At 43.9% G+C, this 129,518-nt stretch overlaps 2 protein-coding genes and 2 long non-coding RNA genes across 7 annotated transcripts; 2 read left to right on the top strand and 2 right to left on the bottom strand.

Annotated features, from left to right (window-relative positions):
• Window positions 1–31,052: 31,052 nt before the first annotated feature.
• On the bottom strand, window positions 31,053–56,997 carry LOC119826365. 4 transcript variants are annotated; one of them, XR_005287408.1, is made up of 5 exons: window positions 56,872–56,997; window positions 56,171–56,255; window positions 44,421–44,758; window positions 42,545–42,671; window positions 40,709–42,010 (listed from the first exon to the last, which is right to left on the bottom strand). It is a non-coding gene; the product is annotated as an uncharacterized LOC119826365 (long non-coding RNA). The 4 variants fall into 4 exon arrangements; XR_005287407.1 differs by lacking the exons at window positions 40,709–42,010; window positions 56,171–56,255 and adding an exon at window positions 31,053–34,733 and having other exon boundaries at window positions 56,872–56,975; XR_005287406.1 differs by lacking the exon at window positions 56,171–56,255 and having other exon boundaries at window positions 56,872–56,975.
• A 5,513-nt stretch (window positions 56,998–62,510) lies between these two features.
• LOC119811117 lies at window positions 62,511–64,360 on the bottom strand. The gene is made up of 3 exons (XR_005284936.1): window positions 63,901–64,360; window positions 63,323–63,404; window positions 62,511–62,620 (listed from the first exon to the last, which is right to left on the bottom strand). It is a non-coding gene; the product is annotated as an uncharacterized LOC119811117 (long non-coding RNA).
• Klf9 (Kruppel like factor 9) lies at window positions 63,993–91,622 on the top strand. Its single transcript, XM_038324682.1, has 2 exons — window positions 63,993–65,416; window positions 88,180–91,622. Exons 1-2 carry the CDS (start codon window positions 64,912–64,914, stop codon window positions 88,407–88,409), a joined length of 735 nt encoding a protein of 244 aa, XP_038180610.1. The 5' UTR covers window positions 63,993–64,911; the 3' UTR covers window positions 88,410–91,622.
• A 27,808-nt stretch (window positions 91,623–119,430) lies between these two features.
• On the top strand, window positions 119,431–121,344 carry LOC119821253 (ras GTPase-activating protein-binding protein 1-like). The gene is given in 2 exon segments (XM_038340187.1): window positions 119,431–119,739; window positions 119,741–121,344. Coding segments are annotated over 2 exon segments (1,353 nt in total). The 5' UTR covers window positions 119,431–119,475; the 3' UTR covers window positions 120,830–121,344.
• The last annotated feature ends 8,174 nt before the right edge of the window (window positions 121,345–129,518 follow it).

Raw genomic sequence — 129,518 nt, forward strand, 5'->3', positions numbered from 1 at the left:
CTTTTATTAAGTGCCAGATCTCTCTGCATTCACAGATATACAATATATGTGTGTGTATACATACATATATATATATATGTATATGTATGTGTGTATATGCATATATATATACACACACAGGCTAACACACCAAACACTATGAGTACACAGAGGTCAGAGATCAGGGCTTGACCACATAGGAAGGCTTTAGTTTGCAACAGGCAGTGAAATAGATGGCAATAACTAGCACCATTATTACCAAGATTTTGGGGAGAGTGTTACACAGGGTCCCAGTACCCTTGTGCCTCATCTTTTCACAACTGTGGCCAATTATGACATTAGTCAGTGAAACTGGTAAAGTCCTAAAGCAGATGGCACAGTGCTGTGTGAGCTGCTTCTGCTCCTTCAGCCAATAGCCTTTAAGATACCAGCCCACTTGGGCATGGTCTCTTATACTATAAATGCAACTGTATACCCTGTGCTTGCTCTCTTGCTTCTGGCTCTCGCTTCTGGCTGCTAGAGCTAGACTCTGTTCCTGTTCCCAATTTGTGCAGATGACTGTGATCTAAGACAGTGATCTGTGAGTCTCCCCTAAATAAATAACCCTTTATTATATGTAATTCTGAACTAGTATGGGATTATTTTGTAACTTCCACCATCATCTGGCACCTAATGTGGGGACCAGTCCACACTTTTTGGGATCATTTTGCCAGCCGCATGGTACATTGGGAACTGATTCTCCCACCCGTGGCTCTAGTTGGCCCTCAGATGCAGCAGGCTGCTGCTCAGCATTCCCCAGCTAGCCATCCACACACTGCCTCTCTGTGTGTTACACACCAGCCCACACACAGCTGCCTGTGATCCCTGTGATGTATATAGTCCACAACTCACACCAATAAAAACCTTTGGGTTTTCTTTTTGTCTCCTGGGCCCCAACTCTTGGACTCATTTGATCCACTGCTCTTTTTTTAAAATAATTATTTATTTGTTATGTATACAATAATCTGTCTGTGTGTATGCCTGCAGGCCAGAAGAGGCACCAGACCTCATTACAGATGGTTGTGAGTCACCATGTGGTTGCTGGGAATTGAACTCAGGACCTCTGGAAGAGCAGTCAATGCTTTAACCACTGAGCCATCTCTCCAGCCCAATAACTGCTCTTAATCTGTTAAACAAAGCATATTTTTCAGCACCTAAGTAAGCAACACATGCTGTTCCCTGCTGCTAGCGACTCTCAGTCACGTGGCTGCAACTGCGACACCTGCTGGCTGATAGTGATTATTACACTTATTCTAATTCATTGTAATTATGACAGGTAAGATCTGGAAAACTACAAAAAATTATTGATAACATCCAGGAGTTCAATAATTATTTTGCATGTACTATGAAAGGTATTGTGCAAGACTTACACTATTTTCCTTCCCTTTATTTGATTCTAGGAATTAGCTTTGTTTACAATATCATCTCATTAAAAAATGGTTCAGTACTACAGAGAGGGAAAGCATCAATTTGACAAAATTATTTGAATGGATTTGTGCTGTTGAATCTAACTATTAAAATCTGTTGAAAAGTTATAATATATCCAAGGATAAGACATTATCTTTACTGAACAAGTTGGAATCCTCAGTGAGGACATTAGAACAGAATATTGGACAGGAGATACAGACTTTTAAAAAGGCAGAATTAAAAAGATTTGAAAAGATTGAGGAATTTATTGAAATTGATGAGCAGAGACAGAAGGTACAAGGACAGGACTTAGCCTCATCAGTACGTGCCAGACCCTGGGATGACTTACACAGAGTTTCAACTGCATATCTGGTAATTTCCTCAGAAAGACCATCTGGCACAAAGTACCCTAAGGGAGTCAAAGAATATTCATGGGAACCAACATGTATGAGCAATCTAAAAGAAAAAAAGCAAGCAATAGCTTCTTATGAGCTACATTCACCTTTTGTCAGAGAAATGGTAAAAATGTGGGCTATAAGCACTAAGGCTACTCCACACAATTAACTTCAATTAATCTCAACAGTCCTAGAAAATGGGCCTCAGCTGCTTTGGAAGTGTTATTGGAAAGAAGAGGCAAAAATTTTAGAGCAAAAATAGGGGAAAGCAAAAGGATTTGAGACTCCCCAAGATCAAATTCTTGGCAAGGGTTATTACTCTAATTCTCAGGAACAGGCTCACTACAGTGAACGCACCTTGTCCCTATGCACACAGCAGCTTTAAATGCTTGGGACAGGATTCAGGAACAAGAAAGAGGACTGAGACATATATTAGGATTAAACAGGACCAGAGAGAACCCTTTACAGACTTCTTATAAAGATTAACTAAGGCTGTACAACTAGGAGTGACAGGCCCTGAAGCTAGACATGTACTAATTCAATCCTTGGCTTTTGAAAATGCCAACTTAGAATGTAAAAAGATCCTTGGGCCTTTAAAGGTTATATCAGTGCCCATAGATAAATGGATCCTGCATACAATGAATGTTGAAACATTTGACTATAGTACTGAAGCTTGGGTAGGAAAAGCCATTTCTAATGGTATGAGGAGACACCAAAATGACAAATATTTTAATTGTGGAAGAATAGGACATCTAAGAAGGGACTGTAGACAAGGAATTCCTAGGAATAATATCTCCCCTAGGAATGGCAAGAATAGGAGGACTCAGCCTTCTCATATATGTAGGAGGTGAGACAAAGGCTGACATTGGACTAATGAATGTAGGTCGACAAGAGACAGACAAAACAACCTGATACCAATGGGAAACTCCTTGGGGGGGGGGGGCTCTCACAGGCCCTGATGTCAAACAAGGCCCAGTCATTCCCAGCCACTGTGGAGAACATGTCTCACCAGGAAAATTAAACAATCCAGTGCCTACTGTAAAAAAAAAAAAAACCATACTCTTCTGGATGATTGAATAGACCTGGAAGATGAGTCAAAAAGTCCAGTAGGAAATAAGAAACATATATTTTTGGCAGACTTAAATGATCAAAGACCAAAGTTAAGAGTGCATATAAATGACATTGTAACTGAGGGATTACTAGACACAGATGCAGATGTGGCTATCATTACTCCAGAATCTTGGCATCCAGATTGGCCTCTTCAAGAGGCAAATATTCAATTCCTAGGAATAGGAACCCTATCTCAAGTAAAAACAAAGCACAAGGTGGGTTGAATGCATAGGGACAGAAGGACAAAAAGGAAGGCTGAGGCCATATGTAGCTAATATTGCAGTGAATTTATGGGGCCATGACCTATTGCAGCAATGGAATACCCTGGTTAACATTTCTGCAGTCCCAAAAACTCATGTTCCTGGGAAGGATATTATAAAATATTATAAACAAATTTCACCAGCCATTCAGGCTGTACAAGAACACAAAGCAACTAGCAAACCTTCAGAGGTACTAACAGCCTTGTCTTTAAAATGGTTAACTGAGAAACCCATATGGGTTAAACAATGGCCTTTAATGGCAGGCTTTAGGACTTAAACTGCAGGCTTTAGAACAGCTGGTACAGGAGCAATTAGATGCTCACCATATTGAAGCATCAACCAGCCCTTGGAATTCTTCTGTATTTGTTGTTAAAAAGAAATATGGAAAATGGAGAATGGTGACAGATCTAAGAGCTATCAATAAGGTTATCTAACCTATGGGCCCTCTACAGTCTGGAATTCCTCTTCCTTCTTTATTACCAAAAAGCTATACAGAGAAACCCTATCTCAAAAAAACCAAACCAAACCATAATAATAATAACATAGCAATAATTATTATTCTTAATGTTAGCAAATATTCTGTATGCTTATCTCCCCAGTTATTCCATGTTTTGCTTTCTTATTTTACAGTTGACTTGCATGGGATTGATACATATCATTTTAAATTCTATTTTTACTTTTTATTTTATGTGTGTGGCTATTTTGTCTGCATGTCTGTCCATGCACCATATATGTGCCTGTTGCCTATAGAGGCCAGAAGAGGATATCTGAACCTCCAGGACTGGGTTATAAATGGTTATGAACTACCGTGTGGGTGCTAGGAATCAAACTTGAGTCCTCTAGGAGAACAGCCAGTGCTGTTAACCACTAAGTCAGCTCTTCAGCTCCTAGAAGATCAGGAAGAGAAGGCAGAAAGAGCAGGTAGTGAGTATGAGTATGAGCAAAGTACAATGAGATATATGTATAAAAACATTTTTAATAAGGGCTGGAGGGATGAGTTAATGGTAAAGAGAGCTTCCTGCTCTTCTAGAGGACACCACTTAAGTCCCCAACATCCATACTGAGTGGCTCACAACAGCCTGCAATTTCAATGCCAACTCTAGAAAATCCAACACCTTCTATAAGGCACCCACACATACGGTATATATACATTTACAGAGAGAGACACATCCATAAATAAAATTTTTTAAATGAGTTTTTAAAAAGTCTTAATAAATCTGTTGTTTTGTACACTAACTGCAAAAAATTTAAAAGCATTTTAAAAGTTAAAAACAAATATAAAAATTTAGAGGATAATATGATGCTATTTTCACTAGCAAAGGGATAGTATTAGTTTCAACTTTGGACTTATGAGCACTCCAAATCTGGGTTCCTGGATAGACTTACAGTACTTAACATGCTTTTCCACCTGTGAAGTAAGTCTTAAATCCAATTAGAAACTGGTTGACTACACCCATAACATTAGTGACATTATTGCTAAATCTGCAAATGGGTGTAGCCCTCACGTTCTACCAGAGAAGCTATTTGTGCAGTGGACAGTGGTTAAACCTAGACACTCACAACTGATCAAGTGTGCAGAATAAGCGTCTGTGGAGTGCTCCGCCACAAATAGGGATATCTGCTTCACAGCTCACCCCCTCAAGACTCAGGGAAGATAGTGGGAAAGGAGGCAGAAAGATCGTAAGAGCCTGAGGCTGGAAAGACTGGAGCAAAACTGTTTTCTGTACATCTGGGGACTGCTTCACTCATGAAGTTGTGATTGCCTGCCCCAGACCAAGTCAATGAACACTCTAGCGTAGAAGGAGGCAAGGCACAGGAGCTGCCACCTCTAGCTTAGGAGCTATTGACAGCTGAGAGCTGCTAAAGGAGGAAGAGTCAGTTTCTTTAATGGACCAGCTCTGGTAAATTGCCCATGCTCCAGTGCATGGCCCCACGTACCCAAGTATATGGGTAGCACAAAACGGACTCAGTGGGTTATTAAAAAATTAAAAAATAATATTAAATTGGGAGGATCTAGAGAGGGAGAGATGGGTCTGAGAGGAGATGGGGAGAATGTGGGAGGTAAAGATAATCAAAATACACATAGAGGAAATTCTCAAATAACTAAGTAAAATACTATATATATGTATATATACATATGTATATGTATATATAGTGGTTTTTCAAGACAGGGTTTCTCTGTATAGCAGCCCTAGAGCCCTAGCTGTCCTTGAACCAGCTCCAGCTCTTGTAAACCAGGCTGGGCTCAGACTCACAAAGGTCTGCCTGCCTCTGCCTCCCAGGTGCTGGGATTAAAGGCATGTACCACCACCACCTGACTATATATTTTAAAAATTAAAAATAAACAGGCAATGGGGAGTTGGCTCAGTTAGTACTATGCTTGCCGTGTATGCATAATGATCTAAGTTCAGTCCCTCAGAACCCGTGTAAAAAGTCAAGCAAGGCGGTGTACATCTGAAATCCAAGAGCTGGGGAAGTAAAGGCAAGAGCATCCCTGGGGCTTGCTGACTAGCCAGACTAGCCTGGGGGTGTGAGCTCCAGGTAGATTTAAGAAAAAAAAAATCCTATCTCAAGAACTGAGGTGGAGAGCAATTAAGGAGACACTTGGCATCGTCCTCTGGATTCTGCCATGTCCAGCCACGTGCACAGGCACACGTGAAACAAAAACAGAACTGTAATTGTGTCTCCTCCCCATCACCTTCTATCACTTCCACAACCACACCCTACACTGGGGTTATGTTTTCAGTCTTTCCAAACCTTGTGAACATGATGCTTTCTGAGTCCAGTAATGACTCAACTTCCTTATTAAACAAAAAAGACATCAGAACCCTGATCTTATTTACCTTAATTCTTTTCAGACTGTGATGAAGAGTCATAGTCTGGGAGATGGGGGGTGAGACCTAGGCCCCTGTTCCTTGTGTGTTTTTGTTTGGTTTGGTTTGGTTTAGTTTGGTTTCTTTGGTTGTTTGGTTGGTTTTGTTTTTGTTTTGTTTTTGTTTTTTTATTTGTTTGTTTGTTTTTGGAGATAGTGTTTCTCTGTGTAGCCCTGGTCTACAGAGGTGTAGACCAGGCTGATCTCAAACTCAGAGATCTGCCTCCCTCTACCTCCCAAGTGCTAGGGTTAAAGGCATTAACCACTACTGCTTGGCTAGACTCCTGCTTTTAAATAACCTTTATGTTTGGATTTAGATCCATTTGGGCACACACACAGAGAGAGAGAGAGGTGGGGAGGAGGAAGAAGAAGAGAATGTGATAATATCTTGTACAAAAAGAGATGAGAACTAATTTCACACAACAGTTGATACAAACTGTTTAGAAATTCTGTTGGGGAATGTTCAATGACAGGCAGTGAGAGCTTTGTTCTGCTGATGCGGCCCTCACTATGGCCTTTTATTACTAAACACAAAAGAAAATGTCTTTTACAACAGCGATACGCATCCGCTATACCCAGTTGATAGCAGCCTGCTAGACTTCAAGTTACTTTCCTATTTGCTCTGCAAAGTGGGTGAAACTAATAACTTCCTAGAAGAGATCTCACTGAGAGTTCAGGGCAAGCCTCTCTCGGGCTAGGGCATCTTTGGAGATGGTGTGAAGTGAAAACTGAGGAGTCACCTGTACCCGTGAATGTCTTGGGGTGGCCGAGAAGGTGAAACTACTGAGCAGCCTGCTCCCACACGGGACCCAGAAAGAATGACATTCTCGGGGTCTGCTTCCTCCTCAGGCCCAGTTCCTCTGGGCTCACACCTTACCCCGGCACCTAACACTTGGGCAGGCTAGTTCTGCACTGGACAATGGAGGTGTGAACCCTCATTACTGCTTTTCTTATGGGGCCTGCCTGGGATTTATCTGGCTCTCAATGAGAAAGAGACCAAGGCAGGCTTGCTGTCTCCTTTTCATGATTGGAGTCAATTAACGAGAGATTCCAAGCTGTCCTGAAGGACCTGGCTGCCAGAAAATCCCCTGAGCAACAGCTGGAATAAAACTAATAAAAACAACTGCGGAGCAATCTGTGGAAATGTCAAGTGCAGCACAAACACGCTGGCCCTCATAAACCTCCCCATGAACTTGCGGAGGGTGGGCCCAGCCTGCCTGGAGCAACAGCAGAAGCCAGTGGCCACTGCTTTCCTGCCAATGCTTCGGTATTTCCAAAGGCCTCTTCACACCTTGCTGTGCTGCCCGGCCAGCCTCCCCATGTGACCCTCTGGACTTGCTCATCAATATCACATATTCATTCATCTACATGAACATTTGCAACTCGCTTCTTCCGTAAGTATTGGAGCCAGCACATCTAACCACAGAAGAAAACTCAGTAGCTTTCAAGGAAGGATCACCAAACAAATTTTTAAGCCCAGTTCAAGATGCCCAGATCCCACATAAGTCAATTTGAAGTTACCAGACTCAACAATCCACGCCTTTCTTCTCCCTGCCTGCCCTTTAAATGGTTCCAGGGGCATTTGTTCCTGTTTATAGAAAAACAGGCTTCTCTTAAGACAGAAAGTAAGCCACGGAAAGTCATGGAGGTGATTAATTAATGAGCGGCCACAGCTTAATTTACACAGCTCCATCCCAATTTTACAACGGTGTACATTGAGGGGCTGGAGAGATGGCTTGGCAACTTTGGGTGTGCCCTGATCTTTTAGGAACTGAGTTCAATTTCCACATTGAATTCGCCCATGTTGGGAGGCTCATAACTGTAATGCTGGCTCCAGGAAATCTAACATCCTTTTCTGGCTTCTAAGGATACTTGAACTTGGCATACACTTACACATACACACAAGTATAAGTAGATAGCGATACCTACTGTAAATGTTGAGCCAGGTGGCATAACTGGCCCAGAAAGGTAGGGAGGGTCTATCTGAAATTAGAAGGGGAAAATTTAAAAAAAAAAAAAAAAACTTAGATTTTTTTATCTACTTATTTAGTTAGGTGTGCATGTCTGTGCATAGGGACACGTGTATGAGTGGAGGTTAAAGGACAACCTGTGGGAGTTGGTTCTCTCTTTCTCCCAGAGGAGATCGAATTCCTATTCCTTGACAGAAAGTGGTTTTGCCCATTGAACCATCTCTTTGGTCCCGAAAAAAATTTAAAGTACTTTCTTTGGATAGTTGCTTTTGCAGGGGTAGGGAGGATTGAACAGGATTGAAATGCCAGTCAGGGGATATGGGGACATCCAGAGCGATATGGATGCTTGCTTTATGATCAGTCCCTGAGCTGTGTGTTCTATTTTGCACATTTTTCAACATGTGGGCAGCGCTGAACAATTTTATACACATGCATATTTCCTCCAAGCTTGACAGTCAGTCTCTAAATAATTTACAATTCCTAAAGAGTGTTAAAGGATATTATTTCTAAGTATTCATAAGGACATCTAACTCCCCTTTGTTCCAGAAGCTCTCAAAACAGTGCCACCAGGTGGCGACCAGGTATCCACAACACATGACCTTATGAAAGACATTTCACCTTGAAACCGTCACGCGACTTAGAAAAGTTGTTAGGTGGGTCCTAAATCAGCCAACTGAGCAAGAGAAAATGAGGAAAGGTGAGGGGTGTTGAGGTACAGACCCGGACCAGAAAAATAAGAATGCTCCTTGCCTCCTCTTGTAGTGCCTGTCTCCAGGTGAAGGCCCGTGGACTACATGGCCCGCTCTGTCACGGATTTTCTTCTCGGATCTCCTAATGTTGGTCAGGATTCTGTTCTTGCTCTCTGCCCATAAGCCCTCCACTGTGCTTCCTGGGGAAAGGCTGAATGTGACAATGTAACAAGAGCCTCCTTTCCCACCCTGCTTCACCCACATGCTCTTCAACAAGGCCTAGAACTTTCCCTGGCCGCAAGAGCATCTCTCTGTGCTTGGGACAGCTTCGCCTGCTTTCAGTCACTCAGACACACAGCATACTTACACCCTTTGAGTTCTGCACATTTCTTTGTCTTCGCTGATTTCATCTCCTCTGCCTGGAATGCTTGTCCACTCCCTTTTCCTTTTGGCGAAGTCCTGCTCCAATTCCCTACTAAGCCCACTCCAAAGGATCTCTCATTTGCCTCCCTTTCTGGCTACAGACTCTCTTCTTCATTGCATTGTCCTCGGGAGAATGAACATACTGAGTCTGGATTTTGTTTTGTTTTTAAGATTTTATTATTTATTTGTGTTTGTGAATGCACTCAAAGGCACTGGTGGAGGTCAAAAGAGGGTGTCAGATCTGGAGCTGGAGTTACAGATGGTTTGAACTGTCTGACATCAGCAATGGGGATCAAACTCCAGTCCTCTGCAAGAACAGCAAGCACTCTTAATTGCTGTGCAATCTCCAGTGTCCCAAGACTGCTCTCATTCATTCATTCATTAATTCATTCATTTATTCATTCATTTATTCACTCATTTGCTTTTGTTTTTTCAGAACAGGAATTTTCTGTGTGGCTCTAGCTGTCCTGGAACTCACTCTGTAGACCATGCTGGCCTCAAACTCACCAAGATTCAATTGCCACTGCCTCCCAAATGTTGAGCTCAAAGGCTTGTACCACCAAGTCTGACTCCCAAGTCTGTTCATAGGGAAAACTGCCCACACCAGAGAAAACAAACCGAAACCATGTGTTTTTCTGAGTTCCATCCGTGTAGTTTCTCTTTGAGATGTGCTAGATAACATGCCCTCTTTTGACTCTGGCTCTAGAAAAACTGAAAGGTACAATAAAGGAAAATCCATTGCAAGGCTCCTGACCCTGGGTTCTCCTACCTAGACAGTTGTCTGCTGGGTCCCTACCAGTGATCTGAGCACTTGGTACTCCCTGACCACGGAGTTGCTGTGGCAGGCCCTTCTTTTCTTCCCACTGGCCAGGTTTGAGCCTGACCAGTCAGTGCTGATGCCAGTAACATTAACCACCTCACACTCCTCCTGCCATGACCCAGGAGCAAGGTGAGCACAGTAACTGCAAAACATTTAGTCCCTGCCAGTCGCTGGAGCCTTTTTCTGTCACCTTCGGAAATGGCAAGCCACAGATAGAATTACCCTCACCCAGAGCAGATGCGTCTGGTGGGACACTTAACTCTCTCCAGACCAGACCAGAACTACCTTTTCTTCCGAAACTTTTTCATTCCAGACTTCTACCCTCTCTTCCCTGGAGCTTGTCTTTTTGGAGGTCCTTTTCCCTCCTGGACCTCTTTTCCAGACTGAGATAGAACAGAATCGTCTTAGGATGATTTGAGTTTCCTGAGCAACTACACTGACCTGGAGAATAGGCATAGCATCCTTGTTGCTCAGGATGGCCTAAGGCTGAAAACAGACTCAGCTCAGCAGGGAAAGTACCGAGGCCAACAAAGCATGACTTTAAAAGGAAGGAAGGGAGGAAGGGAGGGAGGGAGGGAGGGGGGAAGGAAGGAAGGAAGGAAGGAAGGAAGGAAGGAAGGAAGGAAGGAAGGAAGGAAGGAAAAAATAAAGTAAAACAAACAACAAAACAGTATTTCTGAGTATATCATATTTGCATCAAAATGACATAGAAGGGCTGGAGAGATGATTCAACCATTAAAAGCTAGGCTCACAACCAAACTTCTGTAGAAGCAACTCAGAGACAAAGTCTACCTTGTAGTGGGTGTGGTGGCACACATTTAATCCCAGCAGAGGCAGGAGAATCTTGAGTTTGAGGCCAGACTAGTCTACAGAGTGAGTTCCAGGCAAGCCAGGGCTATATACTGAGGCCCTGTATGAAAAAGAAAGTCTGTCTTGTCATCATATAGATGAGGAAACTAAGGTCCAGATGTGAGGAAAAGGCTGCTCAGGGTCACACAACTGGTTGGCTCTGAGCTTCACTCTGCTCGGGGCTCTTTTTAGCTTCCATTCTTAGGCTTTAAGATTCCATGACCATAACAAGGTACAGGGGTTCCCAGCAGCAACACCCACCCATTTTTCTATCTGCTCATTGTTTTGAAGGGAGTTACATCTTTGAGCTCATGACCTATTGACACTGTACCTCTGACCCCCTCATCAGCTGCAGTAAACATTTCCTCTTGCACACTTGCAAGAGTTCCATATAAGCCTTGGCTTCTAAATCTACATGGGGCACATGAAGGGACTCTTAAAACAGACTTCTGTCTTCATTCTGGTGTTTGCCATTTCTTTTTTATTTTATTTTTTTACATACTAATTCCAGTTCCCCTCTTACCCCCTTGCTTCCCCCACCTTCACTTCTCCCCATCCCCTATCAGCTCCTCAGAGAGGATAAGGCCTCCCATGGGGAGTCAATAAATTCTATCACATCACCAATGGAGGCAGGATCAAGGCCCTCCCCCTCATGTCTAGCCTGAGCAAGGTTCCTCTTTATAGGAAATGGGCTCTGACCTCTTTGTTCACATTATCACTCCTCCTTCTCTTCAACAGGATTCCGGGAGCTCAGTCCAGTGGTTAGATCCACAACTAACCACTGTGTCTGTATCTCTGCATCTGCTTCCATCAGTGATTGGATGAAGGTTTAGGAGATCACATCTATTTCCCCTTCCTGGGTGGATCCATGTATGTCTCTCTTTAGATCCTCTTTGTTATCTAGCTTCTCTGGGGTTGTGCACTGTAGGCTGATCATCCTTTGCTCTGGTCCAAATATTCGCTTATGAGTGAATACATACCATATTTCTCTTCCTGGGTCTAGGTGACCTCACTCAGGATGTTTTTTTTTCCCACGTTCGTCCATTTGCCTGCAGATTTCAAGATGTTTTTATCGGAGTAGTACTCCATTGTGTAAATGTACCATATTTTCTTTATCTGTCTTTTGGTTGAGAGGCATCTAGATTGTTTCCAGGTTCTGGCTATTACAAATAATGCTGGTATGAACATAGTTGAGCACATGCCCTTGTGCTGTGAGTGTGTTTTTCATTTCTGTAGGCCCAGGGTGGGGCTCTAGAATCCAGACCCTTTTAATTCCTTCACTAATTCCACTTTGAAGCAAGAGTAAGCCAGCTAACTTTTTCAGAAATCTGTTTATTTATTTGACTTAGTTTTTCCTCTTCTGATCTTTTGAGACAGCCTCTCACTCTATAGCCCAGGCTGACCTCTAATTTATATGTAGGTCAGACTAGCTTCAAATCTCAACCTCCTGTCTCAGCCTCCTGAGTACTGGGACATTGCCAGCAAGCACCTCCCCCCGAGCTGTCTAACCCAGAGATTCTCTGCTTCTGCACAACGTGGAATCCCTTTCTTCTGACTCAGTGGTGATTCATCATTGCCAATTTTAAAAAGGAAATGAAAGCACGACATAACCAGAAGCTGTCCACAGTTAAAGCAAGGAAGCAGGCATCCAGAGAGAGTGTGGAGTCATTCAAGGTCACCAGCAGTCTGCCTTCATCAGCAGAGCCGCTCAGGAATTTCTAACTCAAAGGCCACGAGGTGCTGCCGTCCTGTAGGATAAGCAGTAAAAAGGGAGACCTGTGACCCTGGATGACTCAGCTCTACAAGGTGAAAGTCAGTTAATGCCCAGGCACCGCCTCCCCATTCATGATGTGCCCGTGATAGCTTGCCTCCTCTCAGGTGATGGGCTCACATAGGACTCCGAGAGACGAGTGTGGTGCAAGGACAGAGCTGTCTTTCTAAAAGAACTCACCCGGGATTCTCCCTCTTAAGTGTAAAATTCCCATTTACGTCCCGTGTGGTCAGAAGCAGCACAAGAGCACTGACAGCTTAAACCCCAGTTCATTGAACTTGGGTTGGATGAGGGACCTCCTTCAGTGTAGCTAACTCAATTTAGAATTCATTGAAATTAGCCTAACACTGACACACAATGTCTTCAGGTCTTTCGATTCCCTTAGTTTCTACCAAATCCAAAATGCAGCACTGATTTGGGGCTAAGGGTGGGGGGGGCTCCCCTAGGGAAAGTTCTAATCCTCTTGCATTGTAAACATACTGGCCTCCAGGGACTGGACGTTGAAGAACTGGCTGAAAACCACTGAAGAATATTCCTAGGACTGGCATAGCCCCCTGGATGCTCTTCTACCATCATATCCCAATAATCTATGAGCCAATAGGCCTAAGTCTGGTGAGAATGCTGTAGATAGGACTAGAAACTTCAGAGTTTCTGACATAAACCAGATGTGGTGATGGAGCCCAGTTGCTATCACTTCCCTCTCTCTGGAAATAGGAACAGGGGATTGCAAACTGGAGGCTACCCTAGGCTACACAGTAAATTTAAGCCCATCCTGGATAGACACTGTACCAAGCAACAAAACAAAACAAGTCTAAAATAATATTCCACTAAAGCTATATGGGATGGCAATAGCTGCCATCGTCTGGGATTTCAGACCCTGCAGTGCTAAGGCTGTTTTGTAACCTATGTTCTTCTGCCTTCATGCATACAATGCTCAGGGTTCTCTGGCTGCCTACAGGGTGGGAGACTTTTGCTGATCCTCATACACATGCATACGGCAAACCGTGGAGTGGACAAGGGGAAAGAAGTACAAGTGAAAGAGACAACAGAAAAGGGAGCATTGCAACAGACCAGAGACAGAGAGAAACAGACACACAGGACAAATAGTAATTCCAGAACAAAAACCAGAGAAGTGAGTGGAAAAAGGAAGAAGCAGTGGGCCAGACAGAGAGTCCAGAGAGTAAACCAGTTCCTGTGTAAGCCTGCCAGCCTGGGTTCCATCCCTGGAGCCCACATAATGTTAGAAGAAGAGAAGTTATCCTTTGGTCGTCATGTGTGTACCATGGAGCATATGCTGCCCCCTCAGTAATTAAATTTTCAAACAGAAAAAAAAAGAGAGAGAGAAAGGGGAGAAGAAAGTGTAGATGGTAAAGGCACAAACACTTCTCAGTTCCAGGCTGTTCTGAGTTGAGGCGGTAGGACAAGGATGGAAATCACGTTCATATTGTAGTTTAAATACAGAATGTCCCCCACAGGCTCATGTGTTGGAACACTTGGTTTTCAGCTGTTGTTTGGTGCTGTTTAGGAAGGTTTGGTACTTTCTGAAGATAGAGCCTAGCTGGAAGAAATAGGTCATTGGGGGCGGGCTTCATTGCCTGACCCCACTTCCTGTTTGCTGTTTCCTGAGTAGATATGCTATGTGACCAACCAGCTTCCTTGCTCCTGCTGCCAAGCCTTCCTGATATATTGGACTATATCCTCCTGGAGCTGTGAGTCGCTTTAGTTGAAGTGTGTTATCATAGCAATGGGAAGGTAGCTAAGACTATTTGTAGGCTGAACAGAAAATTGGGTTGTCCGGATCCGGTAAGGACACGCTGGCCTGACAGACTGAAGTTATATGGCAGTGTGTCATTCTGGTTGTAAACAATGTTAAGCACAGCCTGCTCTAGTTCAGCCTTAGAGAAGTATGGAAGATTCTCTGTGGGCAAAACAAATCACAAGTGCCTCACTGGGTAGACTGGAAACTTGAAAGGAAGGTTGGAGTGCAAAGTAAGCTCCTGAAGTGGTACCACTAGGCTGTGTGCCTTGCTCTATAAAGCACTTCAAAGTCTCTGCACCGACATTGAGATTGGGGGAAGCAATGGGTGCCCACTACACTTTCTTCAGCCTGCACTAGCAAACGGCATAGACTGGGTGGCTTAAACAAAAACTTACTGCACACAGTTCTAGAGCTTGGAAATCCAAGACAAAGGGACCAGGTTAGTCTGTCCCTACTGAAATCCCTCTTCTTGGTTTGCAGGCAGTTGCATCCTCCCATTGCTGAGAAGGAAAGATAATTTCTTCTGTGAATCTTCTCCTAATGGCGCTAATCCAGTTCCTGAGGGCTCCACCCTGGTGATTCAGTAACATCCCAAACTACCCATCTAGACATCCTCACACTGACTGGGCGGTGGCGGCGCACACCTTTAGTCCCAGCACTCGGGAGGCAGAGGCAGAGGCAGACAGATCTCTCTGAGTTCAAGGCCAGCCTGGTCTACAAGAGCTGGAGCTAGTTCCAAGGCAGCTAGGACAAGAGAAACCCTGTCTCAAAAAACCATAAATAAATAAATAAACAAATAAATAAATCTCCTCACACTAAGGATTGGGGTTTTAATAGGTAAATGATGGATATAAATGGCACAAACATTCTCATCCCTCCAACCCATTCCTCCCTCTTTCTCTTTTTTCTTTTGAGACACAGTTCCATTATGCGGACCAGCTGGCCTAGACTCAAAATCTCCTGCCTCTCCAGTAACAGAATTTCAGGCATATGTTATCATACCTAGATTCTCTTTTTTTAATCTTGTTCTGAAAACTGGTCGATTACAGTCATGGTGACTTATGCCTATAATCCCAACTATAGGGAATTTTTTTAGGCCAGTCTAAGCTACATAACATAAAATATAGTAAAAGAAAAGTCAGCTTACAAACGTGAATGTTTTGCTATAATAGGCTTGTTTCTCTTTTAAATTCACTCTATAAGAGTTTCATATACTTTGATCAGATGCATTCCTAGAGCTCCCCTAATGCCTGAAGATCCACTCCCACCTCTACCTGCTGACCAAGTCAACCTATTTATTTATTTATTTATTTATTTATTTATTTATTTATTTTTGTAACCCATCAAGTCCAGTTTGTACTGTCTACATTCCTTGGTGTGGAACCATGCACCAGTCAACCTGTCAGAGCCATATCCTTAAGGAGAACCCTCTCTCCCCAGAAGTCAATAGCTCCTCATCTAGGCAGGAGGGCCACAAGCGCGCACACCCACACCCACCTACCTACACACACACACACACACACACACACACACACACACACACACACGCCACTCCCCATCCCTGCTATGCTGGAATGTTGATTGGCTAGATGGTATGCAGGCAGCTGTGGCTGCCAAGAGTTCAGTGGTCCAGGATCTCCTGAAGACACTGACTGCTCCTGTTCTTTTAAGTCCCTGGCTGTTACCACGTTTCTACCTCTTCTTCTGCAGTGCTCCTGGGGAGCGGGACAAGGACACAGATTTCCTGTTTGTGGCTGAGCGCTCCATTGACACTTTCTTCTGCGTATTGAGGCGAGTTTCTGCACTGGCCACCAGCCACAACACAAAGAAACTTCTCCCATAAGGGTTGAGAGTCATCAATCTAGGCTTGGGTCTTTATCCAGTGTTATATCTACACTTGAGCCTTTTGTGGGCCCTGCTCTGGTTTCCTAAGAAGTAACCATAAAATTTGTGTTTAGTCTTTAAGATTCTTTTTGTATTTTTAGGACATGTACATGTGTCCATTAACAACCATCATTATCTGTAGATAATTTTATGATTTGATTAAAAGATAATGCATATCTTGAAAGCCACTTTTTAAATTTTAAATATTCTGATTTTTTTTTAGTTTACCTTTATTCTACTTGTAGATACAGTTCATTCATTTAATTGTTGTTTATTTTTCTCTCTTAGATGAATAGCCCTCACTTTATTAGTCTCTTCCTTTGACAAACATTTGGGTTTCATTAGTGCCACTTCAAGGCTGCAATGACAATCTTACAAGAGTTTCTCGAGGACACAATGACCTGTGTAATGACACGTATACATTCAGCCCCCATAGAGGGTAACAGGCTGTCCATATAAGGCTCTTCTGGTGTCTGTTTACCAATTGTCTTAGTTAGGGTTTCCATCACTGTGAGGAAAAACCATGACAAAAGCAACCTGGAGAGGAAAGGGTTTGTTTACTTGGTTTACAGTTCCACGTTACTGTTTATCATTGAAGGTCAACAGGACAGGAACTCAAGAAAGGGAGGAACCTCAAGGTGGGAGCTAATGCGTAGCCATGGAGGAGAGCTGCTTACTGGCTTGTTCCTCATGGTTTGCTCAGCCTGCTTTCTAGAACCCAGGACCACCAGTCTAGGGATGAACCACCCACAGTTATTTGTCTGATCCCCATCAATCAGTGATTAAAAAATTGTATTACAGACTTTCCTACAGATATTTTCTCAATTAAGGTTCCCTCAGATGACTTTATTTTGTGTTGAGTTGACATAAAACTAGCTGCACACCAACAATGAATCTTGCCGGGCAGTGGTGGCGCACGCCTTTAATCCCAGCACTCGGGAGGCAGAGGCAGGCGGATCTCTGTGAGTTCGAGACCAGCCTGGTCTACAAGAGCTAGTTCCAGGACAGGCTCCAAAGCCACAGAGAAACCCTGTCTCGAAAAAACCAAAAAACAAAACAAAAAACCAACAATGAATCTTCTCTTTTGTATCCTCCACATCTTACTAAGTTTTACTCCTCATTAATCTAAAAAATATGAATTAACACTTTTAATTTTATTTCTATGATTATTTGTTAGAATAGCATCCATACCTATTTTTCCTCTGTGAATTGCCTTTTTGTTTTTTTTGTTTGTTTGTTTTCTTTCCCTTCTTTTCTTATTTGTTAGCAGATTATTTCTCAGTGTTTGCTGATATTCTTTACATTTTCCAGTGCCAAGCTTTTGTGGATTATATATGACCAAAAGTGTTCTCTCAAAGAGTAATTTGTATTTAAATTCCTGTTTTAGTGCCTTTTGATCATCCAAGAGTTTTATTCTTTCTTATAATCTAGTCAAGTATGCCAGGTTTTCATTTATAGTTTCAATTTTGACGTTTTATATATAAATTTTTCTCTATCCTCAATGATAGTCTCCTATAATTCATTTTAGATAGTGTTTTTTCTTGCTTAGAACTTGGGTTTTAAAGACCCTGTTTTCATGTATTTGATAAGGTGTAGACATATAAATTTTGTTCTAGTAAATATTCAGTTACCCCTCCCCCCACCTCATTTACTGGCTAGTCCATCAATTTTCCTTTTGACTTATAGTGCCCCTTCCTTTATACATCATATCTCCACATTTGTTTGGTTGTCCTTATGGACACCAAAAGAACAAAGTCATTCTTTTCTATTCGTCTTCCTGCTTTCAAATCTACTGGCATCATACCATCTTTGGCCAAATAGCTCATTAAGTCTTGATATCTATCACGACACTCTTCCTCATCCTTTCCTTTTTTACTTCATTTTTTTTCAAAATTCTTTTAATTTATTCTTGGCCTTTTTATCTTCCAAATTGACTTGGGGACCAACCTGTCAATTGCTATGAAATGTCTGTTTTCCGTGATGTTCACTGGATGTTGTTCAGAAACAGTACCATTTTGAATGACAGAAATTAAAGGGTTTCTTTAGAGGGCTTAGAATTTACATAATTGTGATAGCAATGCATTTTATATAAGCTGTGAACTATGCCTGGTGTCGGATATTAAAATCAGCCAAGACTAACAAAGGGAGATTAATGAAGGATAACAGAAATAATCAAGAACCCACAAAGGTAAGCCTATGTCAGTTTGTCATTGTCCCAACTTTGGTGATGACATTTATGATTCTGAGGGCAGGCCAGCACCCTTCCTCATAGAGGGACCACGTAGTTGATATACCGAATTTGTTCCAGCAAAGCCTAACCCCATACTCTATTGAGTTCCATAGCACAAAAAATAGTTCCTGCTTTGCCTCCATGTCCCAATCATTGCTCATAATTTCCTTGTGGCTCACCCAAGCCACAACCAACCAATGTGTGGAAATCTGGGTAACAGAGTCCCTGGCTAGCTAAACTGATGCTTCTCAAAGCTGTCTCACAGATTTTAGTTGGAATAACTTAAATCATAGAGCAATTTCAATTACTTTACATCTTTAAAATATTAGCTCATTACATCTGTTACATTGATTTGTCTTCTACATAGTTGTCTTTTGTTTTTTGTTTTGCTTTGTTTTGTTTTGTTTTGTTTCGTTTCGTTGAGACAGGGTTTCTCTGTGTAGCTCTGGTTGTCCTGGAACTCACTCTGTAGATATCAGGCACTATAAATCACAAAGATCTACCTGCCTCTGCCTACCGAGTGCTTTGTATTAAAGGCATGCACCATCATCGCATGGCTACTTGTGTCTTTTTTATTAGTTCATATTTCTTTTGAGTTTAAAAAAAAAACTCTCCAAAAAGTTTTGTACCAATTTAAAACTTAAATGCAGTAATTTTTTTTTTTTATTTTTTGAGACAAGGTCTTCCTATACATGTCTAGTTGACCTGGTACACAAGATGTAGCCCAGACTGGCTCACAGCAAAGGTTTTATTGCTATAAATCTGCTCAAAGTTTATCTATTAAGATTTTGATCTAGCATTAATTCTAATTGGTTTAATACATTGTCTTTCTTTCTTTCTTTCTTTCTTTCTGTGTATACATGTAGGGGGGGCATGTTTGACATGGTACATGTATAACAGTCAGAAAACAACTTGATGGAGTTGGTTCTTTCCTTCTACCAAGTGTGCCCTGGGGATTGAACTCAGTTTGTCAAGGTTGGCAGCAAGTATCTTTATCCACTGAGTCATCTTACCAGCCCAATTCACACTATTTACATGCTTAAGTTTTTTTTATTTATAATATACTGATTATCTGTAATTATAAAAAAATTTGCCTCTTTGTTCTGAATCCTATGTGTAGCAGTCCTTTTACTTTGGGATCACCAGTCTGCAAATAATGATACTGAGACATATTATTATTAATTATAAAAGTTTGGTCTTAGGTTAGGCTCATTATAACTTATATCCCAGTAGCTCTTATAGCTTAAATGAACCTATATTTTTTATTAATCTATGTTCAATCACATGGCTTTTACCTCTCCCCCATTCTGTTTGTTGAACTTGTTTTGCATATCCCTGAAGTCTTTTGCTCACCTCAATTATCCTCTCCTATTTTTTTAAACTTTTAAAATATTTATTTATTTATTTATTTTGTATACAATATTCTGTTTACACATATGCCTGCAGGACAGAAGAGGGCACCAGACCTCATTATAGATGGTTGTGAGCCACCATGTGGTTGCGAGCCACCATGTGGTTGCGAGCCACCATGTGGTTGCTGGGAATTGAACTCAGGACCTTTGAAAGAGCAGGCAATGCTCTTAACCACTGAGCCATCTCTCCAGCCCCCTATCCTATTTTCTTTCTCTGCCTGTAAGTCCCACCTATACCTCCTGTCTCGTTACTGGCTATTCAGCTCTTTAGTAAACCAATCACAGCAATATATCTTCACAGTATATAAATATCCCATTTCTCCCTTTTTGTCTAAATAAAAAAGGTTTTAACTCTAACATAAGAAGATTATATATAATAAGAACAATTATCAGATACTGTTTAAATAAAAATGAAGGGTTTTTACTCTAACATAGCAAAACTACATACAATAAGAGTAATTATCATGTAAGAATTACATTTGCAATATCCTGTCAATTTATATTTTGCAAATTCAGAGTAAGTACTGTATTATCTGTCCCATCTTAGTGAGTCCGAAGTTTTACACCTAAACCATTCTCTATCATAACTTGTATATTACCATCCTAAAAATATCTTTTTAGACCTTAAAACATCTTCTTAGATTAACAAATTGAGCTTTTATGTTTCTCAACCTTATAAACTTTATATCTCTCATGTAGGTTTCTTTTCTGAATTTGGTAATAAGGAAAACTGTAAAATTATAAGAGACCCAAAAAGGATATAATATTTACTGATTAAACAGGAAATACAGAACAAGCAACTTCCAAAACTAAGTAATGACAAAGACATCTAGCTGCCTGGACAGTCGCTCCAAGGTTCCTTTGTCTAGCGTATCTGACAAACTTTTCTGTATAGCAGAAATTTGAAGGATTGTCCTACCTTGTCTTAGCAAAGTTTAGCAGCTGCTCTCTGTTGTGCCCTGCTTGTCCAGTTTGGACAGCATACTGTCAGCAGTGAAGGCAAGGACAGTTCCTTGCCCAAATAGCTAGCTTTGTCACATTATAATCAAGCTCCATATGAAGGTTCTTTAATGCCCATCATCCTCTTTCGAAGTAAATTCATGCTGCCAGAAGCAGACATGTCTCACTGTCTGAAAATCCAGATGTTATTAAAATACTTTAAATGCATATTCTGTAAGTCTTTGAACTGTGTGAAGACCATCTATTTAAAATATTCCACTGTTTACCTTAGAAACATACCTAAGAAGTCTATAAGTTTGTTATAGATGACTAACTACTAACCTGTATTTACTAATTATCTTAAGTAGCTTGTATCCATAGCTTTCAAGGACTAAAAATTTACATTCCATTGTTAAATGAGCTGCATATGTATAATAACTTAAACAATAGAAACATATATACAGTATAACAAAAGAACCTTAAATCTGCATCAATACATAAAAACCCATGCCAAAGTAAAATATCTAAGACTAATAGTTTTTTAAGTTTAAAAGTAGATTTAATAAGCTACCCTTTTATCCTATCATTTCAATACTATATCCCCCCATTTTTCCTTCAGAAAGAAATCTGTGAATCTAATCTCCTTTAATCTTTTCCTTAACCATGACCAACAACAACTTGCAACCAAGCCCTCTAACTGATAATAAATTTCCATAATCCCTTGAATGACCAAAACCATCCACCCTACCTCTTGGGAATGTGGAATCATGTCCTCTAGACTGCCTCCTGTTATATGGAGGTGATGGAATTTTGGGGGATCCTGAGAAATTTGAAATAATGGTCAAGTTCTGAGAGAGCTAGCTGTAACATTTGTTGTCCATTCTTTGTATAATGGGAAAGTGAATGGTTTATCTGAAGTACTGGCAAGAGTAGTCTATGCGGCTGGACCATCTCATCTAGCAGCTTTGAAGCTGTTCTGGATGCAGAATTTTGGGGAAACCAGAACAGAGGCATCCTGAGAGGCTACATCACCTGGACTACTTGTCTTTATTGGTGTCTGATCCTTTTTTTCTGAAAACCCATAAACTTTTCAAGGTAACATATATCTACATTAACACAAGTAAGGATATACAGTGCGGACAAGTCAGTTAAAGATAACTTTTTTATTTTATTTTTGAGCAGGTTAAAGGCATCTGTTAATTTTATAAGTTTGTTTGGACTGTATAACCAAGCCTCTATCCATGTCATATGAAAGGATGACATGTAAGAATAAGTCATGAGGACTCTGTAGCCAACAAGATTTATCATGTGTCATCCAGTCTCAGAGCTGTTCCCATAGTAGAGGAATCAGCATATACATCACCTGTCCTGTAGTCTTTCTTGCTTTTATTTTTATGTCTTTAGCCATGGATTTTCAGAATGGATAAAGAAAATGTGGTACATTTACACAATGGAGTACTATTCAGCAGTTAAAAAAAATGACATCTTTAAATTTGCAGGCAAATGGACAGAACTAGGAAAAAATATTCTGAGTGAGCTAACCCAGACTCAGAAAAATAGAGTATGTACTCACTCAAAAGTGGATACCAGACATAGAGCAAAGATAACCGGCCTACAGCCCACAACCCCAGAGAAGATAGAACCCTCTTCCAGAAACAGATGGAAGCAGAAGCAGAGATCCAGAACTAACCACTGGGTTGAGTTCCAGGAGTAGAGAGAGATGAACAAAGGGGCCAAGACCATGATGGGGAAACCCACAGAATCAGCTGAACTTGTGGAAGATCACTGACTCCTGACCGACAACTGGGGAACTAGCATAGTACGGAACTAAGTTAAGTCCCCTGAATACAGGTGACAATGGTGTGACTTGGGCAGTATATGGGGCCACTGGCAATGGGACCAGGATCTAACTCTAATGCATGAACTGACTTTGTAGTCTGTGTAGTGATACCTTGCTCAGACTACGGGGGTGGGGAGGACAGATAATGAGGGGACAGACCTTAGTCCTGCCTCAATGAGGGCACAGGAGAGTCCTAGGTGATGCCTTAACCTCTCTGAGGAGCAGATGGGAGATGAGGGGGGAATGGAAGAGAGGAGAGAGGGGGAACTGGTATGTAAAAATTTAATTAATTGTTAGAAATATATAGGTTTACTGTAGCAATTTTGTAATCTAATGTCTCTCCGCAGCTATTATCTTTTGTACATTAGCATTTAAAAAATTCAAAGTCAACAAAACACCATACAGGATCCGGACACCCTGTGTATTTCCCATTTTTATGTGGCTTAATTTTTTATATTTCTTTACTCTCTCTTTTTAAACTTCATTATTTTTAAACTATTTTTTCGTGACTGTCTATACCCATTTTCTTTTCTTTCTTCAGCATCTATGCACATTTTTAAAACATACCATACCTTTTTAGAGATCTCCTGTGTCAGGGTCTGACGTTACTAAGTGCCTGCGGTGTTCTCTGACTATATGAGACAGATCTTGAACTGCCACGTCAGCTGCTGTGTGGCTCACCTCAGTGCACAGTGCTGGAGGATGGTGCTTGTAGCTGGTTCCAGTCCACAGACAGTGGCCATGTTTCTGTGTGCTGCTGAGTACTGGCCCACCTGAGAGACTGCAGGACCAAGAATCCACATCTAACTCCTTGTCCAGAACTTTTCTTAGCTTTCTCAAGCCCTGTGTTTGGATATTCGATCCCCATGTTGGGTATCATATATAACAGTACTTTTTCACGGGGACTACCAGCTCACAAATAATGAAATGGAAACTGGTTATTAATTATGAAAGCGTAGCTTTACCTTATGCTTGTCCCTTTAGCTCTTATAACTTAATCCATATTTTTATTAATATACATTCTACCACGTGACTTTTTACCTCTCTCCCATTCTATGTATCCAACTTGTTCCACCTCTCCATGGCATCTTTCAAACAGTTTGATTATTCTTTCTTACTTCCTCTCTCTGCCTGGAAGTCCTGCTTATAACTCCAGCCTAGCTATTGGCTGTTCAGCTCTTTAATAAAGCAATCACAACAAAATGTCTTCACATAGTGTATAAATATCCCACAACACCTATGTTTCTTTTTTTTTCTTATTGCTTTAGCTAGGCATAGTAGCTTGAATGAGAATGTTTCCCACAACTCATGCATTTGAACACTCATTTCCAGTTGTTGGTTCTCTTTGGGGAGGTTTAGGTGGTGAAGCCTTGCTGAAGGAAATAATTACTGGGTAGAGGGAAAATTTGATATTTTGGAGCCTCACCCCACTTTCTGCTCCTTGTCTGTGCTCTAGGCCTGCATTTGAAGATGTGAACTCCCAGCTTCCTGTTCCTGCATTCATGCCTGCTGTTGGTTGCTGTGTCTCCCTGCTGAGGAAGACTCTTACTTCTCTGGAACCATAAATCCAAATAGACTCTTTCATCCATAAGTGGCTTCCGGTCACTGTGTTTTACCACAACAGAAAAGTAACTATAACACTAGGACCTCTATGATCCTGACCAGAGGTAGTTAAGGAGATTATATGGCTTGTTTCTGGCTGATGGGAAAACTTCTGGAACTTTATCAGTGAGTGCCATGCTTCTTGTAACAGCCCTGTCTGTCCTGGAACTTATTTTGCAGACAGGATGGCTTGGAATTTACAGAGATCTGTCTGCCTCTGCCTCCCAAGTGCTGGGACTAAAGGCGTGCACCACCACCGCCTGGCGTCTTGTAAATTCTTAGAAGTCTTAGAAGTTTTATATTAGTATAAAATTTTTTTCCTGTTGGGCAGTGGTGGCACACTCCTTTAGTCCAGATACTTGGGACTCAAAGGCAGCCAGATCTCTGAGTTTGAGGCCAACCTTGTCTATAAAGTGACCAGGGCTACAAAGAGAAACCCTGTCTCAAAAAACAAAACAACAGAACAAAACAAACAAAAAATATCTTTTCTTCCTAATTTGACTTTTATCACAAATACATTTTAAGTTCTAACTAATGTTTTCAGCTAATCAATTAAACCGGTGTTGGTCGTTGGTAGCCTGCATCTGAAGTGGCCTCCAAAGTCACTGCCTCTGGACAACTACACTTTTCATTTGTGGTGCTGGACCCAAGCCTCCTATCTCATAAAAATGTAGCAGAATAGTATGTCATTCCTGACTGTGTTCAAAGGATTGTTCTTGATTATGAAGTGAATTGCTTCCTTCCTTTTGCTGTTCTGGACATAGTTTGTACAAAAAGAATTCTGTGTTTTAAAATTATTTTATTATTATGTATGGGGATTTTGTATTGTTTGTTGCTTTTGGTTTTGATCCCCGCCCCCCTTCCCCCCCCCCCCCCCCCCCCGCATCTATGTCTGTGCACCACCCTTGTGGAATGCCTGTGGATACCAAAAGGGAGTGCTGGTTCATTCAGAACTCGTTACAAATGTGGGTGCTGAGAATCAAGCCTGGATCCTCTGAAAGAGCAGCCAGTGCTCTTAACCACTGAGTCTTCTCCCCAGCAACCCCATGTTATAACCAGTCTGTGGGGACCCCAAAAGACCACCAGGGAGACTGAATTCACCGAAATGCAAAAGGAAAGTTTATTATCGTGTGTACAAGCTGGCAGCGGTGAGAGGAGGTACCCCATCCTTCTAGAGAACACTATTAAAGGGCAAAAACCAGATAAGTTACTTTAGCAGGGTTTAGAGGGACAGGTTCAATCCCAACTGGCTGGCATTTGTCTAGGGGTGTCCTGGTGAAAAGCGATGGGTGTGTGCTGGCAGGTGATCCTATCTACAATGGTTGGAACGTTAGGAATTTCCTTTGGATGGTTTGTTCCTGGGTGGTGCCTGGGTCATCTGTTTATGGTCTTTCTTGCCACCAGTTATTACCTTAGGGGAAACTACCGAGACCCAGGCCTCTAGTGTGCTTGTCGTGGCTGGGTCCTACATTACATCCACTCTCATTTCCTGACCGAAGTTTAGATACTCCCAGTGTTGTGAGCATCCCAATCAGAAGCAAGTTTGAAACATACCTTCTTCTCTCCATCATGCGTGATCACACTAATGTCACAGCAGCTCTTCACAGACTGTTTGATCCGGTTCCTCTTGTTGGTCTTGACATCCACAGTGAACACACGCGTATTGCTGTCTATTCTCTTCATGTGGTTCTCAGTGGTCAAGGAGACCTTGATGTTGGTACAGTGAGCACGCTTGTTCCTCCTGGGGGTGTTCTTGCAAGAATAGGAAGGGCTGCCTCCTGGTTGACCAAAGGTACATGACCTGATGGTCTTCTTTTTGTGGCTATGGATGGTTTGCAGCACTACCTTCTTGACTTTTAAAGCCTTTGTGTTGGCTTCAGCTGTGAGGGGCTGGTGCTTCTGCCTTCACTTAAGGTGCTATCTCTTGGCAAAGAGGCCATCTCTTTCTTAAGAGTTAGTAAAGCTTGCCTTTTAAAAAAAAAGAATCTGATTCTGGCATTATTGAAGTGATGATGTTTAAATTGTTAAGTCAACAGCTAATAATTATTGTTGGTTATTGCTAGTTTGCTTGCTTCCTTATTTGTTATTCTGACACCAGGTCTCATTATGTAGCCCAGGTCGATTTGAACTTGCAAGTGCTAGCCAGCTCTTTTTTTTTTTTCTGGGAGTGGTGGTGGTGGTTCAAGTCAGGGTTTCTCTGTGTAGCCCTGAATACCCTGGAACTCACTCTGGAGACCAGGCTGGCCTCAAACTCACAGGGATTGGCCTGCCTCTGCCTCCCGAGTGCTGGGATTAAAGGCACCCAGATACAGCTCTCTTTCTTGATTCAATTTTAGGATGGCATATTTTTTAAAATCTTGCCTTTCTACCAGTTTAGAAATGTAATGACATGAGCTTGTTTGTATTCATTATTTGCAATATTTTTAATCCTTAAGTATCTGCAGAATGATCTCAACATTACTTAACAGTTTTTCTCTTTTATTTCTGGACTGAGCTTGCCAGAGACTTGACTATTTTATTAAGTTTTCCAAGAAGTCAGCTTTTATTTGGCACGGTCTTACAGTTTCTTGGTTTCTACTTTACTTCATTTTAGTATTATTATTACTATTTTCCTGATTGTACTCTTCTTAGGTTTATACCGCCCTTTTTAATTACCTTATTATAATAATTAATTTATTTTCAAATTTTCTCAACATCTAGTAAATGAGGTAAATACAGTAATTTCAATGCCTATATGCCTGCTTCTATTTGATAATTTCTTTTATTAAGTCAATATTTCCATTTTCCCTTCTAGTAGTTTTAGGGTTTTTCATTAGCATGTATTAATCCACACAGAGTGGGCTTCATTTTCATACCATTTTATACACATATAATGTATTTGGACAGAATCATCATTCCCCACCACCCTCTCTTGTCCCCTCCCCACTCTGTGGTCGCCTCCTCTTCTCAACTAGTGACCCTCTCTACTTTCAGGGCTGCTCCGTGTTTTTTTGTCTCATAAACTGATGACTTCCCTGGGGTAAATTAGTTACAGGAACAAGGGCAAATTACCAGGAACCGAGCACTAGAAAAAATGCTTCTCTCTTTCCCAACAACCATTAACTTTCTCAAGATCCTCGAAAAGGGGTGGGGCTTTGTGAGACCACTCCTCCTGTCTTGATGGAATGTTGACTGGCCCAGTATGGTTCAGGTCTTGTGCAGGTAGTCACAGCTGCATAATGGCTACACTGTGCCCAGGAGACAGCATTCCGTAATGTTCCGCCTCTTCTTGCAGCTCGGACATTCTTTCTGTCCCATCTTTCATTATGTTCCCTTAGCCTTGGAGGGAGTGGTATAGATGTCCCGTTTAGGGCTAAGCATTCAGCAATCATTTATTCGTAGCATTTTGGCCACTTCTAAGACATTGAATAACCACGACTCACCGTAAACAGCAGGGTCTCTAACCAAAGCTTATGGCAACAATAATATATGGGCATAAATAAAAATATTTAAAAGGAAATGTGACTAATGCATCATGTCCATTTAGCAAAGCAACAACATAAACTTCCCTTCTAAGGCTTTTAATTTTCCCGGTCACAGCTTTTGACCAGGCTGAGTGTATCTGACATGAAATCCCTTCTGTGACTGAGCCTCAGATCCAACGAGAATGCGGCTAGCCGCATTCATAACAACATGCCACTACTGTCCCTGCAGACTTTGTAGCTTCTGTAATGAATTAATCAACTATATTCATTTTTGAAACAGGATCTCATTCTATGTAGCCAAAGCTGACCTCAAACTTACAGTAATCCTCCTGCCTCATCCTCTTGAGTTTTAGGATTATTGGCATGAGCCATTACAGCTTTTTGAGTGTCTTAAACATACTTATTAAGTTGTTTTCAGATTAATTAATTAATCTCCTCATTGCTGATTTTGTTGACTCTTAGCATTGTTGCCCTCAATTTTTTGGTTTCAGGCTCGTCCACTGTGGGAGTTTCTCTTAAACTTTTTTTCTCACTATTCCTAATCTAAAAAGGCTTCACCCATCAATTTTCACCCAAGCCCTGCAGGACTTCAAAACTACAATTAGATTTGTAATTTACCATCTAGAAGAGAGAGGCTAGGATCGTAGCTGTATTGTTGCTATAAATAGCTTGATTTAGATCCTAAGAATCTATTTGCTTTTCTCTGCCTTCTTATTTTCTCTGCCCTATGTGACCTAGGCAAGGGCCACTTTAACTTCTTCCGCACCTCCCCTCCTTCCAAAGATGCAGAGAGAGAGAATGATGCCTCCCCAGACCCTGGCCTGAAACAGTGAACCCAGCTTCCATCCCTTGCTGTGCCTGCATTCCTGCGGGTTCTGTCTCAAGAAAGGCAGGATTTCTCAACTGCTTGTGTCTGATTATCGGACCCAGTGGCCGGCTTGTTTCAATTCTATCCATCACTTGCTTCATCTCTAAACGGCAAATGCTTATCCTATTTTTGAGCATGACTCTATGGACTTTGTTTCCTCACTTTTTATTTTGGCTATCATTGGTACCTTGGAACAAAGATAGTAATTAGGACATAAACTTACAGTGCAACCATTTTTATGTTTCGTTTTGGTTTTGGTTTTCTGAGACAAGGTCTCTCTCTGTGTAGCTTTTGCTGTCCTGGGACTTGCTCTGTAGATCAGGTTGGCCTCAAAGTCAGAGATCTGCCTGCCTCTGCCTCCCAAATGCTAGGAATAAAGGTGTGGGCTATCACCACCTGACTTTACAGTACAATCTTGATGGGGAGTCTTATGCTACTTGTTTTGTTTTGGTTTTAGAGATAGGGTTTCTCTGTCTGTAGCTTTGTCTGTCCTGGGACTCATTTTGTAGACAAGACTACTAGCCTTGAACTCAGAGATCCACTTGCCTCTTCTTCCCAAATGCTGGGATTAAAGGCATGTGCCACCATCATCTGGGGAGAGTCCCTCCCCCTTTGGCCTTGTTTCTAATTATGCACTTGACCAAAGGAAGTGGTAGTGGCAAGCTGCCACACATCATCACAGGGTGCCCCATTGCTTAATGATCCCTTGTTTGGTGGACTCACCCTCCTCAGTGTTTGCAGTTAAAGAAAGACAGAGTTGTTGGCAAGAAAATACATGCTTAAAATGTTAAGACAAAGTTCATCAGTCAGTTTACTCTTGAATTTGTCATGGTGTGCATCTTAGATTATGAGTATGTGGCAGAAATGTGGGTGAGAGTTACCTTGAAAGACACCACGTACAACATATTCAGCAAGTCCTCCTGGAGCGACAATATAATTTGGGGTGATAAAATTATTCTTACATTATATAAATAAACATGTATTAATTTATATGAGAATGTAACACAAACACAGGTCTTCAAAGGAATTACTATATCCTTAGACTCTAAGAAGTTCCACTGTTCTGGTTGTCCAGGTCTTAAGTAAACAATAAGCAGGAGTCATCATGAATGAATGACGTAAAATACAAAGGAAGGAGAGGGAATAAAAATGTTCTCTACCTATCCGTTCACTCTCTTCAATTTCCGATTTCCTACTTTGTAACTAGGGAGGCTGCTGTCAAAGTGAGCCTTTCATGTGGCAATGAGAGTTAGTCTTCCCTCGGACATGTTTTTAGAAAAGCTGTGTAAAGCCGTAAGGACACCTTATTACTGAATATTCTGCTCAAAGTACAGTTACTCCAACTAGTAATCATTCTCTCTATTCCAGCCCACGTCTTCGTAGGCTTTCTGTGACCACCATATTTTCCAAACTAGACACATATGGGACCTGATAACAAAACTGAATCTTGACAATTGACTGTCCTGTATAATGCATGATGTCTAGTCAGTAGAATTATGCTGCTGGAGGGTTCATGATGGAGAGACAGAACAGAGCCTAGCCTTAGACGAGGGGTTTTCCTCCTAGCAAAGCAGGAACCTGGGGTCTCAAAGGAGTCCGTTCGATCAGTAGCCCCAGCAGGGCAGTTGGAATGTTCTCATACTGGTATTCTCAGAACTTGTCTTCTCTTTTGGGTATCCCATCATCTCCTCCATCATGACATGCTCCTTGACTCCTGGTCATCTCGTGGAGCAAGGCTTCCTACTGACAGAGACCTTGTTAATCATTCACCTGCCCAGTCACCCATTCACTTATCCATCTCTCCTCATTCAGCTTTCTTTTGTGTTTTCTTGTGCACACTGGCAACTTTTCAAATTAACAGCCCTTAACTATCTACACCATCTTATCTGCAGCTTCTTTTCCTTTCCTTTCATCATGTGTTTATTTTGGCATAATAATCTTTCCACTCAAATATTCAATCTACGCCACCTTATCTGCAGTTTCTTTTCCTTTTCTTTCTTTCATCATGTGTGTATTTTGGCATAATAATCTTTCCACTCAAATATTCACAGAAGTAGTGAGTAAGACGCAGTATGTCTTCACTGAAGTTTCGAGCACAGATCTCACCAAGTGGGACTAGAAAGATGGCTCTGAAGTTAGGAGCACTGGCTGCTCTTCCAGAGGACCTGGGTTCAGTTCCCAGCACTCACAGAGCAGCTAACAACTTCATGTAACTCCAGTCTTGGGGATCTTACACTCTCTTCTCACTTCCACAGGTATCACACACATACATACAGGCAAACCACTCACACACATAAAGTAGAAATCAATAAAATCTAAAACAAAAAAAAATCATCAATTTCCTCAACAAACAGCTAACCGCAGGGAGCATAGTTTGAAATAATATAAACTGTAAACCATGTTTGGTTAAACTTTATGTCGTGTATTTATGTGTGTGTGCCAGTAGAGAGGGCTGGAGAGGCAAGTTCTTACTTTGTCACACAGGATGGCTTTCAGCCCCTTGGCTCAAGACATCTCTCATCAGCCTGTGAAGTAGCTGGGACTCCAGACACACATCCCTAGGCCTAGCCTGGTGTCCCATTCGTTTTCCAAGCAACATGCGCCGTCTCCAGATATTACTATTTCTTTGTCTCCCTGCCCCTGTCCTCCTCCTTCCTCCCCCTACCTCCGGTCTGGTTTGTTTGTTTGTTTTGATTTTGTTTTATTTTCTAAATGTAAGGCACAATCCCTGAGTAGTGAGATTATGGTTTATTTATCTGCTCCTTTTGTAGTAGTGCAGACTGGACCTGTCTATGCTAAGTAAGTCCTCAGCCACTGAGCCCCAGCCCCAGCCCCCTGCATTTCAAAGCACTCACATGTTTAGCTTTTATGTTGACCCAGAGGTATTTTTCTCTGCTCTGCTTTATTTTTAGTTCAGTGTGAGTGTAAAAGTCACCAAAAGGTTAAAAAAACTGAGAAGGAGAAAAAGAACAAATTTTTAATGTCGCAGTTTACATTTCGAAATAAAAAGAGAGCTGCCTTTAACTTTCGAGTTGTTATTTAAATTTGTTTTCAAAGCCTAGCAGCCTAGCATGCCTAACACTTGAGAAGTAGAGGCAGTCCAAGCTATATATCAAGACCCAGATCAGCCAGGCTACATATTAAGACTCTGTCTAAAAAAATAAAATAAAAATAAAAAAATAAATTACAAATTAAATCTGTTTTCATTGTTATACAAAAACTACTGGCTATCTTTAAAATATATAATTGTTTTAATTTCCTTTAGACTCAGCAGATGAATTTTAAGACACAAATTAGAATCACTCAGCAAAGATGAGTCTATTGTGTTCAGGGAATCTTATGAAGCACTGGGAACCTAAAGATGAATTCAGCTCAGATTCTGCCTTGGGCTCATAACCTAATCTACGCTAATTTTTAAACTGGGGAAGCAGACAATAGGAAAGCCATGAAACCCATGCTAGAGTCCCAAGGGACCTTCCCTGCAGCTGGGAGGAGTCATGGATTTTAAAAGGGTGTAGGAATTTGATGGTTTAGACTTTGCCTGGTTTCTCCTGCAGCAAAACAAAAGAATTTGTGCTTGACTCCTTTAAGATTTGCAAAGAAACTCGCTTGCTAAGCTCCCCTGAAGTAATTTAAGGTTCTCAGTTAGTGACTAATAATTAACATCCATCTACTAGACAACTCCACTTGATCAGCCCACGGAGACCACAAACTGAACTTATTCAAAAGGCGATTCTTTATGCTTGTCTAAAAACCCCTCTCACTACATTTTTTGAGATATGCTCCAGTCTGGCTTGCAATTCCCAGTCTTCTTGTCTCAGCTTCCTGAGTACCAGGATCGCAGCACTAATGATGACTCGTACCTCACGTCTCTTTCCTGAGACTGAAGACCTGAATCATTTGTCATTGCCCTTAGGTAAAGGTCATGGGTATTCAAGCGCTATCTTGAATGAGTTCGGCTTTTCCTTTTCCCTTTATTCCTTGCTGTAATAGAAATCAATCTAGGGTTTGCATGTGGTAAGAAATTGACAGATGCCCCTGCCATCTCAGCCTCCCGAGCTCCACTGCTGCCTCTCCACATTCTATTTCCTTCGGTTCCTACATCCAAAGTGAGCTGTCACCTCTGTGTACTGTGAACTGTGTACTAGTTGTTCCCTTTTCCTTCAATGGCCGCCTTCTTGCTTGGTTTAGTGCTGCTCAGCCGCATTCCCAGGCGCTCCCTGACGCTTTGATGACGTGCTATGTTTTCTTCAAACACCCTTCAACGCTCCTGCCCAGTGCTAATCTTGCCTTAGCGCCACTGGTTGCTTTCTTCTCTCTTCAGGCTGTAGGTCTCAGAAGGTCAGTGTTGTTTCCATTCCTTCCACTGTTCTATCTTTGGGAGCCAAAGCTAGCATATCTGACTATAGCCAGATACACACTGGCAGATAGCAAGGATTTAAAAAAAAAATCAATCTCATCTTTTACAGGGAGTTACAGAAAACTACCTATAGGCTCTGTGATTTAATTCAAAGATGTCCAGAAGCACATTTTAGTTGACCGGCAGGTGTAATGGAAAGCTCCCTATCTCAAAGTGAGCTTTTCTTGGTTCGTCAAGGGCTAAAGCAGCAGTTTGGGGTTCCTTTAGGAATTCATCTACCTCTTCTCCTGGTTACCTCTCCACTCCCCTCTATGAGGTGACTGTGCTTTGGTTCATGTAATAGCTTACCCACTCAACCAAGACTTTTTTTGAAATCCCTTTGCCTCTTCCCTTCCCTTGCTGTTGCTGGGGAATTTGGGACCAATCAAGAACCATCTTCTTCCAGAAGGTATGCTGAAACTAGTATCTGCTGACCCTCACAGACTCCAAGTGCTCGTGAGTGACTGGGCCACTGCCATCTCTACACCAACGTGCCAGCAGAGACACTAACAGATAAATATGTCAGACTTAAATACTACCATAAAGGGAGGCAATGGTGTATAGATTTCTTGAGAACCAGTGGGCTCCCTGTCAGGTCTCTTCCTACAGGAGACTGGAGAATGACACATGAAAGCCTTATAACCTGACCCTCTAGGTTGAAGACCCAAAAGCCAGCTGGTTGACTTCTCCATCGCTGCTTTTGGAACCAGTACACACAGTGTGTGGGAAAAAAAATCTTAGAAACTTGTCTATCAGCACCAAAATCCATTTATGGTTTCCCAGGCAACTCCCTACATTTCTGAGACATTCAAGTTGTTATAAACTTTGAGGATAGCAATTTGGCACACGGCAGCTCTGGCATTTTTCTCTTGGCTGTCTGCTTCATTCATGCCCCTCCATGCTCCGGTCTATGAGACCAGCCACATAATTTGCAGGGTGAGTGCAAAATAAAAATGTGAGACTCTGTTTTTAAATTAAAATCTCAAGGCAGTGACAAGGGAGCATTAAAGCAAGCATAGGGTTCCTTTAAGGGTGGGGCCCTGGGTGACTGGCCCTGGGCGACTGCACAAGTCAAATGCCCACGGAGCCGGCAGTTCTCTCTGCGTCTTGGGAAGCTGGACCCGGCAAACTCCTCTGCTGTTTGCTTCTGGCTATGCTCACTGGGTAGGAGACCCTGACAGAGCTGACTTGAGGGCAGAAAGGAAGAAAACATTTTATTTCTCTACTGCTGCAGCTGTCTCTGAAGCTTCCCACAACAGGGAAGATCATCTTTTCACAGATTCAACAGCTGCAGCAGCCGATGGCTCTGGTTCCAGCATCCTGCAGAGATTCTAAGCAGACTGCTGTAGTTTTACAAGGGAGACATGTTCTCAGGTCTCTTTAGCTGATATTACCTTTGCGTAAACATCATGCAACTTTCTTACACAAACCTAGACAGTATAGCATATTACAAACCTAGACCATGTGGGACACATATATGGTACAGCCTATTGTTCCTAAGGCTGTCATGAACGAAGTCCTAGATTAAATCCAGCAGAAGAGGTGACATAACCAGAAGACAGTAGACTCAAGGTGTATGAAGCTGTTGCTGCATCCAACTGGTTTACAGTAAATAATTTTCCATTTGGTTAAGACGGTTCCCTCATGGATCCCTGCCTTGCAGGACATTATATTGTGAGCCCAATGGTGTGGTCACAGCAGTCATGACTTCCCCCTGCCCCCAAGAGCAAAAGGGCAGGCTGCTCATATTCCCTAAAAGAAGGAGAGATTGGAAAGGGTCATCCACCCTCACTTGATATTTGTCCCATGGCCTTCTGAGCCTCCCTCCCAGCATAAGTAATTCCCCATCTGTACCCGAGTAAGTGGACCATGGAAGGTTAACTGCAGGGGCACCCTCATGGTGCAGCTATAGGGAGCCATCATTCATGTTAGGCTGGGATTTTCACTGCTGCTGGGGTTTACCAAAAAGGACTTGAGTGGAATCATTTCTTTGGTGTGGCACCAGTGCCTGCTCTAGGGTGAGAAGACTTTTGACCCAAGTAGACCGTGTATCCAACTACATTAAACTCTTGATGTTTCTGCCACCTCTAGAATCCCGGGATTAATACAAGCACCTACTACCACAGCCAGCTATAGTAAACATTTTTTTTCAAAATTAATTTATGTATATGAATGTTTGGCCTGCATGTATATCTGTGCACTGAAGAGGGCATCAGATCCCCTAGAACTGGAGTTACAGATGGTTGTAGCTGCCATGTGGTGCTGGGAGGAAAACCCAGGTCCCCTGTAAGAAAGGCAAATGCTCTTAACTGCTGGGCCCTCTCTCCAGCCCAACATCAAACATTCTTTTATAACAAAAGCCCACTCTAAAATAAAGACTAGACTACTGTGTAGTGAATACATAAAACCACCAGCTTCTTTATTTGCTATCACGATCAAGCGGTCCATGGTATGAATAATGGTGCATGCTCTTCTTTTATAGCACTGGACACAGTATGTGTGCTTACATCAGAATCACCACAAGAAGAAATTCCTTGTCTTGTGATGATGTTCTTATGCTTGGAGAGGCACCAAGCATAAAGGCCTTTTCATCTTCATTATAATTTTGGGGACCCTGGCATATGTGCAACCCATTGTTGATAGTAAGGTTCTTATGCAGTGTGCCACCATGGAGTGTGCACTGCCACTGGTTCCAGCAGCAGACACTGCCTTCATCAGGGACAGCAATGAGTGCTTTAAGGGCTCTAGTAAAACCAACTCCTCCCTTTTTCCTATAGTCGTAGGGTTAATAGTAATTTCCTGAAGTCACTGCCCTCAGGCTTACTTTACCTTCTCATTTTGCTTCTTCAGCTCTTCTAACAATAGCAATTATTCCTTAAATTAAGTCCCCTGGTTAAAACAATTAGTACCATTTCTAATTTCCTGATGAGACATTGGCTGATAAAATGGCTAGGTCCTTAAAATTATGTTTCCCCACTGACCCAAATATTCAACTTGGAAGGACGCTTCCTATGGGTATGACCATGGAGTAGGAAAAGGCATAACAAAATTGATACTGCATTTTGTATCCTGTGCCTTGCTGAAATAGCAGAGGCAGTAAACAGTGTAATTCCTAATATCTAACAGTGCAGCTGCTGAGAGATCCCAGGGAAGACAGATGCCAATGAGACAAATTGTAACATAAAATCCAGAAATGAGAATTTAGTATATGAATTATGTGGTCTTTCAAGTCAATATGTGGTAAGGACGGGAGAAGAAAATTATAGATCAATATCTCTTATGAACAAAATATAAAATTAATTAACAAAGAGTTGGTAAATAGACTCAATAAATACATTAAAAGGACAGATGAAGTCCTAAGTGATGTGTGTAGTTGACATGAACACAACCATGTCAAGAAACCTAATGCCTCATATCTCCAAGAACAGCAAAGCCTTCCCCAGGTCAGGCTCAGAGGAATGGAAACGCCTTCCTCTGGTCTCGGTATGGACATTTATGAACCTTTAGCTAAAACAAGTCTATGCAGAAACTGTTAGCCACAGCTTTCTCCTCCTGGATGATGGCAACCTGGGAATGCTGCCCTACAGAGACCTCCTATAGAGATTAACAAGCCTGCATCCTCCTTGTTCATGCTGTACACAATAAACCGGCTGTCTCCATGCTGCTGCTGGTGTATCTCTATCAGAGCCCACAGTCTACTTGATCCCACCTTTTCTATGTTTGCCCATTGTTTCTTCATTCTCTGTTTGGTGTGGGTGATCCTTCTATGTGTTGCTTTTATTGGTTGATGAATAAAGAACTGGCTTGGCCTATAGCATGGGAGGAGGAAGACAGGGTCAGAGAGAGATGCCATGGAACCACTGCCAGAGATAGATGTACTGAAACTTTGTCGGTAAGCCACTGCCATGTGGTGAAATGGGAATTAATAGAAATGAGTTAAATTATATGTAAGAGTTAGCAAATAAGAAGCTAGAGCTAATGGGCCAAACAGTGATTTAATTAATACAGTTTCTGTGTGATTATTTCGGGTCTAAGATAGCCGGGCGGCCAGGACAAACAAGCGGGCCCTCTGCCTACATCTGTTGTCTCAGTTAGATAAATCCTTAAACCTCGAAGGTCTTGGCAATGATAGCTGGGCTTTCTTCTCCAAACAAATTAAATAGTTAAAAACAAACAAACACTGCTGGGTATAGTGGCACATCCCTTTAGTTCTAACACTTAGGAGACAGAGGCAAGTAAATTTTTGAGTTCAAGGCCAGTCTGGTCTACAGAGCAAGTCTTGGACAGACAGGGCTTCACAGAAAAATCCTATCTCAAAAAACTCCCAAAAAGAAAAAACATAAAAGCTCTGAATGCAGTGATACACACCTATGATTCCGGCACTCAGGAGGCCAAAGTAAGAGGCTGTTGACCTGAAGGACAACTTGACCAAATAGTGAGTTCCAGGCCAACCTAAGCCACACAGCAAGACTTTATTTCAAAAAGAAATCAATCAAACAAACAAATATCACATTAAAAGGATAAAGGTCAAGCAAGATGATTTCCACCAGTATGGGAAAAGCATTTGTCAAAATCCATGACAAACCCTCTCAACAAGGTAATAATAGGAGAGAACTTTTTCAATATGATTGATAAAGGGCATCTACAAAAAACGACAGCTAAGTTCATACTTACTATTTATGGTTTCCTAGGCAACACATATTCTGAAGAATGGTTCAGGTTGGCAAAAAGAAAAAAAAAAAGCAAACATTGTGGATAACATTCTTGAAAACATATAGCCTGGATCAGGGAGATCGTTCAGCCAGTAAAGGTGCTTGCTACTAAGCCAGATGACCTGAGGTAGATCCCTGGTACTCACTAGCTAGTGTAAGGAAATAACAGACTCCTGAAAGCTGTCCTTTGACCCTCACATGTACACATGAACAAACATGTATACAAAATAAATAAAAAATAAATAAATAAATAAATAAATAAATAATAGGAAAAACCAGACAGGCAGTCAGTCATTTACCTGGCTACTGAAAGACAGGTGGAAAACAAGCTACAATGCCCACTGCCTCTATACTAGTCAGCATTTTACTAGAGTTGTAGCAAAGTCAACAAGGAAAGAAAAAAACTAAATAAAAGGCAGAGATCAGGAAGGAAGAGATGTTCTTACCCAGGGATGACGTGGGTGTGAATGTATAAAGGAAGTAAAATCAAACACAAGAACAATCAGAGATTAACTGAAGAAAAATAAGTAAGGTACACACCTCATGCATTATACCAGAAAGATGTTTTTAATAAATCCATGAAGCCAGAGGACCGAGGAACGTCGTGCAACAGCTTCCATTGGAACATGAAAGGTATTCTAAGTATGAAATAACATCTAGGCGTATAATAAGACTAGTGAATACAAATATTATAACAAAAAATGTATAAGACCTTTTTGGATTTTTGTTTGTGTATGGGTATTTTGCCTGCATGTATGTATGTCTGTCTGTCTGTGCACCACATGTGTGCCTGTTGCCTAAAGAGGTCAGAATGCGGTGTCAGATCCCATAGAACTGAGTTACAGATGGTTGTAAACTGCATGTGGGTGGTAGGAACCAAACCTGGATCCTCTACAAGAGCAACAAGTGCTCTCAAGCACTGAACCATCTCGCCAGCCCGTGTAACAAAGATCTTAAAACTTCTGGGTAACTAGAATTCAAAAACCAATGTTAAAAGGCAAATAAGTTGGAAAAAAAATATATTTGTGATTACTGTCACAGACAAAGGGTTATTATGCTGATAGAGAAAGACTCCGGGGAGGAAAAGTCTATATAATCTGAGGGAAATGGGAAAGAAAAAGAGATTAGAAGAATAAGAAGAGCTCTCAAACATATTCCTCAACCTCTCCATAGTGAAAAGATGTGGATTAAAACCTCAGTAACATCATCTTTTTATCAACAAGACTAGCAAAAGAACCAAACACAGGTTGGTTGTTTGTTTTCAAGACAGGGTTTCTCTGTGTAGCCCTGACTGTCCCAGAACTCACCCTGTAGACCAGGCGGCTGGCCTCGAACTCACAGAGATCTGCCGCCTGTCACCATCCAGCTCAAATAAAGTTTTTTTTTTTTTTTTGCATGTTTCACTGAAGAGGAAACATACCTAGAAGGAGAGGGGCTAAGCAGGGTAATGGTGGACACTGTGATCAAAGTATGTATATGCATGTCTGAAAACACCGCAGGAAACACATTAGTCTGAACAAGTCAGACACACATAAAAGGAAAAAAGAATCCTAAAAGATAAAATCAACATGAACTGACACAAATCCTAAGGACAGCAATTTAACATTTACTAAAATTACAAATGTGATCTGGGCATGGTATGCCAGCAATCCCAGCAGTCTGGAGGTTGAGGCAGGAGGATTGCTAGGATTTGAAGCCAACTTGGCTTACATAGAGTTTGTCTCAAAACAATACCAATGTGTGTCCCCTTTAACTCAGCATTGGGTTTCTAGAACTCTTGTGTCACAGGTATATTGCCCCAGTGTGAAGGGTTGTTTGTTATAATATAATAGTCTCCGAAATTCCAAGAGATTTGACATAGCTTAAAATGCTAAGCAAAAGAGAATTTGTTAAATAAAATAATGCACATTTCTATTGGGATTCTATGGTAGCCCTTAAACCTGGGCAAACTATATACTGAAGATCAATATGTAATATGTACTTGACCTTCAAGTAGTAACCTTCAAGATTTATTATTGTTAGAAAGGTAAGATGGAGTGTCTTTATAATAGTAATAGTTTGTATACAATTGGGGAGGATATATACATTGGCTTAGATATATAACCAATATCTCGAGCAGGATTAAAGGTGAACACAAGGGGAAACGGTTTTAAGGAAGGAATGAGGAAAGCAGTAGAATACATGGAACAGGAAGGGGAGAAAAGCACTACTGGAAGGGGCACAAACATGGGAGGGCACGAGCACGTGGGAGAGGTACAGGAGGGAGGTGCAGCAAAAACAAAGCTTGCATGATAACATCATTATGACCCCATGATTTTGGGTGTTGATTAAAGAATAGGAAAGCTTTCTTTTGCAAACAGTGTTCTAGTTTGTTTTCTATTGCTGTGGCAAAGACCATGACCAGCTTGGAGTGGAAAGGGTTTACTTAACTTGCATGTCCATTATTGAGGGAAGTCAGGCTGGAACTCAAGCAGGGACAGAAGCAGGAACCATGCAGGAATGGCACTTGCTGGCTTGCTTTCCCTGACTTGCTCATGCTACTTTCTTATACAACCCAGGACTGCCTGCCCAGGAGTGGCATCACCTATAGTGGCATAGACCCGCCCACACCACAATTGTGCCATACACACACACACATATACACACACACTCATACCTCCAAGTGTGCATGACAGAATACACAAAATAAAGCTTTCTTTCTCAGGGAGACAGCTGCAGCAGCTAAACAATCCTCTTACTTGATGACACAGTCCTCTTTATTTATGGGTTCTGACTTTGGATCAAGAAGAAGATATATGGCTGGATGGTAATGGTGCATGCCTTTAATTCCAGTATTTGGGAGGCAGAGGCAGAGGCAGGCAGATCTCCATGGGTTCAAGGCCATTCTGGTCCACAGAGTGACTTCCAGGAGAGAAAGAGCTACATAGAGAGACTCTATATGGAAAAAGCAAAAACTAAATAATAAAAAAAACCAAAGACAAACAAACAAACAACAAAAAAAAATTCAAACCACAAAGCAAACATACAAAAAAGAAGGTATATGTTGGGGGCTGTGTGTGTACTAAATATAAACACACATTTCTGTTATTAATTCTTTAAACAACACAGTTCAATGACTACTTGCACAGATTTATAAGGTATATGGTATTATAAGTAATCTATAGGTAATTTAAAATGATGTGCAAAGGTGGTACACAAATACTATACCACTTCATGTAAGACACTTGCATATCTAGGCTTTGGTTTTAGCAGAGGGTTCTGGAACCAGTCCCCCATGGATCACAGAGAGCCAACTCACTGTTTCAAAGGACAGAATATGCCAGATCCTGAACACATGTCAGTCAGGTGGTGCTGCGAACTCTTGCTCCTGTCATGGTGCCTCTGACAGACAGACACACACACACACACACACACGCACACACACACACACACACACCAACTCCCTCCTCCTGTTTAATAGAGAAAACAAACACCACCAGTAGTGAAGTCCAAGACTTTTCTTTTTTTAATCGTCCCCATCTCCCGACTTCTCCTGTTTCTAGCCAGGCTCAGCTTCCTCTTACGGCTCTAGAAAACAAGGTGACCTTCCTTCTCCTTCTCAAGCCCTTGAATTTCATTCCCTCTGTACTTTCTATCAGTTCTCTCCTTTATGCCTCTATCTTCCATTTCTTCAGTCACCAGTCCTTTGTCTTAGTTGATACCAGCGCCCAAGAGTCAGGAGCCTCAGCTTTGTCTCTCAGCAGTCTAACCTTTCCTGAACCCTCTTAGAGCTGCCTCCTGACCATCTTCCTACCGTGTCCTCATCCCTGCCCCACTGCCCAGGTCCTGGTCAAGCTTTTCTAGCTTTTGCTTTTGTTTGTTTAGTTTGATTTTGCTTTTTCCAGACAGGGTTTCTCTGTGTATTCCTGACTGTCCTGGAACTCACAGAGGTCCACCTGCCTCTGCCTCCTGAGTGTTGTGATTAAAGGCGTGCGCCACCACTGACCAGCATGGCTTTTGTATCTTTAATCAAGATTTTTATAATTACCTTGCAATTTACTTCTGGCTTCCTAGCTCTGTCTGCCTTAGTCAATCCTTCATCTTATTCCACAGCAATTTTCTCCTGTGAGTCTGTGAACTACGCGTCCCCAAAGATCACACATAGTATAAATGTGATGATATTAAGAGATGAGACTTTTGGAAAGTCCCCATCTGAAGGCTGCACCCTCGTGGATTAGGGCACTTACAGAGGGCTTGAGGGAAGGAGGAAGTAGACTCTGTATTGTTTTGCTCTTCCATTCCTTCAGCTGTGTGAGAACACAACATCTGAGGTCCAACCTGGAAGCAAAGATGTGGACCCTTACTCGATACTGGACCTACCCACACACACTTCGGTCATCTACTTCCCAGTCTCAAGAACTAATGTAGCCGGGCGGTGGTACTGGACCTACCCACACACACTTCGGTCATCTACTTCCCAGTCTCAAGAACTAATGTAGCCGGGCGGTGGTGGGGCACACTTTCAGTCTCAGCACTTGGGAGACAGAGGCAGGTGGATCTCTGTGAGTTCGAGGCCAGCCTGGTCTATAAGAGCTAGTCCCAGGACACAAAGCTATAGAGAAACCCTGTCTCGAAAAACAAACAAAAAACGAAGGAAAGAAAGAAAGAAGGAAGGAAGGAAGGAAGGAAGGAAGGAAGGAAGGAAGGAAGGAAGGAAGGAAGAGGACTAGTGTAATTTATGTAAATTCCTTTTAAAAGACCCAAACTATGACACTTTGTATGGACCAATACAAGGCCCTTCTTGGTATTATTCATCGTCCCCACTGTTACGCCCAAAATCCGGATCTCCAAAACATCACCATGGGGCCTTACCCGATGCAAAAGCAGAGTCCTTATTTCAAGTTAATTCGGGTCCCTCCGTCAGTCAGAAGCTGCTCCTCTGTCTGTCTGAATCAGCCGTAGCATCCACTGCAGCAGCAGGAACAACACAGAACAGACCCTGAGCAGAGAAAAGAGGGGGTTTATACAGAGGAAGAGGCTTAGGGAATTCCAAGCCTCTGGGCTTATGATTGGCTGCTCCCGAGTGGGGGAGGGGAATTCCAGACTTCCAGGCTTGGGATTGGCTGTCCCTATGATGTAAGGGGATTTCCAGGCCTGAGGAGAATTCCCAGCTACCAGTAACTGCCTGAGGGGAATGCTAAACCTGTAGGGGCTCCGTGATTGGTCATTTTTCCCTCCTCCGGGATTGGCTGGTTTTGTGTCGGGGCAGCGATGGCTCTGATTCTGGGGCCAAACTCTGTTTCTTTCTTTGGTTCTTTTTACCTTTTTGACTCTAATATTTGGACCAGGGTGAGTATCTTTGATATGCCCTGAATCTAGGGTCTTAGTGCGTTCTTCTGGTCTTGGTTTCAGGGTCCGGGGACTCTTCTCTGCCTCTAGGTTTGGGGACAAAATGTCTCTTCCCCAGGCTCTGGTCCCGTTTTCAGAAAAGGGTGTGTTTCTTTCCCTGGCTCTGAACCTAGGGCCAGGCTGCTGGGGGTTGTGCTAAGATTATGGACTCATTGAATCTATGGAGGCCTGGGCCTCACACCTTCCACTCTCAGAAGGCAAGCCCAGTGACTGTTGTGTACATTAAATGTGAGTGGCGCGGTCTGCTCTTGAAGCCTCACTCCTGTTGTTGGCCTTTTCTCATCTTCATGTCCAGTACTGATAAAAAATTTCCAGGAAAAAACTTTCCAAGGAGAAAGAGGTGTGCTGTGATGATCTGAAAACATCTTCCCTCCCCATACCGTGACATCGTTGGGGAGATAGACTATTACAGTTATTTGTCCCTCAAATATATCTATCTACTCGCATTTTAAATTATACTACTTAGAAAACTTGTAACGATATGAATTTATCTTACCCTGTGCTACCATTGCTACATATAGTGAATTTATATTATTACAAGCCCTATAAGGCTATAATTTTTATTTTGGTTTATTTCATTTATTTATTTTTGGTTTTTCAAGACAGGGATCCTCTGTGTAACAGGCCTAGCTGTCCTGGAACTCACTCTGTAGTAGACCAAGCTGGCCTTAAACTCACAGAGATACACGTGCCTCTGCCTCCCAAGTGCTGGGATTAAAGGTGTTCACCACCACCATATGACTATAATTTTGGATTTAAATACTTACTATGTGTTAACATGTTTGTTTGTTTGTTTTTCGAGACAGAGTTTCCCTGTGTAGCCCTGGCAGTCTTGGAACTTGCTCTGTAGACCAGACTGGCCCTAAACTCAGAGATCCTCCTGCCTCTGCCTCTCCAGTGGGATTAAAGACATGCCACCATGACAGGCCTCCTAGTGTGTATTTTAAATAAAATATTTTTAAAATGGTCTGAATTTACCCGCATATTTATCACTGACAAGGCCCTACACTCTTTCTGAAAGATCCCGATGGCTTGTGCCTGCAATCCCAGCCCTTTTAAGATTATAATGGGAGACTGCCACAAATTCTAGGCCAGCCTGAGCTATACGGTAAGTTCCTGGCCAGCCTGGGCTAGACAGTGAGATCCCACCATGGAAAAAAATAAACAAACAAGGGAGCAGGGTGGGGGGAGAGAAAGAAACAAACTAAAAGCCAAATGAAACAAGAACTCTCCCCCATTATACATCAGACCTCACTTTTTTCACCCTCAGAAATGTCTTCTATGGGTCAGCTGGTAGCAGATTCTCATTTTCCTTTAACGGGAAAGTATTTAATTTTACCTTCACCCCTGATGAGTATTTCCAGTAGACACGGAAATCTGGCTGGCAGGAAGTTTCTCTTTCGGTCCTGTAAGATGCCATTGTTGCCTCTGATGGGAAATCTGTGCTTCTCGGATTCTGTTCCTGTAGTTACCGCATGACTACTCCTCTGACAGCTTTAAAAAGTCTTCCTTTATCTTTGCATTGCCAGAGCTGGGCTGTGATATGCCTACTTATTATTTTCTTTGTATTAATCCTGCTTAAGTTGCACTGAGGTTTTTACATCTGTCAACGTATGTCTTACTATTCTGTTCCTCCCTTATCTTCAAGGGATGTGTTCCAAGATTCCCAGGAGATGCCTGAAACCACAGATAACAGCAAGTCAGACATATAATACAGATACAGTATGTTACATATATATATATATATATATATATATATATATATCAATGATAAAGATTAATTCATAAGTTCAGCAAAATAAGAGATTAACAGCAACAACTAAAGGCTAGGGATGGAGCTGAGAGACAGAGTGCTTACTTAATAGTAGCTAATAATAAAATAGACTATTAATGGGCTGCGGATGTAGCTTAGTGATGGAGAGCTTGCCTAGCTAAGTATGGGTTTGGTTCTCACTCTCTCTTTCCCTCTCCTGCTACTCTCAAAATATCTTTGTGGGGAGTCAGGTGTGGTGCTACATACTTGTCATCCAGGTATGTGGAAGGCCAAGGCAGGAGGACCATGAGTGTGAGGCCACCTTAGGGTACACGGCGAGACTCCGTGTGAAAACTAATACAGAGGTATGGCAAGGGGGTTCAGTGGGTAAGGGCACTGGCTGCCAAATCTGATGACCTGAGTTCTATCAGACCCACATGGCAAAAGGAGAGAAGTGACTCCTGCAAGGTGACTGCCGCAGAAGCGCCACAATATGCATGTCCCCCAACAAATCAATAAAAATAGGTGTGATAGAAAGATATAAATAGAATCCCATTGTACTGTGTTAATATTTCTTACCTGCAGCTGACAGTAGGTAACAAGGCTTAGGTGCATGTCTTCAAATGCACCTCCTGTTTCACTCCCTCTCTTTCTAATACTACATAGCACGTGTTTGAGGTTTTCTAATGTCACCCACCAAGTCCCAAAGGCTTGCTTTCTTTAGTTTTTCTTGCAACAGTTTTTTCTCTTTGTATCTCCAGAGAAGAGATAATTTCAACTGATCTATCATCAAGTTTATTGACTCTCTGTTAATTATCCACGTCTGCTGTTAACTGCTGTAGATTATGCTCATTGTTAATAAGAAAATAGCAGGGCAAGAAGAGATTGGGTGAGACAGCCTGATGCAGAGAATGCTGGCAGGAAGAAGGGTGGAGTCAGGAGAGTAAGGAGAGATGCCAGTCAGTCACCAAACAAGCAGGACAATATAGAAAATGGAATAACAAGTCATGAGTCACATGACAAAGTATAGATAGAAATATGGGTTAATTTAAGTGTAAGAGTTAGCTAGTTGTAAGCCTGAGCTATTGGCTGAGCATTTGTAATTAATATAAGCTTCTGTGTGTTTATTTGTGACTAGGTGGTTAGGACAGAAAGTGTTAATTTACAGTTAACCCTTACAGTGACTGCTTTGCTCCTCTCTCCCTCTTCCCCTTCTCCTTTCCTTTCCTTCTTTCTATCTGTATGGTGCAAGAGACTGAACCCAGAGCCCTGTGCCTGCTCTGAAAGTACTCTCTATCACTGATCTACATCTCTAGGCCCTTCATGTAAGTCTTCATATTCCAGAACTTCCATTTGAGTTTTTGTTTCTCTACTGACGTTTCCTATGCACTCATTCTGAGTGGATTCTTTTTTTTCCCATTTATGCATATAATAGCTGCTTTAGAAGTTCTAGCTCCAGTTTCCACCATATGGTCACCCTCTATCCATGACTGCCTTTTCTGGTAGTAGGCTGTGATTCTCCCTTTCTCTACATGCTGAGTTTAAAATCTATTCTGGGCATTGTAAGTAATGCATTCACTATAGCCTAGTTCTTCCTCTCTAGCTCTCACTCTTTTGGAATTTCTTCCTTAGATTTTTATCAGCTAAGGGTGCCCAGACTTTGTCTTCTGACTCTTAAGACAATAAGGACAGGTGTGGTGCCTTGGATCTATAATCCCAGCACCTGGGAGGCAGATGCAGGAGGATTTCTGTGAGTTCATGGTTTGCCTAAACTATAGAGTAAAACCCTGTCTCAAAAAAGGAAGGAAAAAAGAAAGGAAGGAAGGAAGGAAGGAAGGAAGGAGGGAGGGAGGGGGAGGGAGGAAAGAAAGGAAGGAAGGGAAAGAAAGACAAGATTATGTGCACGCACACGCGCACACACAGACACACATACACACATCCTATTCACATTTTAACCACTTTAAATTTCCTATCCACTCATCCTCAGTAGATTCTTTCTTTCCATTTATACATATAATAGATTGGTACTGTCCTCATTTGCTTTCTGTTGCTCTAATAAATGCTATGACCAAAAGCAACTTGAAGAGGAAGAGGCTTTTTGCTTATTACAACTCCCAGGTCACTGTCTGTCACTGAGGAAAGTCAGAGCAGGAACTCAAGGCAGGAACCTTGAGTGGGGAACTGAAGCCGAGACCATGGAGAAATGTTGCTTCCCAATCTGATCCTCCTTCAGGCTACTTTCTTATACAGCACAGGACCATCTGTCCAGTGGAGTCACTGCCCGTAGGGGGCTGAGCCCTCCTATGTCAGCCATTAAACAAGAAAGTACCCCCCATGGACTTCCTCACGAGACAATCGGATGGAAGCATTCTTTCCAAGTGAGGTTCCTTTTTCCCAGATGACCCCAATTTGCATCAAATAGACAAATAACTAATCATCATAGGAATTTACCATTACTCTCAAAGCTGCTGTAAGTGAGAAGTTCTCTTTTTAATTTAATTTTTTTTAAATGTGACATTAGGGATCAAATCCAAAGACTTACATGCTACACCAAGCTATTCCATGGATCCCTAAATTTTTAAATATTTGATTAACAAATTAAGATCATATATACAACATGACAGCAATGACTACACCAATCAAATGAATTAACACACCTGTTACCACCTTAGCTATCAGAACTTAACTGGATTTACAAGTGAAGGTGTGCGCCTTTAGTCAACGCCCTCTTTTCTCTCTACTGCTGTGATTCCCTTCTTCCAAAGATCAGCCACTTTCTACTGCCTGCTCCTCTGTCCTCTAGAGGCCCAAGTAGCTGTCTTTGTTCTTCTATTTCATCTAGAGTTCTGGTTTTGGTTTTTTTTTTTTTTTTTTTTTTTTTTTTTTTTTTTTTTTTTTTTTTTTTTTTGGTTTTTTGAGACAGGGTTTCTCTGCAGCTTTAGAGCCTGTCCTGGAGCTAGCTCTTGTAGACCAGGCTGGTCTCGAACTCACAGAGATCCGCCTGCCTCTGCCTCCCGAGTGCTGGGATTAAAGGCGTGCGCCACCACGGCCCGGCTAGAGTTCTGTTTTATAGAACCATATAGGTTGTTTTGTTTTGGTTGAGGCTGACTTCAAGCTAGTAATCTTCCTGCCTCACCCTCCTTAGTGCTGAGATTACAGACATGTAGGACATAGCGAGGTATGTTTACATCTTATCCAGAGTGTATAGTTTATTTTGTTCTTATATCTAGATGCATACACCAGGAGCTTACTCAGCTATCCTAGATAGAGGGCCAGCCACTATTTCCAGCTCTCTGCCTTCTGCGCATGTGGGTGAATCATGCTTTCTATCCCCCTTAAGGGTGGGATGGCGACATATGAGATGTGAGAGGAAGTTCTGCTTGCAGTGTTCCAGATGGTGGCTCTGCCATCGACCTGGGACCTGAATGGACAGACACCTCAGCCGGTCTTTGTTTTCAATGTATTCTGAACAATTAACAATTTTTTTTATTGAAGCGACTAATATTAGGGAGTCATACATTATTATGGCTTCTTCATCTGATCTATCCAGGCCCCATTTTGTATTAGTTTCTGGGACTGCTGGGACAATGCAGCTTTAGTGGATTAAAAAAAAAAATCAAAAAATATATCCAAAATCTAAAATCTGTCCGCAGGGCTTTATTCCTTCAGAGGTTCATGAGGAAAACTTAACTTTCAGACTTCTGGGAGCTGCCTGTGTCGCTGTCCTCCATCTTCAGAGCTAGGTGTGGTACCACCACTCCAGTCTCCTTTCTCCCTCTCCTTTCATAAAAGCTTGTGAGCCTGTCATGCCTACTCCGTTAATCCAAGAGAAATGTCCTATCTCAGGGTCCTCAACTGAGCCACATCTGAAAGCTTCCTTTTGCAATGTAAGGTCACGTATTCAAAAGGCTGAGGATTCGATCGTGGATATTTTGGGGAGACTGATATTCACCCTACCAAACAAAATGCCACAGTCTCTAACACAATAATTCAGAGAGAGGAGGGGCTCGATAAATGAGCATCAATTAAATAAAATCTTGCGATTAGCATTAGCCCCACACGGGAGCTCATTAAAATGTAGCACTCTGGCCCACCCCAAACCTATTGAACCAAAATGTTCATTTTAACAAGCTCCCCAGGTGTGCCTCTTACTCAGGAAAGGTGAGGTGTACTGGGGTGAGTCATTTAATCTAATAACAACGGCTAACACTCAACAGGCGCTTCCTGTGCTTTTCCTCACATATTCATGGACCCACCTCTAACCTCAACTGCACGGAACATTTCTGCAGAGTGCAAATTTCAGGCAGATTCCTGAATACTCTCTGTCCCAGAGCCTTCTTCAAAGTTGAGGCACCCAGAAATGGAAGGCTTGCTTGATCTTCCTGGAAGAGACTTTTGCCAGTGAACATGTTGTCTGATGGATAAATCCCTCTGTTTCCCATTCTTGGAATGGGTGATTGCAAAAGGCTCTCCTATAGAAGAGACCTCACCTGTGTTCCCAAACCCTGGTTCTTCTTCCCTGGGATCGTCTGCACAGAAGCTACCCGTCTCCAGGTTCGTTTCTATGGCAAACACAATGTGGTACTTGTTCAGCATCATGCCCTCTGCTGAATTCCATGTCATTTATAGCATGTTGTACCTGCAGCAATTCTGTGTAAAGGTACTATTTTTACCTCTTCTTAGAGGTAATGTATAGCAGCTCATGTCTGTAAACCCAGTCTCTCTGAGACAGAAAACTGCCAAGAATACAAGGCCAGCCTGGTCTACACAGTGAGGTTGTCAAAAAAAAAAAAAAAACATACACAAACAAGACCAGTGTGGTGGTATATGTCAGGAATCCCAGCATTTAGGTATAGCCAGTTCTAGACTAGCCTGGGTTTCATGAGGCTCTACCTCAAAAAACAAACAATCCCTTCCAAATCCATGAAATTCTAAAAGAATGTAATTTTCCCAACTTCAAGAAAATAATGAGTGATAGAACCCAACTGATAAGGACCAACTGACTCGACCTTAGAGCCTGTTCACTCAGTGTATTGCATCTCTCCAGAAAGAACACACAGTAACTTCCAACGCATAGAATTTCTCATATTAAGACTGGAAAGGCCGGATACGGTGGTTTACACTTTTAGTTCCAGCACTTGGAAGGCAGAGACAAGCAGATCTCTGAGTTAGATGCTAGCCTGGTCTACAGAGTGAGTTTCAGGACAGCCAGGGCTACACAGAGAAACCCTATCTCAAAAAAACAAAAGCAAAAATGACTGAAAAGAAGCAGGGCCTGGTGCAAACACCTTAAGCCAGTACTAGGTGGGCTAAAGTAGGAGGACTGCCACAAGTCTGAGGTCACCATAGCTCTATAAGGAGACCCTGACTCAGAAAGGAGGCCAGCAAGATGGCTCAGTGGATAAAGACACTTGCCTGCTGATCTTAGCATCCCTGGGACCCACATAAAGGTGGAAGGAGAGAACCAACTCCACCAAGTGGCCTTTGACTTCCAAAATGTGCCCACGGTGTATACACACAACAACAATAAATCAACCTTTAAAACTATAGGCAAAGAGAATTAAATCATTAAAACTGAAAAGGACCAGGGCCTGGTAGGTGAGCCTGTGACCTTAGCTACTCAGAAGGTTGAAGGCAGGAGGCTTGAGAATCCAAGGTCTGTACAGGCTACATAGCAGAGTCCAAGCCAGCCTGCTCGACTTGGTAAGAGCTATCTCATAGTAAGAAGAGGGAAGCTGTGGGGATGGGACAATAGGTCAAACAGAAAAGTACTCCTGTTTCATCCTTCCTTCCTAATATCCCAAATCCCACACATCTCATTGTCAACAAAGCAAAGAAATCCACTTCTAAATCCAAAAAGTATAATCTAATGAGTCCTTGGGTCCTACCCACTTTTCCTCCCCTCTCCTCTCTCTCTCCCCATTTCTTTCTCCTCCCTTCCTTCCTCCCTCCCTCCCTTCCTCGACAGGGTCTTGGGCAGCAGCCCAAGCTGGTCTTGAATTGGCAATCCTCCTGCCTCTGCCTCCCATTTACTGGGGCAACAGGCATGAGTCAGTGTGTCCTACTTTGCAGTACTTCTCAAAGGGGTCAGCAAAACCGTCTCAAGCATTACAGTCAATGTGTCTTCTTCTCTTGCTATGCAATTCCCAGTCAATGAAAGGCTTGCAACATTGCTACTCATTAACTTTTTTTTATACATTTTCCAAAACCTTTTAGAAAGTGCTGCTGAATCTCTAAATGCAAAACTATCTTCAAGTATCCCCTGGCCATAAGGGTAGGTCGGTAGAAGTAACTTAAGTTAGCCCAATCAGATCAAAGGAAAGACTTGCGTAAGCCACGAGTGTCTTCCTCTTCATGGTGACGAGCGTGAACAAGAAGGCAGATTATACCACTGTCCATGATTGGAATTTTCCACAATGTGAGGAACTGGCCCAGAAGAAAAATGATACTGTAATGGCAGGGTGGAAAGAGAGGGAGGGAGAGGGACCAGGTGAAGTTGATGGAGTAGTGGAGCAGGAATGTGAAGAGACATCTTGCTGTGATCATGCTATGTTTGTGGGCCCTCTGGGCCGGGAGCTTTTCCCACTACACAAGGACGCCTTTGCGCAAATCTGCTCAGCATCATGAGGTAGCAAACCCTCCAGCCAAGACGAGCACGCAGCTGTATCCTCACTCTTTCTTCAGAGTAGGAGAAATGGCCCACGTGACACTCCCTGCTCCCCCTTCACACATACAGATGACATCTGGAAACGCCATTGTGTGCTTCAGCAGCTGACTACAGCAGCAGCAGGAAGAACTGGTTTACAGTTCTCTGCCTTACTCAGAGGCAGCGGCAGGATAAGGGAGTACTCAAAAACACAAGCTCTGGATGCAGTCTTGAGAGCAAATCCTAGCTTTGCACTTTGTGACCTTGGCTTTGTACCTTAATTTCCTCACCAATAGACATGGAGTGTCCAAATCACAAAATGCATATTTTATCAGTGTCTGGGAAATATAAGAGTTCAAATGCTACAGGGCTTTGTCCTCTGTGTTTGGCTTTGGCAACGTTCGCTGGGATTGTATTATCTTCAGGCATTGTTGTAGGGATGAAGAATACATCAATGAACAAAATAGCTTGTATTCCAGCAAGAGAGAGACCCAGAATTAACAATTAATATGAAATGAGAAAACAAAGCCAAGGAGGAAAAAAAAGATAGCGAATGTTTTCTTTGGAAAGGAAAATGTAAAATAGAGCCAGGGGCAATAGGAAGCAGCAGGGTTTGCAAAGTTGACCAGTGTGGTTTTCTCTCAGAGGGGCCATTGGAGCAGAGGCCTGGAGAGTGAAGGAAAGCTGGGTACTGTTTGCCTGTCTATAATCACAGCATTTGAGAGGTGTGGAGGCAGGGAAATCATGAGGTCATAGAAAGAATGTGAGGTCAACCTGAGACCCTGTCTCAACCAAACAAATAATAAACGCATGAACAAATGAATGAATAAATATCAAAAAGAATGAGGAGGAGTTGTGGGGGGCACTTGGGGAGAGGGAAGCCATGTAGGATCTTAGAATGGGGCTCCAGGATAATGGGATGCACCCCTGTGAAGGTTTCTAAGGAAGGAGAGCAGTTGGTTGGCTCCCATGGAAGGAAGGTGAGCAGAGTGGCCGGAGTGAGGAAAAACAGCAGAGTAGAAGAGAGTCTCAGAAACCCAAGAAGCTAAGCCAGGCCCTACTCTGTAGGGCTTGTTCCCACTGGGCAGACTACAGCAGGTGCCCTGTGGGACACGCAGGACTTTACAAAGGGCTGTCTTGTCACCTGTTGTGTTTGAAGGAGCCTGTAGGAGTTGTAAGCAAAGAGAAACTGTGACCAAGTGGAAGCAAGGAGACCTTCTGGGAGCCCAGGACAGCGACTGTAGTGAGAGGTAAAGGTGGTACAGTAGAGGTGATAGGATAGGTCAGGTTGTGGAGACATCAGGGATTTGACTAACAGAAGTTTATGTCAGGCACAAAGGAGGAATAGCCAGGCATGATGGTGCACACATGTAACCCCAGCTCTCCAGAGGCTGAGACAGGAAGGTGACTGTGAGTTCTACACCAGCCAGAGCTACACAGGGAGACTCTCTAAATGGACATCTATCACATCAGTTTTTGATACAAGCCACAATAATACAGGGAACCCCGCACAGAAGGTATGACATCTTAGGGCATATGAAGTCACCCATGGAGTGGGAAAGACGAGGCCAAAGCCCTGGATTCACTCGGCTGTAAGAGGTTAGAAGGCTGGAGAAATGGCTGAGCAGAGAAAAACATTTATCACACAAGCCTGACAAACAAAGTTTGATCTCTGGAAGTCACAAAGTAGAAGGGGGAACTCTTATCTCCATAGATACCATGACACTCATACAATAATATTTACTAATCCATCCATCCATCCATCCATCCATCCATCCATCCATTTATCTATCTATCTATCTATCTATCTATCTATCTATCTATCTATCTATCTATCTATCTATCCATCCATCCATCTATCTATGAGATAGGATCTGGCTGGCCTGTAACTTGCTATGTAGACCAGGCTGGCCTCAAACTCAGAGATTCACCTGTTTCTGCCTCTTGAGTGCTAGGATTAAAGGCATGTCTGACTTTTTTTGGTTTTGTTTTCTGTTGTTTGTTTCAATTTTGTTTTATGTGTGTGGGTGTTTTCCTTCACATATGTCCGTGCATTAGAATAGCACCTGATGCCCCCAGAGGTCAGAAGAGGATGTCAGATCTCCTGGAACTGGATTTACTGTTGTGAACTGCCATGTGATGCTGGGAATCATGGGTCCTCTGGAAGAGCAACAAGTGCTCTTAACAGCAGAGCCACCTCTCTCCCTCTCTCTACTCTCTTATAAACAAACTTTTAAAAAAAGAGAAACAAGTGGAGGGCATTGGAGGAGACAGCTGCAGAACTGGCCTCTCTTTGAGCTGGCTTCTAGAAGTCTGTTCTCCTTGTGATTCTTCACTGCCTCCTCCTTGTCTTCTGCACATAAGGCAGTCAGTGGGGAGAAATAACTCCTGGAGATTTTTCAGGATGAAAGTCACCTGTGACCTTGACAAGAGCAGTTCTGGTCTAGGGATAGGGGTGAAAGTGTGACTGGCGTTAAATGGAGAGACAATAGGAGGAGCATGCAGGATTGCTACCGATCCAGGGGGTGTGTAGCCAGGCAAAAACAGTAAGCAAAGATTACAGAAGACCATGGAGTCCTTGAAAAACACTCATGTACATGTCTGTATACCCATGAATAGAGACGGGAAAATATGTGACAGGCCCCCAGACCTTCACACACTGATGCCATGTTAAAAGCACCAACATACAATTCTGACCTAAGAACCCAGCACAAAGACCCCTACACCTGCCAAGAAGCAAGAACACAGACCTAATCCATCATAGTCCACAGTGCTGGGAACGCCGTAAGTGTACTTGCTTTTTTACTTCTATGGCTCTACTTACTGCTAACCATTCTTACGAACTGAAGTATGTCAACCAGGATATAATAATTTTTGTGCATAAAAAGTCAAGAATGGTAAGCAAGTAGCTACACAGTTTGGATAAGTTCCCTATGTAGCCCACTGGTAGGTGAACAAGGACTTTCTATTGGCTTTAAGAGTCTATGTGTTTAAGTAAAAACATTTTTGTACAAATGTGAATGATTCTGATGATGAGCAGGAGGTGGGGCTAAGTTCCAAAGCTATTAATGGATGGCTTTGTTATAAGTGTTTGCCTCTAAACCTTACGTGGGAAAGTCATCACACACACACACACACACACACACACACACACACAGAGAGAGAGAGAGAGAGAGAGAGAGAGAGAGAGAGAGAAGCTCTCATGAACCCACACTCATCTATACACAATATACAAATATACAACAATAATAAAAACAGTAAAAGTTGTTTTTTTTTAATCTGTTTTTTTCATTACTATAACAAAAAAAGGTAGACTTCTTTACAAAGAAAGGTATCATTTGGCTCAGGGTTCTAGAGATATGGGCCTGGGAGGGTAAAGCCAGCCTTGAAGGCATAGAGAGAGCATCAGCTGGCAAGAGACAAGGATGCTAGAACCTGCCTCTTGCCTGCTGATAAAGCTAGCAGGATTCACCTGTGGGAATGTTAACAATGACTACCCTCAGAGCCAAGCAACTGCCCTTTTGGGGAGTTCAGCTACACTCCTCTGCCAAAAGGATTATCCCAGTGTGCTCTATGGACTGATTACACCCTGACACAGAGAAGTAGGGCGAACTGGGAGACCCTCACATAAGAATCTTACACTACTACCGTCTCTTGTATGCAACTCTGCCTTAATAACATGCAAGGGTAGTGAATGAGTATATAGGCCAGGCAAAACTTAGGGAGGGAAGCTCAATTTATAAGGCTGCAGGGAAGTGCTTGTCACTGGTCGATAAAGGCTTCCCTGAGGTGGTCTATTGGAGGGGAGGAGAGTCCACAACCCTGTGGGTATCCATTCACCTGTGTTCTGTAAGGAAACCCAGTATAATCATTGGTTACCCAGAGTGAACTTCGGCCTTTATTTTTTGCTGGGACATTGCTTATATTTCCTCCTGGGAGTGGGTGGCATGAGCAACAAGGGACTCCATAGTAGTCAGAGTTTTTCTTTCTTTTGTACACCAAAGTTTCTGTCCCACCTGGTCCTGTAGCTGTTCAATCCCAAAGAAACACACAGGTCTATATTAATTATAAACTGTTTGATCTATTAGCTCAGGCTCATTATTTACTAACTCTTACAACTTAAATTAACCCATAATTCTCGGCTACGTTTAGCCATGTGGTTTCGTACCTTTTATCAGTGAGACATTCTCATCTTACTTCCTTTGTGTCTGGCTGGTGACAACATCTCTCCCTTTCCTCTTCCCAGAATTCTCCTAGTCTGATTACCCTGCCTATACTTCCTGCCTGGTTACTGACCAATCAGCGTATTATTGCCTGGTTACTGACCAATCAGCATTTTATTAAACCAACATGAGTGACAAATCTTTACAGTGTATAAGAGCATTATCCCACAGCATTCTTTTCACGTGTGCATGTGTGTTGGGGGGCACATATGTGTACATGCATAGGCCTGAGGTGGGTGTCAGAAATTATGAGCAGGTTGCCCACCAAGCATTTCCATGGCTTCTGGGAATTCAAACTATTTTCTTCTTATTTGTGCAGTAAACATAGACTGAACAGGGACTCCCAGATTAAATGATACTCTCATGTGTTACCAACTGAGCCATCCCGGCCTATTCTTTTCCCATCTCACAATAGGGATTAAATTTCAACCACATGAAGCCATGGGGCCATTCAAATAAAATCCTACCTATAGCAATAGACAACTGGGAGGCATCCTGGTGCTGCCGGTGAGGTATGGATGGGTATCCCAGGAACAGAAGTGTAGGCAGCACCTGAACAGAAAGATCGAGAACATAGAGGGTGCAGTAGGCAGAAGGTGAAGCCTTTTGTCCAGTTGCCTTCATTTCCTCCGTGAAGTAAACAGCAGGGCTTTTGGCTCAGAGTGTGGAACAAAGAGGGTGTCTGAGGACAGAAGGTGCAATTTAGTTATTTCAGAGTGTGGGAAAGGAAAGCCCCCGGGGGATATGCAGAAGGACAGTGTTGAGCGCCCACTAGAGACTTGGGATCATAAATTTAGAGTGGCGACAGCGTAGCCTTGTTATTTTAGTTCAGCATGGCAAGTTGGAGAGGAACTGTGCTTTTGCCAGGAGGTCCCAGGAACCAGGTGAGGGGCGCGTGCATACAAAGCATGGTGTCTGCCATAGCTGGGTAGGAAGGGTGTAAGGGCAGTGCAAAAGGGAGATTGGAGGGCCAAACTGAGTCAAAGAATTGCTCAAATATGGTCACTGGAGCCCATAAACTAGAAGAGAAAGAAGTGTTGGACAGGAAGTAGGGTGCAGGACAAGAGTTCAGAAATGGCTTTCGTATCTGGTGTTCCAAAGGTCTAGGGTCCCCACACAGCAATGGGGAGGTTCAGGGACTAGAGTCTTGGATGGGCCACTTACCTACCTGATCGCTAAATTCCTTAGCAGTGTTAACGGTGGTGGGGTGGGTGTGGAGAGTTTTGAGTCAAGCCTGAGGGACTCTTGGAGCGTGAAGGACAGGCAGTCAGCAGGAAGGCGGGGTGAGCATAGCCTGGGGGCAAGGTCTAAAGCTGCAGGCGCTGGGAGAGGCCAACTAATTTAGGGACCGACGCCCTGCTGCTGACTACACGTTCTCAGTTCCACTCTGGAGGCTCAGTAAACCTCATCCTCTCTTTGGGGTGAAGAGGCCATCCAGGGTAAAGGATTTATTCAGGGTCCTGGAGTCAAAGGAAACAGGCAACAGCCAGACCTTTTCTTTCCGTTTCTCTGCTTCCCAAATACCAACCCAGTGTTTTGGATATTTAAAAGAACACATAAAATGCCCTTGTTCGCCGCTGCCTTTATACAACCAGTGCCGCTCAAGGACAGGGCTGTGGTAACCATGGCAGTGAGCAGAGGGTGGTGAAGAGGTGGTTTTTAAAATGGGGTGAACCTCAGGCAGGCAGCACACAGAGCTGGAACCTCTTGTCCTCTTTGGGGCCCTTTGTTCATTCAGCTTAACTGTAAGGAAAAGCTGAATTCCTCCCTGCAGGGAAGCAAGCCCGAAAGGGAAGGGTTTGCCTCTTTAGAGGTGTGACCCTGGGAATAGATTTTGGGGGGCCAATAGGGAAAGTAGGGGCAGCTGGCATAAACAGGACAGTCTGTGGTGGCAAAGAAGCCAGCTCTCTTGCCTCCTGGGTGTAGAGTTCTTAGGATCTGTCAGCTGTCACACCACCTCTTCCCAGACAGGTGGCCGCTCATGGGGGTGGCCCAGAAGCCCGGCCAAAAAGGCTGCCAGGCCCTGCCTTCGCAGGGAGGTATTGGGGGGGCGGGCAGAGCAGAGGAGGGTAGAGGAGACAGGAGCCAAGGAGAGCTGCTGGTTTAGGAGCCTCAAGTGCCGTCCTTTCGAAGACGCGCCCCAAGCGGTCGCAGGGCAGGACAGGGCAAACTAGGGCCACATGGGCACAGGGAAGTCCCATGACTGCAGTGTTTTGCGGCAGGTTTCCCAGCTGCTCCAGGCAGGAGGGAGGCAGGCCCGGTGATAGGCGAGGGGTGGAACAGAGAGAGGAGGAGGGAAGTAAACAGGAGACCACGGAGAAAGCCAGTTCCCGGTGTTCAGAGAACACCAGCCGCCTCCGGTCCCGGTGGGTGGCTGCATGTGTGGAAATGAAACAGGGTGTGGGAGGGAGAGTGAAGAACAAGCACACACTTTTTTGCCTGTCATCCACTCACCTCGCTTTCCCGACCCTGCAGCCCACGTCCCTACTGGGGTAGGGGCGGTAGAAGGCGGGAGGAAGACAGTTCGCCAAGCACCCACCCCCCCCTAAGTACGAGCAACTGTTGGTGAATCAGAACTGTTTCAGCCGCCTGTCACCTACGCTCACTCGGGAGGGGAACATGGCATCATCCTTGGGACGCGGGACTTGCGACGGGAGGGGGCAGAGGACCCAGCGGTCAGGACGTGGGTGTGTCTACCTCCCAACGTCTAGAGGGGACTTCGGAGAGAATGGGTGGCACCAGCGGGGGGGGGGGGACGACGGGACGCTTGGAAGCAGGGGAGGCAATGAGAGAGGGCGGGAATGTCCTGTGGTGGGAAGCGCCGGGGAGCGGCGCCGGTACTGAGGGGCGGCTGCTGCTGCCGCCAGTGCGCGGGGTTATGCGAGGTAACCGAGCCTGGAGGAGGAGGGAGGCGGCGTGGGCCGCGGGCCGGGGTGTCTGGCGCTCGTTGGACAAAGAGATGATGAAACGTGAGCGCTATATTTACCAAGGGGGTGGAGACGGGTGGGAGGGGGGGTAAAAAGGACAAACTGTTCCACAACAACCACAGGAAACACAGCCCTTCTGACTCACCCAGAGGGCCGCGCCGACCCCTGTGCAAGCTTAGCCCGAGGCAGTACCGGAGCCGTGGCGGGGGGGGGGGGGAGGGAGAGGAAAGGGAGGGGAGACGGGCACCGGTACCGAACCGACCCCGGGTACCCGGGCTGGGGATGGGTTGACTTATAAATAAAAGGCACACTGGGTCGAAAGGCTGCAGGCGTGTGCGCGTAGCTTTTATGGGGCAGGGGAGGGCGCGGAAAGATATTACTGGTTTTTTAGCCGCGTGGCCGGGTCATCGGAGGAGAGATTGTGCCTGCAGTCGCCGAGAGCACGATTCCTGCAAAGTCATCTTCACCCGCACAGCCTGGCCGGCCGGTCAGCCCGCCCCGCCCCGCCCGGAGACAGCAGCACCAGCCACCCCCACCCCGCGCTTTGCTCACAGCGCCCAGAGTTGGGGTGCGGTGCGGACTATGTTTAGAGGCTGATGTCATCGTGACACCCTACTCTGCAGTGTTCCCAGGGGTACCGCAGGGCAGGTTTTCCTGATCTTCGAGGATGTGGGGGTGGAAGGTGGCCTGTCTTCTCAGCACACCTCACACCCATGGTACCCCAGAGATTGAAAAAAAAAATCTCTCTGGAGTTATGAAACAGGGCGGTGCGCGCACGTGGAGGGTGCAAACCTAATGGCTAGCGCCCCAAGGGGCCAGCAGTCCTCCCCAGTCGCTCCACCCCCAGCTCAGGTGTGGGGGCTAATTTCAAGGTTAGCTCACGTGGGCGCGGGCGCCCGGAGCTCCTAGCACGAGTTTGGGGCGGGTTCCTCGTCCCCCAATCTAGGGCAGTTTGTTCAACTGCAGCAAAGGGAGCTTGATGTTCCAGCAGGGAAGGGATTTCTGAGAACTGGGACTGTCCTCAGATGAACCTGCCTCCTCCGGCTGCTGCTGCGGCGGCGGCCGCCTGCGGAAGACTTTTTAAAAGGGCGATGCCAGGCCCAGACGCTCGGCGCACAAGTGGCTGAACCGCCCGCCACTCTGCGGCCGGAGCAGAGCACCCGCCTCCGAGCGGCGAGCAGGGCCGCTCTGAGCACAGGGGGCTGTGGGCTAAACTTATCCTCCTGCATATGCATGAACGGATGGCCTTTCCGCTCTGCAATGGAGAGGCCTGGAGTTTTGCGGTAGGCTGCTGAGTGGAGAGAGAGTAAAGTAGGGCGTCGTGTAAGTTTTCGCGCTTGCCGGAGCTCCCCGCCCCCTCCAGACACTGGGTGTTAACTCAACCTGGCCACAAGCAGTTCGCCAGATCCGGCTTTATCGGATTGTGCTTCAGTTCCAGGGACATCACTGTAGTGGAGAGTCCACCCCTTCACTCCTGTCTACGTCCTCGCTAAGCCCACCACCTTCCCTAATTCTGCTTTCAGGAAAACGAACATAGCTTTCCCCAGTAGGCCCTTTAAGTGTACTGGGTGGGATCGCTAAAGCTGCCGAGCCCAGGCCTGGAAAGAGAGAGGTGTGGATCCCGCCCAATGTGAGGTCTGACACGTGATCCCCTACCCCCAGCGGGCCATCTGTTCTTCTTCCTTCCCGCCGGGAGGCTGGCAACTCTGTCCAGGCACAGTCCACGCCTCTCAGCAGGAAAAGACAGCGAAAAGCCAGAATCTGCAGAACCCTGAATCTACAGCATGTATGTGACTTTAGGCTGAACTTCGGGCCTAGGGCAGGGGCCATACCTGGCCATCTGTGTTTTAAACGAAGTGCCAGGTGATTAGCCCCACCCACCAAGATGGGGAAGCCCCGCTTCGGGTCTAAATAAATCTCCAGGGAGGAATCAGCAGCATTAGCCTGGAAATACCTTATTGGGGCTTACCTAGGAAAACGAACAGATTCTAAGCTTCCAGGCCCTACCTACAGACCAGTGAAAGAAATGGGTGGTGGTGAGATTATGAAATTAGGAAATAAGGTATGTTAACTTTAGCTTTTGGGAGGTGCTAGAGTTAGAGACTACCTTAGATCCTGTTTTTAAAAAGAATAATTTTGGGGGAAAATGCGTTCTTATTAAATGCCGGATTAAGGTTCTCCAACCTTCACTGCGGTAACACGTGGTGTAAGCAGACAAGGTAAACCCCGAGAGAGCAAATCTTACACTAGGGGCCCCTGCCCCAGGATTTTTGAGACAGTCTCCAGCAACCCAGTCAGGAGTCCACAATCTCCCTTCCTAAATACCGGGATTACAGGTCTGCCCTTCCACACCCCAACCTGCCCTCTAGGGACTTTTAAAGACCCCTGCACAGCAGGAGTGGAGTCTCTGCAACTGTATTAATCTAATCCTATCAGTCTGCAGATAAGGTGGTGGCTCAGAGGGTTAGGTGAGGTCACAGGTCTCATTTTAGGCCCCAGAGGCCTATAGCCTTCAGGCACTACCTTTTACTACATCATTAATGATAATTATTTTAGGAAGCCTTGTAAATATGGCTCATTGTTCTGACTATAGGCTCTTAGCCAGAGCCTTGAGAACTTGGATAATGAAGCCTTAAACTTAGGGAGCGTGTGGAGAGGCGAACAATATAAACTAGAAGCAGTTACAATCTTTGAATTCCAGTGTGATTCTGGGTGGGGACATTTGGAGTAGAGATGTATAAAGACTAACTTGGGAAAGCAGACCTCTTATCTTTATGTGGCATAATACTAATGGGGTAAATTGCCAAAATTTAATTGAGACAACCAGCATAAGCTGGTTTTAATCATAAAACTATTATAGTACATTCCAACACAGCAAGGAAAATATTGTTGAAAAATACAAGGAAAAAATCATGATGTAAGATTTATTACTTGTGCTGTCAAACACATTTTTTTTTTTTTTTTAGCATGTAGCTCTCCTTTAGGACAGACTCCTTTGGAGTTCTGTCCTTATGCCTATCTCGCAGTCAAGAACATAAAGTTCTGAGAAGGAGTGGTCAGGAAAGGGGATTAAAGTGCACAATGCTAGAATTGCTGGATTTGAAAACATTCTCTAAATCAAGTAGCAGTTTGTTTGCAAATCTGTAAGAGAAATTCACACGGATGAAATCTGCTGTCTCCATCTTTATTTTTTTATTTTCATTTTATTTATTTATTTTTGAGGCAAGGTTTCTCTGTGTAACAGCCGTAGCTGACCTGGAGCTAGCTCTTGTAGACCAGGCTGGCCTCGAATTCACAGAGATCCTCCTGCCTCTGCCTCCCGAGTTCTGGGATTAAAGGCGTGCACCACCACCGCCTGGTTTGATCTTTATAACTGATTTGAGAGTATCAGAGAACTCAGTCCAAACCACATGAAATTAAAGGGCACTGAAGAGAAGGCAGAAAGAAGTAAGGAAATTTAGAGCTTAGATATAAAAAAAAAAAAAAAAACCCTGAGGTTACTGTATTCAAATTCAGGATCATAATCTTTAAGGAAAGATGCAAGCTTTTCTCTTTTTTTTTCTTCTGAGAATAATACTTATCTTAATCTTAAAGTTTTTGTTAGCCACTCAGACCTAGACCAGAAGAGACTTGGATGAGTGTAACTCATGCCAGTGGAAACACAGGTTTGGAAGGCTGTGTAGGCCTTGATCGTGAGGCTCCTGGAGAGGGCCACTGGCTATCTGTGCTGTGTCCTAGGAGGCAGATAGAGGTACAAATCCAAAAATCATGTACCTTAGGGACAGAATTTATTCTACAAAAAACAAATCACAAATTAGGTAAAATCAATCCCTCCTCCCTCTCTCCTCCCTCCCTTTCCTTTTTGAGAAAGGCTCTCACTCTTTAGTCCAGGTTACCCCCAGGCTTGTCTCTTCAAATGCTCCATCCTCCTCAGTCCCTAACTAGGACGTCAGGTGTGCACCATCGTGGTCAGCTCCTGTAAATTCGTCCCTGAAATTAAGGATTTTAGAATGCAAAAATAAATAAATACAAGATGGCTTCCCTGTTACATAGTGAACTATACGTCTACTTGCATGAGGGTGCAAGGGTGTGGGTGTGGGCCTGGCACAGAGCAAGACTCCATTCTTTCATGGGGTGGGATACTGATGTGATGGTGGTGGTAATTCTCCACAGGCCAGTCCCTCCTTTCTCTTTGTTCTTTTCCCAGGAAATGACCTTGTGTGTCTTTCCTGCTTCACTTTAGAAGTCGAAATAATCTGCTCTACCCTTCAAACTGGAAGGATTCATCTGAAACCCAGAAGAACCCGGTGGAAGCATCCCAAACATTGAAGATGAATCAGTAGTGGGAGTCAGAGTTAGATACTGTGAAATTAGCATCACACAGAAACAAGAGCCTTTCATACTCAGATTTTGAATCAGCAGTGCCCCTGATAGCATGCCCCTGTTATGGATAATGGCCTTTGATTCTTTGCTCAGCTACAAAGATGAAAAACAACCCCAGCATTCATGACAAACCCACACTAATTGTTAATCAAGTAATGCCACAAGATTCAGTTGGTAAGGATTTCTGGCTGATTCCAGTTCTTAAGAATCTATTTAACATAGTTAATATTTCACAGGGGCTTGGTTCTTCTAAAGCCGAGCTGGGAATCAGGAACCCAGCGGTTTCTATTACGTTCTGCCACTATCTACCTGGTAAAGCCGAAAAGTCTTGTTCTTCAACATTTGTAAAGCAAGAGAAAGGAAATGTGCCGGAAGGAATTGGGAGGAGTCCCTGAAAAGAAAAGGATTTTAAAAGTTATGCAAATGAGGAGTTTCGCTTCTCTGGGTTTAGTGACTGCTTGGGGCAGTAGAAACACTGGGGCGTAGCAAAATACCGAGGCGTACATTGAATATGGAACCAGATCTTTTGTTAGCTCTGTTTTTTTTTTTTTGATGAATTTCTAATAGTTTGTGCGTGGGGTGAAGAACTTTTAACCATCTCCAAAGTGCTGCCATTCAAACAAGAACGAATTTATTCTGTCGCTTCAGAGTTTGTCCTTGGACGACGTGACCTACCATATTGAGGGTTTGTTTAAAACTATAGATTCACACTGCATTTATTAATCACCCATCCTCTCATCTATATTTCAGGGTTACCACCAGCAACACAAAATGTAAAGATCTGTCCAGTTTCGCTACAGCTCCGCAGGTTTACAAGTGTCGGGCGCTTGCTTTCGGAACGCCCTTCTGATTGGCTGAGCCAATGCCAGTGACATCAACCAACTTACTTTTGATTGGAAGACTGGTTGCTGGGACTGTAGCGTTTGCAGGAAGTCACTTAACTGTTTAAGGGCTGGAAACCCGAAACTGAAGTTCTGTTTCGTCCCTAGGGACGGGTGTAACCGCCTAGGGGAAGATACGTCCCCAAGCCACGCCAGCCGGCACGTGGGCCGGGAGGCGTGGGCGCGCGCGCCGACCGGGCGGCATTCGCGGGGATGCGCAGCCCGGCTCGGAGCAGTTTCCCTTTTAAATGTCAGCGTTCGGGACTGGAGGGGCAGCACGCGGCGGCGGAACGGAACGGTCGGATTGGCCGCGCGCCGTAGTTCTAGACGCACCTCTCCACCGAAGGGCCCTTCTGACTGGCAGGGGGAGAAAGTAAACAGAGTTGAATCACCCTCCCCACTGGCCAATTGGAGGGGGCCTGGATTGTGACGTGATGGGATTCTGCGAAATTGTTACTGAGCTGGAGAATGCCGGAGCGGCGCGGCGCGGCAGGACCAGGGGCTCGGTGGCCGTCGGCGGACGCGGGAAGAAGTGTCTTCTAAGCGCGGCGTCCCGCTCGGCCCCCGCCCCCCGCGTCCGCGTACTCGGCTGATGCCCCGGGGCGTGAGCTCGGCGGAGAGACGGCCGAGGGCGTGCGCCTGCCTGGCAGTTGTCTTTCCCCGCGACTCGGACGCGTTTGCAGTCGAATAAACTTGCGACCGCCACGTGTGGCATCTCTCCAAGGAGGCGTCTCAGGAGGAGGGCGCGCCCGTGGTGGGATCGCGCGGGGCGCCGGGCAGGGCGGCGGCGACAGCGGCGGAGCCGGCCGCGGCTGCTGCGTGCGGAGGCGCAGCCGGTTACGTAAAGATGAGGGGCTGAGGTCGCCTCGGCGCTCCCGCGAGTCGCGAGCTCCCGCGCCCCCGCCCCCTCGGCCTCGCCGCACCGGGCTCGTCGTCCGCGGCCAAGGTAGGGCGAGCCGAAGCTCCGCAGACACCGTCAAGTTTGGCCGCACCGCCTGGGGTGCCGTCGCCCGCACCATGTCCGCGGCCGCCTACATGGACTTCGTAGCTGCCCAGTGTCTGGTTTCCATCTCCAACCGCACCGCGGTGCCGGAGCATGGGGGCGCTCCGGACACCGATCGACTGCAACTACCTGAGCGCGAGGTGACCAAGGAGCACGGTGACCCAGGGGACACCTGGAAGGATTATTGCACACTGGTCACCATCGCCAAGAGCTTGTTGGACCTGAACAAGTACCGACCCATCCAGACCCCCTCGGTGTGCAGCGACAGTCTGGAGAGTCCCGATGAGGATATAGGATCCGACAGCGACGTGACCACCGAATCTGGGTCGAGTCCTTCCCACAGCCCGGAGGAGAGACAGGATTCTGGCAACACGCCCAGCCCGCTCTCCCTCCTCCACTCTGGAGTGGCTGCGAAGGGGAAACACGCCTCCGAAAAGAGGCACAAGTGCCCCTACAGTGGCTGTGGAAAAGTCTATGGAAAATCCTCCCATCTTAAAGCCCATTACAGAGTGCATACAGGTTAGCGGCGTCGCCTCTCCCCTGCTCCGGGCTTAGCTAACCTTTGGCCGGCCAGCATTCCTGGGCGCCCAGGACTCCGCACTCGGCCTAGAGGCTGCAAACGTTTTAGAGAAGATGCTTAACTCTTGCACGCTCTCCTTACTTGGCCCCAACCTTTAGGAGCCACCCAAAAGCCCCCAAACGGCCTGGCTGAGAGAGTGGCTTGCGTGGCTTGGCGGGGAGCGGGCCCGCCCCTCCCATGCCCGCCCCGCCCCCGGGACTCCGCACCCCGCCGTTGCGGGGCCGCCCCACCTGGGGAGACGCTGGCGGCGGGCAGTCAGATGGCGCAGCTTTTATTCCATTCCGTGGTGGGGTTGCCGCGAAGGGGTCGCGGTATGGGGGGGAGTCGCACTCTGCGTGAATCCTTTTAGGGATGACTAAGGACTCATTTAGCTGGATGGCGGCTACTTTTCAGGGCTTGCCAAGGTGGTTTTAAATTTGGCCAAGAGTCCCCTGAGAGGTTTAAAATAAAACTGCTCCAGGCTGCAGGGGAGACTGATGAAGGAATGGTTGGTGGATTAATTTCTTGACTAGTTAACCTTCCTAACTGACGTGATTCGGTGCTGATCTGTTCCCTTGTGACTTAATAGGTAGCACCTCTGAACCCTAAGTGGAAGGTGTGGTTCTTGCTGGAGTTCAAGGCCTCGGGGGTTGAATGTGGGGGCGCTTGTTGCTAGCTGTAGGCCCAGCAGCACAAGCCGACGTGGGCTGTGAAGACATCTGCTGTGTGGAATGGGCTTTAGGGACTTAGAAGGACCCTGGTCAACTGGCTCTGGTTGTTCCAATTAAACACGCGCAGGCAAGGCTGGCAGGCATTCACACATGGATGTGCTGTCTGGTCGGCTGGGGAAGGGTCGTTTGGGACTGCTATCATCAGGCAGCAGGCCTTTCCCCGTCTGCCCCGAGACAGCGTGTTTACGAAGTTGTTGGCATTGTGTGGCAAGGCGTAGAGGCTTTTTGGTGTGACGGTTTGGTGTTTTGGTTTCGAAATGGTACTCTCCTTGGGATTTTCGGCCTTGCTTGTGTTTTAAAGGAAGGACTGTAACCACCACTTCTTGTTTTTTTTTTTTTTTTTTTCTTCCTTTGGAAAGCTAGTCTCTTGGAGGTGGGTGCCAGCACCCATAGAAATCTAAATTTCCTAGTGATAAACAACAATAACAACAACAAAAAACAAAACAGGTGCTTGGGGAGGTCCGCATCTATGTTGCCTTGTGGAACAGCGCCCTTGAAAGTCTGGATCTGTAAAGCAGTTAGAGAGAGGCCTGTCCTCCCAGTGAGGGGTGTGACTTTTAGTAGGGCTCTGGGAGGCGAGGAGTGGTCTCTTAACTCAGCCTGTTACCACAGCTGTCGGGCGGGCCTGACCAGGTCAGCCATGTTGCCAGGGTTCAGTGGCTGCCGTGGACACCCACTGCCACCTTGAGCAAAGGCATTTTCTCCTTCAGGAGGGCTGCCCGATGGTGTAAGAGGGGAGGCCCGCAATGCCTCTGTGGACCAGCAGTAGATCCCCGGCATTCTGGGCCATTTTGGCTGAGTGCTTTTCTCCGGCATTTATAGAAATGGCTGCTCATGTGTGCATGCATGCGCGCTGCTCTTTAATTCTCCATAAGGCACGTCAGCTCAGCTGTTTCGGGAGAACCTTTCACACGGAGTGGAAAAGGAAGTGAAATAAATACTCTTCCTGTTTTAAATGCTAGTCATTCTTTTGGTTCTAGGGGTGTGGTGATTGCAGGGGTCTTATTTATGTTGGGGGGTGAGGGTGAAGGACTCTTTGTCCTGCTAGTATGGACAAAAACTCCAGCCTCTACAGATGTTGCCCAAAGTGTACTGACGAGAAGGCAAATGCCAAGTTTTGAGTTTCAGGCATTTGGATTCTGAGACAGCTTCAGGTTAGATCATGGCTGGGTGGGGCAAGGAGCTTCCTGATTTTTCTTTCTGCTGGTTCTTAAATCCTGAAGGTGCCTGGAGACAGCCTTGGAACGTCGGCGCTCCGTGAAAATCTTCAGAGCTGAAATCCCTGCCACACCCCCGTGTTCAGTACCACTCCACACATTCCCTTGAGAATCCCCCCCTGCTTGCTCACTTCCTCAGAGAGCCTTGAAGCTCTGCTTCAGACGCCAGCAGCTTTAGAAGTTGGATCATTTGAAAAAATGTTTTAGTGAATTCAGTGGAGCTCCTTCGGTGGTGTCCCGAGGAAGGACACAGTCGAGGTGGCTGAATGAGGCCAAGGCTCGGGTTTGCCTTTCTGTTATTCCCTGAGCCCCTACACAGGTCTAAATAATTTGGGGTTTGCACACTGGAGCTCACAGCTGCAGAATTTGCTTTGCAGATTTGTTTGCTGTGGACGGCACAGAGTTGATAAAAATTTCATTAGTTACCAGCATCGAAAAATCAGGATTCTGGCATGAGGCCAGATTTCTTGTTCTCTGGAAAAATCAGAAGATCTGGCAAATAGTGAGTGGGCCCGGATCCTTGCCTAGCAACAGTTGGTTTGAACTGCTTTATATTGGGTGGATCTCATGGATTTATTTTTATTCCGAGCCTTTGGAGACAGGGTCTTGCTGAATTAGCTAAGCTGGATTTGAATTTGAGATCTTCCTGGCCACCCTCTTCCCACCCCCCCCCCCAAATGTTGAAGTTACAGGCATGTACACCAGACTTACACTTTTTCCTTGGATACTCAAATTGCCTGGCAGAAGGCACTGGCAAAACATCTGTAACAGAAGCCTTCCTCCAGTTTTGGAATAGAATGTTTGGTCTTCCTCAGGAGTGTCCATACTGGTCAGTTCTAACTCAGGTGGAAACGTTTGCTTCCGGGTACCCCGTGTCTGTTTGTTTCACTGTTTCAAAGTAGCTTTTGCGTTACCTGTTTGAGAGTCTAGTGTTATTCTGGGGTGATGTGGCAGGATGTGGTAGCACATGCCCTTAATTCCAGCTCTTAGGAGACATAGGCAGGTAGATCTAAGTTTGAGGCCACCCTGGTCTACACAGCAAGGGTCCAGGCCAGCCAGGGCTACAAAGTGTGACCCTGACTCAAACAGACATGTGATGTGAAGCCACTTAGGGGCTAGAGGTGCATGATTAGTGGCCAAGTGCATGTTTAGTGCGTGCCCAAGACCCTGGGTTCAATTCTTAGCACCCAAACAAAAGCCTAGGGAGTCCGGGTCTCAGGGCCAGAGCCGGCTCTGGCTGTGGCCCCAAGCCCTCGTCTGAGAGGCCTTAGTGACTGAAGTGTTGTCACCTGGTCCTTGTCACTTTCTCTTCTTTTTATGAGTACGGGGAAACCCTGTACCCTGGTCCTTCAGGAGATGTGCTCTTTGCCCTTGTTCTTTCCAGAAACTTCCTATAGCGATATGCGATAGTATTTCAGAAACTGCATCCTTCCCAGATGTATTTACATCGAAACCCAACTGAGTGATGAGGGGACAGCTTGCCCACAGGAGTATTTCTCTTCTCTTTTCCCACTACATGTCCCCCTGACAGGATAAGTTACAGAGCTACTTAGGGACTGTGCCCCTCAGAAGGCCACACATCGTTCTAATCCCTAAGATTGTTTCCATCTGTTAAAGAGCCCATTTTTGCCCGTCTACCCCAGTGAGAATGTCTAGACCCACCTTCAAATGCCCCGTGTGGAGAAAGAGCAATGAATTGTAGAGAAGCAAGCGCAGAGCCACATGCAGCTTCCCACTGGGAAGATGGTTTCCTGAGTGGGTTGGGTTCTTGTGGGGTTGTTAGTGAATTCCAGATGAGGTGCTCTTCCCTTGAGTCCGGGACAGGGTGGCCTTTGGTGATTTGGCCTAGTTGAAATCTCCCCTTGAGATGGAGACCCACCCTGGTGACTCTTGTTCCTAGTCTGGAAGAGAAGAAGGAGCAGTTAAATGCAGGAGTCCTCCTCCGTCTCTTATTTGCCCTGGCATTGGCAAAGCAGGGTGGCCTGGGAGGCTTCTTCTGAAGCTGGCAAGGATCCCTGCTTCACAGCATGAAATGCAAATGGGGTCCAGTTACAAAGCACGTGGGTGTTTCCTTGGTTTCCCTCTCAGAGGAGAGTGTGTGCGCCCAGGGTTGGAGGAGGGAGGCAGCAGAGGAAATGGGGCCCTCTGGATGGTGGCACCCCATTGCCTCTAGACACAATGCTACAACAGGAGGGAAGTGGACCTTTGGACTCCATTCCTGTCGCAGCTGTTGATGCTTATCCCAAGAACCAGTCATTCTGCAGGGTCTGTGGGAAACTCCCAAAGTGAACTTCCCAGGGAGAAACATCATAGGATGGTGATCTTCCCTAATAAGTTCATTGAGAGGAAAAGTGGGCAGATGCTTCCCAGGCGCTTTCAGAAGCCCCTAAAACCACAGGGCTAGCTCTGCTTGGAGCCTGCTTTCAGCTCAGTTTCTGGATGCCTTCCGACCATTAGCATTGTTGGGATTGAAAAACAACACCCGGGCCTGTTGTGCTTCTTAGTCTGGTTTTTATTTTCTCTCTCATGCCTTATCTGTTCTCAAGGTTGGGGGGGAAAGCTTACAGCTAGAAACCTCCCCCACATCACCCTCCCACCCTTCCCTAGTGTTTCTCCAGCAAGCCCAGCGCCCACGGAGGAGCGTAAATTAATGCCTAGTAATTGGTACAAAGGCATTTTCTGTTTCTATGCAACACACGCAAAAAGGAGAGGCAAAAAAGAAGGGGGGAGAAAAACCCCACTGATGTTAAAATAGGAAAGAGATCCTTCCAGCAGTGGTCTTGGGTAATCCTGGCTCCCAGTCTGCCCCACTTTTTGTGGGAAGTTAGTCACAGGCCTGAGCCTAACTCAAGAGCACTTGGAGGCAGTAGTTGTTGGTCTGAAAAGAATAGGCCTTGGAGGTTGGAGTGACCTTGAAAGGTCATCTCGTCCATCATTTTGTCTCGAAAAGAGCAAGTGCCCACCCCCTGAGATGGGCTTGTTCTGCCGAAGCCTTTGGAGGAACTTGGGAGATTTGGAGGCACACTGCCAAGATAGAGAAGCCCTCCTGCCTTCGCTGGCATGTGACTGAGCTTATCCGGGAATCTTCTAGTGCCTGCAGTTCTCAGGAGAAAACGTTAAAGCCTGTGGCTTTCAGCTTGCTTCTGGGAGTGCTCAGATCTGCCTCCATTGTGAGTTCCTGAGGTTTTGACTCTGTAATTAACAAGGCTTTATTTTTGTTGTTGTTTTAAATCTAGGCCTGAAATGCTGCTATAAGGGGAATTAATCAGGTAAAGGGGCTTGGTGAAGTGGCCTGGCCTCTGCCCTTTTATTACCAGCCAACTCCACTACTGAAGCAGTCCCAGGCAAAGCTCTGGAACAGCCGTTGCTCTCCCTTCCTGGAAGGCTCCTAGAACTTCAGTACCAGTTTGGTGCATTCAGGCCAAGAGTGAGCATTTGTCTTGGCCTCAAGCAGCCTCCTCAGCAAGGACTAACATCAATGAAGAGGATGGGCTTCCCTGCTAGGGAAGGGAGAAGCATTTCTTTTTCTGGTGTCTTCCTGGACGTTCATTTTTCTCTTGTGCCTGAACACCTGTTTGTGAGGCGTGCCTTCAAGCTCCCTTTTCCCTTGGCTCCTCCCTTCTCCTAGGCCTATGGGTCTTTGGAAGACCTGTGGTAAAAATGAGAATCTGGACCTGGAATCCAAAGGTTTCCCACTTCATCCTCCAAGGCCAGAGCTTCTGGGTCTTTAGTAAATGAATGTGTTTTTTGGACTTAGGAGATGGAACCTGAACCTCCTAAGTGCTAGGCAAGCGACCACTGCAGTATATCCTCAGGCCCTTAAACTTATTTTTTTGTTTTTATTATTGGTTTTTTGAGATAGAGTTTCTCTGTATAGCTTGCCTGTCCTGGAACTCACTCTGTAGACCAGGCTGGCCTTGAACTAAGGGATTTGATTGAGAATGATCACTACTACGACCTGGAGAGTGGAATTTATCCCTGACTGGCCCAACTGAGTCCTTTGAAAAAAATGAAGATGTTATTTAAATAGATTAAAATAAAACCATGGGAGCTTATACCATACAAAATTAATGACTAGGTTTTGAAATGCAGACAGTGCTGTGTTCTGTCTTCAGTGAAGTTTAGACGTGTTTTGGAACCTCCCTCTTCATAGAAGTGAACGGATGCTTCTGGAAGTCTGTGACAAGTGGGAGCCGCTGGATAGGCACAGGGACAAATGGCCCAAAAGCTAACCTGAGGTGATAGACATTTTGCTTATTCTTAGTTCTGTGAAAGTGTGTGTCTGATGCCTGTGGCTATGTGCACATGAGTTCAGGTGACCACAGGGGCCAGATGTGCTCGGTCCCTTAGAGAAGGAGTTAGTTATACAGATGTGGGTGCAGACTGGAAAGAATTATACAGATAGTGTTGCCCAGAACAATGAGAGAAAGGTGGGGGAACTTGACTATCTGTCCTTTCCAAGGGGCCAACTCTGCTAAATTTCAGTCAGTGACGAAGTGGCTCTGGCCTGTCATTTGTCTCAGAGGAGCTAAGTTAGGGGTTTCCAGAGGCGCCTTTATTTTCAGCATGTTGTCAAGTGTGCCGTGATTGGGAGGGGAGCACTGGCTGTTAGCATCCTCTCCATGGGCCTATCCTGATGCCCTTACTCTCAGCACAAGGACTCAGGCCAAGCTCTTATATCCCTGAACCTCAGGTTTCTCACCTGTGAAGTGGAGCTCCATAATTCCATATTCATGAAGTTATGAGGCCAAGTTCAGGTGAGGAGACATTTAAAAGATTTAGCATGTTCTCATCTTATGCTAAGAATTATTACAATTAAAAGTAAACACTTTATATATAGAGCCCAGAAACCTTTGAGAGTCTTAGAACTTTTGTTTAACATTCTAGGTGGACCCAGTGTCAGTTGAGGATATCGAGAGGCTGCTAAGTGAAGGGTGTGTTAAATGCTGGTGGCCATGGTGACTTTGTGGGGTGTTGTCACGTTGAGTATGTAGTATGTCGGGTCCTGGGCTAAACATCTTACGTGTCACATATAAACAGCCATCCCATGAGATAGAAATACACTGTTTTTCTTATTTAATGGGGGGAGCCAGACTACATAGTTAACCTAGTCCGAGTTATGCTGGGAATTTCTACTGTGTTCCTAGGTTCGAAGAGTTGTATGTAAGGGCTGGTGACCTTAACCCTGTGACTTTCTCCCAGGGAGAAGAGATTCCGTGTTTCTTGTGGCTCTTTTGTGTTTGTTGACCCTAAAGCCAGCTTAAGCTGTCTTCTCTGTGTCCTAGCTGTGATGTGAAGATGTTTTTCATGAGCCTTGGTTAGGAAAGTCAACAGAAGTACTGACTCCGACCACGTCATCCAAAATTGTTTAATTCTAGCCAGAAAAAGAACTATTTTGACATTATTGTTTCAATTTGCTTTTGTTTTGTTTTTTGATACAGGGTCTGGTTATGTAGCTCAGGCCAACGTGAAACTATGTCATCAAGGCTGTCTTCCAACTTCCTGCCTCGGCCTCCAGAGAGCTGAGATTATAGGCCGGTGCCACTACACCTGCAAGGGCTGGGTTTTCTATAGACTTGCTTAATAGAAAACAGTGCTCCAAACATGGTGTCTCACACCTATAACCCCAACATTTGGTAGGCTGGGGCATTAGACTGTGGTGTGTTAGAGCCACCCTACGCTAAGGCTACTTGACAAAGCTTTCTAAAAAGTTGTTTTGTTTTTTTTTAATTAAAAGTAGAGCTCCAGGTTCAAGGTTGCTGGATCCAGGCATTCAGTGTCCTTCTCGCTGTCCCTTCTCTCTGTGTCTTTGCCACCCTGTTGCTGGCTCTGGCTTCATTCATGAGCTGCTTCTCTCTGAATGGTGCTAAAATGGCTGCCAAGCAACACCAGATTCACTTCCTGCCAATTCAGCAAAGCCACACGAAAAGACTACTTCCCATTCCTAATGATTCCAGCAAACGACCGAGGCTCTCAGCCATGACTGAGCATAAATTGTGTGTCCCTTATGAAAGCCGTCAGTGTGGCAGGACCAGATTCCATCACATCCAAGCCTCTCAAGTCTGACCGTGTGAACTCAGCTACTGAACTCCGAGGGCTCAGAGGAAGAAGAACTGGTTGTGGGAGGAAACAGGCGCACTGTTTCTTGCAAGAAGAGGGAATACAGTCCAGACAAGGCAAATCGAACACCTATGTTCACATAGGCTTGCAAGCAGGATGCATCAAAGAGCAGCACTTATTTTTTTCTGCTCTCTGGAGCTTAGCGGAAGAGATAGGAGTGAATGGACAGAAAAGACTGCAGAGGACAGGTGATTTCAACACGTGTTGGAAGTGCTCACACACCCACAGGCCCACCCGAGGAGACGGTCAGGAGACCAGCACCAAAAATTCACATGGGACAAGTTTATCAGCAGCAGCGTGATCTTCAAGGGTATTTACATGATCGTCACTCCAGATTCTCCATTTCAGTGCTTAGGGGAGCGAATTCCATTCGCATGAACATTTATTATCCACGGCGCTAATAGATAAGGTCTGTGCAAAGATGAGCCATTTATGTGGTGGTTCCCACTGAGATTGCGAAATCCTTTCGATGTGCACAGTCCTGAACAGAAACACCACGATAAATGTAAGAAACAGAAAACAGCTTAAACACACACACACACACACACACACAAAGTGACTTAAATTCCTGGGCTGTAATTCCATTGGAGTTTTCTAACAACACTATAGTTTCAAAGACAACAGCAGAATGAAGCCAGGCGTGAAGGACATGCCTCTGGTGTGAGTAACTGGGAAGGGACAGGCAGGAGGAATGAATTCTAAGTGCATCCAAGGCCAACCTGGGCCACTTGGCCAGATCCTGTGGGGACAGGGTAGCATGGCTGCTTCATGTTTGGAGAGCTCAGACCTACACTTCATCGTCTTTGCTGATGAACGCTAAGCCAAGGGAATCTGTGACTCATTTTCTTGCAGGGATTAGTTAGTGGCTGTTTCATGGGAACCTGTGTGGGTAAGACTATGTCACCAGAGCCATACCCTAGGACCAGCACTGTTCTGGTTCCCAGAGGGGAAGCTGGAGGCAGGTGATTAGCATCACCTGTCACTCTTCGCCCTCAGCCTAGCTGGCTGGTCGAGTGGGTATAGTGAATCAGACCCCAGCCGTCCCATTTCTGCTGTTGGAAAACGGTTCTGTCTCGGCAGTGTAGGAGTTCTTGGTCCTTTCTCTATTTAGGGTCAGTGAGTTTATTTACAAGACAGTATTCCGTAACCCACACTGGCTTCAAACTCAAGGTGATCCTTCTGTCTCAGCCTCCCAAGTGCTGGAAATATAGGAACGACTTGTTAATGTATGACATTGTATTGTCTATCTAGGGTAAAATTCAAAACAGCCACTCTAATTTAGGGATCCTTTGCCTTTCTTCCCCCGAGTGATAGCTCATCTGGAATAGCCAGCTCGCCTGTTGCTCTGGCATGGTGAAGGGTCATCCACGTGACAAGCCTTCCTGCAGCCTGGTGGTCTCCACTGGCTGCCACACACCCACTGTATGTCCCATCCTCACCGATACCCTGTGCTGAAGAGGGCTTCTTTCTACACAGCAGCTACAGAGTGAGATCCTGGGCTCTGTGACCCTGTCTTCCTCCAGTGGGTGGCACCTAGTCCTTTCTCTTCTCTACCCATTTGGAAGGGAGGAAACCCAGGTCTGCAGAGAGGAACGACTCACTCGGCGCCAGGAGTCCAGTCCCTGAGGTGCCGTGAGTAGGGCCTACCTAGCCTGGGCTCGCACAAGCTTCAGTTGTGTTCTAGGGAGACTGAGTGAAGGCAGCTTTTCCTGAGCACTTCCTGGTCTGTCATTAAAAGGGAGTGACGAGCAACGGTGCTCCCTAGAGACCTCTGACATCTGCACGGATACTCTTCTTCGAATCCTGTTCTGATCACAAGCCTATTGTAGGCTGAAAATAACAGAGAACGTTGAAAAGGCCTGTGTAAGCCTCAAACATCCTAACTTAGCAGCACAGCCCCCTATGGACCATAGGACTTCTCTCCTGATTGTGGCTGGCGGCCGGGGGGGGGGGGTTGTGAGAGGGGGGGAAGTTGGGCTATAGCTTACTGCTGCCCAGCATCAGCAGAGAGTATCGAGCCCAGGAAATGACCAAAATGCCAGCCTCTGCATTATCACAGTGATGAAGGATCTAAGGCTTAGATTCTTAGATTTTTAAGCAAAGCCATCATAGGTCAGGCATCTATATGTACTCTAAGGTCTGGGAAGTGCTGGAAAACCCAAGGACAGACAGTAAGAATAAGGTGTGTAGCTTTTTGTCTGTTGAGACAGGGCTTCATGTAGCCCAGGCTTGTCGTAATTCACCTGGCTGCCAAGGATGACCTTGAACTCCTGATCCTCCTGCCTCAGCCTCAGGTGTGTGCCACAGCTCCAGGCTTGGTGTTCTACGTTTTAAAAATGTTACTTTGAAACTTAAAGTTGGCAGAATGGCCATTTAACTGCCTTAACAATGTCACCCTGGTCCCCCAGCGATGCATATGGAAAGAAGGGCCAGGAAGACAGTAAGCAAAATCCAGCAGGAAAGTTTCTCTCTGCCTTCAGTTCGAGCCTTGGCTCTTTTCTCACATCTCATCCCTTTGTATGCACAAAACTGAAGTAAGCATGTGAATGGTGCTTTAAACTGGCCATGCACTTTAGTGCAGTGTCCTTGGGCAAATCCCCTGCTCCTTGGAGCTGGCTGTTTCTGAAACCCGGCCAGTTAGAAATCAGCAATCATAAAAATGGAGCGAGGAAGAGGATCCATGTGTCTGAGTTAGTTATTGATCATTTGCTTCTTGTTTGCTATTGAAAGCCCACTGGCCAGTCATTTCTCACATCTTCTACAGTACACTGGGCCGATGAAGTCATGCTGACCTGAGAACCAGCTCGTGGATGCTGGGATCTGGTTTCTGAGGAACTAGCTTTTGTGGGTGTGGGGCCTTTGGAGCATGGCTAGGAGCTTCCAGCTCTCAATTCTGTGGCAGACTTAAATAATGCCTTCTAATGAAGTGGACCATGATGCAGACCTTTCTTGTGTTTCAAAACACCTGTTTGAGCCAGGCAGTGGTGGCTCATGCCTTTAATCCCAGCATTCCGGGGGGGGGGGGGTGTCTTTGTGAGTTCAAGGCCAGCCTGGTCTACAAAACTAGTTCCGGGACAGGCTCCAAAACTACAGAGAAACTCTGACTCGGGGAAAAAAAAAGACTGTTTGGGGTTCATATTTTGCCTCTGCACCTGTTTTAGAATTTCCGAGATGAGGCCTGAGCAGGACTCAGTTCCTGCTGTGCTAAGTACCCAAAGGCTCAAGAATCTTGTCTGCCATCTTTCCTTGGAGTTTCCCTGGGCCTGTGGGTTTCTCACAGGTCTATTGAGTGGCGGTTCTGCAAGCAGTAGCAGGCAGGTTTACTCCACAGATTCCAAGTGCCTGCCATGCAGTACGTATGCCTTGGGAGACACCCACGTCCTACACTGGAGCACAAGTTGCTTTCCTTCCCACAGATATCCGACAGCATGGGTTGTACCCACAGACTGAGCACTAATAAAGAAAGACAAAAAAAAAGCCAAAAGAAAAAGGAGTAAAACCACAAAGGCTGCAGGAGGGAAGTGGAGCAGGTGGTACTTGGATGGGTAACCGTGGGGGGCAGGACTGTTCCTTCAGAGGCTGCCAAGACGTCCTTGCTCATTCAGAACGTGTTTGGGTGTGGCAAAACCGGTGAGCAGGAGATTATGGTGTCCTGATCTTTATCTACCTAGGAGAAGATGGGGTTCTGTCTGCGGAGTTCACAGACGGTTACGTTGGGTTTGCACAAGAGCTATGGAGAACGGAGGAAGCCGTGCGTATTCTGCCCCGCAGATGCTCCGTGGGTGGAGGGAAAGTGGCCGTGGACAGCCGGGGAGGATCCGTGTGGGACCCAGCCACATCAAGCACCGTGATTGAGGCTGTGTTCTTGGACTGGCCCTCTGCCTAGTAAGGATGGCAGTAGACGGGCAGCCTGCAGATGTGGGACATAACACAGCACTTAAGAGGGGTGCCTTTCGTTTGTTCTTGTTTAGGGCCATTTCTAGGTCGTATATGGAAAGGGGTGTGGGAAGTGTGAGGCAGCAGATGTATATCCCCAAAGGTTCTCCCCTTCTAATGAGTTCTTCCATGTCTTAGACACCTTACGGTACCCAATAATTTCTCCATAGGAAGTGTACATCTCTACTCCCACAGAACACATGGTTTGTTTGTTTTGGGTGGGCCTTTGTTTTGTTATAGGACAAGGTCTCAATGAATAGCCCTGGGGAGCCTGGAGTTCACTGTATAGGCTGGCCTTAGGCTCAGATCCACCTGGCTTTTTTTGTTTGTTTTGTTTTGAGTCAGACAAGAGTCTTTCGACGTCAGCGAGACAGGCCTCAGACTCTAGTCTTAGCTACCCAAGTGCTAATTTATGGACATGGGCCCCAACAGCCAATCTCGGGATACTCCTGGATGATCCGTGGAATACCCTAAGCTCAGATGCATCATTGTTTTCAGTAAATGTATGTATTCACCTAGAAAACATTTATTGATTAGTTTTTGAAACAATGTCTTCACATAACTCAGTTTGGCCTTGAACTTACTGTATAAACCAGGCTGGATTTGGGTTTGTAAGCCTCTTGTAGCCTGCTAAATGCTAGGGTTGCAGGTATATGTCACCAAGCTCTTTAAAATATTAGATAACTTCATGTCTCTGTCTCTGTTTCACTGTGTCTGCACATCGCAGCCCAGGAGAATGGAGGTGACCGCCCCTTCCGACCTCTGCTGACCTCAAGCTCACTAGATCTCATTGTAAAGATGAGCTTGAATTTCTGACCTTCCTGCCTCTGTCTCCCAAGTGCTGCAGTTACAAGCATGTACCACCATGCCTGGTCTGTGTGGGTCTGGAGATGGAACCCTAGGCTTCATGCATGCTAGGAGGCCGCCACTCTATCAAGTGAGCCACACCCCATACCCCTGGCTCCTTCTTTCCTCTCTTCTTCTTTCTCTTTATTTTTTATTTGGAGGTAGCTCAAACTGGTCTCAAACTCATGGCAGCCCTCCCTCAGTAACCCAAGTACTGGGACTATAGATGTGTGAGCTACCATCCCTGACTTTGTGAGATTGGTTTCTTTCCTTATTTCTTCTTTCTTTCTTTCTTTCTTTCTTTCTTTCTTTCTTTCTTTTTTTCTTTCTTTCTTTCTTTTTTTTACTTTGTTTGTTTGAGACAAGGTCTCACCGTGTAGTCTAAGCATGCCTTAACCTTACGGCTATCTTCCCACATCAGCCTCCAGAGTGTTAGGGTTAGAGGTGTGCCCCACCATGCCTAGTTGTATAGTATTGCTTGATCATTAGTGCCTCATGTAAATTTCCTATTCCACTTTTATTACAGTAGACTGCTATTTTGTCTGAGTGTGTATGGGTGGTTGTGTTCATTTCTGTGCAGGTGCATGTGTGAAGGCCAGAGGTTGAGCCTCAACTGTCATATTTTTTACATTTATTATTCTCTCATATAATACACCCTGACTGAAGCTTTCTCAGTGGAGTCTCTGCATATCCTGGAACTCACAGTATAGACCAGGCTGGAACTCACCAAACCTGGAGTTCATCAGTTCATCTAGACTATCCAGCTAGGAAGCTTGTTTGTTTTTTGTTTTTCGAGACAGGGTTTCCTGTGGTTTTGGAGCCTGTCCTGGAACTAACTCTTGTAGACCAGGCTGGCCTCGAACTCACAGAGATCTGCCTACCTCTGCCTCCCGAGTGCTGGGATTAAAGGCGTGCGCCACCACCACCCAGCTAGGGGGCTTTAGACTCTCTCTGTCTTCCTTCCCAGTGCTGGGATTACATGTTCATATTGTTATGCTCAGCTTTTTTTTTTTAACATTTTATTTATTTATTTATTATGTATACAGTGTTCTGTCTGCACATGCGCCTGCAGGCCTGAAGAGAGCACCAGATCTCATTACAGATGGTTGCCATGTGGTTGCTGGGAATTGAACTCAGGACCTCTGGAAGAGCAGCCAGGGCTCCAGCCCCTGGAACTCAGGTCTTTATAGCGAGCACTATCCTATCTCCCTAGCCCGTGTGTGTGAGTGTGTGTGCTGTGCTGCTGATCAAACCCAGGGCCCTGCACATACTCGGCAGTGTTGTATCATTGATCTCCATCCCCAGCCATCAGGATATTGTGACAACCTTTCTTTCTCTTTTTTCTCCCCTCAAACCCTCCCATATATCCCTCCCAGCTTTCTTTCAAATTTATGTCCTTTTTATTTCACTAATTGTTATTGTGTGCATATATATTTATGCACATGTATAATCTTGAATAAAATCCGTTTAGTAGGGGCTGGAGAGATGACTCAAGGGTTAAGAGCATTGACTGCTCTTCCAGAGGTTCTGAGTTCAATGCCCAGCAACCACATGGTGGCTCATGAACTCTACAATAGGATCTGATGCCCTCTTCTGGCATGCAGGTATACATACACAAAACTCATACATGTGTATACACGCACACACACACGCACACACACACACCTGCTTATTTAGTCTGTATAATGTTACTTGTATATATGTTTCAGGACTGACCCTTTGGCCCTGGAAAGCCAACTGATGTGCTCTTTTCTGGGGAATACCATCTCTCCCACTCCCAGTTTTCAGTTGCTTTTAGTTCTTTGTGTCTTGTTAATTTATTAAAAATTAAAAAGTATTGTGTATGTCTAGTTTTCGTGTGTGTGTGTGTGTGTGTAGGTCAGAGAACATCTTTCATGAGCTGGCTCTCTTTCAGCATGTTGAGGGTGGAGTCTCTTGTTTCTACATGCTGCATACTGCAGGCAAGCTGGCCCTTGAGCTTCCAAGTGATTCTTTTGTCTTTACTGCCCATCTTCCTGGGAATGCTGAGGATACAGATGTGTACTGCTGAATATATCTTTTACTGGGTTCTGGAGCTCAAACTTGGTGGCTATCTTGCATAGCAGGCATTTTTACTGGCTGAGCCATCTTGCTTCCCCCCCCCCCCCGCTATTGGATTTGCAAGTGTTCTTAATTGTATTATAGATTTTAATCTTTATTACGTGGTATGATTTCATGAATTCATTGCTCAAGTTCTTGTTTCATAAAGTTTTATAACGTGTAAAAAGTTTCATAAATATTTATTGTCATGTAGAATCTGAGGCAGGGGGATGGCAAATTTGAGGCCAGACTAGCCTATGCAGAGAAAGACCTGTCTCAAAAACTAAGAAAAAAAATATTCTTGAATTTCGCTTATGGCTTCATGTTTAGAAAGTTTTTATTCCACCATGATTCAAAAACATTGATCTTTATTTTGTTTAGTTTTTACCTTTATAGGCCATTAGAATTCCTTTAAGTAAAAACTATAAAATAGGGCTGCAGATTTAACTTTCTATCTGATGTTCCTGTTATTATGAAAACAATATATGTGGTCACTGACTCGAAATACTGCCTTACCATATACAAAATCCCTACAGAGTCTCGGGTTTACCGTGCGCTAAATCATGTACTCCATCCCGAAAGATTCTTGGGTTTGTTTTCAGTTCTACTGTCTGAGCTGGCGTCTCACAATCTTTGTTTGTAGCTTTAATAATACATTTTAATAAATGGGCAAATCCTTATTGTTCCGTAGAATCTTCCTGGCAAGCCAGACATATCTGTCCTTACACGCAAACATCAGGAATTTGTCAAAGAGGAATTCATTTTTCGAGACAGGGTTTCTCTGTGGCTTTGGAGCCTGTCCTGGAACTAGCTCTTGTAGACCAGGCTGGCCTCGAACTCCCAGAGATCCACCTGCCTCTGCCTCCCGAGTGCTGGGATTAAAGGCGTGCGCCACCACCGCCCGGCGAAAGAGGAATTCTTACCGTGTGTGTGAATGTCGGGGTGAGTTTGCGCAGAACTGTGGTGTTGCCACCACTGAGCTTCGCCCTCTGAGGATGCGGGAACTCTTCCACTGTCTGTTTTCTTTGATTCTTGGGGTATAGTTGTGAAAGTCCTGAGCCTTCATTTTTAGGTCTATCCCAACTGCTCCCGAGCAGATCATACCAAAGTCGTGGCTCCTGCTCTTGTAACTTAGATGGGGTGCCCCCCCCCCGCACCCTCCAGTGATCGTGACTTTTCATCAGAAAGGTGTGTAGGTCGCAGCCACAGGTCGCAGACTTCACTCACTCTTCCGCGTTCACTCCCATTTCCTGGACAGAGAGCCGCTGTAATGGCAGGCCAGGTGTCCCCGACAGCTTTGGACTTCTTTACTACTGACCTATGCTGAAGCAAGGTTTCGGACTTGTTTTCTTTAAACTTGCCAAATAATTTTCTTTCTCTTTTCCTGAAAGCTTTCATTAGGGAGGAACATTAAGTTTTATAAAGTGTTCTGCATCTGTCAAGGGGTGCATCTGTAAGTGCACTGGCAGTAATGTGTTTTTCAATACCCAATTTACCCTTTTTTCCATAGACTTTTAGCACTTTACTTATTTATTTATTTATTTATTTATTCATTCATTCATTCATTCATTCATTCATTTATTTTTCCCCTGTCAAATACAAACCGGTTTTTCCTGAAGAAGCAGGCTTGGTTCTGTGCACTGCAGGAAGCTATGATTCTTGGTTGACACGTGTGGAGTTCTGTTCTGGAAAGGAAGCTTCCTTCCCTTAGATTTGTTACCAACTTGGTTGGCTTTGGCCAGAAAGAAACAATGAGAACATTTGATTTTGGATTTGGAACCGTGACAAGGTTAGACCTCCTTTGAGCCCTCTCTGACTAAGGAAGGGAAGCTGAGAAAAACCAGGGAGAAGGAGGTATTGAAAGCCAAGGCCTCTCCGACTTCAGGTTCAGACCTCAGTGGTAGCCTTGACTCTGAGAACCCAGGGGAGCCTGCGTGGGGCTGGGAAGGTCCGATGCGCAGGCCGCGTACCTGCCAAGCTCTCTGCCCCCTTCTCATTTATGGAGTCTCAGCTCCATTCCCTTCAGGATTTTCCCAATAGGAATGAGCTGTATCAGTTGACTTTCCATTGCTGTGACAAAATACTTGAGATGTGTCGGATTTGAGAGGAAAGGTTTAGCTGACTTATGGTGGCTTGCCTGCGTTTCTTTAAGCCTATGGGGCTTCATAGTGGAAGTATGGGGGATAATGGAGGATGACCCCACGGTATTTGAGACACTGGGAGAGAAGGGGGGCCAGAGTCCCAATATGCCCCTCAAGGACATGCCCTCGATGACCTAACTTCCCCATGAGGCTCCATTTCCTGGCCAACTCATCACCTCCTGATAGCACCATCAGCTGGGCACCAAGCCTTCAACACAGGAACCTCACTGAGAGGCGTTTGAGATCCAGTCCCTTAGGACTGACTAATTGCTAGCAGCCAGGAAGTTCCTTCTGAGAAGCAATGTGGGCCCTTTGTGAGCATAGCTGGAAGGCCCAGCTCAGCCTGCCTCCTGCTGTGGTGGGCCTGGGAGCATTCCGGAGGCCTGGGAGGCCTGGCCGTCTCCACAGAGCAAGTCTGTTACTCGTGTTGTGCCAAGTTCAGTAGCTTTTTTGGTCAAGTTGACTTTATACTCCGAAGAGCCTGTAAGAAAGAGGTGCTTAGCTTGTGCCGAAGGGGGCGGGGAGTGTGATGTAAATAATGAGAATTCAGAGGCTTGGGCTCTTAGCAGCTCTGCTCCAGAAAGGCAGAGTTTATTGTGTTATTGCCTCTGGGTGTGCTTTTCCTGAGAAGGCCAGAAACAAATTCTAGCACAAGCCTGCGTTTCCTCCAGGAGAAGGGTAACTCTCATTAACGCTGCAGACGGGTTAAGGACCCTCTAACTGATGCTTGCCTTGTTGTGACTATCATGGAAAAGGCTGATCATTGCCCTTTGACCTTAGCACTGAGCTGAAAGAGTGTGCCTGACTTGGTTTCCCCCTTAGCGTGGAACTGTGGCATGACAGATCACAAGTTCCTAGCCCTCATTTCCCTTCTCAGCAAAGTCTGTTCCCTGCAGCCCTGTGCTCCTCTCTGCATAGCGATTTCCCCTTCTCTCCCTCCTTATTTTCTTTGACATGGGCTTTTGCTGTGTAACACAGACTTATCTGAAACTCGTGGCAAGCCTCCTGCCTCAGCCTCCCGAGAGTCAGTGTACAGGTGTGCCCACCATGCCTGGCTCCTTTTCAGACTTCATTAGGTGCAAACCTCGTATCACTTTGTCAATGGCATCTAGTCTCTGCCGTTCACATCGTCATGCATCCCATAATAGGTTCTGTGAAAAGGCTCGCTGGGGTGGAGAGGAGAAAGCAGTAAGTAGGTTCCCCCAGAGTCAGACCTGCATGTACACCACTGGCTGGTTCTATCATGCCGCACGTGCTTAACTGTCAAGCTATCATTCTTCAGATGACCGTGAACCCTACCACAGCCCAGGATCCAAGTAGCCACGAATGCTGATTTCATCTCACTTTCTCGGCCACGAGGCACCATTTCTCGTTCTTTCTTAACTGTTTGGTCTTGACTTCTGCCAAGCCAGATCTGGATGGTAGGCTATGGGTTGCTAAGCCCTGGTGAATGCCTCAATGTTCTGATGTCTTTTCTGACATCTGATGTCTTTTACTCCACAAGACTCATACCTGCTGTTGACGGCAGCATCTCGCTTTGCTAACTGCTTATGAACTGTCAGCTTTGGTGTACAAGTGAAATGGGCCCAACAAAGGCTGTTCTTGGCTCTGGGCTAGCCTCTTCTCTCTGAAATACTTGGGGGACAAGTGTTTCAGCACCTCCATTAAGAGCAGTGGGAAGAATCACAAATGGTGACCGGCCATATTGGAAGTGAGTCTTGTGAGAATGAACCCTTAAAACCCTTGAAGTTCCCTCTGTATAAGCATGAAGAGTGTTCCTGTGGTCCCTACAACTGACTCGTGACACTTTGCACTATGACACTTGTCTGAAGCCATCTTTTTCTTTATTTATTCTTTCTGGGTTTTGGAGATAGAGTTTCCTTGTATAATAGCCTTGGCTGTCCTGAAACTCACTGTGTAGACCAGGCTGACCTGGAACAGAGAGCTCTGCCTACCTCTGCCCCGTGAGTGCTGGGACTGAAGGCGTGTGCCACCATGCCCAGCGTGCAGCCCTCTTCTAAATGGGGGAAGTCCCTTTCTCCTTGGCAACTCTGCCAACAGAGCGGCCCTGGGTCCAGACACAGATCATGGGATTAGCCCTCCTTCTCCCGACTCAGTTGACACACGACTGCAGGTGCGGCGAGAACACTAACCCGTATGGCGCGCTGCCAAGAAAGCCACGTCACTGACAAGCTCTGGGAAGACAAGAGCTTTATTTTAGGTCTTCTCACCATTTTTCCTGAGCATCGTTGAGCAGTGGATAGAGCTTCCAAGGGTGTAAGCGAGAGCTTTTGTCTTTTTTGCTTGAAGTTTATTCTATAAATTCTGTTATATTTTCCCCATTTTATATCTATTATATATACATGTATATATATATTATGTATTTATATTATATTATTATAATATTATATATTAATATTATAGTATTATGATATTATATATTATGTATTTATTATATATATATACATGTATATAAAAGATATGATTCATGTTATGTAGCCCAGGCTACCATGAACTCATAATTCTCCTGCCTCCATCTTCTGGGTACTGGGACCCCAATCCCAGCTTGTCTTTTTATTTTCACTTATTATTTATTGGTTTTTTTTCAAGGCAAGGTTTCTCCATGTAGCACTTGCAGTCCTTGAACTCACTCTGTAGACCAGGCTGGTCTCGAACTCAGAGATCCACCTGCCTCTGCCTCCCGAGTGCTGGGATTAAAGGCATGTGCCACCACTGCTTGACTTTGTTATTATATATTTAACATACCATTGTTTATAAAAACATTTCCCTGTAGATGCTTTTTTGCAGTTAGAAGGATGTTGTTGCAACCTAATTCTAGAATAGTCCTGAAGTCTACTTCAGTGACCTAACTTCTGAGAAGGTTTTGGTCAGTAATAGTGTCTGGAAATAAATGCACCCCTGTAACACCTACCTGGCCCCTGCATCTGTGGGTTCCACATCAGTTTATCAGTTCCACATCAGTCAAATACAGATAAAAATATTCAGAAAAATGTGTTTCTACTAGACATATGTTGATCTTTTTCCTTGTCATTAGTCTCTAAACAAATATAACAACTATTTAAGTAACTTAGGGATCATTGAAAATACATACGATATGCTTATGATATATGGAACTATAAAATATACAGTCTTATGCAAGGGACTTGAAAGTCTTTAAATTATGGTATCCATGTTGGGGTAGGGGCCTTGGATCCCACCCACCCCCCCCCACACACACACTGGTACTGGGCATCCGATAAATGCAAGTAATACAAAAGTCACATAGAATATTTTCCTTGCCACAAGAAGCTCAATCCTAGAGAGTTGTTACAATCTGGATTTCGACTTGTGCTCTGCTGAAGTTGGTGTAATGCTCTTGCTCGTCAAGAGTCTGCAGCCCCTGCTTTTGCTTGTTTTAGATTTGCTTTGGATTGTTCAGTACAAACTTTCTGGCTGCCTTTTTTCTTCTTGACCCCCCTTGGGAATTCTCTGAGCAATATTACTCCTGGTTCTCTACTCTCATCTGTGGGTAGCTCCAGCGTTCTTGTAAAGATTTAGCCTAAGCTTGCATGGAGCTGTGGTTTGCCCATGGTTAGGCTGTGCAGTGTTAGACTTGGGCTCTGCTAGGAGCACAGAAAAGCCCGCAGGTAGCAGGTTTAGATTCCTGCGAGGGCTGGACAGTTGGCTGGCTTGGCCTCACTGTTTCTGCATCTTGCTGGTGCTGGTGAAGAAGAGAGAGTCTTTCTGATGACTCAGGGGCGTCGTGCTGGACAGCTCCCAGCCTCTGCAGTGTCCTTCCAGCTTCCGGCCAGCCTGGGACAGGAGCGAGGAAATGATCGCTCCTCACACCTACCAAAGGCGTGTCTGGAGAGCTGTGTGGACGGGAGCCTGTGTGTCCTGTGTACGAAGCAGCTGGCTTGGGCTGTGCTTGGAACAGTGTGAAGGGCAGGCAGGTGGTCCCAGAGCAGGGCGATGTCGGGTACTTGCAAGAGCAACTGAGGTCCTAGTCTTAACCAGTGTAGTCTGCTTTTGTGCTGGTATGTGTCCTTCTGGAATGATGGCATGGTCCCACCCCCCTTGCTAGGATCTTGGTAAGGGTGTAAGAGGGTGGGTATCTCTTAATGCCACCATGAGCAGTCTTCCAGGTCAGACTGTGGCACAATTTGGTGTGGCTCCAACCTTAAGAAAGCAGTCAGAACCAGGAAGGATGTGTGAAAAGTGTCAAGAGCTCATGACTCACAAGAGGCAGGACAGCCAAGTAGCTAGAAGCTCCGGGTTTGACATTGGGCAGACAGTGAGCTCAAGGCTTCCGAGCAAGTAGCTTAACCTTGCAAATCTCTATTTTCTCAACTGTATGATGGCCACCAAGTGGGGGACCCCGTGAGAAGGGATCCAGGGAAGCAGTGAGTGAGTGACCCTAGCTCTCTGCCTACACATAATGGGAGGATCGTGGAGGGTGTGTTTACTCTGAGGAAGAGATGGCTGGTGAGCAGTGGTGGCTGGGTGCTGAGACACTCACTCAGAAGATGGCTTTGCAGGAGCGCACAGTTCACAGCCATGGAGAAGTCTGTGCAGCTTACCCGCCTCCGCAGGTCGTGGCTTCCGACCATCAGACTTGCTGGTAGATGCCAGGTGGCGGCAGTCCTGGGGACGTCTAAGGGCAATGCCTGTTGTGGGAGGGAAGGTGGCCTCTCGGTTCTCCACTTTCATCTCTACAGTAACAGGAAATAGAGCAGAAAGGGCCTGACCTTTGGCCTGATCTGAAGAGCTCATGAAGCCAGCAATTGTATAGGATAAAATTAAAAGGGAGGAAAGAAAGACTTGTGAGTGAGCATTGGGTGCAGGCACCAAGCTTATTTCTTTAGAGGGTTCTCAACCATTTCCTCCCCTCCCCAACCCCATCCCTCCCACCCCCGCTAAGCTTGCCAGGGCTGCCAGAAGGAGGAACCACAGACATCCTATGGCTGAGTCAGCAGTCATCTCTGGAGGCTGGACGCTCACTGAGGTCTCTCTCACTGTCCTCCTCCTCAAGTCCCCTCTTACAGGGACACCCGTCCTAGCGTGAAGGTCCACCCCACCCCCCAGTGACCTCGAATGTGAGCATTTAGGATGGTGAGATAGCTGAGCAGGTAGCACTCCCGTGCAAGTCAGGTGACCTGAGTTCCATCCCAGAAGAAGAGACCTGACGCCACAAACATATCCTCCGACCTCCTTATGAGTGTCCTAACACACATGCCCATGTGCACACATGTATCTTTAAATTTTTTTAGAACTTTTTAACAATGTAAGTGTTTGCATAGAATGTGACGTAATGTATGTAATGGTGTAAATGTGTATTCCATCATGAAGAAAATGACAGTAAAAAAAATCAGTACGTGAGACAGTTTTTCCTTTCCAAATATTTTCCCATCCATTATTGGTTGACTCCAGCTAGGGACCCCATGGATGGGGGACAACCATACAGCCACATTCTGAGATGTGTATGAGGGGTTAGGACTTCAACTGAGAGTTTGGGAGAAATACAGTAGAGCCCATAAAACTCATGACAAGAAGCTTATCCTTTTTGTTACAGCGATTGTCACTCATAGATGGCCTTCAGAATGTTTTTGACATGCCCTTTAAACAGTGTTCTGTCTTGATTCCCTTCTCTTAGGTGAACGGCCCTTTCCCTGCACGTGGCCAGACTGCCTTAAAAAATTCTCGCGCTCAGATGAGCTGACCCGCCACTACCGGACCCACACTGGTGAGAAGCAGTTCCGCTGTCCGCTGTGTGAGAAGAGGTTCATGAGGAGTGACCACCTCACCAAGCATGCCCGGCGTCACACCGAGTTCCACCCCAGCATGATCAAACGATCAAAAAAGGCACTTGCCAGCCCCTTGTGAGGTGCTTCCCCATGGCAGCCAGGCAGAGATGGTCCCCGGAAAGACAAAGCTCCCAGGAAACAGATGGACACATGGAAGCCCGCCCCAGCCAAGGCGTGCTGGTCACAGGAGGTCACTACTCTTTGGTCACTATTCTGATACTCTCCCTGTACTGTTTCCAAAAAGCACATGGTAGCCTAAGATCAAAGTCAACATTTGGTCCCCTTGCAGAGGCAACTTGGAACCGTCTCTTGACTGTTGGAGGGCAGGCAAATGCTTTTGGTATTTTCTTCTTTGTTTTTGGGGGGTGGGCGGGAGGGGGGGCAAGGCCAAGACTCGGGGTAGGCGTTTGAAGATTCACACTGGTGTACATACGTCTGACTGGGTGAGTTGACCCCTGGCCTCCCACAGTGACTCTGGGTCCTTGATGCTTGTTGACTCTCAGAATCGTTTCCTTCTCTTTTAATGTACCGACCAGCGTGTTTCAGTTTGTTTAGCGGAACCACTCTCCTGAATCACTTTAACGTTTGAGATTTAAAAAAAAAAAAAAAAAAAAAAAAAAAAAACCCTCCATAGCACAGCCGTCTTTTATGCAAGCAAGAGCACACCTACTCCAGCATGATCTGTCATCTAAAGACTTGAAAACAAACAAAAAAAGAGTTACTTATAGTCAATGGATAAGCAGAGTCCGAATTGACACTAATCAAGACAGACCTTCGCGAGGTCACGATAGTCCGGAGCTTTCCAGCCCTGCTTTGTAGGACTCGTACTATCGGAACATAAACCGCACTTTCGTTTTCTAATACCGAGGGTGAGTAAGGTAAATACATGCTTTGAGGGTAGAAGCAGACGTTCTGTTTGGCACCACGTTATAATCTGCTTATCTTTACAGTATACTCGTTTCCCTGAGAACCCGTAGCAGAGATGTGAGGGCAGAATGTATAAAACACATGCTGAGGAGGAAGAGGAGGGGGGGGAGGTGTTTTGAAAGATGCAAAAAATGAGCAAACAGTTTGAGCTTTCATGAATTTGTTTGAATTTCCCCATCCTTTCAGATGATGTCATCTTATTAACTCTCATGACACAGACCAAGAGCTTTCGGCTCTTTCTAGTGTTAGTTGATAAATGGGTGCATAACCATCGCCAGGCCTGGAATGCCTGTTTTTGTTTTTGTTTGGGGGGGGGATGTTTCTTGGTCGCCTTCCTGTGTTCCTGTGAGACTCCTACTATGAGGTGTAAGAATTATATCAAAGGAAAGGGAGCTGAAAGATGGAAAAACAAAAACAAAACAAAAGTTTGCCCCCATAAGTAGTAAGTATGAAGGGAAGACACCACAATAACTTCAGAGGAGACCCTGCAGAACAGCCCCCTCTGGTGAGCACAGGTCAGAGACACACCTGAGTGACATCACACCACCAGCTGTCTGCATCCGGAGCCCTTCCACTACGCTCGGATCTAGGTGTCTACAATGGCCTAAACCACTATCTCCATCCTATGCCATTTACTGAAAACGGCCAGAAAAACAAACTCAGTTTTCGTAGTTTAAAAAAAAAAAAAAAAAAAAAAAAGCAAAAAAAAAAAAACAAAAAAGCGAAAACGAAAAACTCAAACGAGGGGAGTCAGCAGCGATCGCGGGGAAATGTTTACATCTTCTTCCTTCAGAAAGACCACTTTCTGACGGTTTTACCTGCTATCTAGAACAGAGAGCTACGGTGCCCTCTAGTTTAGCCATGTGCCGCACATGGTGTGCAAACTCGGGGTTCTCACCTACGACGAGCTCCACATTTCACCCGGCGAGGCTCACTTCCATCCCGGCAGCGGGCGCTCCCGCAGCGGGCGCGGGGCACAGCTGACTCTGACTTCCAGTACCACAGCCATCATTAGCACAGTGTTTTCTGTTTAACCAATGGAGTCGCATCAGGAGTTCTATCCAGAGAACTGCTTTTAACATTAGGGACTGGGAGCAGTCCATGAGCTAAAAAGGAAAGTGTTTTCTCACGAGAAAACATGTCAGGAAAAATAAAGAACACTTTCTACCTCTGTTTCAGATTTTGAAACGCTTATTTTAAACCAAATTTTAATTTCTCTGTCCAAAATAAGTTTTCAGGACATCTGTTCTTCCATATGAAATAGGTCAGGCTGCCTATTTCTTCCTGAGCTCATGGAAAGGCTATGCATAGGGTCCTCTGCGCGCTGCCTTTTAGTGAGTGAGGAGTTTGAGGTCGCCTAGCAACTTGCTAACTTGTATAAATCCAGCTTTCCCTCACAGAAAGAAATGAAGGAAAACACAGTCGGTGAAAGACAATCTTCTCATTGTTTCAGGAGTGAGTCTGTATGTGGCTCTTGCCGAATGCTTAGGTGGATAGAAACGCAGCAACTTGTCTAAAAAAGAAATACACAATTCCTTCCCAGAAGAGTTGCTACTTGCCTTTCCAAGTTGTTGACAGACACACATTTGATATTCTCTTCTATGTTCTAGTAACGTAACGTATCAACTCAAGGCTTTTTATTCTTTGTGATAAGTCCTGTTTTGCGTCTCAGAACAGGAGCCAGCATCCTAATTAGATTTACTACACGGAGATATGGTTCAAATAGGACTACTAGAGTTCGTTGAACACTAAAACTATGAAACAATTACTTTTTATATTAAAAAGACCATGGATTTAACTTACACAAATCCAAATGCAGGATAGTAATTTTTGTTTACTTTTTTAACCAAACTGAATTTTTTGAAAGACGATCGCAGGTGTTTAAAAAGAAAGAGAAGCCGTTTTATCTAATACTGTAAGTAGTTGTCATTCATGGGCAATATACTAGTTTTAGAGGTAAGGTATCTCCTCTCCTTGGTTAGGGAAGAAGAAAGCCCTTCACCATTGTGGAATGACACCCCTGGCTTTAAGCTCCACATCACGCTTCTTTTGAGAATTATATTTGGTAGTTACAATTACAGAAACCAGTTAGTTTGTCAGTTTGCAGATAGGTTTAGCAGTACTCATCGCTCTGGGTAGATAAGATGTTCTTTCACAGCGGATGAATGGTCTGTAACACTGTAAGATACTGATCTTTACAACTGTTTAATCAGTTTTATTTTTGTACAGTATTAGTGACCTAAGTTATTTTGCTGTCCCGTTTTTGTAAATCAAATGAAATTATAAAAGAGGATTCTGACCGTAGGTATTTTGTACATATGTATATATGTTGTCCAGATAAAAATAATAAATGATGAAGATTAAATTGTCTTAGCCATTATGTTCTTCCGTAGGGTCGCGTTTCACTCCGCATTGAGTCGCGTTGTTAACTGCAGGGCTGACTTTTTAACCCTGTGCCTTTCACGGTGCAGCATGATGGGATACATTTGTGTGTATTTGCTCCTCACAGACCTCCATGGGGTACACGGAATGGAGGCCACTGGAAACCACTGCATTATGCCGGAGGGGAATATTTATTTATATTTTGAGGTAACTCGTGTACAGGCTAGGGATAGATCAGAAAATGTTAACAGCTGGGCCTGAGCTCCTCTGTGATGGGTTAAGAACAGAAACAGTTTTCCAAAGCCAGGCAGGGGGAGACGTCATGGCCAGCAAAGAAGATTACAGAATCGTGTGTGTGTCTGTCTGTCTGTCTTCAAGCATGCATGGGAGTGCATGTGTGCGTGTGATTCTTGAAATCATACCAGCTGTTGTCTAGCAAGCTCTTAGTGTGTCCTAACCGTGGTACGAAGTGTCTAGCAAGCTCTTAGTGTGTCCTAACCATGGTACGAAGTGTTTAGGTTTCTCTTGAATCTGTGCAGCAGCTGTGTGTGGTTTTGTTGTTTTCTCTGTCTTAGGTGAGGAAACTGAGGAACAAATGACTTAGGAAGAATGCAAGTAGCATAGACAGTTCAGGGTGAGTTATCTAAAATGCTTAGATCCAGGAGGTTTTTGGATTTGAGAGGCTTATTTTGGATTCTGGGTTATTTGAGTATACATAATAAATATTATCTATATATATATGTATGTAACAGTTCTTATGGATATACCCCCAAAAACACATTCATGTAGTTTTTTAATTTAATTTTTTTTAATAAAAGAGAACTATCTTTTTCAGTATATATACCAATCCAAGTTCCCATTTCCTCCCCTCCTCCCATTCCCTCCACTTACCCATCCCCCATCCACTCCTCAGAGAGGGTGAGGTCATGTATATTTTTTTCTAGTTTGCCCCGCTGGCGATTGATCTCAGGACTTCATACGTGCTAGACTACTGTTTTTAGCCCTCTTTTTTTATTTTTTAAATCTATTTTATTTTGTTTTGTTTTTCAAGACAGAATTTCTCTGTCCTGGAACTCACCCTGTAGACCAGGCTGACACCAAACTCAGAGATCCGCCTGCCTCTGCCTCTGCCTCCGGAGTGCTGGATAGAGGGCATCTATCACCATTGCCAGGCTTTTTTATTATTTTTATTTATTGTTTTGAGACAAAGAATTAGTGAGTCACCCAGGTTGGCCTTGAACTCAGTCTTCCTCCCTCAGTTGTTTGAGTTGCTGGGATTACAGACCTGCACTCCCAGTCTAGGTTGGTGATTTTGCTTTCTTTTTTCTTCTTTTTCCTGTAAAGGAGCCTCTCCCTCCTCCGCCGCCCCACCTCCCCTCTCCCCCAATTGCATGCCTTTCCCTTTTTTCTCAACGGAGCTTCACTTGGTAGCTGAGACTGGTCAGCTGGCTATGTGACCCAGTCTGGCCTTGAACTCTCAATCCTACTGCCTCCAATGCTAGGATTAGGCTGTGCCACCACACTCAGCTCAAAGTTCATGTTCGTTTCATGTGCAACTCTAAAAACACCCTGAAGGTTTGTATAACTGTGCTTTGACTGCAACACACAATGAGGTCAGATGTGGAATTTTCTGCGTGTGGAACCATGTTGTGTTCCAGGTTTCAGATCATGAAGCATTTTGGATGTAAAGACTAGGGGTGCTTGGCTTCTGTTGTAAAGAATGGCTGAGTGAACCCCTCTTTCTGTGCCTGTTCAGAGAAAGTAGTAATCCACCTGGCTTATAAATCCTGGCTTAATTTGTCAATGTGGACAAAAAGTGGCCAGGTCCCTGCAGTCAAGGTTACACAAGGGTGGAGGAAAACAGATAAGGAAACAGATTATCCCCAGGATCTCAAACAAGAATGGTGATGATGACGACGACGGTGTCGTGAGTGGCAGTGGTGTGAGGTAGGAAAAGGCTCCTTTATGGAGAAGGCTCAAGGTCACTAACCATTTCCACTGGGACATAAAGGTGCCAGCATGCATAGATGTGGCAGGAATCTGGGGGAGCTTGAAATGTGATCAGCATTTGGGTGGACTTGGAGGAGGGCTGGGTGACTGCATAGAGACAGAAGATGAGAAAGAGGGGGCCCTGACGAAGGTTCAAAGGTACAGTATGTTAGGATCTAAATGGATTTCAAGAAACGCATTCTGGGTGCTGCATATCCGTATTATGGGTATGGATATTAGAGACACAAGAGTGGAAGCCTGGTGATCAGCAAGGAGGCTGTCACCCTTGGCAGGTTGGTCACAGCACAAAGTCATTATATCCGGATACCATTTGGAGTTGACGTCAGGATATGAGAAGGCAAGACTCCAGATAATGACCTCAGGTTTGTCATCCAAGCAACAGGTAGACCTTAAGTTGGTCACTAGACACAGAAGAGATGAAGTGGGTGGTGGCAGGAGGGAGGCCATGGATTCCTCTTCAGACATGTCGTCTCATCTAGGAATACCTACAGCACAATCAGGGATACAGCCTTAGAGTTCAAACAAGAGTCTGGACTGGACAGTCGGTAATAATAGCCGTGGATGACAGTAACCAAAGTCAAATAAGTAAAGTCCCAGGGTCATGAAACAGCAGTCATCAGAGCTGAGAGGTGAAAAGAGCTAGGAGAGACGTAGAAAACAACAAAAAACAAAAACCTGAAGGGTCGGGCATGTTGGTGCACACTTTTAATCCTAGCACAGAACTCTGTATATTCAGGCCTGCAGACAGATTTTTCTTTGGGCCACCAGCTCACAAAAAACCAACCAAACAAACAAACAAAAAAAACCCAAAAAACAAAACAACAACAATAAAACACAGAGACTTCTTATTAACCATGAAAAGCTCAGCCTTAGATGAGGCTTGTTTATAACTAACTCTTATAACTTAAATTAACCCATTTCTATTAATCTACGTGCTACCATTTTGTTCCTGGCTTTTGCCTCTCCTGCATGTCCTGTTTCCCCATCTCCTCTATCCCTCACCTAGATTCATCTCCCCTTTTTTCTCTGCCCAGAAGTCCCTCCTAACCTCTTCCTGCTTAGCTATTGGCCATTCAGCTGTTTATTAAACCAATCAGAAGGCTCCTTGGCAAAAATTCATCTTCACAGTGTACAAAAAGATTATTCCATAACACAGGCCAGTGTGATCAACACAACTACATAGGACTCTGGGAATGAGGCAAAGAGCCAGAAAACTTCAGGGTACGTGGGGGAGGATGCTTTGTGTGAAACAGTGTTGAGGTATTGAAGTGAGATCAGTGCTGAAAAGCCCCCACCATGCTGAGGAATCGTGACCTGGCAGAGCCATTTCATTCAAATGCTGGAATCTGATCTGATTGGGCATGGGAAGGAGCAAGTAGGAGGGGAATCTCACAAAAAGAAGGAGTCAGTTATTGCATATTTTGCAGAAAATAAAAAAAAAGGACTTGATCAATACAGATTTGACCAATATACAGCAAAAGCCAGAAAAAGGGTGACACACAAGAAGGGACAACGGGAGAAAATAGAGCTCACATGTCATTGAAACCTCCTCATTAGAAGGTAGTTTCTCAACTTGAATAAAACCAAAACCACATGTGTGTATATGTGTGCACACACATGCATGTGTGCATTCTTATGTATGGCTATCTGCAAAAATCATTTGTGTGTGCATACTCATATGTGGGCATACTTACATTCAAATGCTTATGTGGGGGTAGATGTTCTTGTCTTAGAAAATTCATGTGAGAAAAGCAAAGACTAAAAGCCAAGCTGTTAAAACACAAAAGGCCAGTGAACATAGTTCAGTCACTAATATCAAAAGAGATGAAACTAATAGAATTTAAGATAGAAATAGCTGGGTCCCAGAGATGATTCTATGTCAGCATCTATTATGTGAAGATATAACAGTAGTTAATTGTTCAGTTACAACCTCTGGCTCACTCCTGCACAGTCTGGGAAGTCCTGTCCCCCTAACCCCCCAAATCTCACATGCGCAGAGAGAAGCCCACTTCCACATTCTGAGCAGCTACTGCAGCTTCTTCCCCTGAAGTTGCCAGCAGCCCAAGTCCCAGCCTAAGCTCAGCTTTTGACCACACTTGAGCAGAAACCCAGCTTTTGGCTGACACCCCTCACCTACAATCCACAAAATCTCCCTACTTTCATTTGAGGGCATGACGTCTCTGGCCTTGATCTCTGGGACCTGAGAGCTCACCCAAGAGTTGCTCTGCTAAAATATACCTGTTGTTATACTTTTTCAGTTTGGTTTGATCTGGCTTATTGCATCAGTGGAGAAACTTAATATGAGGGTAGGGCAGAATACTAATAACTTTCTATCAAAATATAAAGTAAAATGACAAAGCGGGAAGAACTGATTAAGATGTAGCCCAAAAAGTAATGTGAATAATGTGTAATTCACAAAATAGTTCGAGCTGCCCCGTAAATCATAGCAGCTCAGGTTAGCCTCAAACTCAGAGCAGTCTCTTCACCCCAGCCTCCTGAATGGTGAAAGACATCATTCCAGATTTACACATTACTTTTAAATAACCACAAAACTATGTAACATGAGACTATAAACAGCACATAGATTATGTCTTAGATACTTTTTAATTACTGTGATAACACGCTGTAACCATGGTGACTTGTGGGAAAAATAAGTTTATTGGGAGCTTAGTTTCAGAGGGTTAGTCCATGGGCATCATGGCAGGGAGCATAGCAGCAGGCAGGCATGGTGTGGAAGCAGTAGCTCCATTCACAAGCAGGAGGCACAGAGAGAGCTAATTGGGGTTGGAGGATGGGCTTTTGAAACCTCAAAAGACACACCAGCTCCAACAAGGCTCTTAATACTTCCCAAACAGTTCCACCAATGAGCCTATCGGGGTGCGATTCTCATTCAAACCACCAGTCTACATTCTTTGATCACCAGTCAATGAAGGGAATACATAACAGAATCAACCAAGATTTTAGGGTTAAAGTGTTTGGATGGCAGAGGCAGGAAGATTATGGGTTCAAGGCCAGTGAGGGGGGCATGGGGAGATGGGTAGGGGGGAAAGGAGAGGCGAGGCGAGAAGACAGAATGACTGACTTCCTTAAAACTCTTAGGTAAAGCCAGGTGTAGTAGCCAGCTCAGGAGGTGGGGGCAGGCATACCTCTGAGTTCAAGGCCAGCCTGCTCTGTGTAACAAGTTCCAGGCCAGCCAAGTATACACAGTTTCTTTTGCTTCTTTGTTTGCTTGTTTAAGTTTTAAGGACCAGAATGAGGACTCAGTAGTTGAGAATATATTGCTTTCGCAGTACTCAGGTTCTGTTCTAGTACCCACAGCCAGCAGCTCATAACTACCTTAACTCCAGCTTCAGTTAGAGTTAGGGTCCATCAACTCTGGCTTTCAGGGGTACCAGCACTCAAATGCATATATCTTAACCCAAGCACAGGGATACATAATTAAAAATAAATCTTTAAAAAATTTTAGGTCAGACTGGGTGGTGGTGGTATACGCCTTTAATCACAGCACTCAGGAGGCAGATGCAGGCAGATCACTGTGAATCTGAGACTAGTCTAGGCTATGAGAGCGAGTTCCAGGACAGACTCCAAAGCTACAGAGAAACCCTGTCTCAAAAAAAAAAAAAAATAATAATCAGGTCAAAGAAAAAAATCAATGTATGGAGTCTAAGGCTACCAAAATAGGAAAAAATTCAGATATTCAAAATACATCCTAAATAGAGAAAATTTCAGTTTTATTGTGATTGGTTTGAATAAGAATGGACCCATATCGTGTATTTAACTACTTGGTCCCTAGTTGGTAGAACTGTTTGAGAAGGATTAAAGAAGTGTGGCCTTATTGGAAGACATATGTGACTGTTGCTTTGCAGTTTTAATTTTTTTTTCTTTTTTTCTTTTATTTATTTAATATGTATAGTGTTCCGCCTGCAGGCCAGAAGAGGGAACCAGACCTCATTATAGATGGTTGTGAGCCACCATGTGGTTGCTGGGAATTGAACTCAGGTTCTCTGGAAGAGCAGCCAGTGCTCTTAACCTCTGAGTCATTTCTCCAGGCCCAGCTTTGCAGTGTTAAAAGCCTATATTTCCAGTTAGCTCGCTCTCTCTGCCTCATGCTTGTGGATCAAGATGTGAGCTCTCAGCTACTGCTTTAGTGCTATGCCTGCCTGCCTGCTGCCATGATGGTCATGGACTCACCCTCTGAAACTGTGAGCACCAAATTAAATTCTTTCTCTCTCTCTCTCTCTCTCTCTCTCTCTCTCTCTCTCTCTCTCTCTCTCTCTCTCTCTCTCTCTCTCTCTCTCTCTCTCTCTCTCTCTTTCTCTCCCTCCCCCAGGCAGACTGGCCTAGCACTCCCAGAGATCTGCCTGCCTCTGCCTCCGGAATGCGAGGCATAGGCTAGCTCAAACATTTTGTCTAAGTTGCCTTGGTCATGGTGTTTTGTCACATCAGTAGAAAACTAAGACACTCGTATACTCATATACTTTGTTGTACTTCATGAATGTGCAAATATAAAATAAGCAGTGAATTCTAGGAGCCATAAAATGGAAACAACCAATAAAGGCACGGGTAAATTAAAGAATGGGATTTAAATACAGACTGAAGAGAAATAGAGCTCTGAAGACGCCAGTAAAACAGTTCCACCATGGAAGCCAAACAAGAACCAAGCTGCCTATTGTGAATGAAGAACACACAGCTAAAAGATATAATATACTAATAATTTTGGACACTTTAATGAAAACCCATTGGTTTTCTAGGAAGAAATTTCCAGTGGGTGAAGCATATAACTAGACTAAAATACTTTAAAAACTAAAAAAAAAAAACCCAAAAAATAAAAAAAAAAAACATTGTTTTTAAAAGGCACGTGCACTTTAAAAGCATTGCCAGTGTGGGGGGAGGGGGCAGGGCAGACATATGCCATAGGGTGAAGGCGTAAGTCACAAACCATCCCACACCAGTTTGGAATTATGATTAATAGAATGGTTATTTATTTAAAGGGGAAAAACTTACAGATCACTGTCCCAGACAACAGCCCTCTGTGCGATCAGGAAAGGAGCCTAGAAGCCAGAAGCAGAGAGGAGCCTAGTAGCCCAAAGCAGAGCCAGAAGCAAGAGAGCAAGCCGAGGGCAGTTGCTGCTTTTTTAAAGAGAGAGAGACCACACCCCAATGGGCTGGTATCTCAGCGGCTATTGGCTGAAGGAGCGGAAGGAGTTCCCCCAACACCAGGGCATGGCAGTGCCTCTGCCCAGCTAACCATGTGTCTACCCACTTTAAAGAGTAAGCAGAGCTAGGCAGTGGTGGTGCATGCCTTTAATCCCAGCACTAGGGCAGGTGGATCTCTGTGAGTTCAAGGACAGCCTGGTCTACAAGAGCTACTTCCAGGACAGGCCCTAAAACTACAGTGAAACCCTGTCTGGGGGGTAAAAAGAGTAAGCAGAAACACCACTTTAAAATAAACTATTTTTAGTTAGCACATAAAATCATGGCCTCCATTACAACAGTGGGATTAATATGCTTAGTACATAATTAACAAGTGCGCACGAGAAAATGGATACATACTGAGAAAAATCTGACAAGTAATATAAAGTGAGACTTTATAGGCATGCAGCAATTCTCCTTACGCTCAAAGGTGTGTGTTGTACAGTAATGAAGCCAAATGTGCTTAGGCAACTCACAAAGATGGCTCAGTTTGTGGGCACAGCCAGTCTTGGCAAGAGAGGTACAGTGGGGAGCACAGCTCTAGATGTGGGCGTTGGGTATGAGGAGGCTCCACAGGAAGTGAGAGGGCGAATGCTCTGCCTCCCTTTCTCTTTTTCATTCAGTCTGGGAACCCAGCCCATTGGCTAGTGCCACCCATATTCAGAGTAAACATCCATTCTTCAGTAAAAAAAAAACCTCTCTAGAAATGCCCTCATAGACATGCCCAGAGGTGGTTTAAGTGATTCTAACTCAAGTTGACAATAAAAATTAACCATTACACGTTTGTGATATATTTACTGTAAAAAGTATGCACAGCCTACTTCGTTATTTATTTAAATTTATTTTTAAAATGTATCTATTACTATTTAATTTAAAACACATAAGAGACATGCTTAACAGACTAAAGCTAGAAGGATCAGCAGGCCAGGAGTATGGATTCATTTCTGTAGAGACACAGTCTAGCTGGATAGCCCTAGCTGGCCTTCAGCTTGATGTGTAGCTGAGGATGGCCTTGAACTTCTGACTCTCTTGCCTCCACCTCACAAGTACTTGGGACTACAGGCATGAACCACCACATCCAACATTATGTTCCTCCAGTGCTGAAAAAGCCCAGGGCCTCACACATGGTAAGTAAAAGCCCAACTGCTCAGTTATGTCCTATGTGTTTCATACGTCCCTGATGGTCAAATTTCTAGAGTTTTGTTTATAAAAGGGGAAGAAAAGACATGTCTAGAAACCACTCTACTCTCAAGAGAGCAGTCCAAGCCCTTTGCTCTATATGAGCACCTGCTGTGTGCTCTTACCAAGTGAGACTTACTGTTTACTAAAGTGCTACCTGCCCCACCCACCAGAGAGGCAGCTCATCCGTGGGGTCACCCCTGAACATCCACTTGGGTTGACAGGGTGGTGCCTGGAGGACAGCCACAGCCGAGTTCTGAATTCTTAAGCTCTCTCATCAGTTCTCCACTTCAAGTAGCCTCTAGTGACCTTGGCAGTGAAGCACTTGCTTCTTGTGTTTCCACCCTCTTGAGCTGAGTTCAGTCTCTTCTGCTCCGTCCTGCCACCACAAATTCAGTTCTTCCTAGGTCAAGATGCCACATTTAAAATTTGTTGAGAAAATTAACTCATCTTCCATTCTGAGTTGGGTCTAATGAATTTCTCCTAGGCTCTGTGTCCTCTTAAGAAAAGCCAAGTTCAAATGTAATATCCTATAACATCACTGCAGAAAGTAGGCTGTGTAAATGTCTAGGGTTGCACCAAGCAGGCACAAGGGTTTCAATTTCTGTGCCTTTCTTCTCTCAGAGGACACATGGCCCCTGATTAAGAAAGAGCTAAAATCCTATCTCCCCTCTGAGTTTACTGTTCTCACATTAGCTTTGTTTAAGCAAACAACCTTGGTGTTTGCAAAATCATGGCCTGTGGTCAGTTTTGTGCAGCCCGTAAACTGAGAATGGTCTTTATCTCTTTAAATGGTTGAGAGCATAAAAAAAGTTGTATTCACAAGCACATGAAGAATAGATGCAATGCAAATGGAAGTGTTTATAATAAAATGCTATTGGAATGCAACTATTCATATGCATTTATACACTGCCTGTGACCACAAGGCAGATGAATGGTTGTGACAGAGACTACAGGGTTCACAGTGACTTTACAGGAGAAGATCACAACCTCAACTCCAGCTCTTAGCTATCATGTCTTCTTTTAGAGGTAGAGATTGTGTTGGGCATCAAACGTAAAACCTCAAGCACACTAGATATGTGGTCATGCACACTAGATATATGGTCATGCACACTAGTAGATATGTGATCACACACACTAGATATGTGGTCATGCACACTAGTAGATATGTGGTCATGCACACTACATATGTGTTCTATCACTGAGCTCTATCCCTCAACCTCTTCTTCCTTTCGAGACAGGGTCTTAACTGGGTTGCTCAGGTTGGCCTTTCACTCATTCTATAAACCAGAATAGGCCTCAACATCTTGATGACAAGTCTGTATCAGTAGGCCCAGTGCAGTGGTTTTTTTGTTCTTTCTTTTTTGACAAGGGTAGAGATGTATAGCCCAGAATAACCTTGACCCTTCTGTCTCTACCTCTCCAGGGCTGGGATTACAGCACTGGGGAGGATCAAACCAGGGCTTCTGAAACCTAGCAAACACTCTATTGACAGATACATTCCAGGGCTCTGTATTTTTTTTCTTATATTGTTTTAGGGTTGTAGTATTTTAAATTAGAATGGGACCCATCAGTTCACAAGTGTGAATGCTGGTCCTCAGTGGGTGGAACTGTTTGGGAAGGGCTAGGAGGTGTTTCACTAAGGGTAGGCTTTGAGGTCTCAAAAACCTACACTGGACCTAGTCTTGTACTTCCCCCCTCCTCTCTGCCTGCAACTTGGGGATCAGAAATGAGTTCTTAGCTCCTGCTCCAGGGCCATGCTTGCCTGTCTGCTGCCATGCTCTCCACCATGATGGTCACCGACTAATATTCTGAAAGTGTAAGCAATTCCCCAGTTAAATGCTTTCTTCTAAAAGTTGTCTTGGTTATGTTGCCTCCCCACAGCAATAGAACAGTAAGACTGATTTATTATTTTATATGTATGAATGTTTTTTCTTCGTGTATATGTGTGCAACATGTGGATGCTTGGTGTCCAAGGAGGTCAGAAGAGGGCATCAAATTCCCTGGAACTGGAATTAAGGGTGGTTTTGAACCACTATTTGGGAGCTTGGAATCAAACCTGGGTCTTTTGTAAGAGCAACAGTACTCTAAACTGCTGAGGCATCTCTCTAACACCATTTTAATGTTTTTAAAGGCTAGTTTAAAAACAAGAAAGGTGTTGTTCATTGAATTATATTTTTTTCAAAAGACAGGCTCTCATTATATAGCCTTGACTGGCCTGGAACTGGATAAGTAATACAGGCTGGCCTCATACTTGAAGGAATTGTGGTGGTTTGAAAGAAAATGACCCCCAAAGGGAGTGGCACTATTAGAAGGTGTAGCATTGTTGAAGGAGTAGGTGTGGCCTTGGTGAAGAAAGTGTGTGTCACTGTGGGCTTTGAGGTTTTCTATGCTCAAGCTACACCCAGTGAGACAGCTCACTTCCTGTTATCGGCATATCAAGATATAAACCTCTCAGCTCCTCTAGCACCAAGTCTGCCTGCGTGCCGCCATGTCCTATTATGATGATAATGGATTGAACCTCCAAAGTGTAAGTGAGCCACCCCAACTAAACGTTTTCCTTTATAAGAGTTGCCATGGTCAAGGAGTCTCTTTACAGCAATAGAAACCCTAACTAAGACAGAGATCCACCTGCGTCTGTCTACTGAGTGCTGGAATTAAAAGCACATGCTACCATACTACCATACCCAGCCTGAATAGCATTTTAAAAAATGTAAAAAACTGAATTTTTTTCTTGTTTTGCTTTGTTTTGTTTTGTTTTCAGAGTTAGGGTTTCTCTGTAGCATTGGAGCCTGTCCTAGAACTTGCTTTTGTAGACCAGGTTGGCCTAGAACTCACAGATACATACCTATCTCTGCCTTCCAAGTGCTGGCATTAAAGGCATGTGCCACCACAGCCCAGCTCCAAATTAAATGCTTTTTGAAGACTTGCTTCTTGTCCTCTCTATTTTTGCTACCTAAGCCCATGGAATCCACAAAACATCTGTGTTCACAAGTGACACATTGCTAAGGTTGCAGTTTTCTTTCTAGTTTCTCTGCTTGTTTGCTGGCTAGGAGCTGCCAGGTTACTGGTCAAGATTAGCATTTAGGGTTAAGCTTTTAGGCTACACATTTCCATTTAAGATATTTCAGACTTATTTTTATTATAAATTCAAATCCACATTTGTCGGCAGTACCTGAGAATGCTTCTGTTGGACACTGACCTTGTTACTTGATATATAAACATCCTCAAAGGTGCTAAGCTTAAGGTATCTATGCTCTTTTGACAAGTATGACCATTTTTACCTTGTTTCCTGTAGTAGGTGGGGTCTTATTTTTGAGACGGATTCATGTATCCGAGATTGGCTGGCACAGTTTTCTATATAGCTAAGGATGTCTTGTCTCCATCTCCAGAGTGCTGGGATTACACATATGTGATAGTTTATGCAGTACTGGGGACTGAACCCAGGGCTTCATGTGAACAAAGCAAGCAATCTCAGAGCTAAGTTCCCAGTCTCATTACATGTATTTAAAACATGAGATCAGGCTATAAAAACGCTGCAGCCTTGGAAGCAGAAGCACAAGGGGTCCTTTCCTAAAGGTCTGATTGACGAGGCAGGGTCACACCAAACTCATCTGCTTCCTCTAAGAGATGCTCTCAGGCTATTTCAGGCAGGAGCACGTTTCTCTGAAGACAGCATGTGGGTTTTCTTTTGAGTCTACCTCTTGACAACCCCATTTACCTAGCCTCAGAGCAAGCAAGCTTGCTTTCTGTTAATTCCAGGGAAAGCCTTAGGGGCTTCCAGCTGTGTGTACACTAGCAGTGAGCCATTCAGTCTTACAGCTTTTCTCTTTTCCCAAAGTAGCAAGATTCCAGTCTTGTTTCTCTTTTTCTTCCATCTTCCCCATTCTTCAGTCTTCATTTTTCTTCCCTCTCTCTCTCTCTCTCTCTCTCTCTCTCTCTCTCTCTCTCTCTCTCTCTCTCTCTGTGTGTGTGTGTGTGTGTGTACACACGTGCGCACTTACAGGAGAGTACAGATACCCTTGGAAACCAAAAGAGAGCACTGGGTCTTAATTCCCTGGAGTTGTTTCAGGCCAAGTGTGAGCTGCCCTATGGTGAAGTGGGTGTTGGGAATTGAACTCAGGTCCTTTTTCAGGAGCAGGACACACGCTTCACTACAGGGCCTCACAGCCCTTCTTTCTGAATGTACTTACTTTGCCTTTATGCTCAGAAAGAGATGTGTCACTAAAGCAATGAAATAACGGGAGCATTAACTGGGTTTTGTTTACTTTACAGTCCTGGGGATCAAATCCAGGGCCTTGTACATGCAAGGCAAGCGCCCTGCCACTACCCCTACCCCAGTCCAGCCCTGTCCTTCCAATTCATCTCAGTTTCTTTGGTTTTGGAGCCTCATCTCTGCCAGATTCTTTCTCCAATGTGTCCCTAGGTCTTGTAGCTTTGCTTAGGCCAGGCATATTCTCTGACATGCTGCATGATTAAACACATTTGACAAACCAGAACCGTTCTGAGACAGACAGGGGTCTCTCCAGAGAGGGAATGCTAAGTTGTTTACAGTTCCTTCTGCAGTTCTCATGGCCCTGGGTGCACTTAGTCTTCATTATGTCATGTTCCCTCTGTCCAAGATTCCAGCTCCCCTCCCCATTCTCATGGAAGCTGAGGGTAGCGCATGCGAAATGACTCATTTCTCTGAGTCTGACCTGAGCTCAACACCAACGTACAACTCACTGTTTCAGAGCGCCTCTGACAATGGTCGGCATGTTTCCTTTTCTACACATATAAGAGAAAATTGCTTTACAGCCTAGATAGACAGCCTCTGTGTTTCTGTGTTAGTTAGTTAATCAGGTTTGGGCATCCTAAAAAGTCATTTTCTGTTCTCCTCACCAACAAACATACCAATCTATCTCTATACAATCTCCCCAAACAAATCAACTTTTATATATTATTTCAGTTATGTTCGTTTCTGCTATGGAAACCATGGTATCTGTTTGTCTTCAGAATCTTCTGAGGGAACACCTCTACCTTCACTTCTTTTTAAGAGCTCCAAGACGGAAATGCCTGAGGTTTTATATGCACTCCCATCGGGACTGCCTGTAGTTGAAGTTTCCATTTTCCTAGAGCTCAGCAATGGACTCTCCCTGATCCTCCCTGACTCCACTGCAGGACAATCTGAAAGCCAGATGAGAACAAGTGTACAAGAACCAGCTTTTGGGGTGTGGTGCTCACCTTCAATCCTAGTACTCAGGAGGCAGAAGCAGGCAGGTTTCTGTTTGAGGCCAATTTACCAAGTTCTAGGCTAGTCAGGGTTACATGGTGAGACCCCTGAATCCCAAAACAAAACCAAACTAGCCTCAAAACAACAAGACTGGGCTGGAGGCTTAGTGGGTAAGGCTACTTGTTGCCAAGCCTGGTTTTGTTCTGATCCCTGGGATCCATATAGTGGAAGGAAAAGAATCAATTCCTTCAAACTGTACTTTGACCTCCACACATACAATGACATGCACACAGTGCACACACACACAACACACACACAACTATAAAGTTTCAAAAACCCGCTGAAAACTAACACATTCTACATGTACTATGATATGAACTAGAAAATACTGTTCATTTTATTTATTTTTATTTTTAAATACTCTTCATTAAAAATGATCTGAAATTAGCCAGGCGGTATGGTGATGCATGCCTTTAATCCCAGCACTGGGGAGGCAGATCTGAGTTTGAGGTCAGCCTGGTCTACAGAGGAAACCCGTCTTGTCATACCCCCTCCGCCCCGAAAGATCTGAAATTCAAAAGAAACTTAATGCTTCAATCCTTTAACACAGTTCCTCATGTTGTGGTGACTCCAGCCATAAAATTATTTTCTTTGCTACTTCATAACTGTAGTTTTGCTACTGTTATGAATTGTAATGTAAATATCTAATATTCAGAATGATGCTAAGTGATCCCTGTGAAAGGATCATTTGACCCTCAAAAGGGTTGCGACCCACAGGTTGAGAACCACTGCTCCATGTAGTTCCAGCTGGCTAGAAATTCATGATCTTTCTATCTTTGCCCACTAGGTGCTATGATTACAGGCACATGCTACCACATCAGACAGAATTGTTAACTAAATTAACAACAATGAAAGGCCTGTATTAATAGAATACAGGGGTTGTCAAGATGGCTCAGAGGGGGGGCAAAGACATTTGTTGTCAAACCTTACGACCTGAGTTCAATCCCCAGGACACACATGGTAGAAGGAGAGAAGCAACTTTTGCGTGTTGTCCTCTGATCTCTAGATTAGTGCATTTCCTCTCACCCAAACAAACAAATACTTAAAAACAGAACACAGCGAGATGCTTTAAAATGTATATATAACACCATGGAAAGACTAAAGCAATTCATTTTAAAACAAGTACCTGAGAGGCTGGAGCGGAGACTTGGTGGTTAAGTGTACTTGTTGCTTTTACAGAGGACCCAGGTTTGGTTCTCAGCACCCATATGGCAGATCACATGCATACATGTAGGCAACACTCATAAACATAAATCAAATCGGGCTGGAGAGATGGCTCAGAGGTTAAGAGCACTGACTGCTCTTCCAGAGGTCCTGAGTTCAATTCCCAGCAACCACATGGTGGCTCACAGCCATCTATAATGAGATCTGGTACCCTCTTCTGGCAAGCATACATAGAAGGAATGGTGTATACATAATAAATAAATAAATCTTTAAAAAGATAAATCAAATCTAAGAATAAAAAATTAAAACAAGTATCTCCTCACTCACTCTTTTGGGCTCCAGTAACACGACAAATTATACAATTCTAGTCATTTCTTCCCTATTCCCTTCTGCTAGATTAACTTTCAGACTGTGGATTATTTTAGCACTCTATGCCTACTTTCTTCCTGGGCACTCCTCCAGCCATTCAGACTAGTCTTCAATGGGAAAGAGAACCGGTTTTGCCTTCTAACTTTGCTAAGTGAACTCGGTAAGTCCAAAACTGCAAAATTATCTTTCCTGGATGCAGGACAGAACTCAGGGCCAGGTGCAGACATGGAGCCCAGGTGAGCCTGGAGATGTGGTAAGAAATCTGTGTACAGTAGTACCTGAACTTTGCTTCAGCCTTGGCTTCCTGATGTGTGTGTGTGTGTGGGGGGGGGTGCACAGCTGTGTACGTGGGGCCAGAAACCAGCCTTGAAAGCCATCCACTTTGGATTTTATTTTTGAGGCAGGGCTCCTTGCTGGGATTTGGGGCTCCCACATTATTCTCACCTGGTTGGTCAAAGAGCCCCATGATCATCTTTATATTCTCTCCCAGAAATGAGAGCCCAGGCATGCAGCATCATGCCTGGCTTTTTCTGTGGGCTCTAGGGGTCAGACTCATGCTTGTGTGGCTGCTCTATCACCAGAACTCTCCCCGGACCCTCATTTCCTGCTTTTGCTTTCATTTAAGTTAGGTCGCTGTTAACTCGACCAAGGATTTTGCCACAAATCTAAAGTTTCTACAAGATGGTGGGAAAATGTAAAAGTAGCAAAGGATTAAATGATTATTTCAAATATTTTATGATTTTTAGGCTGTGGTGTCTAGCTAATTTATTATAGACCAAACAGTATCATGCTGTTTCATTGAACAATAAATATGGGGTGAGGGCAGGTACTGATTTTAATGAATCACAGATTCCAACCCCTGCCAAGCTTTTAAGTTTCTCTGGATATATCTGAGTTATAAATTATTTAGACTTATCTGCTACTTAAGCAATAGTTTTTATCATTAGAAAATTTTCTGTCTTTAAGTAAATTGTCTATGAGAAAATTGCCTTTTCTTTTTCTTTATTTAAAAATTATTTTCTACAATTAATTCACATATTACTATCAGTTCATTCCAGAGAAATTTACAAAGCAGAGAAACAGTTGTTTTTGAGACAGGGGCTCATGTAGTCCAGGTTGGTCTTGAACTCACGATATAGTAGATGAGAACCTTGAACTCCTGTTCTTCCTGTCCCCCTCTTCCCAGTGCTGGACCACCATGCCTGTGTGTGTGTGACAGGGAGCAATTGCCAAGGTGCACTTTGTGAACAGATGATTTAATCAACAACTATTTATTGAGCACCTTCTGAATGCCAGATACTGTCACAAGCAACAGAAAAACAGAGGTTAGGGCTGACAAGGTCTTTGAATTTCATAACTACACTAATGTGTGTGTGTGTGTGTGTGTGTGTGTGTGTGTATGTCCTGGACCTTGCCCTGTAGATCAGCTGAACTTGAACTCACAGATTCTCCCTGCCCCTGCCTCCTAAATGCTGGGATTAAAGGTGTACACCACCACCACCTGGCTATTTGTAAAGTTTTAAAAACAGCATGTTATATACCATTACATGTAGTGTGTATATACAAGATATACAGTGTTGCATGATATTTGTTTACACCGTGTGAAGATGTGTTGTTGTGATTGCTTTAATAAAAAGCTGAGTGACCAATAGTTAGGCATGAGAGAATAGGTGGGATTTCTAGGGAGAGAGAGAAACTCTGGGAAGAAGAGAGGCGGGGAGATGCCAGAGAGATACAGAGGAAGTTGGACGTACAGAATGAAAAAGAGGTAAAGAGCCATGTGGCAGAATGTAGATTAACAGAAGCAAGTTAGTTTAAGTTATAGAGCTACTTGGGAACAACTGCAAGCTAAAGTCCAAGCTTTCATAATTCATAATGTATCTCTGCGTCATTATTGGGGGGCTGGCAGTCCCAAAAGAAAGTCCAACAAGAAAGCTTGCCATAATAGTTTTTTGTCATTGTATATAGTCTATATATACTCCAATATATACATTTATATACATACATGACTATATATTGTTTTGGCTATTATATTGTAGTATAGATATCATTGAACTAACAATAACACACAATTCACAGACATATACATATATGTGACAATATATACATAGTTTCTGCTTTTTTGAGACGAGGGTCTCATATGTATCCAAGACCAGCCTTGAGCTTGCTTTACATTAGAATATAACTTCTGACTCTTTTCTTTTTGAGAATGGGTCTTGATACGTATCCCGGGCTGCCCTGGGCCTCACTATATAGGCCAGGCTGGCCTCAAACTCACAGAGATCTGCCTGCCTGTGTTGGAGTACCCTGCATTTAAGGTTGCAGTTCTCCATGTTCGGAGAGTTCTCTGAGCTTGGCGTAATATGGAGGACTCCCTTTGCAGCAGGATTCCTTCTCTACCCTATTTGGACAGGGTCTCTAGGCCAGGATACCTGACCTTATTTGGAAACTGTCCCTGAGCCTGGATGCCTGACTGGTGTGACCTTTGACATAGTTCCCTGCAAATACTCCCCTTTTGCTGTCCATATAATTAGATATTGTGCTCCCACTGTTATGGACCATGCTGCCAAATGCAAATTAGGTGATGCCCCAGCCACTATCCCCATCCTATATATTTCCCTTACTCTGAAATAAAGTTGAGCTGTCTCACTGAAGCAGACTTCTGGAAGGCTGTTTCTGTGGTATCCACGGGCCTTATAAAGCTCTGCATGCTGCCTCTGCTCCCTTTGTCCTCACGGACTGGTGGCCAATGGACCACGAGGAAGAGGAGACCCAACACCTTTGTGTCCCAAGTGCTGGAATTAAAGGTGTGTGCCACCACGAACTTGAACTCTTGATCTTTCTGCCTCTCAAGTACTTACAAGTACAGACCACACACTAAGATAGTCTATGTTTAAACAAACATGCAAATACATAACATACAAAAGTACAGTTTAAAAAGATGACCATGGGTTTTATTTTTTGCCATTTGTTTATTATGGGATTGGGTTATTTTTGTCCTATTTATTTATTTATTTGTGGGGTTGGGAAATTCATGCCACAGTGTGCATGTGGGGCATCAGAGGACATCAGAGGACAACTCTTGGGAGTTGGTCTTTCTTCTACCATGTGGGCTCTTTTGATCCAGTTCAGGCTGTAAAGATTGGTAGTGTCTCTATCTGCTGCACCATCTGGAAGGCCCTGCCTATGGGCCTTCAGTTATTCTATTATCCCTTCAGAATTGCTTTGCGAATTTCTGGGAGGTTACCTAACAAAGTACTATGATTTTCTTTGGGAAGTGTGTATAGGGGCATTTGAGGTTTGAGGTAAACTTCTCCACTTAGCTTTAGTGTAGTGTCTGATTTCTTTCCCACATGATGTATTACCTTTCCAATTGATAACACTATGATTTTTCTTTTTCCTTTCTGGTTGAGATTGGGGGGAGGGGCTCCTATGTAGCCCCAAGTAGCCTTCACCACAATCCTGCCTCAGCCTCGCATGCGGTAGGGTTACAGGTGTAGCACTACGTCTGCAATGAAAAGGCTGCATTGCCTTTTTTTTTTTTTTCTTTTGGACACAGTCTGGCCTAGAATTTGCTAGGCTAAAGGATGACCTTGACATCCTCATTTACTCATCCCTACTCCAAAGCACTGGGATCACAGAAGTGTGCCACTTCACCTGGTTTTATAGATCCAGGACTTTCTGCATGCCAGGCAAGCATTCTACCAACCGAGTTACATCCCAAGCTTTGTTTTTGAGATAGGTTCTTGTTGTTTAGCCCTACCAGGCCTACATAACTTAAGTAGCTAAGCTGGCTTTAAACTCATGGTAATCCTCCAGAGGGATGAGATCACAGGGTGGATGTCCTACCATGCCTGGCACAAAGCAAATCCATTACTGTTAAGTGTCAAATTACATACAGTAACTATACTCTCCCCTTTAAGTGGCAACATTTGTTAAGGCCAGAGAACCATAGCTTGCTGAAAAGCTGCAAACCTATGACCAGGATTCCAGAATTACCTATTTATCACTCAATCCGTCTGCTTCTCTGTGGTGAAACTTGTTGAAATGAATAAGAGTATATTAGACAAACTGGAATAAGATGCAAACAAAACCAGAAAAGCATAAATCATAAAAAGGAAACTATTAAAATATTAAGGGGCTGGAGAGATTGCTCAGCAGCTAAGAGTAATTAATGCTCTTCAGAGGACTCAAGCGTGGTTCCCAGCTGGTTGGCTCACAACTACCTTAACTCCAACTCCAGGGGATCTAATGCCTCTGGCCTCTATTGGAACCTGCACACACGTACACATACCCATATGCGCTTACACACATACAAACACACACATGCACACTACTACACACTACTAATACTGAGCTACAATACTGAAAACAGCCTGGTATTGGCATAAGAACAGACAGAAGGACCAATGGAGCCGAATAGAAGACCCGGATATCAGTCCATACATCTTTGAACACCTGATCTTTGATAAAGAAGCAAAAAAATATCAAATGGAAAAAAGAAAGCATATTTGACAAGTGGTGCTGGCATAACTGGATATCAACATGTAGAAGAATGAAAATAGATCCATATCTATCATCATGCCCAAAACTCAAGTCCAAATGGATCAAAGACCTCAACACAAAGCCAGCCACACTGAATCTTATAGAAGAGAAAGTGGGAAGTACACTTGAATGCATGGGCACAAAGAACTACTTCCTAAAAATAACCCCAGCAGCACAGACACTGAGAGAAACAATTAATAAATGGGACCTCCTGAAACGGAAAAGCTTCTGTAAAGCAAAGGACATGGTCAACAAGACAAAACAACAGCCTACACAATGGGAAAAGATCTTCACTAACCCCTCATCAAACAGAGGTCTGATCTCCAAAATATACAAAGAACTCAAGAAATTGGACACCAAAAGATCACATAATCCAGTAAAAAAAATGAGTACAGATCTAATCAGAGAACTCTCAACAGAGGAATCTAAAGTGGCTAAAAGACACTTAAGGAAATGTTCACCATCCTTAGTCATCAGAGAAATGCAAATCAAAACAACTCTGAGATTCCATCTTACACCTGTAAGAATGGCCAAGATCAAAAACACTGATGACAGCTTAAGCTGGAGAGGTTGTGGGGAAAAGGGAACACTTCTGTATTGCTGATGGGAATACAAGCTGGATGTCAGTGTGGCGATTTCTCAGAAAATGAGGAAACAACTCTCTTCAAGACCCAGGAATACCACTTTTGGCCATATATCCAAAGGATGCTCAATCGTGCCACAAGGACATATGCTCAACTATGTTCATAGCAGCTTTGTTTGTCATAGCCAGAAACTGGAAACAACCTAAATGCCTCTCGATCAAAGAATGGATAAGGAAAATGTGGTACATTTACACAATGGAGTACTATACAGCAGAAAAAAATAACAGCTTGAATTTTGCAGGAAAATGGATGGAGCTAGAAAACATTATTTTAAGTGAGGTAACCCAGACACAGAAAGACAATTATCACATGTACTAACTCATAGGTGGTTTTTAAACATAAAACAAAGAAGGCAAGCCTACAAACCACAATCCTAGAGAACTTGGACAACAATGCGGACACTAAGAGAGACTTACATAGATCTAATCTACATGGGAAGTAGAGAGTAGAAAAGACAAGATCTCCTGAATAAATTGGGAGCATGGGGACCTTGGGGAAGGATTGAAGGGGAGAGGGGAGAGGCAGGAAGGGGAGCAGAGAAAAATGTTGAGCTCAATAAATATCAATAAAAAATGTATATATAAAAAAGAAGGGTCAGAAAGACTGTACAATACAGAGGTGGTAAAAAAAAAAAACCTTCAAGGAAATGGTATATTCCAGACACAACAGATGCATAGAGACTGGGACAGCACTCACAAGACCTGCACAAATTCAAGTAAAAAATCCCAGCACACAGGGGAAGTGGGCACAGACTCCCATTCATAACCAAGAAGCTATTTACAATTCATACCTGCTAATCAGTTTTTTCCCCAACAGAGTGACACTCTAAGACAGGCACCGTGCTGAGTAGCTGGTCAACACAAAAAGAACTCCATAGTTTTTTGTGTGTTTTAAAATATTTGTTTTGTCGTTTTGTTTTTGTATTTTGAGAGAGAGAAAGAACATGAAGTTGGGTAGGGAGGAAGGATCTGAGTGGAGTTGGAGGAGAGAAAATAATAGGATCAAAATATACAGAAAAAATTTTAACTTAATAAATATTAAGAAAAATCCTATTCTACATAAAATAACTTACCCCCCCACCAAAACAAACAAACCCCAAATCATAAAAGAAACCATCAAGTATCAGCAAAAAGGAGCATTTTGAAAGAAAAATTAATGCAGAAACATGCCCCGCTCTCAGCTACTTTTAACTGGCACCTACAGAGCCTTCTACCCAACAGACAGGGAATATAAGTTCTTCTCAGAGGTATATGGATCATTATCTAAAGCTGACTGCATTGTACAGGTTAAAAGGGAAGCCTAAATTTAAAAAAGTTTACTGCTTGTCTTAATTTTTAAAAAAGTTCACTGTGTGCTATTATATATCTGTAGTATGTAAGTCTGCATTTGAAGTTGGACTGAGTGCAATTGCCTTTGGGAGCAGGAGTAGGGTTTTATGGTTTGGATGTGATGTGTCCTACACAGGCTCATATGTTTGAACACTTTGGTAGCCAGCTGGCAGAGCTATTTTGGGAGGTTGTAGAAATGTGTGTGTGTGTGGGGGGGCTTGCTAGAGGAAGTGATTGCCAGATGGTAGGTCTTAAGAGTTATAGCCTGCCTTGCCTACAGCCCAGGCTTTCTCCGCTTCATGTAATATTCCCCTATCATGGATGGTGCATGATGCCTTTCCCTCCATGATGGAATTAAATTCCTGTTAAACCATGAGCCATAAACCTGTCCCCCTGAATTAGTTACTTTTCTCGTGACTGTGATAACATGTCCTGACAAAAAGGAATATAAGGAAGGGTTTATTTGGCTTACAGTTCATGGGCACACATTTCATTATGGTGGAGAAGGGATGGTACAGGGGCAGGAGGCAGCTGGTCACACTCCATCCAACTGGAAAGAACAATGCTCTGTACTGCTTTCTTCCTTTAGTTTAAGACTTCAAGGTGGGCATACTGCTGCATGCATGCCTTTAATCCCATAACTCAGGAGGCAGGGGCAGGAGGATCTCTGTGAGTTAGAGGCCAGCCTGGTATATACAGTGAACTCCAATGCAGTGCAGCCAGGACTACATATAGATCTGCCTCAAAACCCAAAACAAAAAACAAACACAAAGACTCCAGTATATGGAGTGATGCTACCTATATATAATGAAAGTCGGTCTTCTCCCCTCAGTGTTCTCATTCTAGATAACCTCTCAGGTGGGCCCACAAGGTTGTCATCTAGAGGAGTCTAGATCCTGTCGAGCTGACAATCAATGTTAACTATCACATCTACCTCTAAAGAAGCCCAAAGTAAAATACATTTGTTCCTCAATGTATCTCTGCAGAGGTCCCCCAACATAGATAACAAAAATAGGTGCCATTCAAGTATCTTACATGAAACAGTATAACATTTGCCTACAGCCACCACGCTTCCACCCATATTTTTCAAATCATCTTTACATTACCTATTATAGCTAATAATAACAATAACAATGCAAACACACTGTCCAAAGTCACATTACTTAGGGAATGATAAGAAAAAATTCTGTACATATTTAGTACACTCAAACATCTTCACCTCTTTCCTCTTTATATTTTGGGTATGAATGGTCTAGGTCATCTGGTTCTGTGATTCAATTCCTACCCCTCTTCACAAACTCTGCCTTTGACAATCCTCCAGGGGCAGGCTGGTACTTCCTCCTGTAGTTGCTCCTGAGCCTTTTATAGTACTGTGCCAATGGGTCCCTTCCACTGGTGCTCAGTTTTGCCTCCAAGTGAGGCAGCTACTTCATGACATTTTAGGCTGGTCTTTAATCATGTTAACGAGACAGATGGTTCTTGTGTAAACAGCGACTCTGTCTTATCTCTCTTTTCCTGGAAGAATGCAAGGTAGAGCTATGGACAAAAGTGATTTTGGCTTAGAGCTTATGTGAAGGCAGTGTTTGAAAATACTTGGTTTTACATTTATGCTATAAAATTTTCAGTGATAAAACTTAACATGACCAGAAAATTAATTATGGCTCATATTTTCCTGTATATTCTGGGTAAGCCCTGCATTTGTCCTCATAATCAATGAAGCATAGTAAGAATCTTTGACAGTCTCTGGAAATCAATGGATGATGTACTGTCACATAATAATGTATCTAGTAATAAATAAATGGTACTAGGGAACTGCATATGCAAGATAACCTATATTATTTTACACAAAGTCAGTGCTCTGGCATTTAAACTAGTAAATGTTCCTCCCGTTTTCCCCTCAGAGTGGGATATATTATCCAGGAAGGATAATATGTAAGAGAGGATTACCATACTTGTAATAGAGAGGATTACCATACTTGAACAGGGAATTATGGTTACTTATTGAACAATATATACATTTATAGGTACTTCCTCTCTAGCCTTCACAAATACATTACTATGTATACTTTATAAGGAATTATTAATTTTGTACTATGTTTAAAATGCTTTATAGCCAAGAGTCTTTTCAAAAGAACAGGCAGAATTACAAAGCTTGATAGAAATTGTGTCATAAAGTATTGGTTATATAAGACATATTTTTCCCCTCCACTTTTTTGAACACTAAGTATTGCTGTGTAATTCAGACTGGCCTCGCTTTGTACTTGTGATCCTCTTAGTTCAGTCTCCCTAGTGTTGGGTTTGCAGGCATGTATTACTCCATATATTCTATCTGTAATGCAGTCACATGAAACAAACAAACAAAAAAATCAGGTTGGAGGTTTCCTTGTTCCCCCATCACAGTAGCAAATATCTAAGATAAATCAGTTTATAGGGACAGGTTTATCTTGGCTCATAGTTTTAGAGGTTTCAGTTCATGGCTGGCTGGTGTGATGCTTTTCAGCATATGCAAGGCAGTATTCCATGGCAGAAAAGAGTGTTTACTTTAAGAATGTTGATAAGCACTAAGAGACAGGATCTAGAGTCTTAATACATTTACAAATGGTATGCCCTCAGTGATCTAACTTCCTCCCACTAGCCCCACCTGCTAGGAGGGAATCCCATCCTTTTCCAACAGGGTTACTGGTTGGGGAACCACACCTTTCATACATGGGCCTCTGAGGTATATTCTAGATTCATACTACAAGAGGAGTATATGTAGTTTAGTGGTAGACGTTTGCTTACACAAGCAAAGGTCCTAGCCCATGGTCATGCAAGTAGTTAAATAAAAAATCAACTCTGACTCCAAAACTCATGCTCTTTTCTAAGAAAAAAATATTTGAGGATGGAGGAGCCTAGTCTGGGCAATACAAGACCATGCCTAACAAAAATAAGGCTGGGGAAATGACTCAGTGGGTAGGAGCAACACATTGCCCTTACAGAGGACCTGGATTTGTTTCCCAGCACCTTCATGGTGGTGGAATTACTTGTAATTCCAGTTCCAGATCAAATGCCCTCTTCTGACCTATACAGGCACCAGGCATGCACATGCTACACATACTCACATGGAGGCAAAACACACACATTAAAACAAACAAAACCCAAATCCAAAACCCAGACTTTCCTTCCCCGTTCTTCATTTACTTTTGACTACTTGTCACAGAGACAGCCACTGTTAAGTTTCTATAGAGACAGAAAACCTTGCTCTGTGTAGTATGTGATAAATAAAACCAAACACGCAGATCTGCGCTTTGCTCTTTTTATTTAACCATGTGGAGATCTGACCACACTAGGCTATAAAGAGCACCCTCTTTTTAGCAACTATATTCTCTTAAGTGATTGTATACATTATAATTAGTTAGTCCTCCATATATAGCTTTTGAAATAATATGAAATAATTTTCATACGTCTAGAAATACATGTGAGAGAATATACACAGTAAGTATAATTCCTCTAAGTGGGTTTGCTAAGTCGAAGGGGATTCTCACTTAAACACACTGCTAAGCTGCTCACAATAAACAGGTATCATAATATATAATAGATAACAATGTCTATGATTCTTTCACTGTGAGCTTTCCACCTTCCTGGCTGTCATTCCCTGTACTCTTTTAAGGATACTACCTGTCTCTGTCTCAATACCAACATTTACCAGTTTCAACTTTGCAAAAGTCAATTTGATCTTTCCAAGTCTTCTTCCTCATTGAGAAGAATACATACTCCAGAACCTCCATGAAAATTAAATGAAATGTTAAATGACCAACCATTAAGCAAATGATAGACCAAAGCTGATTATTTTATATACAAATAACTCATACTTTTCCCACCACTTCTATTGTTGGTACAGCAAGCATCTTGGCATCATTTGTTCTTCTGCTTTCATCGCCTTTCTCCTATACTCTGCCCACCATCCAAATAATCCCAGTCAAATGAATCTTCCTGAATTCAATCTCCCAGTATTTGGAAGAAAAAGTAAGATTAGGAGTTGAAGGTCTTGGCTACATACTAAAGTTTGAGGTCAGCCTGAGCTGTATGAGGGCATCTCAACTCCCACTCATCCAGAGCAAAAATGAAATTCTGAACCTTATCCTACATTTGAAAAATATTTATTTAAGCCAGGCAGCAGTGGTGCACACCTTTAAGCCCAGCACTGGGGAGGCAGAAGCAGGAGGATCTCTGTGGGTTCAAGGCCAAACTGGTCTTACAAAACGAGTTCCAGGACAGTCAGGGCTATTACACAGAAAAACATTGCCGGCTACCTAGGAGAGAGAGGGACTGAGGAAGCAAGCCCCACAAAGCAGAAGCCAGCTCAGTCACAGGACACTGGAGGATTAAGACTGGGCCAGCAACCTGACTCAGAGTCAGTGATCTCCACCAGAACTGGAGTGGGACAGAACCAGTTACCTAGGACAGAGAGCAAGTAGCTCCACCAGGAGCAGAAGCCAGGAGTAAATCCAGTCTCGGGAGCCAACCCAGTCCCAGGACACTGGCAGATCAGGACTAAGCCAGTGAACAGATCCAGAGTCAGTCAGAACAGGTTCAACTCCAAGCCAGGGATTTCTGCAGGAGGGGATCCAGACCAGGATTTACAGAAACAGGGCAAAGCCAACAACCTAGGCCAAAGTAGGCCTGAGACAGCAAACTGCAAGGGAGCAGAGCAAGGCACAGGAATGCTGAGCTATCTCCAGGAACACCAAGTAACTAACAGGGTAACTAGAACTGTGACACTGACTGTACCAAGAGGAACAACCATCTGAGCTTTGGATTCAGTGGCACCTAGAAGATTATTAAACAGAATCTCAGACAGCACCAGCCACACCCATTAGAGGAAAAGATGAGTAGAAAAGGTAAGATCACTCGCTACACCACAAAGAGCAACACAACACCAGTAAAACCTAAAGATAACAGCAAGACCTAAACAACCAAATATGCATGAACCGGAAGAAAATGACCTAAAAAAATAACTTCAAGAGAATGTTTGAAATTCTTAGAGATGAAATGAGAAATTCCCTTAAAGAAATGGAGGAAAAGACAAACACAAACTTGGGAGACGTCAGCAAATCACTTAAAGAAAACCAGAAAAAGAAATCAATCATATAAAAGAACTATCCAGGACTTGAAAACTGAAATAGAAACAATAAAAAAACAAGCTGAAGAAATTATAAAAACAGAAATCATGGGCTGGAGAGATGGCTCAGGGGTTAAGAGCATTGCCTGCTCTTCCAGAGGTCCTGAGTTCAATTCCCAGCAACCACATGGTGGCTCACAACCATCTGTAATGAGATCTGGTGCCCTCTTCTGGCCTGCAGGCATACATGCAGACAGAATACTGTATACATAATAAATAAATCTTTAAAAATAAACAAACAGAAATCATGAGAAAAAGATCAGGAACCACAAATGCAAGCATGGACAGCAGAATACAAGAGATGGAAGAGAATTTCAAATGCTGAAGATACAATAGAGGAAATAGATTAATCAGTTAAAGAAAACATTAAATCTTCTAGAAACTACAGAGAAACCCTGTCTCGAAAAACCAAAAAAAAAAAAAAAAAAGAAAACATTAAATCTAACAAAAGCTTAACCCAAAATATCCAGCAAATATGGGACACCATTAAAAGGCCAAATCTTAGAATAATAGGAATAGAAGAAGGAGAAGTTCAATTCAAAGGCACAGAAAATTAATTTAGCAAAATCATAGAAGAAAACTAAAGAAAGATATGCCTATAAAGATACAAGAAGCTTACAGAACACCAAATAGACTGGATCAAAAAAAAAATCCTCTCGCCCACATTATAATCAAAACACTAAATATACAGAGTAAAGAAAGAATATTAAGAGCTGCAAAGGAAAAAGGCCAAGTAACATATAAAGGTAGACCTATCAGAATTACACCTTACTTCTCATTAGAGACGATGAAAGCCAGAAGGTCATGGACAAGAATTATGCAGACATTAAGAGACCATGGATACCAGGCCGGACTACTATACCCAGCAAAACTGTCAAAGGACAAAACAGACCGCGAGGGACGCAGCCACCTACTCCCGTGCAACAGCCCGGTCCTCCCGCTCAGCCGTGCAGGTTGAATCCACCAAAGCGATGGTTATGGAGAAGCCTAGTCCCCTGCTGGTCGGGCGGGAGTTTGTGCGACAGTACTACACCTTGCTGAACCAAGCCCCGGACATGCTGCACAGATTTTATGGGAAGAACTCTTCCTATGCCCACGGGGGTTTGGACTCCAACGGGAAGCCAGCGGATGCAGTCTATGGGCAGAAGGCAATCCACAGGAAAGTGATGTCACAAAACTTCACCAACTGTCACACCAAGATCCGCCACGTGGATGCCCATGCCACTCTGAATGACGGGGGTGGTGGTCCAAGTGATGGGGCTCCTGTCCAATAATAACCAGGCTCTGCGGAGGTTCATGCAGACCTTTGTTCTTGCTCCTGAGGGCTCTGTGGCCAACAAATTCTATGTTCACAACGACATCTTCAGATATCAAGATGAGGTCTTTGGTGGCTTTGTCACTGAACCTCAGGAGGAATCTGAGGAAGAAGAAGAAGAACCTGAAGAAAGACAACAAACACCTGAGGTGGTGCCTGATGATTCTGGAACATTCTATGATCAGGCTGTCAGCAATGACTTGGAGGAGCATTTAGAGGAGCCTGTTGTGGAGCCAGAGCCAGAACCGGAGCCGGAGGCAGAACCAGAACCTGTGCCTGACATCCAAGAGGACAAGCCTGAGCCACCACTGGAGGAAGCTGCTCCCGAGGATGTGCAAAAGAGCACTTCCCCAGCCCCAGTGGATGCTGCCCCAGCGCAGGAAGACCTGAGCGGGGCTGTTCCAGTGACAGGGACACCACCTCATGTGGTTAAAGTGCCGCCTTCACAGCCCCGCCCAGAATCTAAGCCTGAATCACAGAATCTACCACAAAGGCCTCAGAGAGACCAGAGAGTTCGAGAGCAACGGATCAATATCCCTCCTCAGAGGGGACCCCGGTCAATGCGCGAGGCTGGGGAAGCAGGAGATGTGGAACCTCGAAGGATGGTGAGGCACCCTGACAGTCACCAGCTCTTCATCGGGAACCTGCCACATGAGGTTGACAAGTCGGAACTGAAGGATTTTTTCCAAAATTATGGGAACGTGGTGGAGCTGCCCATTAACAGTGGCGGGAAATTACCCAACTTCGGTTTTGTTGTGTTTGATGATTCTGAGCCTGTTCAGAAGGTCCTTAACAACAGGCCCATTATGTTCCGAGGCACGGTCCGTCTGAACGTGGAGGAGAAGAAGACTCGAGCTGCCAGGGAAGGCGACCGCAGGGATAACCGTCTTCGGGGACCAGGAGGCCCCCGTGGTGGGCCAAGTGGTGGGATGAGAGGCCCTCCCCGCGGAGGCATGGTGCAGAAACCAGGCTTTGGTGTGGGCAGGGGGATCACAACTCCAAGGCAGTGAATTGCTTGGCCCCAATCTCCACACAGCACACAGCCCTGGCTCCTGCAGAATGGTGATTTCTTCAACCAGCCTTTGGTGTCTCGGAGTAGTCTATTATAAACTGCTCGAGTTTGTACAATTTTCATTTCGCTTGTGTTCATGGTGTGTGCCCCCCACTCTCCTTTCCTCCCCTGACCTTTTAGTCCTTCACTTCCAGTTTTCCGGAACGATACTTTAGGAGGAGTAGGTTTTTAAAGAAGAGGAGGGGACTCTCTTTTCCTGCTCACGCAGAAGATACAGACTGGAGTTTAACAGCCATTCCCCAAAGGAGTGCATCTCGTTTTTCACTGACAATGGATGTTTCATTTGTTGGGAGACACAGGATTTGATAAACATTTTGGAAGCAGGAAAAATCCATATTATCTGTCAAGAGTCACGTCTCCTGTCTGGTGTGGAAAAATTACCTTTTGGCAACTGCCACTGGGTCCCTGCTGGTGTGGCTAACTGAATAAAAGGTGTTTCCAGAAAAAAAAAAAGGACAAAACAAGATATTACACAACAAATCTAGATTTCACCAATACCTAGCCACAAACTCAGCCCTATATAAAATACTAGAAGGAAAACTCCAACCCAAGGAAGATGGCTACACCAACAAAAACACAGACAATTGATGATCTCGTAACAGCAAATCCCAAAGAAGAAAAAAACGCACAAATTAACATCACCAATGATAAAAACTAAATTAAAAGGAGATAGCAATCACCGGTCATTAATATCCCTTAATGTAAATGGACTCAACTCACCTATAAAAAGGCACAGGCTAACAGACTGGATACGAAAACAGAATCCATCCTTCTGCATACAAGAAACTCATCTCAACCCCAAAGACAGACATTGTCTCAGAGTAAAGGGTTGGGAAAAAATATTCCAATCAAATGGACCTAAGAAACAAGCTGGTGTAGCTATCCTAATATCTAACAAAATAGACTTCAAGCTAAAATCAGTCAAAAGAGACAAAGAAGGTTATTTCATATTAGTCACAGGAAAAATCCATCAAGAGGAAATTTCAATTCTGAACATTCATGCTCCAAATACAAGGGCACCCCCATATGTGAAAGAAACACTTCTAAAGCTTAAATCATACATTAAATCTCCCACACTAATAGTGGGAGACTTCAACACTCCCCTCTCACCACTGGACAGGTCAATCAGACAAAAAATGAACAGAGAAATAAAAGAACTAACAGATGTTATGACTCAAATGGACTTAACAGACATGTATAGAATATTCCATCCTAACAGAAAAGAATATACCTTCTTCTCAGCACCTCATGGAACCGTCTCAAAAATTGATCACATACTCGGTAACAAAACAAACCTCAACAAATACAAAAAGAAAACTGAAATAACCCAAAGTACCTTATCAGATCACCATGGTATAAAACTAGAAGTCAATAGCAATACTAATTCCAGAAAACCCACAAACACATGGAAATTAAACAATGCTCACCTGAATCATCAATGGGTCAAGGAAGAAATAGAAGACTTTCTAAAATTCAATGAAAATGACCATACAACATACCCAAATTTATGGGACACAATGAAAGCAGTGTTAAGAAAGTTCATAGCACTCAACGCCTACATAAAGAAGCTAGAAAAGTCCCCATAAGTGAATTAACAGCACATTTGAAAATTTTAGAACAAAAAGCAAACTCACCTAAGAGAACTAGATGAGAGAAAATAATCAAAGTGAGAGCTGAAATTAACAAAATTAACAACAACAACAACAACAACAAAAAAACCGGTTAAGAAAAACACTGCCCTGAAAAACAGGCCACACACACACACACATACACACACACACACACACAAATATAACAAATACATGTACATATATATGTATATATACCCTGGAGCCACCTCTCCAGCCTTCTATCCTGCACTAACTACTGAGTCCCATTAACCTACTTTACCTTCTTAAATATTTTTACTAGTGCCTTTAGCCATTGTTATATTTGCTGTTCTCTTTAAATACTCTACCATAAGCAGAAATTACATGCTAGGGCAAATTACAAGTATTGTCAGTCTGCTCTACTGAGAGTTCATACCTAAGTGCTCTAATCACATAGCAAACTACAACAGCAGCTGTCACAAGTGCTACCACCCACTGCTTAACACCACTGTTGTTAGCACAGAGGTCAGAGTGGTGTGTTTTGTTTTTATATTTTTAATTAAACTAATGGTTCATAATAAACATGATGGATTTGAGAAATGGTTTTCACCAAGAAATGAGATATTCAAGATATGTATTAAAGCCAGATGGTAATGGCACACACCTTTAATTCTAGCACTTGGGAGGTAGAGGCAGGCAAATCTCTGAATTTAAGGCCAGCCTGGTCTATATAACGAGTTCCAGGACAGCCAAGGCTACATAGAAAAAAAAAGAGAAAAAAATAAGGGTATGTATTAAGAGACTCTCTCCTTATTTTTCATAAAGTGTAAAAAGTCTTTGACCAGTGTGATGTCTATTGTTAACCATAACAACACTTTTCAACTTCCTATGACACTCTACCTTCCTACATGTTCTATTTTCTTTTTCAAAGGCTCATCTTAAATACCTAAATACTGTAATTTTATGAAGGCTTGCAGATCCTCAATCACCCTTGGGCCCTCTCTGTTCCAGCAGTGTACTATTTATGGTAGATACACAACCTTTTATTCCTCAAAAAAAAAAAAAAAAAAAGAGTAAAAAGCACTGCTCACTGTACATATAAGAATTAACTGACTCACGTTAAAATCAACAGATTGAGTGAGCATTACTCTTTTAAGACGTGGTTTTGCTATATAAGAACTCACTATGTAGCTCAAGATTGCCTCAGATTTATGGCAATGCTCAGGGACGATGCATGCAACACCACTCTTATGCCCGTGTCATGAGGCCCCCCAAACAAGATCACCACAGAGCCAGTAACAGATGCAAACAGACTGGGGTTTATTGATTACAAGATAGCTAACTCAGATCATAATCCAACACACTGCTGCAGCAGGTGGTGGAGAACAGCCCCAAGCTCTCAGGGTAATGTGTTTTAAAGGGAAAAGCAGGGTGGCACAAGTCCTGGTGTTTGGGGATTGGGTAAAAGTATATAACTTTTAAATTCATTGGTTGGGGTATAGGGGAACTTCAAAACAGTGATTAATTGGGTACCTACAAGAATGTTCGAACAAGCAGATGTTGTTTGGACATCCTGGTGGGTACTTTGACCAGGGCAGGCAGTTTCTTGGGAATGTTTATGAGTTTGCATTCATTCCCCTTAGTGTCAGGTCCTATCTAAAATGGAGTTCCCTCTCAAAATGGAGTTTGTTCTGCTCCTTCATCACACCCAGCTAAAAAAAAATATCTCTTTATGCTTCAGTAATTGAGTGCTTACTATATAGTAAGCATTTTCCTAGGCTCCGGTAAGGTAGCAACCAACACATTGAAGTCATTTTTCCTCAGAGAACTTTCATACTCTACTAAAAAGACAAACAAACAAACCCCCAAACAGCAACAAAAAACAAACCAAGACAACCAACCAAATTATAAATAAGTAACTTTAAAGACTGAGATAACTAATTTCTAACAGCAACAAAGGCTATCTACTAAGTCTTTTATCTGAGGACTCTCAGTAAGCCATCTGGTGAAGTGATTTCTTGGGGATGGTGGCAGAGAGTGTTGATGATAACCCAAATCCTTTTTCTCCTCTTCAAAGGAGAAAGACTAGAGTTTACTCTGAGACCTTCTTTCAAAAAACATGGTGAAGGGCATGTGAAGACTGCAACTGAGCTTAACCCCTGGCCTCTGCACATATGTACACAGGCACACATACACATCGACACCCACATAAAGAGAATTAGTAGAAAATACTTTTAAATCTAAAGGGAAATAATAGACATCTGTACATAAGCATTTAAGAACCCTGTAGTGATTTGAATAAGAAAAGCCCGTAAAGCCTGTTATGACTGAACAACTAGTCCCCCATTGGGAGAGCTGTTTAGGAAGTTTTGGAAAATTTCATGTTATTGAAAGAGATGTGTCACTAGGGTGGGTTGGGCTTCGAGGTTTCCAAAGACCCGAGCATTCCCAGTGTTTCGTCTTCTGCTCTTAGAATACAGATGCGAACTCTCAGCAGTTTCTCTGTCGCTATTGCCCTTGTTCTGCCACCATGGATTCTTAACTTCTTGGAACCATAAGTTCAATCGACACTTTTTAAAAAATCAGTTGTCACAGCATTTCATTTGTATGTTAATAAATAAAGCTTGACTGAGGATCAGAGAGTAAAGCAGCCGCACTGGCCAGCCTTACAGACCAGGCAGCAATGACACACACCTTTAATCCCTGTAGCCACACTAGCTTGCCATAGAAACCAGGTGGTAGTGGTGCACGACCTCAATCCCAGCACTAGAGAGGATCATAAAACAGGAGACAGCTCTTAGGCTCAGTCTAATTCTGTTGTCCCAGCATATAGGCCCTGAGAGACCATTTTGAGAAGCTGCCAGAATGAAGCCTTGATTGTTTTGGAGATCCTCCCAAGATATTAGAGGTGCCAGAGGTGTGGGATATCTGCCAAGGAGAGACACACAGGGAGTGGAACCAGTCTAGGAGACAGAAGTGTGCTACAGTCAGTAAAGCTGAAATAGTAAGATATATTCTATGTCATTATATTTTAGAAGTATATGATTTGCTTTTTGATATTATAGGCAGTAACAGTTAAGATATTGCCTTGACTCTCAAAAGAGATCTTTGTTGTTTAAACAACGTAAAGACAAAACAAACAAACAAACACAAGGAATTTTGAAGTTGGAGGCATTTTGCATTAAGATATGGCCATGAGCCTATGGGGGCCAAGGAATGGCCAATGAGATGGGACTCCATGGGCTCATATATTTGAATACTTGGTCCACAGTTGGTGGAACTGTTTGGGAAAGATTAGGAGATGTGGTCTTGTTGGAGGAGGCAGGCCACTGAAGGGTGAGTTTTGAGGTTTCAAGGACTTGAGTCCTTCCTAGTGGGCTTTCTGTCTCCAGCTTGCAGACAGATGTCCCTGCCACCATGCTTTTTCTTTGCCACCATAGACTCTAAATCCTTTGAAATCACAGGCCCAATTAGATGCTTTCTTTTATTAGTTGCCTTGGTTATGGTGTTTTGTCAGAATAATAGAAAAGTAACAAATATAAACTACAAATACACATGACTAGAGAAGAAAGTCTTTATGACACAGAGGTCAAGATGTCAAAACTGCAAAGCAGGGCCGGGGAAGACAGCTTGTAGGTAAAGTGTTCGCCACACAATCATGAGGACTTGAGTTCAATCTTAAGCACCTCTGTAAAAAGCCAGGCATGAAATAAATAAATAAATAAACAAACAAACAAATAAATAAATATTTTTTTTTTTAAAAAAAGGGGGGCTGGAGAGATGGCTCAGTGGTTAAGAGCATTGCTTGCTCTTCCAAAGGTCCTGAGTTCAATTCCCGGCAACCACATGGTGGCTCACAACCATCTGTAATGAGGTCTGGTGCCCTCTTCTGGCCTGCAGATGTACACACAAACAGAATGTTGCATACAAAATAAATAATATATATATATATATTTAAAAAAAGCCAGGTATGAAAGAGTATGCTTCTAATTCCAAATAGACTCCTGGGACTGGCTAGCCAATAGGCCTAGCCTAATCAGTGAGTTCTAGGTCCTGGTAATAAATCTTATCTCAAAAAACAAGGTGGCTGAGTCCTGAGCAACAACATCTGATGTTGAATTCTGGCCTCCAGAACATATGCATGTACTACATATGCACACTCTGTAAACATACAAGTGAACTCCTACACACATGCACTCCTGACAAACATGCATGCATATTCACACAGACATATGTAACAGGTATAAAATATTTTAAAAAATGATAATTAACCCCCCACCCAAAAAAAGTTGCAAGGGGAAAATGCCAATGAACCTGTAGAGACAAACATCAGAACACCACTAGTGTAATCAACAATCCTAAAAGTCAAGAAAGCATAGAAGATACATTTCAAGTCCTGAAAGTTAAAAACAACCAAGATTGCTATAGCTAGCAAAAGTTAGCATGTAAAATTGACAGAGAAATAAAGGTATTTCAAGACAGACACAAGCTAAGGCAACTAATGACGAGGAAGCCAGTATTAGGAAAACCCTACATAGAGCAAGAGGAAAGGCAGTTTCAATTCCAAGACCACAAGAATGTATATGGACATTTTGAAAGGAAAAGACAAAAAAAGAAACGAGAAGGAATCCATCATGTCTAGCACAAACTCCTAGAGAGAGAAGAAAAGTACAAGCAACAATAGAACTAAACAGAAAACAACCAACAAAATCACAGAAATTACTAAATCCCCGTATTAACCTCCAATACAAATGGCTTCAACTCATCATTAAAAAGACACAGATCCGCCTAATGAAGTAAAAGATCTGTGGGGCTAACAAGATAGCTCGGATGTTAAGAGCACAGAATGCTCTGGCAGAGGGCCCACATTTGGTTGCCAGCACCCATACATGGCAGCTTACAAGCCCCAGTTCCAGGGGATCCAATGCCCTCTTGCTTCTGTGGGCCTATGCATGCACTGGTGCACATAAACTCACACAGGCATACATACATGATTGTAAATGTAAACAAACATTAAAAACAAACAAGACAAAATTATTAACTGTCTCCAAATAAGATCACTCACTGCAGAGATACCCAAAGACTGACAATAAAATGATCAAAGACAACCCATCATGCAAAATGAGAGCCCAATACAAATCTGTACAGCCATTCTGATAAAGTAAACTTCAAATCCAAATTAGAAGAGATCAAAAGGGTCACCAGATTTTAACAATTCATCAAGACTAGGTTATGGTGGCATGTACCTTTCTCCCTGTACTCTGGAGGACAGGCAGGTGTATCTGTGATCTGAAGGCTAACCTAGTCTACATAGCAAATTCCAAGCCAGTGTCTGAGCTACAAAAAAAAGATACAATGGGGCTACCGAGATGGCCTGGCCAATACAAGCACTTTCTGCAAGGCAGGCATTAAGACAGGCATGCTGCTAGAATAGTGGCTGTGATCTTTAACACTGACCCAGGCAGAGACAGTGGTGGGAAGGAGAAGGAGACAATCAGACAGACATACAGACCAGGACACAGACACTGGGCCTGGCCTGGGCTTTTGAAACCTTACAGTCTACTCACTAAGCAAAATAAGCAGAAAAACAAACACTTCATGTTTCCTCTCATATGCTGATATAGACTTAAATGTTTATGTGTGGACATTACATGTGTGTGGGCCATGAAACTAGGAAGGGGAACATGAGATCTGAAAGGAGGCAGGGGAGAAAAGATGGTAATGGAGAATAGATAACTTGAAAGCAGAAGGGCATTATTTTGAGGAAGAAGGAAATGGGGAGGGGAAGGGGAAGAAGAGCAGTCAAGAGAGGGAATGAATGGGAACACTGATGTGGGATAATCCTGTGCACTGTGAATGTGTATTGCTCTCATTGGTTGAGAATAAGGTTGTTTTGGCCAGTAGCAAAGGCAGAGTAAGGTTAGGCAGTAAAGTCAAAAGACAGAGAGGTGAAGGGCAAAGTGAGGGAGAGATAAAGAGATCCCAGGGGAACAAGATGTGTTAGAGAACAGGTAAAGCCACAAAGCCAGATGGCAGGATGTAGATGAATAGAAATGGGTTAATTTAAGCTGTAAAAGCAAATTACTAATAAGCCTGAGCTACAGAAAAGCTTTAAGAAAAAAAAGCTCTGCCTCCATTTACAGAGCACAGTTCGGTGACATATATGTATGTAAACAACACAATGAAATCAGTTACTCTGTATGCTACATTAAAAAATTAAACAAATGAGAAGAGTTTTCCATGGACTGGGGTAAAGAGGGAAATGGAAAGTCAGTCTGAGTAGATGCAGTGTGTCGTGTTAGGATTATTGTGAGTGGGTAATGTATAAGGATGATGATTGCACAGCACTGTGGATTATTTCATGCCACTGAACTGTATAAAATGGTACAATATATATTATGCACATTTGCCACAATAAAGGAGAAAAATGAAAAAGTAAAAAAAAAAAAACTCACACCTTCAATTGTTCCACTGGGGCTAAAAAGCTCAAATTGTCAACAGTCAACTCTCCCAAGAATACATACTCTATCAGTAATGTGTCTTCCTAAAATATATGGCTGGCTATGAAGTAATAAGACAAACTACTGTAACTCACATTCAGATTTCATGAAAGTAATATGGTACATGAAATACTTGTATCTGTTAAGCAAAGTCTATCACTATCTGCATTCTGTGAACAACTAACAATATCAGTAACATAGAAAACCTCTACGCTAATCTTGCCTTCAATTCAGCCATTGTACTTCATTCATAGCAGACGTGAAGATTTCTAAAGCACCAACAGTGAGACGAGGCCCTCACAGGCCTGATTCTCATCTAAACACTATGAACTAGCTATGCCCTCAACTTACTAGTGTGGAAGTAGCTGGATGCAAATGGTAAAGAATCTGATTCAAGATACAGTTTAAAGGCTGCGTTGAGTAATAGTTGAATGTAAACAACAGTAAGATGACATTGTTGACTGCGCCTGTTTTCAGAAGTTTCTGTCTCAGCATAAACCTTCATATTTGCCTTTTCACTCGTCGTCTTTGGATGCTT

Source organism: Arvicola amphibius, chromosome 1 (assembly GCF_903992535.2).
Source record: "Arvicola amphibius chromosome 1, mArvAmp1.2, whole genome shotgun sequence".
NCBI lineage: Eukaryota > Metazoa > Chordata > Mammalia > Rodentia > Cricetidae > Arvicola > Arvicola amphibius.

Bases quoted from the DNA above. Each gene is read 5' to 3' on its own strand.
- Klf9 (XM_038324682.1), top strand. From the start codon at position 64,912: ATGTCCGCGGCCGCCTACATGGACTTCGTAGCTGCCCAGTGTCTGGTT. The intron at 65,417-88,179 runs GTTAGCGGCGTC...CCCTTCTCTTAG, and splicing joins CCATTACAGAGTGCATACAG to GTGAACGGCCCTTTCCCTGC.